Below are 124,724 nucleotides of genomic sequence, written 5' to 3'. Positions count from 1 at the left end.
GGGCCACAGCCACTAAAAAAACAGGATGTTCCGTAGGCTCCCAGGGCAACGAAGGAAATAATAGCTCAGAGAAATGAGGGGCAATGGGTTATAGCTAGAAAGGATTGGGTTTTCTGCTGGTAGAGTTCAATTTTAGCACCATATTTCAGCTGCATTTCATTTTACACAATTCTTAAAATACTTTCTGAATTTATATGCAACTCATCTATTAATTTTTAAATTTTTCTGGAGAGGTGATGTGTTCCCGGCCAGACTGATCATTAAAAGTAGAGATAGGCATGAACAGAACAATGAACCAGAAGAATGGACTAAGCAGGCTGGTTTGCAGTTTGGTTCATGATGACCCAGTTCAAGGATCCTGTTTTACCGAAGCAAAACGAAATGCCAAATATCTTCCCCTGCGGTGTTTTGTTCTGCTTTGGCAAAATGGGATGCCTGCTTGCCTGACCCCTTCCCACTGTCCTTGCTGCCTCCTTACCTGCTCCTCCTCCTCCTCCTCTTCTTCTCTGTGGCTGCCTCCACCTCTGCAGTTGCCCTACTCAGAGGCAATGACCCCTGGCTTCCCTGCCAGGAGCCAGACCCGCTGCCTCTGAGCATGCTCCTGCTGCCCAGATGATAGGTAGATGCATGCTCAGAGGTAGTGGGACTGTTGGTGTATTTTCTAGTCCTTGTAAGGACTTTGACTACATTAAAAATCCATTGATGGCTGTTGTGGGTTTTTCGGGCTCTTTGGCTGTGTTCTGATGGTTCTGAACAACCTTCAGAACTCGGCCAAAGAGCCCGAAAAACGCACAACAACAATCAGATCCCAGCCGTGAAAGCCTTCGAGAATACAAAAAATCCATCCTTTGGAGTTCAAATATAGCAGAGTTTATATGACATTTTATTCAGAAAAAACTTTATATGACAGAACAGCATACAGCAGTAACGTAAAGCAAGTCTGATCTCACTTACGGTAGAGAAGGATCGCCTACAGGTGCTTGTATTCTATACTCTACAGAACTCAAACACAAGTTGCATCAATTACATTAGATCACTTGCATGACTGAGCATTTAGCATTCATTTTAAATCACTATTATTCAGCATAACGCATCCATTTTATACTACTATATGCAACACATTAAATTATTTATTTATATCAAAATCTTAAGAGGGACTGCATATTGGTAAGAACATCAGAGGAGCCACCTTGGATCAGACCAAAGGCCTCTCCTAGTCTAGGATTCCACTAACTTACAACTGCAGAGATCTAAAAATATAATGAAGACAAGACGAATGGGGTGTCTGTTCTCTGCTACCTGCCTCTTCAAGGTGAAATCCACGGTTACCATCTGATTAGCAACTGCAAGGGATGGATTGTTTTTGGTGTTTATAAGTAGAAATGTTTGGGATTTGTACAAAAGCTGTCTCTCGGGGTGGAATGCATTCAGTGCAGTGGATTATGGCCAAAGAGGTCTTTCCATTTACAGAAGCCTCTTTCCCTTCATGGAACAGCACAAATCACTTCCAACCTTTGGCAACTCTTATAGAGTTTTCAAGGTATGCAAGATATTTAAGAAGTGATTTTTTTTTAAAAAAACTGTGTCATCCACCACTGAGCTTCCATGGCTAAGTGAGGATTTAAATCCATGTTGTATGAATCCTAGTCCAACACTCCATCCACTACACTACATCAGCTCTCACTGTTTGTCTCCACCTCACCTGATCTGAGTTATGATATCAAATATCTCATATTTCCCTCAGCAGGAGACCCTCTCGTTCGAGATGCAGCGTTACTTTCTTGGACACAAGGTCTTTTTTGCCAGAAGTGCATCAGTGCACAATGACAATCATCTACAGTTAGAATTAAGGGAATAGTAGCTGTGCACCCTAAAATAAATAGGAGAAACTAAATCCCTTAATTGGAAGAAAGGTGGCCTACAAATGAAAATATAAGCAAGCAAACAAAATTCCATCAAACATGAAATTATGAAGATTTCTTGTGGAGTTCCTCTAGTTGACCAGCCTTTTCAGAGAAAGAAAGTTACACAAGCTTCACTCAACTCTGTGGCATGCATAGAGGACACCCCCTGGGCTGTCCGGAAGAGTCATTTGAGGTAGCCAAGTGCTTATTTTAGAGTGAGGTACAGAGCTACATTCCCTTTATTCATAACTACAAAATGTGATCATTGTGTATTGTGTGCACAGAGAATGAAGGCACATCCAAAACAGAGGATTTCCTGGTGATGCAGATGCATGTTTGGTATTCTAACTCATGTTTTGTGGTGTAGCATCATATAAATTATCCAGGTTATTCACTCAGCAAGGAGCTTGGATCCAACAGACGCTTCTGTGAATGGGAGTGAGGAACCTATGAACTTTTCCACCTCTCCCATCCCTTTGCAGCTCCTGCATAATTTCCCCCATGTTAGAAGTGTTGCTTAACCATCTGGAGCAGATTTTGAGTGGAGAGCACAGGGGACACGTAAGAAAGGAGTAGCCAGAATCTGAGAATGCCCTCTGCCCTAATCAGTGAGCAGAACTCCACTCCTGGAGCTTTGAATCCAATCCAGTGGCTTTAAAGGAGTTTGAAATATAATCATATCTTGTATGATCATATGAAAGTCTAATCAAGGCAGGTTTCATGTCCAGAGGAAAATCTGGAATACAAAATGGTTCTTAAAATAATTAGTTATACATAATTATATAGGGTTGGATCTTATTACTACTGCCAACTAGAAAAGACAGAGTATGGTACAGTGTAGAGTAATGGACTAGAACTCTGGAGAGCAGGGTTTGAATCCCTACTCAGCCATGGAGACTCACTGAGAGGAGTAAGAACTGGCAAAGCCACCTCTTAAACATCTCAGTTACCTTCAAAGTTACTTGTTTGCATCTGTCAAGAGACTGAGAAAATAAAGGATAATGTTTTCTGTTGCTCTTCTGGAAAATCAGGTTTTGTAGTTTGTCCCCAGGACAAGTTGATTGAGAGGAAGGAAAGGAAATGGCCGCTGGGAATTGGAACAACCATTGAAAAGGAACTTTGTATCGTGTTCTAAAAAGAATCTTCAATAATGTAAAACTCAGTACAGTGAATGTACCTTACATAAAGATTATTTATAACTGCACAAGCAATTGACTATAACACCACAATACAGAAATATATAACAATTAATATAACAAACCATAAAGTATTGCTTACAAATCAATACAAATATGCTTCTACATGTTGTTGTTTAGTCATTAAGTCATGTCTGACTCATCTACTCTTTCACCGTCATTAAGAGGTCATTTAATTCCTCCTCACTTTCTGCCATCAGAGTGGTATCATCTGCATATCTGAGGTTGTTGATATCTCTTCCGGCAATCTTAATTCTGGTTTGGGATTCCTCCAGTCCTGCCTTTCACATGATGTATTCTGCATATAAGTCAAATAAGCAGGGAGACAATATACAGCCTTGTTGTACTCTTTTCCCAATTTTGAACTATCACACACACCCAGTTCCCCTGTTTGTTCTTCCACACAACCCAGGTTCACTTTCAGGTATGACATTTACTTTTCAACCCTTTTTGCTGCCACCAGAGGATTTATTCCTCATTCTATCAAATATGACTCTTAAATCAGTGTTATTCAATAAAACAATGTTTATTTAAGTGTTTATAAGTAAATCATATAAAGTAAATCATGGATGGTCTTATTTTATTCATTCAATAAAATGTGCTTTGATAATATTTATATTTGCTTATGTATAATCATGTTAATCAAGGTATTTATTCATTTCTTATCTTGTTCTCCATCTCTCAGTTCTTCTCTATTGTATTAAATACTGGTCCTAACTGCCTAAACTGCTTCTCTCAAACCGATATCCTTAACAGAAGTCCCTAACTGAAGTCTCAGGAGTTAGAGTCAGAGACTTCAGTTAGGGACTTCTGTTAAGGATATCTGTTAAGGATATATCCTTAACTCTAACTGATCTTTAACTGTCTTCCATTCCTCTTATATTTCCTTAGTTCTGCCTCTTCTGTTCCACCACTGATTGATATATCAAGGTTCCATTGTGATGGACAGGAGTGGTTACTGACCTGTCCGTCACATGAACCAATCAGTTGTTCCATATCCAGTTCTAACTGTTGCTTCCTGTTCCACATATAGGTTTCTCAGGAGATAGACAAGGTGGTCAGGCACTCCCATTTCTTTAAGAACTTGCCATAGTTTGCTGTGGTCCACACAATCAAAGGCTTTTGCGTAGTCAATGAAGTAGAAGTAGATATTTTTCTGGAACTCTCTGGCTTTCTCCATAATCCAGCGCAAGTTAGCAATTTGGTCTGTAGTTCCTCTGCCCCTTCGAAATCCAGCTTGTACTTCTGGGAGTTCTCGGTCCACATACTGCTAAAGCCTACCTTGCAGGATTTTGAGCATAATCTTGCTAGCGTGTGAAATGAGTGCAATTGTACGGTAGTTGGAGCATTTTTTGGCATGGCCCTTCTTTGGGATTGGGATGTAGACTGATCTTTTCCAGTCCTCTGGCAACTGCTGAGTTTTCCAAACTTGATGGTATATTGAGTGTAGCACCTTAACAGCATCATCTTTTAAGATTTTAAGTAGTTCAACTGGAATGCCATCACCTTTACTGGCCTTGTTGTTAGCCATGCATTCTAAGGCCCACTTGACTTCACTCTCCAGGATGTCTGGCTCAAGGTCAGCAACTACACTATCTGGGTTCTTAGAGACATCCATATCTTTCTGGTATAATTCTTCTGTGTATTCTTGCCACCTCTTCTTGATGTCTTCTGCTTCTGTGAGGTCTCTCCCATTTTTGTCCTTTATCATGTCCATCTTTGCACAAAATGTTCCTTTAATGTCTCCAATTTTCTTGAACAGATCTCTGGTTTTTCCCTTTCAATATTTTCCTCTACAGTATATCTTTGCACTGCTTGTTTAAGAAGGCCCTCTTATTTCTCCTTGCTATTCTTTGGAAGTCAGCATTCAGTTTTCTGTAACTTTCTTTATCTCCCTTGCATTTTGTTTCTCTTTTCTTGTCTGCTATTTGTAAGGCCTCGTTGGACAGCCACTTTGCCTTCTTGCACTTCCTTTTCTTTGAGATGGTCAGACTCCTCACCAGAGTGAGAAAATACCAACACATTTCTCCAACTCTGGCCACACTGCATTGGCTGCCCATTCGTTTCCACATCGACTTCAAAGTCCTAATGCTTACTTACAAGGCCCTAAACGGTTTAGGACCTCGATATTTGACGGAATGCCTGCTTCCACCAAGATCTACCTGAATCACCTGTGCGAGTCAGGAGATGAAGCTGAGGAGCCTGACACCGAGGGAGGCCCGGAAGGAGAAGACACAAAACCCGGCCTTCTTGGCAGTGGCTCCTCTCCTCTGGAATAACCTCCGTTCGGAGATTCGCGCATCCCCTACGCTGGGTACCTTTAAAACCCAATTAAAAACTTGCCTCTACACCCAGGCCTTCCCTCCAGCTAATTCCTGACTTTTCTTTTAACCCTTTTCTATTTTATTCATTATAACTGTTATTGAATGATTATGTACATTTTGCGTTTTATTGTTTTATTTTGTGATGGAAGCCGCCTAGAGTGGGCCGGTGGCCCAGATAGGCGGGATAAAAATCAAATCAAATCAAATCAAATCAAATCAAATCAAATCAAATCAAATCAAATCAAATCAATCAATCAATCAATCAATCAATCAATCAATCAATCAATCAATCAATCAATCAATCAATCAATCAATCAATAAATAAGGTTTTTTTTTTTTGCTCCCTCCTGTACAATGTTATGAGCTTCCATCCATACTTATTCAGGCACTCTGTCCATCAAATCTAGTTCCTTAAACCTGTTCTTTACTTCCACTGTGTATTCATAAGGGATTTGGTTTAGGTTATTCCTGACTAGCCCAATGGTTTTCCTACTACTGTTTAAGCTTGAGTTTTGCTACAAGAAGCTGATGATCATAGCCACAATCAGCTCCAGGTCTTGTTTTTTGCTGACTATATAGAGCTTCTCCATCTTTGGCTGCAGAGAATATAGTCAATCTGATTACGGTATTGCCCATCTGGTGATGTCTATGTGTAGAGTCTCCTCTTGTGTTGTTGGAAGATGACCAGCTTGTTTACTTGACAAAAATCTATTAGCCTTTGTCCTGCTTCGTTTTGACCCCCAAGGCCAAACTTACCTGTTGTTCCTTTTATCTCTTGACTCCCTACTTTAGCATTGCAATCCCCTATAATGAGAAGAGCATCTTTCTTTGGTGTCAGTTCTAGAAGTCTTCATTTGTAAATCTTCATAGAATTGGTCAATTTCAGCCTCTTCAGTATTGATGGTTGATGTAGAAACTTGGGTTACTGTGATGTTAGGTCTGCTTTGGATTCATATTGAAATCGTTCTATTATTTTTGAGACTGTATTCTAGTACAGCTTTTCCCACTCTTTTGTTGACTATGAGGGCTACTCCATTCCTTCTACGGGATTCTTGCCCACAGTAGTAGATATGATAATCATCTGAGCTGAATTCACCCATTCCTGTCCATTTTAGTTCACTGATGCCCAGGATGTCGATGTTTATTCTTGCCATCTCCTGTTTGACCACATCCAGCTTATCAAGGTTCATAGATCTTACATTCCACGTTCCTATGCAGTATTTTTCTTTGCAGCATCAGACACTGCTTTCGCTTCCAGGCGCGTCCACAGCTGAGCATCCTTTCAACTTTGGCCCAACCACTTCATTAGCTCTGGAGCTACTTGTACTTGTCCTCCGCTCTTCCTCAGTAGCATGTTCGACATCTTCTGACCTGAGGGTCTCATCTTCCAGTATCATATCTTTTATCCTTTTGTTTCTGTCCATGGAGTTTTCTTTGCAACGATACTGGAGTGGCCTGCCAGTTCCTGCTCCAGGTGGATCGTGTTTAGTCTAAACTCTCCACTATGACCTGTCTGTCTTGGGTGTCCCTGCATGGCGTAGCCCATAGCATCCTCTGAATTACTCAAGCCCCTTTGCCACAACAAGGCAGCATTCCGTGAAGGGGATACTCCTACATACTTCACATTAAGTATCCAAGGTGCACATATAGGCTTGATAGAGACAGTCTCAAATAGGCAGTCTCAATGAGCTCCAAGCTTCTTCCTGAGGTATCACTTTGCTCATTTTGTGGTTCTTTATCAAGCCTTTAGAAATAATCTCTGGAACTAAAATTACATCTTTGACAATATTTGTTTAAACTCACACAATATTAACCAAATATCAGACTGTTCGTTAAGTGATACATACTTCCTGGGAAGGAAACTGAGGCACTTCAGTAGGAGGATAATTCCTATATGTGGATGTCTCAGTTTAAAGTTTATTATATTAGTTATTATATATTACTTTACGGTGGTACACAATTGCTGAAGCAGTTATAAATAATTACAATTTTTCTTAGATATGTTCATTTTATTGAGCTTTACATTATTGAAGATTCTGTTTAGTAAACCATACAGAGCTTCTTTTCAATGTTTGTTGTTTTCTGTACTCCCTAGTTGTTACACTAGTAATTGGAAGGAAGTAACACCTGCAGTTTATGTCCTTGGTATTTTCATTAGGATAATGGTTTCAGCTGGGGTGGGGAAAAAATTACTCTCTTCTTCATGAAAGTTTGAGGAAACTCAACACCTGATTGGCAGATTTTCTAGAAGAGTCTTGAAATGAGGACAGAGGTTCCTTAGTTTAGTTATGTCTTAAGATAACAGTATGCTCATTTGCTGTCTGTTACAATGTATGTACTTTATATATGCACTAAAACTATGCTGAAGGTATGCCAGGATATAAATATTAGCATAGGTTAGCTACCTCTCTTGTTTTCTTTCTTGTTGCACCCCCCATCCCCCATCAAACTCTTCTTAATTTGTGAACAAAAGTAGAAAAATTGTTTCAAAAAGTCCTCTTGTGTGCTTTTGGGGACACTAGAGGCAATTTGCCAGGTTTTAAGGGTCCCCAGCAATCCTGTACCCCTCTCCAATGTTTAATTGTCTTTATAGGGCCCTGGAGGGTTGATTAATCAACAAACACACACATACACACAATTTTCATAAGAAACATTTCAGGGGTGGAGATCGTGGGAGTTGGAGCAGATATGCCCTCCAAAGTCCAGTTCCAGTTCCAGTGTGCAGTTCCCAGAGCTATGGGGAGCAGTCACTCCTACTTTGTTGCTCCTGAAAGAGTCATGTTTTATTTAGTGTAAGGTTTTGTGGACTGCAATCACCTTTTAGTCTTTAAGGTGACATTAGATTCTTTGCTGTTGTTTGCTTTCATCTCTCAAAAGTTACTTGAAGAATCACTGTTTTGAGTTATCTTACAAATCTGGAATGTGCCAAAGCACTAACTTCAATGCAGAACACACTCTTTTTCTGTCCACCTCAACATCTGTGTTAAAACAAAAACAGCATATACATTAGCTAGGACTTGAATCATGAGATATTCCTTCTACACTGTTTCGTGATGCCATACCCTTGTAACCATAATATAACTAAAATTGTATTTACAATGAAAAAGAGAGGACATTCTCATTTTAAAAACAACAACAAAAAAACAGAACACCAGCATAGAACCTCATGGCACAATGGTTAAACTGCTGTACTGCAGCCAAAACTGTGCTCACAACCCGGAGTTCAATCCCAGGTAGCCGGCTCAAGGTTGACTTAGCCTTCCATCCTTCCAAGGTCAGTAAAATGAGTACCTAGTTTGATGGGGTGGGGGGCAATGTGTAACCTGCATAATTAACTTGTAAACCGCCTAGAGAGTCCTTTAAGTGCTATGGGATGGTGTATAAGCAGAACACTTTGCTTTACCAACACATGTTAGCAAATGATTTGAATTGAGGTAGGCAACATAGGTACCCAGGTGTTTTCTCTTTGTTTTATCAAAGATATTACTTTTAGACTGCTAGTCTCACATTCACTTTCTTTCTCCTTATTTCTCTGAGATCACCTCTTGTTTCTTGTTCTTCTAACTAGACAAAGGCAACTTCATGGCTACAATGGCCATCTGCATACTTTCTACACATGGAAACAAGCTCTAGTTGACTTTTGCAAATAACTTTAGGAATTCTTTCTCTCCCGCTCTATCTGCTAATGGATTTCTTGACTCAATATATATATAAGTTCTTCCTTTATTTGGGTAGTGCATTTTACTTTAGAGGAGTTGCTCCTCATCTACAATAATGAGTTCAGTGCTAAATTACTTCACTCTGTTGGTGTAAACTCCAGATAACTCCAACATTGTAAAGTTACAATCATAATGTACTGTAGTAATACCTTTCTTCGAGAGCTTGCAAAATTCATGAAATGGCAGCAAACTTGTCTGTGACAAGTCACTTCCAAACACAGGCCCAGATCAAGTCCTGACTGAAGGATGTTGATTGTATCACACTTCAAACTACAGCTTGTGAGTAAGTAGGCCAACATACTTTGGGTAGTGTGTTTTCATGTCAGGCATACTCTGAAAAGCCGGAGGGCTTCCTTTTGTTGTTAAAATAACAATGTCTACAATAAAGAACCAGTCTTTTTCAGATGCTGTACTCGCAAGTAATGGAAAGCACTAACGCATAGGCTCTGTTCCAACTTGACATGTGTGATACCTGCTTGGCCAGTGCTAGAACATGTGTTTGCTCTTCTGTTCAATTTTTCAAAACGTTAAGAGTATTGGGGATTGGGAGGCTTGGCATCGATATCAATGGAGTCTGGATGAGAACCATCAAACACAGACACTGAAGGAAGGATAATTCATGTAGTAACAAATGTCTGTTTACAAGCTCAGTCAACAATATCTCCATTTAACATTGATGCAGAGCACTGAATGGCATCAACCAATGCATGTTTCTGAAAAAAATAATAATGGGAGATTTTCTGTTTTAAATTCTTTTGCAGGCAATCATTCTCACCATGCTGTTCCTTTTTCTGCTCCTAGCTTCGAAGTGGGGCTGAACAGTGTTGCTTGAAACAAAAACACAGGAAAGACACATTACGAACTCCCTGGAAAAAGCTGGCCATGGATTCATTTTACTTGCAGATTCTGAGAATGGTTCCTTCCCATAGAAATAAAATACAATAGTATTTAGTTGTTTTCTAGACAGCTCTGAGCAATGTAGCCACTTCCCGATTGTCATTTTCATGCCTCATGAAACTAGCTTTGGAATCTTTTCTTTGAGCTGATCCAGACAGAGAATGGTTTGATCATATAAGAAAGATTTTTTAATCAAAAAGTGAAATTAAAAAAATTGGAGAGATAACTGAGTTACAGGAAAATTTCATAAATCAGAAATTATGGTATTCAATCATAACCAAAAATAAAATTAGAAAAAAATTGGATGTTAATATTTGAAAGATTATCAAGTATTTAGGCATCAAGATTCCAACTAATCTGGAAAATCTGAAAGAAGAGAATTTTAAAATATTGAAACAAGTAATCATGAATAAGTTTGATTATTTTAAGGAAATCAGATTGTCATAGTTTGGCAGAATCTCACCATGTAAAAAGAAGATATTACCTAAGATATGCTCTACAATACAGTAGTAGCTTTCCTCAAGGTGGTCACTTTTTAATTTTATAATACAGAGAGCTGCAGTACTGAAGCCATGAAAACAGGAGCTTTTTAAGGGGCGAGGTAACATTTGGAGATGTAGTCAATATTTAATTACAGACAAACCTAAATATGATTTATGTACAGGTACATGGAATGGAAGGTATTATATGAAGCCGTACAGCAATTCAAACATCTAGGGCAGCAGTTTTATGATCCTGAGAATATATCTGAGGGGCCCAGAGTGGGAGTGAATGTATCTCCCCACTGAAGCTCTTCAAAATGTTCCAGAATCTGAGGGGGAAATCCAGTGTCAGATATATTTACTTCTGACCCTTCCTGGGCATTGTGGAGGTTTCCATGGTGGCCCTTCCTCCCTAGTTCAGAACTCTGACTTGGAAGAGGGGCAAAAAGGGGGCAAGCAGGGGTGGTGGCAGGGGGCGGCAGCAGTGGCGGGTTGGCTGAGGGAAGAAGACCTTGAAGTGCTGGAGCCAAAGACCACTGAGCTCTCTACCAGGTCCCCAACACAGAATAAACTTTAGACATGCCTCTCCATGTGTCTAACTCAATTCCTTCTCATTGGTCTCATTATTTGGATAAGTTACTTTTTTGGACTGTCTCTTGGAATTCTCCAGTCACAATAGCCAGTTCCCATAATAGCTGGGGGATGCTGGTTGTTGTAAACCAAAAATTACAAGCAAGCAAGCAAAACCCACCATACCCAGAGAAAGAGAGGACACAGCCAGTCCTCCACTGCTCCATCCTGTCCTGGGGATTGCTCTCTGGGTGCCTTCGCATTTTGGATTAAAGTACCGAATTATGAATACACACACCATGTTAGAGATGGAGCTGCAAGCTCTTGCACCCTAAACTGATTTAAGTACATCTCTGTTCTTGCTAACTGGGAAAAAATAGGAATAAATTAAAAGTTGAAAACTGAAACCATCAACACTATAGTAGCCAGTAAACAAAAGCAAGGGTTTATTATCTGGGCTTAGAAATGGTTTACAGGAGCCATCAGGCAGTATTATCTTGCAGAAGCAAAGGGAATATGCATTTTTAAAGCAAAAGTTCTGAAATTAAACATGCCTGCAATGTAATTAAAGAGCAGCAATAAATTTGGGTATTTAGTTACACTTCTTTACAACACCACACTTCAAAATGGTATGTCATCATTGTATACAAAGGTATGTTGTAATTGTATGTCTACTCAGTTGGTAGTGGGGCCTGTTGAACTCATCAGGACTCAGTTCTGAGAAAACCCCCGTATAGGAATACATTACAAGGGTCATCAAAAGCTATGTTGGAACCATATTTGCTTATTCTGTCTCAGACAATATCCTTGAAAATACTACATTAGCTCAGTGAAGCTGATTTAACAAAGCAAAGAGGCTTGCGAAATATGTAAAGTTTAATAATGGCATTAGCTTTCATTCATATCACACACACACCCAATTTTATGATATTACAAGGTCCTTGGTTGATTCTGTTGCAACAGGCCAATCCAGGCATGGAAAACATGCAGCCCTCCAGATTCTGTTGGACTACAAGTTCTATCAGTCCCAGACAGTTTAGCCAGTGGTGAAGGATGCTTGGAGTTGGAATCTACCAGCATCTAGAGGCTCAGAGGTTCTCATTAGAAGGCAAACGTTCCAGACGGGTCTTCATTCTGAATGTTTACTATTCTTTTAATCTCTTTCCAATGCCTAAAAAAAGGTATCATCCTAATATGGATTTGGGATTTTCTACTCTTTCACAGCATGGCTTGTTTCTAGGTGGTGTGTGCATTTCAAACATCCATCAGTTTATTTCACTTGGTGCAAAAAATTTGGAGGAATTGAAGAAGAAAGAGGAGCTACGACATTATCAGCGCCATGTCTATTCTACACAGCTATAGGTTCTATTGAATTCACTGGGGCTTTCCTTCAGATAGGTGCCTGTAGCATGGCAGCCTTGGTGTCTGCTGAAATAGATTGATAGGTGAAGACATAAAGAATTGAGAATGGTGGCTGAGTAAAACAAAGGGGTGTGTGCAAAGAGAGTAGCAGTCATTGGGGTGAGAGCAAAGGAAATAGCCAAAGGGGGAGGATGATCAATGTTGGCACAGAGATGTCAGAGACTAATTCCAGATGTGTGTGGACAGGGATCCCAGTACATCCAGCATCAGATCTCCTCACATATAGGTGTAAACACTGGGATGATCTGTTCAAATCTGTAACAAAAAAATTGAATAATTTGATCCAACACAGATCTAAACAAATTCACAGTGAATAAATCATCCAGCAAGTCGAGGGTTGAGATGACTGGGGATGCAGTTGCAAAGTCAACTGTTTGAAAGAGTCTGCTTTGTTAAAGGAAAAAGTGAATGAAAGAGGAAGGATTTCTTCATAACGCTCTGGAAGTATCGAACACTAGCTGTTGCTATAGAAAGGACATTGAGCAAGACGATCTCCTGGATTTTACTTTTCTTCTTTCTAAGAAAATCTGTGATTTCTTTCCAGTCTGCTGGTGACATGGGATTAAAATTACTCTGAAGTTATGTGAAGAAGCCCAAATGAGAATCAGGGGGAAAAAACAGATATACAAGTCAGCTTGAGACACAGCTTTATTATTGAAAATGAATCGTGAGCTGGATCAGGGTTTTTGATGATTTAAACTCACGTGGTTTTCCTGTTAGAGTGTGCTTCAGACAACTTTTATTTTGGTTGTAAGCTGTGCTGTATTTTGGTCAAGGGGGCTACATAGGCTTTAAAATCACTGCATTTTAAAGCAAAATGTACCTCGGCACTTCAGCTTCTAATTTTTCCAATTTTAATGGCAGGGTACCCTGCCATCCAAAACTTCTGAGCCTCACATCCAATACTTCGCAAACCACACAGACACAATTTACTCTGGCACAGGTGAACACATATGGCAACACAATTACAAAATATTGCACTCAGCTTCAAAATAGACAACTCCCTTGTGGGTGTTCAAAAAACCTCACTTTCCAACCAACCCCCCCGCCCCATGCTTTGCTGTACATTGTGTAGGTGGATATTTCAAAATCAATTTTAAGCAAGCTAAACCTGACACAAAACCAGGAATAAATTTCTTCTTCCTATCTTGAACGATTTCATTGTTTAATGCTGTAAAACTGTCATGATATATTAGTTGTTTTTATCTTGTCTGTTGTGAGCAGCCCAGCGTAGACTATGTCTGGATGGACGGCATATAAGTACAATAAATAAATAAATAAATAAATAAATAAATAAATAAATAAATAAATATTATGACATCCCTTTGCATCCACGTTTCACTCATCTAGAAAATCATCTTTGATGTTGGATTGGGGGAAAGAGAAATCATGGGATATCCTCTTCAAAGCTACCCAAGCTAAAGTCAGATATTTCATTACAATACAGTATATTTTTAAGAGCACAGGTAATCAGGGAGAGGAAGCAAAGAATTCAGACGGAATGCTAGTTGAATTTCAGTGAGGACTCAATGATTCTAAGAATAGTTTTAAGCTTTAGAATGTAAGGCAAACCAGATCAGTTACTTGAGGTATATTTTCAGTTTGAAAGGCACTAAATCAAGTTCCCCAAATCAGATCAGAAACAAAGACTGCTTCTAACTTCAGTCTCAGAAGATGACTAGTGCAGATGACAGCAAGAAGGAAGAATACTGAAGTGTTTCTAGCTCTGACTCCTTGTATATGAAGTTGTGGCAGAAAAATAGGTGTAAATTAGCTAAATGAACATATTAGTTAAACATACCACACACAGAGAAATTGTATGTTTTTTATACATACAACATGTAATTCCTTCTTTGGCGTAAAAGATCAAATCAAAGAGTAATTTATATTTATATAAAATCTTTGATTCTATGTCTGTGCAAGGAAGAGCCCAGTGTCACTTTAAGGAAGCATTTGGCCCATTCTTTCCAACAGGACAATCTCCGTTGGTCCAATGGCAAGCCAGAGAAGACTTGGATATATGCAGGAGGAACCTTACACTTCACCTGCATTTGACAGGATTCTGGGCAATGTGTTGTTGAGAACTATTTAAAAAATATCTAGATTCCCAATAAACTTCACTTACATTTTTTACCTACAAAGTAATGCAAGAAATGTATTGCAAAAAGAATAATCTTCTACCAATAATCATACTTCATCATAGTATAACTTGTGGTTTTTAAATTTTGTTTTTAATACAAATCGTCTTTTTTTAAAAAAAAAAATCACAGCTTAGCATAAAGATACAGAAAAATATCCCTGCTAAATGAATAATGCTTAAAAGAAAGAGACAGCTTGCTGCCAAGGTACTGTGCTAATTAAACCTAGAAGTAATTGTACAACCCTTTAATTGAGATAAGCTGGGTGTTTCAACAAAAAGCACTGAATTCACAGTTTCTGTTAGCAGGGAGTGTCTGCAAACATCCACTGGTCCTGGAAAGCCATTCCTGTGCAACAAAAGGAATAATCAGTTTGGGTGATCAGTACCTTTGGTCTTGAATGGAACAGATACATAAATTATTCTTTAACATTTACAGAGAGCAATACAATGGGATTTTTAATTTGGTTCATTGATAAATGCATTTATTCTGTAATAAAATGCACAAATCATTCCCTACTATTGCAGGCATCAAAGGATGAACAGGCATGTCTGAGCCAAACCCAGTTCTTCATCAAATACACAAATTTGTCTCAAAAAAAAATGAAAGACTAAATAACCCAAACTCTGTTGGCCTCGTGTAGCCCCAAAGACCTTCCTGCAGATCCCCCAAGGCCTCCTGTAGGTGCTAATTTCTCTCCTCCCACTTCCCCACTACTAACCAGGAGCACTGTTTCCAGAATTCTAACGAGCTGGGCATTTATTTATTTATTTATTTATTTATTTATTTATTTATTTATTTATTTATTTATTTATTTATTTATTTATTTATTTATTTATTTATTTATTTATTTATTTATTTATACCCCACCTATCTGGTCGTTGTGACCACTCTAGGCGGCTTCCAGACAATTTAAAAGAAAACATATACAAATACCAAAACAAGAAAAGTAAATCAAAATAAGACATTAAACAATAAACAATAAATGGTAGACAAATTCTTCAAGATGGAAAGTAACAGAGAAAAAGTAAAGACAAGAGAAATTAAGTATTGACTGGAGGGAAGGCCTGCTTAAACATCCAGGTTTTTAGTTGGGTCTTTAAAATGCCCAGCGATGGGGCGGCACGAATCTCTGGAGGGAGGTTGTTCCAGAGGCAAGGGGCCACCGCCAAGAAGGCCCGGTTTCTTGTTTTTTCCTTTCGGGCCTCCCTCAGCATCAGGCCCCTCAGCCTCACATCCTGACTCGATCAAGTGATATGGGTAGATCTTGGCTGGAGTAGGCATTCCATCAAATATCGAGGTCCTAAACTGTTTAGGGCGTTATATGTAAGCATCAACACTTTGAAGTTGATGTGGAACTGAATGTGCAGCCAATGCAATGCGGCCAGAGTGGGAGAGATATGGTGGTATTTTCTCAGTCCATTAAGGAGTCTGGCCACCGCATTCTGCACCACTTGGATCTTCCGCATCAGCCTCAAAGGTAGCCCCACATAGAGCGCATTACAGTGGTCTAATCTTGAGATTACGAGTGCATGCACCAAGGTAGTGAGTGCCCCAGCATCAAGATAGGGTCGCAGCTGGGCTATCCGCTGGAGATGAAAGAAGGCGGTATGGACTACGGACGCCGCCTGAGTTTCCATAGTGAGTGTTGGGTCCAGATGGATCCCCAAGCTGTGGACCTCACTCTTGGCGGCCAGAGTCACCCCCCCAAAAGAGAGAGAGTTTCTCAGACCACCTACTGTGGGGGCACCCACCCTCAGCACCTCCATCTTGTCCGGGTTCAGCCTCAGCTGATTTTCCTGGATCCATTGCAGTACAGCCTCCAGGCAGCGCTGAAGGGACAGAACAACATCTCCTGCAGTTGGAGAAAAGAAGATGTAGAGCTGTGTGTCATCAGCGTACTGGTGACACGATGCCCCACACCCCCTGATGACCCCACCCAGTGGCCTCATGTAGATATTAAACAGCATTGGGGACATAATCGACCCCTGTGGAATCCCACAATTGAGGCTCCATGGGGCCAAAACACTCTCCCCAAGCTGTACTCTCTGGGGACAGTCCTCCAAGAAGGAATGGAGCCAGGCAAGCGCCAAGCCACCAATTCCCAACTCGGAGAGCCTCCCCAGGAGGATACTGTGGTCGACGGTATCAAAGGCCACCAAGATGTCGAGGAGGACTAACAGAGACGTTTTGCCCCTGTCAGCCTCCCTCAGCAAGTCATCATACAGGGCAACCAATGCCGTTTCTGTACCGTGGCACAGCCTGAAGCCCGACTGAAATGGGTCCAGGGCATCCGTTTCATCAGTTTCAATAACATCACTGGGAAAGGATGAGGTTTTCCACTTCTCCTCTGGCAGGAACCCAGAAGCAGCAATTGGGAGCCAAGCGGAGGTGGGGAAAAGAAAATGTTATTCGCTCTCCAGTGACCGCACAGCCAAGTCCTCAAAAATTTTCTTCAGGGATAATTATGATGCAGCTACATAAATGTTGGGGATGGTGAATTCCAGAAATGTGGAGCCACAGCTGAGAATGTCCTGCTCTCTCATGTGCCTTCTTGGCACCAAAATGCTCATGAATTTACCATTTACAAGAGTCTGACAAAGGACTGCATGTGTTCACACAGACAAGCAAAGCAATGCTTATGAGCTTCACGTGTTTCCACACATATCTTGTACTGAGTAATTGGCACTATTCAGAATTTTTAATTGCATGTATGTATGTATGGAATTTTCTCCTCCTGTTGTTACCCTGACTTGAAACTGTGTACAACAAACATTTGGAGGGACAGCAGGATCACGCCCATTGCCTCTGCCCTTGGCTTCTATTTTACTTGCTTACACATTTATTTCTTATTACTTACATGTGTGTATGTGTGTGTATCCTGCGTTTTCATTAAAAATAGTGCTCAGAACAACTTAGATATGTCTTAAATGAATACAAATATATCGAACCAATTTTAACTTTGAAAATCATAAAACCAGCTAACTATATTAGATATATGCACATTATATTAGCAATGCACATTATATATATTTCACCTATAATTTCATCTTATATATACATCTGTAGCATTCTTTCCTCATATTCATGAAAATAATTAAAGCTGCTTGTGCAACAATCCATTGTGTGATCACAGCAACCTTCCTCCAGTTACAGCAAGAGCAAGCTGATTGCCCTATTACAAGAGAAGGTATAGCAGCTTGAAGTCACCTACCTACACCTTGGGCTCATCAGGAAAAGTTAGCAAAGCAGACTTTCCTGCAGGAGCAACATTGGGTGGACAGCGCCAAAGGGAAATAATATGGTGATTGGTAAGATCTTGGTGTATCCTTGGGCAAGCTGCACAGCCCCAGAGTGCCTACCCACCTCTGAGTACTAAAAGTCACCAGAATGGGTTGCCATGTGGGGATCAAAATGATGGCACACAATTATTATAACTACAACAACCAGGTTGGGTTCATTAAAAACTCTCTCACACACACACACACAACCAACTCAACCCCCCCCCCCAATCTTACTTTTGTTCAGAGTTGCTATGGATGTAGTGTATCTTAATTTCAGGAAGGCTTTTGACAAGATCTCACATGATATTCTTGAGGTGAAACTGCTAGATGATGCCATTCAGAATCTTTATGAATGACTTGGATGCGGGTGTAAAAGGGAAGCTCATCAAATGTGGAGACGACATCAGATTGGGAGGGAGAGCTAATGATTCAGAAGGTAAAATCTAGATTGAAGGTAACCTTATTTGATCTCATGACCTTGATTTCAGACTACCTAAAAAGAACATGCAGACAGAAAGCCATGAGTAAGTCACAACTAGAATAGACCCATTGAATCAGCAAGGTAAAGGTAAAGGTTCCCCTTGACATTTAGTCCAGTTGTGTCTGACTCTAGGGGGCGGTGTTCATCCCCGTTTCCAAGCCATAGAGCAAGCGTTTGTCCGAATACAGTTTCCGTGGTCACGTGGCCAGCGCAACTAGACACGGAACACCATTACCTTCCCACCGTGGTGGTACCTATTTATCTACTTGCATTTTTACATGTTTTCGAATTGCTAGGTTGGCAGGAGCTGGGACAAGTGATGGGAGCTCACTCCGGCACGTGGATTTGACTTTATGACTGCTGGTTTTCTGACCTTGCAGCACAGAGGCTTCTGCGGTTTAACCCACAGTGCCATGATATCCCCTAATTGAATCAGTAGGGACTGGTAAATACACTCCTTCATAAGTGCCATTGATTCAATGGGCCAGCTTTAGCTGTGACTTCCTACTGGATTTCAGCCATAATTTTCATGTGTCATGTTTGCAGAATTGGAAAGTAAATCATGCTGGATGGAGCTGCAACTTCTCTTTGTCTGCTGCTATTTTAATTATAAGTCATTCTTGGTGGTGGCAGCAGGAGGGACACAAACACACACAGAGATTTTGAGAGAGAGAGAGAGAGAGAGAATGAGAGAGAGAGAGAGAGAGTAAAATTAAGATTACGTTCAATGTCTTCTAGGGGCTGAAAAGAAATATATTTGGGAGCAGCCTAAATATTTTCCTTTATTACACAGATAAGGAGCATGTGTAGGAAGAGCTGTTCTCATGTTTGCCAAACATTATTTTTGTTTGCAAGATCAGCGTGCAATTTGATATTTAAAAAAAAATGCATGAGAAAACCTTGAGCCAGGATCTCAAGCTGTTTTGAAGAGATGAGGCTCATGTACCACATGCAGCTGGCCAGTTTGGATACAACATTTTGTCACCAAAAAAATCTTCTTTTAATCAGACTAGTCATACTCAATTTATACAACTTGAAAATACAGTAGAAGTACTGTATAAATATAGCCTGAATGGGTGCCACTGCAGTTAGCTGCAAAACTAAGTCATCAGATGATTCTTCTCCAACTTCCAGAAGCTTTTGAAGCGAATTATAATTATTTTTAAAGCTTGGATGCATCCTCATAATAGACAGAACCTGTCTATTTTTGTACTGCATGGACACAGGCAACTTCTGCGTTCACAGAATAACAACAACAATAGCATGCTGACAAGTCAATTCTGACTTCTGGCAAACTTTTTCAGGGTTTTCCAAGTACAGAATGCACAGAAGTAGTTTACCATTTGGGAAGGGGGAACACCCTGGGACTGTGCATTTTGCTCAAGGCCACACAGGCTGGCTCTTATCTCAGGAGACGCAGAAGGGAATTGAGCTCCCAACCTCTGTCTCCATAGTCAGATAGCTAAATCCTTGAGCTTCAATATAGCAACAATATATTCTGCTGTTGGTTTCTTCTCATGCTTTTTTTACATAACAGCCAGTGGGTTTCTTGCTTGTATTTAATATGCATCATCTCACTGAAGTTGAAGGTTTATGGTTACCTAATGAGCAATGGTTTTCAACCATGTGTTCCAGGCAGACTGAAAGCTTGCCAGAGTCTTTGGTGTGATGATCAGTCATGGTGGCCTTGCCTGCTATTGCCAAACTTCCCTAGCAGTGGACCAGCTGCAGAGATGGTTATCGGCATTCTCAGCTGGTCGGATTACTGTGCCCTGAGACGGGAGGTGCAGAGTCCTCTGTTGCTTTATATATATAAAAAACTCTTTGGTATTTAATACATACAAGCACAATTTAGATTTGCAAGCTGGTTAACAATTTGCATTGTGCTTGCTTCCACAACAGCCCTACTATGAAGGGCATGGTTTACACAGACAAGAGACTCAAACTGAGTGACAGGGCCTTGCTCAAAGGCACCCTTCACGTTTCTCTCTCTGAACTTACCAACTTTTTGTTGGCAGAATTTTGAGATGTTCTCAGTGACCAAGAAGCAAATCATCTCTCAGTGAATGCAACCACAAATTAAGGTACCTCTCTTGTATACAAAAGAGTAATTTTCAGCCCAACTCAGCCTCGTACATTTTCAATTAAAGCTGTTCAGCCAGAAATCATATCTACAACAAATGGAAGCTGCAATCCTAAGCAGACTTGCCCTGGGAAAAGTCCCACTTCTAAGTAGACATGCATAGGATCCCACTGTTAATTTGCCATTTTGTTGTCCATTATCCCAGTAGGGAGATTCTTTGTACAGTAGGACTGCCATATCTGTGAGATCAGTACTCACAGTACTTATCCATTGTCTGAAAATATTGAATAGACCCCCCCCCGAAACACACATTTCCAATGTATATTACCAGAAGTGGCCACTAGAGGGAACCAGAGGCTATGTTTTATATACAGTATAGGGTTTCTACAGTATATCCTTTTTTGGGGGGGGGGGGATCTGTTCTTTCTCTTTCTCTCTCTCTCTCTCTGGCTTGGAACCAATCCCCATGGTTCTACTGTAATCCATGATCGATTTTAGTTCAAACAATTCTAAATCATTTCCCAATGTCTGAGCATATTAGGTACCCAGTGTGGTGTAGTGAATAGAGTGACAGCACATAATTAATGGAGCATATTATCTGTAGTTTTGTTGCTAGTGATATATACACCAGCTTTGATCTCAAACTACCTTTCGCATTAAAAAATTCTAAATATGTACTAATATTAATTCTAGATTACCTACTACCTTTAAGTAAGTGCTGGGAACTCAGTATAATGTAGGGGTGTGCACTAATCACAATATTTATTCCACAACCTGTGATTTCAAAGACTGGATGATTTAACTTGTAACTCTTTGGAGACTATCCAGTTCAGCTTGCATCAAAATTCCAAGCTGAGACCCACAAATCCAGAGACTAGCACTTCTGGCAGACTAACACTGGACAATGCCAAGAAATAAGTCACACTAAACAGTGACAGCCTTATTTCTCAAGGCTGAAATAGAATTCAGTGAAATTCTCCAGAATTCCAGTCTCATGGAGAGCAGGGGTACATTTACCAAATTGAACAGATAGGTGCAGAGGGTGGGCAGGTTGGTTACACGGGTTCAGAGTTTGACATAATTGCCAACTGCTTTAAAATCAATAAAAACATTTATATACAAAATAATTGCCAACTACTTTAATTTATTGGCATAATTACAGGAACTTGTTGCAGTAATAGCTCTGGTTTCTAAGCAAATCAAGGGTGATATATTTTAAGTGAATAAGTGAAGATATTTTCGTAGAAAAGCAACGTTGCGATTTCCAGGGTATTATGAAAAGAGCACATTTATTTCCGTATACTATTTGTGCACCTTTTGCTTCCTGAAAATAACAGTACAACGATGCTTAAGGGTCAAACCAGACAATCTGCATAGCCTATATTCAGAAATGGTTATTCCTTAAGTGCTAAAGATGTCTCTTGGTTCTAGCTTACGGTTTCCCTCCTCTCTTTATTTTGAGATCCAAAATGTTTTGTTTTGTGATCGGCTGTTGGAAGGCAAATGCAGGCTTAGTTTGCAAGACTGATTGCTGAGGCACAAATCTCTAAGGTAATCCCTTTGTAACAGAAAAAAATGCATGGATAATTGAGAGTATGTAATATCCCAAATATGCAAACACAATGCAATAATCTGTGGTCGTTCTGTGCTGTCAAGTCAGAGCCAATGTATAGTGACCCTAACAGGGCTTTCAAGGTAGGTGAAATATTTTAGGAGTGGCTTTATCAGTTTTATACCCTTAGTGAGTTTCCATGGCTGAGTGGGGATTCAAACCCAGGCCTCCTGGGTCCTAGTCTGTTGCTCTATCCACTACACCACACGGGGTATGCAATAATCTAGTTCTGCTCTAGGTAACAAATTTGAAAAGCTTCAGGAGAATAGGAAGGATAGAGGTGAAATGTCAGACCTCAATTTGTGGGAAAGGAGTGATTTGCTACCCTTAAGGTAGGAAAAATGGCTGTCTCAGGGGTCTCATCCTTGCCCTGTTCTCTTTCATTTATATTGAACCAGCCACTCCACCTGGCTGTCATGCAATGTGGTGTAGTTTCACAGAAAGGCCAGTCTTGTGGGTGGAAGATCAACAAATTTTAATATGGAATCTTATCTTACCTCCACCCTGGCTGGGGTTATCAACCTGTAGTCGACAAATGCCATCAGAGTTCAGAAGCCATGCAAGAGAAATGGGTGTTATTGGCGAAGTTGGACAGAAAGCAGGACAAGGTGATTCCCTCCCTTAAGTAAGGAAAAGAGTGTGGGTGATGAGTATTTTGTACACAGCAAAGACAAAATGAGGAAGAATACAACACAGTATCTGTTGATGACCTTACAATGAGATGATTCTATTTGAATTGTAAAAATGGACACGCAATCCGGGAGAATTGGTGAGAGACAGAGTGATATTGGGGGCTGCACAGTTTGACTGCTTAACTGTGATGCGACCAGACTGAAAACATCATCTTTTGACTGTTTGACTGAGCTAATGCGAGCCACCATGATATACTCAATATTGCTTGGATTAAAATAGGAGAGGCATGATGGCAGCATTTGTTGGACTGGGCCTTCTCCAAAGGGCATCCCCAATATTGCCTTTTGAGTGCTGGGTTCCTGGAAGGCAGGGAGGTGGCTGTGACAGGTTAACAAAACAACAACAGCAAGAGAATGGAAGCAAAATGGATCGGTACCTAACCGCCTCTTTCTTCTCACCCATAAGAAGGAAAGGCGTGTTGGTTAGGTTGAAAAGAAAGAGAGAAAGACATACACAAAACACCAGTGTGGACTGAAGAAGAGGTGTGCGCGCACCTGTGAGCATGCATACAGGCGTAGAAAACTACAGAGTAAGGCATGGCATTGGAACTACAGAACAAGATATAGGCCACCACAATTTATAAAAGTGGAAATAAAGGCGTTTCAGAAGAAAACCTAGAAAATAAAAACAAAACACAAGAAAGAGGATGTTTTACAGAAAACAGGATATTACAGAAGGAGAACAGGAGAACAGCAGTGAGGGACATGGGAAGTTGAATTGAACTGCCTGCCCCCAAATTGAGTATAGTTTTAGGTGATGCTCTAGAAATGACCCAAAGGCAGCTCATTTGACTTAGGCTTTCTCTGAATCTGGCCATATATCTCCTTGCTGCATTGCTCTTTTAATTTTCATTTGCTGAAAAAAAATTTCAAGGCTGTTCTGAAAAACTCATTAGTAGGGCTCAGATTCTTAAAATGTGCACTAGTAGGGAATAAATAAATATGAGATATGCATAGAATGTCTTCCCTTCACCTGTTTTTAAAAATCTGGGACTAGGGGACCAGAGATTTCACTCTGGATATTTTATTTATTTATTTATTTATTTATTTATTTATTTATTTATTTATTTATTTATTTATTTATTTATTTATTTATTTATTTATTTATTTAATATCCCGCCTATCTAGCCGATCAAGGCCACTCTATTCCCCTCCCTATTACAGATGAACCACTGTATTGTCTATATCTATATATCAGTTTCTTCTATTGCCCTGTTACAGCTGTTCTTCTCTAACACAAACATATTTTATCTATGTGTGCCATCTTATTTTTTTTCTTTTTTAAACAATTTAAATGTCACTGGATTCAAGTTACTTCCAGAATGTGCAGGGCTGGCAGAATTTGTTTTCTTTCAATTACTGTTACATTAACTACTTTGTATCTAATACCAGAGCCAATTGTTTGCAGACTTAAAAAACAAAAACCCAAACTCTGGGCAGAATCCTAGCAGGCTTCAGTAAAAGCCCTCTTGCATAGCTTCAAGTTACCATTGTGTGCTCGGGACACAAATCCATTTTATATGCAATTCAAGGCCATTTTATGGGCAATTTGCAATGATTATTCAGCTCTACCAACTGCAAATAATGGGTTAGATGACACAAATGTCTTCCCGAAAAGCCTCTTTTGTGCAGACAGAAGCAAAGAATTCACTTAAGGTCTTACATACTTACTCTGCCGAAGAATCCCTTAAGCGCCTCTCTTTCACCTGGGTGGTCTAAGCAGGAACACAACCACTTTTTGGCAGAAGTCTGCTTTGTCCTTTATTTTGACCCACCAAACAAAGAAACTTTACTGTTGCTATTTGTGCTGAATGTCTTTAGGTACTAGCTCCTCAGATTCCTTTTTGGCTTGTGTTATTATTACACTCCCATGCTTAACTTGCCAAACTGGCCACTTGGATTTTTGCTCATTTCAATTCCAAGGCTGATTTTTCTTCTTCTTTCATCTTTTTAAAGGAGACATTCCTGACTATTTCTCACCTGGCTCTCAGCCTGGTTAATATGTCGATCTCCACACCACCCATTTTTCTTTGTCTTGAGTGTAGGTTCTTTACTGATGGAACCACCTGACCTCATCTGTTACTTTAAAAAGCCAAACAACTATCCTAAATTGGAATTCTTCACATTTTACCACCTCCAAATAAATTCTTATAGTCCAGACTAATTTTCACCAAGCAAGAATCAGGCCAAGAGTTTGTGTGAACATACCAGAAGACCAGATGCATTTGAAGAGGTACATTTCAAGCTTCTCAGAGTGAAGCTCTTAGTTTGTTAAGGGAAGCCAGATTTAGAAAAAGGTTGGGGGGGGGAAACATTTTTACACTTGTGGCTTGTGATGTGGAGTGGGCAAACAGCAAGTGTAGCTAAAGGTTTTCCCTCTGCTTTTCCATTCCAGGATGCTATTTCAGGCCAGCTCCAGTCTAAGATGAGTTAGTGGCCTTCAGTGTTGTAAGAATTCTTTGTTTGTAAAAACCTGACTGTGTGAAGGTGGAGCGTAGACAAGCTCTGCCGATACCCACAAAGTGGAATTCCCGCTGACGGTGGCCTCCAGGGCTTTGCGGATTAACTCCTACTTCCTCACAGCTTGCAGAAATAAGATGAATTATATGAAATAAGCAAACAGAAACAAAACAGACTTAATTTCCATAATTTATGTGGACTGCAGAAAGTGACTGTCCTTAGTCAAGAACACTGGTAGAACCTAAATAACTGTGACGAACTGCTATACAAGGAAGATGAAAGGAGAGCAAAGGAGAAAGACTGAGAAACAACAGTCACTCGGTGCTCAGGCTGATGAAATGGAAGCCAAGAAAAGTGTGATAAATAATAATGACCAAGGCCTAATAAGGCCATCACTATTTAAACATATTAGAACTGTACCTGAAACACTGTTTTCTAGGCAGAATTGGATAAATTTACCTATAGCTCATTCCCAAGGTCATTTATTAAGAAATCCTACTGATACCCAATGTGGAGTAGTGGATAGGACTAGGACTCTGGAGACCAAGGTTTGAATCCTTGCGCAGCCATGGAAATTCACTGGGGGGAGTGGAACTGATACAATCACTCCTTAAAAATCTCACTTATCTTGAAAACACCCATTAGGATTACCATAAGTCGGTTCTGACATAGCACCAACAAAATTCCTACTGAAATTGCTTCCTGAAATATACACAATATTGCCCCATTCATCTGGTAGTGCACATGGAAGTCAGAAGATTTCCTCCTTTTTTCCTTCTGTGTATCAGTGAATGTTTCTATTGTCCTGCCACCTCAGATTCTGTTTCCCTTTCACCCTCCTGAACTATGGCATCCTTTCCTCAGTTTCCCATGATTCCTGGAAGATAAACAATGATGAAGAACTTGCGGAGAGATGCTTTCTTCCTCCACATAGAAATATTACACAGGGGTTAGTCACTGATGCTACCTTCCGAGAAGTATATCTGTAAGCATGACCATGAGAAAAATATCTACGAACATGAACACAGATTTATACAACAAACATGGCAGTTCCCACCATGTTTGCCACAGGGAAGACATGAAATATTTTTTTCTTCTGACAAGTAAATCATCTTGTGAAATGCGTTTAATGAAATCCAATAGGGAAAAATCCTAATTGTTTTGCGAAAATCGCCCATAGAGAAACCATTTTGCGAAGCACAGATCAGCTGTAAAAATCGCTGTTTTGTGAAAAACAGTCCCGAAAACACCTGTTTTGCGAGTCGCGGACTCAGCTATCAAAATCGTCATCTTGCTAAAACCAGTCTAAAAACAAAAAAACAAAAACAAAAACAAAAAAACCATCTTGCGAAGCACGGTCTGAAACATCGTCCAGCGACAATCGCCCATAGGAAACACCATTTTGCAAAGCGCTATAGCGATAGCAAAAACTCATCATCTAGCGAATTAACCATTTTGCGAGGTAATCGTCTAGCAGGGCACCACGGTACCATGATCAAATGAATTGGTCATCCAAGTAGCCAATCTTTTCATATAGTTTAATGTAACAGCTTGCTAGAAGATGTAGAAGAGTCTGGTCCTATTCTATGACCATGATGCCACAAGTAAAATGACGTAAGCAAGCACTCCAAACCTTGATGTATACTTAAAAGTAACCCCTCTAATTCTTTGGAAAGGGGTCTACACACACAGACATCTCACTGGGCAGAATCCTATTACTTACATATGCTAGTCTAAGCAAATGGCATAAATCATAGCAACAAATTGCCACTAGTTCAAGAAGTAGACACTTGCATTCCTCTTTGCATGCCAAGTTGTATGACAGGTACATGATGACAGGTACACAAGCACTAACTTTTTAAAGTAGTGGCAACTCGCTGCTGATTTACACATCTGTATGTAAATAAGGCTGGACTGGATGAATCCCAAACTGGAATTAAGATTGCCAGAAGAAATATCAACAACCTCAGATATGCAGATGATACCACTCTGACGGCAGAAAGTGAGGAACCTCTTAATGAGGGTGAAAGAAGAGAGTGCAAAAATGGTTTGAAGCTCAATATATATAAACTAAGATCATGGCCACTGGTCCCATCATCTCCTAGCAAATAGAAGGAGAAGATATGGAGGCAGTGACAGATTTTACTTTCCTGGGCTCCATGATCACTGCAGATGGTGACAGCAGCCACAAAATTAAAAGATGCCTGCTTCTCGGGAGGAAAGCAATGACAAACCTAGATAGCATCTTAAAAAGCAGAGACATCACCTTGCCGACAAAGGTCCGCATAATCAAAGCTATGGTTTTCCAAATCATGATGTAGGGAAGTGAGAGCTGGATCATAAAGAAAGCTGACCACCAAAGAGTTGATGCTTTTGAATTGTGATGCTGGAGGAGACTCTTGAGAGTCCCCTGGACTGCAAGGAGAACAAACCTATCCATTATGAAGGAAATCAACCCTGAGTGCTCACTGGAAGGACAGATCCTGAAGCTAAGGCTCCAATATTTCCGACATCTCATGAGAAGACTCCCTGGAAAAGACCCTGATGTTGGGAAAGTGTGAAGGCAAGAGGAGAAGGGGATGACAGAGGACGAGATGGTTGGACAGTGTCATCAAAGCGGCCAACATGAATTTGACCCAACTCCAGGAGGCAGTGGAAGACAGGAGGGCGTGGCATGCTCTGGTCGATAGGGTAAGGTCACAAAGAGTTGGACACGACTTAATGACTAAACAACAACAAAAATGTAAATAATAGGATTGTCATCCTTATGCGTTTCATAATCATGTGTACCTGGAAGAAATATTTTCAATTTTTAGTCAATTTGAAAGATTCTCCACCACTCTGAATTTTGCAATCCAATACATTTATAAGGAAAAAAAAATATCAATCTCAAGTGCCTTTAAACTTTCTAGGCCCTGTTAGGGCCATTTCAATACACTTAGCTGCACTGTTTAGCATAGCCACTGTGTAGCTATTCCCGGCATCGAGAGGATCATCCACTTTGTACCTGCCTACCATACAGGTGTTGAAAATGAGGCATCTCAAGGAAGAAAACAAACAGAAACCCTAAATCAATGAAAGAAACAAACATCACACTTTAAAGTGTTTTGAACACTCACAGTTGTCTGGCTAGAAGGCTGAATCTATCGGTTTTTCACAGATCAGAACTATTTAAATCCCAAGTTCTTTCCATCATGCTCAGAATGTCAGTGTGTGTGTGTGTGTGTGTGTGTGTGTGTGTGTGTGTGTGTGTGTGTGTGTGTGTGTGTGTGTGTGTGTGTGTGTGTGTGTGTGTGTGTGTGTGTGTGTGTACACACGCTAATTTTGGAAAGTTCTTTTCCAAAGAAATGTGAGTAAAGTTCACATCTATCCTTTCCTTCAGTTCTTAATTGCTATAGTCTAGCCTAGTCTCAAATGAGGAAATGAGAGACCTAAGATCCAGAGCAGTTGCATCTTCATTTATTTCACTGTGATTGATTTCTACACAAACATATTTGGGAGCAAAATGTCACCTTAACTATTCAGGGAATATTTACTAACACCAATGCAAATTCTACCTTCTTTGTAAATTTGAAAAATCTTGATCACATCTCATGTGCAAGCATACTGTGCACTTACCTGTCATGGGGCTTACTCTAGAGAAGGCACACACAGGGCTTCACTGCCGATGTTCTTTTTGTCCCAATGCCAGAAGACTGGTATCCTAAACATTTGTGTGAGAATAAATTCTACTGGATTGACCAGACACAAGGCGGAATTGTGCTGCAAGTTCAGATGGGAGTGCTTAATAATGTGGTATCGAGTTCATGACTTTGGAAACAAGTGCAATGAAATCTGTGCAATGGGCTCAAGATGCTAACACAGCAGCTTCAAGGTAACTCTCACTGGGACACCAGTTGATCTCAGCTACAAGTAAATATTTGCAAAAATTACACTGATAGTGTACATAGATTTATGTACAGCCCACTACGCTTCTATTTGAAAGATAGCAATGTTTACATTTGCACAATCAGTGATGAAACTGCATGTAACCACTAGAAAACTGCACTGAATTGCAATGCTGAACGTTTTATTTTTAACTTTTTAAAAATACCCTGCAGGGCATAAATGTATTAAGACTAGAGGCTGTGCACATCCACGTACCTAGAAAGGAAGACTGAAAGCATTTTAAGAGGGCTTTTTTATTATTATTATTATCATCATCATTATTATTTCCATGCTCTTAATTTGGGGGGGGGGGAAATCACAAAAACATAACTTATAAAACAATATATATACTGCATCCTCCACAACAGCATTATTGAAACATCCAGCATAAGGGTTACCACAGGTGGGGAATACACTGGGAAAGAAGTACCGTGTGCATTTTATATTATGTTTCTTTGTCATCTACAGGTAATAAGTATGGAGACAGAAAGAAGCAACAAATATGCCTGCAAGAAAACTTCATATGCTTTTTGTATGCATATTAATATTTTTAAGATCATATTTATCATTTCCATAGTTTTTTTAAAATCTGCCAACAAAAACAACTCATTTTAAGTATTATCTACATTTACATCATAACACCTTTAAGACTTTTTTTGGGGGGGATTCCTTGGGTTTTGTTCAGAGCTGGGAATACAATTCGGGTTTTTTCCATTTTCCCATCGGCAAAGTCATTCTACTCCTTTGTTTAAGATGCAGTGTCATCAACATTTTAAGATAGTCCATTTCTATGTCCTTTTTTTTTTAATCCCTAGATTCTCTAAGGGAATTCCTTTCTTTTTAATTTCTTTTTTTTAAATTAAGAAACCTTTAAATATGGTTGGATGATAATTTGATTATCAGGATTAAGGCGTTGGAAAGTCTAGTTGGAGGAGGGGGGAGGAGGAGATGAGGTTCCTGTAAAGTTCCTTTTTTCACGGGCAACGTTTAAAAGGATACAGTACTGCAGTTTGGGGAGGGAATAAATGAAAGAGAGACAGAGAGAGAAAGGTCGGAACCTTCTCAGCCGCTTAGTGCTCGGAATGGTTGGAGCCTCATCGCTTTCAGCTAAAGAAACAAATCCTATCAAGAAAAATCAGGAACAGGCCGTATGGTCGTGGAAACAATACAAATCCCATCACGAGAGTCATGCATTGGGGAGGGGGGGGGAAACAACAACAGCGTCTTCAACCATGGAAAGGGAAACAGATAAATAGAACCTCCGTGGAGTGGTTGACCCATGTCGTGACGAGCTCGCCGGCAGAGTTTTATCCTCCATCATCTCCCTCCTGCTCCCCCTCCTCCCCCCCGCTTGCTAAATGACCCACGACTCCCCGCCCCTTCTCTTTGCCTGAAAGGGGGGGCCCCCGTCGCCTCTTTCTCCGCCCCCGCCGCAGCCAAGCCCGCCCCCAAGCCATACAAGGTCAACCAGCCCCTCGCTCTCGCAGTTCCTCGCCCTCCTCCTCCTTAAACCGTTACCGTATTCTTTCATATAAAGTGGACGCTTATTAGAAGAAAGTCCTGTGCAAGTTCAAGTAAACACGCATACAAAACCCGCATCATCCAGAGGAGGAAAAAAAAATTGCAACTCATCCATGTACTTCGGTTCGCTTTGTGCCTCTTCCCTCTCTCCCGGCCAGAGACTGCTGGTCCGTCCTTCCTGCCTTTCTCCCCATCCATCCATCCATCCCTTCCTCCCTCCATCCATCCGCCCGCCCGCCCGCCCGCCCGCCTCGCCCTCGTGCCTCCTCTTTCCCCTCCACCAGAGCGTCGTCCTCGTCGCCCTCGCCCTCGCCGTCTTCCCGCCCCTGGGCGCAGCCGCGGTCCCGGTAAGGAGGCGGGCGCCCGTCAGCTGTTGTACTGGCAGGCGTTGAGCGTGGAGCCCGGGCTCTGGAGGCTCCCGTAGCCGAAGTTCGAGTGCTGCTTGGACTTGAGCCGCAGGCTGGCCAAGCTGGAGTTGCAAGTGTCCCGGTAGACGCTGTACGGGGAGCCCGGCGGGCCGTAGGGGCAGGCGGGCGAGGGCATGGCCGTGTTGAGCGAGGAGCCGCTCAGGTTGTTCAGGCCGGAGTTGGGCACCCCGGGCACGGCCGCGTGGCCCATGGAGGAGGGCATGCTCATGGAGGGCAGCGTGCTGGGCGCCGAGAACATGGACTGGGCCGACGAGAGCGGGCTCATGGAGTTGAAGAAGGTGAAGCTCTTGGAGGAGAGCGGCGCCGGCGCCAGGCTCTTGGCGTGCCAGTAGTTGGACGGGTAGCCCGCGTAGACGTCCTCGTAGGGCTGCATCAGGCCGCTGAACTGGGGCACGTAGCCGTTCTTGCACAGGTCCATCTGCTGGTTGCGCTCCCGCTTCCGCCACTTGGCGCGCCGGTTCTTGAACCACACCTGCAGGGGAAGGGGAAGGGGACCAAGGAAGAAGGACAAGGGGTTACGGGCAGGCCTCAGGGTGGGGGGCAGCAGCACCCACACGACTCCCACGTGCAGCCCCCCTCTCCGCCCCCCCCACAACCGGGCGATGGCCAGTCACTCCACCCACCTGGGGCCGCGCTCCGGAAGGGTCGCTTCCCCCCTCTCGGACTCCGCGACCGCCACTCCAGCAGAATCCCGGAGATTTTGAGTGGCTGGCATTGAACAGGTGAAGCTGAAGGTCTTAAGAAAAGTCCTTTGCCGCCCCAGCATCCATCCATCCATCCATCCATCCATCCATCCATCCATCCATCCATCCATCCATCCATCCATCCATCCATCCATCCATCCATCCATCCATCCATCCATCCATCCATCAGGACATCTTCATGTCCTGATTAATTTCTGCCCTCCTGCTCCCCTCAGCTCAACAGCCTTGCTAGGGAAATTAAGCATTTGCAGAGAGTTATGCTCTATTCTAAACAGAGGTGCCAAGGTACAATGCTCAACTGCTGACTGGCTGTTTCTTTCCCCTCTGTTTCGGCAGATATTTGAAAGTGTGTTCTGACTATTCCACTCTCTGTTGCAACCACATTGTTCACACACTCTTCCAGGAAAGTTTATTTAAAACCCATATCCTTTTTCCATAGCAGATCTCATGCCCCCCATTTAAACCGGATTCCCCCAATCATCATCTGCTGACAATTTAAAATAAGCAGAATTAATTTTTGTAATTTACATGGAGTGCAAAAAAATAGTGTCCTTGGTCAAGAATTTTGGAGTGTTGTGTGTTTTTAAGGGTCCACTCTAGAGGACTTAAGAAACTGTGATGAACTGCTATACAAGGAAGATAAAAGGAAAGCAAAAGAGAAAGAGGGAGCAAAACAACAGTCACTCAGTGGTTAGTCTCATGAAGTGGAAACCAACAAGAAGTGTGATATAGGATGAAAAATAATAAGGAACAAGGAGGCCTAACACGGACATAACTATTTAAATGCATTACAACTGCAGCTAAAGCATTGGTTTCTAGGCAGAATTGGACAAATGAATATATAGCTCATTCCTAGAGATATTTACTCAGAAATGGGTCCTACTGAAGTGCTTCCGAAAATGGATGTCCCTCTTTAAATCCTTGTCACCATCATCACCTTCAACATCTTTGCCTATCCATTTAAAATAATTGTCTGTATCTGCTTGTTTGCTTCCTGAAACTTTTAAAAAAATTCAGACATGTCACTAACCCCCACAATTTTTTAGAACTGGACTCCTAATTTTTATGGTTGGCCCTTTCACCATCATGGTTGGGAAACAAGAAGTGTTGTGATGTGTCATGATAGTTATGGTGGTGGTGGTGGAAAACATTTGAAATACTGCAACAAATACATGCATTTGTAAATTTAGAAAGCTGTTTGGAAGAAAAGATTTGTTTGGGGCATGGGGAGCAGCAGATTAAGTGCTGGTGAGGATTTTAAGGGCCCACTGGCACCATCCCCACCCAATGACCTTACAGTGTAATATAAAGGGGATGGCTGCTGCCGCCTATGGTAGGATGCGGCAATAGACTGCATACTATGAAAATGGATGTCTGTAATTCTGCCATTTCAGAGGGAGAGAAATTATTATAAGGAATTTCAGTAACACATAATTTCTTTGTAATCCCATTATGCAGCAGGGGTGGAGTGCAGATATGCATGCCCTGCTGACTGAGAATAATCATTTCTATGCCCTACATTCTGCCTCTATGCTCCATGATCACTGCAGATGGTGACAGCAGCCATGAAATTAAAAGACCCCTGCTTCTTGGGAGGAAAGCTATGACAAACCTTGACAGCATCTTAAAAAGCAGAGACATCACCTTGCCAACAAAAGTCCGAATAGTCAGAGCTATGGTTTTTCCTGTAGTGATGTACGGGAGTGAGAGCTGGACCATAAAGAAAGCAGACCGCCGAAGAATTGATGCCTTTGAATTGTGGTGCTGGAGGAGGTTCTTGAGAGTCCCTTGGACTGCAAGGAGAACAAACCTATCAATTCTAAAAGAAATCAACCCTGAGTGTTCACTGGAAGGACAGATCCTGAAGCTGAGGCTCCAGTACTTTGGCCATCTCATGTGAAGAGAAGACTCCCTGGAAAAGACCTTGATGTTAGGAAAGTGTGAAGGCAAGAGAAGGGGATGACAGAGGATGAGATGTCTGGACAGTGTCTGCGAAGCAACCAACATGAAATTGACACAGCTACGGGAGGCAGTGCTTCCACTGCCTGGCGTGCTCTGGTCCATGGGGTCACGAAGATTCAGACACGACTAAACGACGACAATGCCCTACATTCTAGGATGGGACTTATCACTGAAATTAATGGAGGGATTTTTACTCAGCCTTGCTATCAATGCAATTTTGTATCACAACAGGACAGCCAAACTAAGATAGTTGTTTGTGTTTTTAAAAACTTAACCTGTCCTTCTTTGCTGGGGATACTACTAATACATATTCTGCTTGACTCCGCCAACCTTCCCACAAAGCTGTGGAGGTTTCCCATGCTGCAGACAACTTAAGCATGGGTACAGTCATCAGATATACCGAAGAAGGTATTCAACCTTTCTGTATGATTCCAGTCCTCTGCCATGGAAAACACAAGCAAGCCAACCAAGAATGTCCCTACAGTAAGAATTTATTGCTGGATCTTCTAGGCCCAGCTTCCAAGCATAGCTACAGTAGTTACTGTGGCTGCATGCTGATTAAAGATTTTGTAAATGCAGTAACCCATTCAGATGACTGAACAGTGATTAATTAAATAAGTTGCATATTTCACAAACGGTCATCCTAGATACTTTCTGGGCTGAGACGGTAATGGAAGGTATTGAGACTCCCCCCCCCCCCCCGCATGTCCAGCCCAATCTATTACAATGTTTTGGATTAGGATACGGTCCATACCTCTATCCTTGCAGACAACCCTGGCGTGCCTATTTTTAGGTCTCTGTGCCATCACCCATCCTATGTATGCCATATTGATTGTATCCAGCTAAGGCTCTGTGTATGCCTTTTGGTAAGAAAAGGTTTGTTGCAGAATGGAGGGCCAATCTGCAACATAAGCGTTCTCTCTTTCCTTTGTACCCAGGAGAAAATTATCCTGGGATGAACACACCTCTTCTTGAATGAACTCAGTGATTGCCATCCTTTTCACAAGTGCTAGACCTATGGTTGCCTGGCATACAAAGATGTGGGTGGCTTATTTTTATTAATTGGTAGATGACTGGCTCTGTCCTCCTCTACCCCATGTTTGGGTCTTGATTACTTTCTGCCTCAAAATTCCTTGCTTCACCTGCTACTTCCATTACCTTTTTAAAAAAATTAACAGCTCCCAGAATTTCCCAAGCAGCAAATTAATTAGCTAGATTGGATGAGAGATGATGGGGGCTGCAATCCAAATAAGCAACTTTTCAGAGTGGTTTTTTTTTTTTTTTTTTGGTCTGTCTCATTTTGATGACCTCCTAATTTCATTACCTCTCTCCCCTTTGGTAAAAGCTACCCCCGAGAAAGCCCATGAGTGAAATGTTCTTGTTATTAAATCTTGGTGTTGTTGGTGGCTCAGCTAAAGCACTTTCACAATCTATGAGGGCAGGATAGTTATTAAAGCCATGGTTGGACAAGTCAAATTGCAGCAAACCCACAACCAACCAACATCCCCCTCCTCCCCAACACCTCTGTTGTCTTATTTTTTTTTGTGCCTTGGTAGAAAGGCAGCATATGCCTTTCTGTTTAATATCCAGCATTTACAACTTTGTTGCTGGAGAGGAAGAAGGGGTCTGGCTGCCCCTGGGGGTGTAATACAAAACAAAACAAAAAGGGAAGAGGGGGATTTGATGCTCTCCCCCCCCCCGAAAGTGCATCTTGCAGAAAATGCTTTGAGCTCCCCTGCATAAAAATCCAGAGCTCAGAGAACAGGAAAAGCCGCCCGACTCATAACCTGAAGCGCGACACAGCCGGATTTGCTTTAGCATCCTGTTAGAGGCTCTGTACGTAATGGGAAGTAACTGCTTCATCTCTCCAGTTTCTGCTCTAAGTTAAAAGTCTTCCTTCTCTCCAGTGGAAAATATCAGCCTCCCAAAGGGCCTGGGGGTTAGTGGTGGCAGCTTGTGATTTCACTGGCTAAGGCAAATCATGGAAACCAACAGAAGGGATAAGAAAACTCTCTGTTCAGCTGAATTGCGGGGGGTGGGGGCCAACCTTATGTTTTCCTTTAAAGCAGATCCTCCCCAAAGTGGGCATCACAGGCGGTCCTGGATATGTCTACCCAGAAGCCAGTTCCACTGAGTTCAGTGTATTCTCACTGTGTATAGGATTGCTGGGTCCAACTGGGTGATTCTTATGGTATAAAATCCATTTATCACTAGCCGTGTAGGGTGGAGGCTCCATGGTGTCCTACTGCTTTGAGGGCAGAAGACGTCAACAGCAATAGCCTAATGTTAGGGTCTAATAATTAGAACAGAAAGGTAAACCTAATGGAGGAGGGGAAAAACAATGGCAGGAAAGGGGAAATGTCCCAAATAAATATAAAAAGATGAAAAGGAAGACCGTATGGCTCAAACCCAGTATAGTAATTCAGTTCTCAGAAGGTGCTTCCAGACAGGAATTTCCTGAAAAGGAGGCTAATAGTTTTAATGATGGCTTCTAGACATTTTAAAGGAAGGTTTACTTAGCAAATTAAGGTTGGCTTGGCTGAGCCAACAGTTTTGGGGCTGTTCTGAAAAATATCTATGGAAGGCAGGAAGGATCAAGTTGGATCAAGGGGGGGAAGAGAGGAAGGGTCAGTGTAATGGCTTCAGCAATTTAGCTTGACTTCCCACTGCTTACAAGTGATCTCCAATACGGTCACCTGGAAGTAATCCTTAGTTTTTGCCATCATGCTGCTCTGCCATGTCAAAGGTTAAAGTAAGGAACTCTGACTGTAGGCAGTGTTTTGTTCCTTAACCAATCCTATATGTTAATACTCAAGTTCCACTGATTTTAATGGCATATGCAAATAAATGTATAGGATCATAACCTTTGGTTTTTGGGGTTTTTTAATATTTTTTTTCTTTTTCTCTCTCTCTCGCCCCCCCCCCCCCCCAGTTTTCACGCAGTTATACAGGCAAAAATGGGCTTTCCCAAAATGACCTATGTAATTTAAGAATAAAATAAAAGCCTAATCACTATCCAATTCAAATTCATATCCATTAATTCCATTAATTCTAATTAATGGAAGTGACTAAGATCCTATGAGTAAGGTTTCAGTAAAAGCTTCTCAGAACATACTGGAACATATGTAGAAGAACATTAAGTATGGATGGGGGTATATATCTCCCCCAGTAATATTATTTGGAGTTATAAATGCTCTGCTTGGACCAATGAAACATGTCGCCCAATTCTATCCGTTTTTAAAGCATTCTGCTTAAAGCATGCTGTGCACTTCTAAGTTTACTCAAAAGCAAGTCTTGTCAAATTGGAAGAGGATGCAATTAATTCTTAATAAATACTTAGTTTCCCAAATATATTCAAATGGGATTGTATATGTCTTAATTTCCTCCTCCCTTCCTGCAAAACTGCCTATTTTTGGGGAAGATATTTGCTCCTCAAAGCTTATCTGGGCCTGTCACAAACAGCATTACCCTGTTTACTAAGAAGTCCCAATGAGTTCAGATAAATTTCGTTTCAAGGGAAGTAGCTGCACTCTTATAAGTGCTTATTTAAGTGTAAATCTACAAAGCATACTGAGACCTAGGTCAGCTAAGGTTCTGACCCTAAACTGTTTTGGTTCGAAGGCTTGTAAGGAAATCCTCCGGCCTTCTTTTCAGATCGTGTTTTGGTGAAGAAATGTGAGGCAATGGACCAGTTCAAGCTAACTGTACTGGAGGATTGTTAGCAGCGGCGATCCTATACTTAGTGACCTGAAAGTACCATTGCCTCTAATAGCGATTTACTCCCTAATAAACACACATAATTGTTGAGTGTGTATATATCCTAATATTCTTCGAATAACTAATGATTAACGTTAGTTAATTGAAGTCACGCTCAGCTACAAATTCAAAGGGATTTTTCCGCACGTTTCCCAGATGATTTTAAAGAATCGCTAATAATCTTTTCTCCTGGAGATCATCAACCCCTTTGGAATGGCAGTTTATTAGGGACTTTAAGGGAAAGCAACCCAGAATGTTTTTATATTGACTTCAATCCCTTGTACCTCTTTAGCAAACTATACTCCGCAGGGATTAAAATACGCCCGTTCCTCGGGCGCTGGTAGGGCTCGTTCTTCCTGCTAAAAGCACTGTGGAAAGCTCAGAATAAGAAGGGTAGTTAAGAAGGAGGTAGAAAAGGAAAAAGGAAGGAGAGCCCCCAAACAAGTTCAGTAGGCTAAAAATTCAAGAAAACAAAATAAACAAAGCGCGCGCACACAAAAAGCCGAATAAATGCTAATCCTTCCCTACCGCAGTTTATTTTCTGCAATTGGACTTCTCGAAAGAAACAAACAAATAGAAGCAGCCCCTCCACTCGCAGGCAGGAGACCCGTAAAGATCAGTTTAGCAAGTACGTGAATTTACCCATACAGTACTTGGATATCAAACAAACAAAAACAAAGGAAAACACGCAAAAAAACCCTCAAAGAGACTGAAACACACTTGGTTGATTGGAGAATCCGTGGAAACGCTGCTCTCTCGCTTTGCCCCACGGAACTTTTTAATATCTAGGGGACAGCCTGTGGTTCTCCAAAAGCCGTTGGGTTCCAGTTCCCACCGGACCCAGCCATCAGGATCGACGGGTCAAGGATGATGGGACTTGGAGCCCAACAGTGACTGGGACAGCCTTAAATTGCGTTTGCGGCCTCCGTGCCCACGACGCATGATAGATCCATCATCCCTGTCAAGGAAAGGCCTTTCGGATTAAATGCCTCGGGTTGGAAGAGTGATTGCCTTCTATTCTCGAAGGCTTTCACGGCCGGGATCCGATGGTGGTTGTAGATTTTTCAGGCTGTTTGGCTGTGTTCCGGAGGTTTTTCTTCCTCCAGAACACGGCCAAACAGCCCGAAAAACCTACAACAACCATCAGTGATTGCTTTCTTTATTTGTTTACAGCGTTCACACTGTTCCACAACCTCCGCCCTATTTCAGCCAAAACCAATCCGGCCCTCACTCCCACCCCATACTCTGGGCATGAAACTCTCTTCACTTCCAGGAGAATTTCTTTAATCTAAATCGGCGGTTTGGCTAGGTACCTTTGCTAGTTATTAACCGATCGCTTTCCTTGAAATTAACTTCCCCTGAACTCATTTGGGCGCGATCAGGACGGCCGCCTTCACCGCTTATTAGTATTAAAACAATCCACGCGTGACTAAAAGACCGTCGCTCTTCCTCCAGCAATCCAGATCCGTTAAATTTAAAACTCCACCGTCCCCATTGGCCGTATTGGCTGGGGTTGCTGGGAGTTGTAGTCCGAAATATCTTGGGCCACACTTTGTTGGGAAGGAATGCTAACCCAATGGCCAAAGTGTCAAAATGAAGGAAAGGAAACAACGCTACCTAGATTTCTTCCAGTGAATTTAGGAAGCGCGAATGCCCCCCCCCCCAATTCATTCTGCTGAAACGATTCATCTTAGTGAGAATTCATTCTCAACCACTGGGCACATGGAACCTAAGTTAGAAGGGGTCACTTACTCCCCAGCAAAAGGCAGATATACGGATGGCAAGACACCCCTATGCATGCCTTCTCATGAGTTTGCCTCCCAGTATTTCATGACACTTACTCCCAGGGCATGAGAGAGACGCCAGCCCGAGTCCCGCGCGAAATTCAGCGGACTTTCAGCCCAACGCGCTGCGTTGCTACTAGGACTGGGCTCAAGAGGGCCTGCTTTTCTCTGAACTCTTTTGTCTGGCTGGATCATGCCCAGCATTTTCTACGCCGGCAGCCCAGTGAAACCAACGCCCACGCTCTTATTTGTCTTAAAACTGACTCACCCTTTCAAGCTTATCATCGTGTCATAAAGTATTTAGTGTCTGTAGGCTGCCCTCTCTAGCTAAACGCTCCTCTTTGGCGGCTCACGGAAACCAGCCCTGTTCAGATACTCATACCTCTCATTCTGCCCATTGACTTAAAATGGGAGAGAAAGTTTAGATATGGAGAAGGCGCAACACACGTACTCTGCATCTGGGGCAAATTAAATTTAACCTAGGCAAAAACATTTCTGAGAATTTTTAAATGGTTCTTTCAAAGGTAATCCTGGCCTGCCTGCCTGCCTGCCTGCCTGCCTGCCTTCCTTGTCTAGTTTATTTACCTGCCCATCTTCCACCCAACAAGCCCAATTTGACCCAGAGGTCAGGAAGCGTTATATTTTCCCCGACTACAACAACCAGAATCTCGATGGCCAAGGCGGCTGGGAGATTTCTGGGAGATGTCTTCCCTAGAAAACGAACTTTCCGAGGTCTGATTTTTTTTCTCTCTCTCTCGGTTTGATCTGTTCCTCTTTGCGCTCCTCCAGACCAGGCCCAAGCTATGGCCCACTGGAGCCTCGCCTCACCTCCGCGAAAAGGCCGCAGTGGGACCCACCGCTGCCGTTTTAACTGCCGCCAAGGGGGGCTCGAAACGAAAATGTGGGTCTCCCGTTGGCTTTCTTGGTGTAACAGTAGAAGTTTCGCTCGGATTTTGAGGATCCCCACCCCCCCGTGGCCTCTCGAAAAAGGGCGCTTTCATCAAGCCTCTCTAACCCGCATGCCAGTGTCCCTCACCCCCCCAAAACACAAACCGCTGAAGAGTAAATAGATTTCCTGCTTGGTATTAAATGGCTGCATTTAATTAATCCAGGAGAGAACAGTAAGTCCCGAAAGAGGTCACTCCTGGCCAAATTTTGTTTTTCCCAAATCACAAAAAGAAAAAGAAAAAAAAAAGGGACAAAGCGTTGGTGACCTGTTCCCCCCTCCCGCCGCCTTTTTATCGAAGGGTTATTCTTTTTAATCGCCCTCATAGAGAGGAAGAGTGGATAGCTTTTAATGAACTACCCAGAAAGGGATTCCATAGCAGCCCTCCCCACGCGGATCCTTCTTGGAAACATCCCCAGAGATCGAGGGCACCCGGAGTTTCTTAAAACCTTCGACACCCCGAAGATTTCCGTCCTTTTCTTTCCGCAGCACATCAGGCTGCTGAAAAACTGGTGCGCCCGTCCAGTTCCGGGCCGAGGGAAACTTCGTCCTGAGGGCTCGAACTTCCCAGAGGATCGCACCGGGTGAACCCAATCCCTCCAAAGAGTTGTTGCGTTCCCGTTCCCCGGAAATCAGCCCCTCCCGTCTCCTCAATTAAAAAACCTTATTCTGAGAACGGAGACTCGACGATCGAACTGGAATCAATGTTTTCCTCGGGATTTTCTTCCCAGGAAAATCGTTTTGGAGGCATAGCTTAGCCAAGTTACTCGAAAACAGATTCCATTGGTTTCTTACTCCCGAGTATACTCAGGAGCACCAATACAAACTTAAATTTCTAGTTCCAGCTAGAGCGGTCCGGTTGAACCGCTGGAACGTAACCTACCTATTGCCTTCATGTACAGTATCCCATTCGCTCATCGGGTCTACTCTAGTTGGACCTAACGACTGGATTTAGGCCGATGCCACAATCCTATATGTGTGTACTCAAGAGTGAGTAAAAACGTGAACAGAACGGGGCTGTAACCCGTGCACTGCAGGTCTCTGGTCTCTTTTGCAGGGGCATCTAAATCAGTCCTCTGCTTGTTTACTCTGAAGTAAGTCCTACCTTGTTCAATTGGACTTCTTTGCTAGAAAAAGTGTATGGGGAGTGCCATCTTTACATCGGACATCTAGGCTGAGCCCCAGGCGCTTTGCTATACTATGGGGAGCGGGGGCAGGAAGAGGGAGCTGGCGCGTAGCCGGCAGCGCCTAACCCGCTTCAGCCGCAGTTTGCTTGTTTCCGCCTTTCATTCAGCAGGGAGGGGGAACCTTCTCTCCCCACCCCATCCTACCCTCCAAACACCGCCCGGCGGATTCTAGGCTCAGTCTCATTGTTCATCCCAACTACACAACAGCCGCACGGAATGAACGGGACCCTTCCAGGCAAGCCTTAGCCCTCGGTCTCTCGCCTTCCCCTTAAAGCTTTGTTGGGAAGAGAAGGCAGAAAGCCCAGCTCGTCCCGATCCATTTCCAAACGGTAGCTCTGAAGACACGGGGTTCGTTTCCCAGCACACACACATACACACATCACGCCGTGGATCTTTCCTGGCATAAAATGAAATGGTCAAATGATGGGGAAGGAAGGGGGCCCCGTTCGGAAGAAGGGGAGGTGAATTCCTGCCAACTGATTGCCCTGTCCGCTTCCCTCATCCCGGCAAACCCGGGCGCCCCCCCCTCCCTTATGACCTCTCATCCCCTTTGATTTTTCATTCCTCTGTTGCAGACCGATTTCTAAATTTTTTAAATTTTTTTAAGAGAGAGGCCTTATGGGCGTGATCCTAAACCCGCGTCAGGGGAACAAAGACAGCGGCGGCGACCTCTGCAAACTTACTTGGAAGTAGCCCCCCCCCCAAAGTAGGCCTTACTTCCGAGTCAGTGTCTGGTCAATAACAGAGAAACGCTTAGCCCAGGGAAGCGTGCAATCGCCTAGCCTCCCCGCCCTAAAAATGACCAACGTTAAAAAAACCCAAACAAACTGGTGGCTGGTTTTCTTAGTTCTCTCTCCAGACAGGCGGGGAAGTACTTGGCGGGGTTAACAAGGGGAACCCTTGGAGACGAGAGAAAGAGCGGCGGAGCGGCTCACCCTGACGCGGGGCTCCGTGAGGTTGGTCCATACGGCGATCTCCTCCCGCATGCTCATGTCCGGGTAGCGGTTCCTCTGGAAAGTGGCCTCCAGCTCCTGCAGCTGCTGGCTGGTAAAGTGAGTCCTTTGACGCCTCTGCTTCTTCTTCTTGGCCGGGTCGTCTGCGCTGCCGTCGTCGCTTTTCGGCACACCGCTTCGCTCCTTTTCTGTAAGGCCAAAAGGGCCGAGCACACACACACACACACACACACACAAAGACGTTAAAATGCAAGAAAGGGACGCCTGGAATAGAGGAACGTTACAAACACGTCTCTCACAAGAAATCGCTCACAGTGTGAAAAACTGAACAGCTGTTCTCCAGCACAAATACAGTATGCCCTAAATTATACATCGCTTTCCAGCAGAGAGGGAGATTTCTCTCTCTCTCTCTCTCTCTCTCTCTCTCTCTCTCTGTGTGTGTGTGTGTGTGTGAGTGAGTGAGAGAGAGATGGAGAGAGAGATCTTGGATTTGAACCAGTCCGTCTCCTTCAAAAACTCGCACCAGACGCAACCGAGGACGGAGGATTTTCCATTACAAAAATTAGGGCCAATCAAATCCAGAAGTCGAGCTAACCTTGTTACTCTCTGCGGAGGATTTGGAAAGCTCGAATATGGAATTAAGAAGTGGGGCTTTTTTTTTTAAAAAAAGGAAAAAGGGAGCGAAGAAGCACAAAAGTTTATTTACGAGTCCTTTTGGAGTCTTTTGTGCCTCTAAAAACAAGGAGAAGTCCATTGCTAGGTTTTGGTTATTGTCTTTGGACTTTTTCCTATCATGTCGAGAGGGTAAAATAATAAATATCAGAGGGGAAAAAAGGATACCCCCCTCAGGGGCATGCTAGAATTTATTTAGAAAGAAAAGGAGGGTTTTCATAAAACTGGAATATAGACAGTGATTAGTTATGTTTTGGGAATATCAGTTTCTTACTCTCAGTTGATTTTTCAGCTGCCTATAATTTGTTTTTTGTTTGCTTGTTTTCTGTGTGTATGTTGTTTTTAAGTTAGCTAAAAACAGTGACACACCAGCGGGAAGAAATCCACCTCCCAGCAAAACATTTGCAGTAAGGATGTAGATATTAACTTGAGCTTATGGAAAATGTGTACTGTATATTTACACAAATAATTCCCCACCTCCACCTCAAAACCTAACAGCTACTGGTATGTTTTATGGCTACAACTTCTATCAACTTGTTTTGACCTGTGCATTTATACAAAGGCTGTAGTTCCAGTTTGCTGCCAGGAAGGTGCAAACCTGTATCCCTTTAATGCACTGGGGCTCACTCCGAAAAAGACATGGACAAGGTTATGATTCAAAATGGAGAAACCCTTCAGGGCATGATCCAGCTACTTCAAAATCCTACTAGCTTTGTCCCATTGAAATCGCAATGGATTTCTGCCCCTGAAATCCTATTGGTTTTCTCCTCCTTCATTCTGTCACTGAAATCAATGGGACTTCCTAGATGTAATCCTGTGGACCTTTAAATGTCCTCGAATTAAATGGATTTCTTTTGGAGTTAAAAAAAAAACCCAGATTAAGGTTTTCGTTTATAGAAAAGCACCTTTTTTTTAATTTTGAAGGAATGCAAGATTTTAAAATAGTGGTGGGAAAGATATTTAGGAAGTCTCACTAAAATGTAAGGTCTGAACTGATTTGCATATAATTGCTCTACTGAGACACATATCCAGGACAGCCCATTTGATTATAGCGAACTTTGTAGTATTAAAGCACAAAGAGTAACTCATTTAGAAGTCAAGGATTCCCAGTGCACAGATTTTCAATTTGCAGCCAATCCTTGATGGATTTACTCAAAAGTAAATACCACCAGGTCAAAAAGGATTTACTCTCAAGGGACGGCTTCCTTGGATATTACAGTGTAGGGTGTTTTAAATCCCAGCATATCTGCTTCACTTGGCTATCCAACAGGCACTGGAACCTAGTTTACTGAAATCAAATCGGATATTTGTCCTACCAGGGCAGTCTGACACAAGTCAACTCAGAAGTACCTTTCCAAGAGGTTTCTTAGAATTGCAGCAACCAAACTACTGAACAAAGAGAACTTGCTTCTGATCAGAAAATTTCAGAACTGGGCTATTAATTAATCTGTATGAATAGATATTTTCACTCTAGTTTTATAAAACCAGCCTTTGCACTCAGACTCTAAACAGGTATTCTGAAAATATTCTGAAATTGTGTTAGAAACATGGCTTAATTTATGCTTACATATTTCCAATATACCCTCAGGAGTATTTTTATGCAAAGCCCACAGTTAGGATTGTATACACTCCTCAAGCTCCGTTTCGCAACTACATACTTCACTGCTGTTTTGCAGAGCTTTTTATTATTATTATTATTAATTGCATTTCTCTGGGATAACTAGAATAAAGCAAGTTTGGGTCTCAGCCATAATCGGTTGTAGTGTCTACATGATAAAGAGCGAGAGAGATTTTGGATTCACGAACCTTAAACTATTTTTTATTTACATCTTGATATATAAAACCACTATTAGAAGTCGCGCTTCTATGGATTTTTTTTTAGGATGGCCAGCTTCTTATTTCGGTGTGCGCGGTCAAGCATAAGCAGTAATGTCCTCCTACATGTATGTATGAAACACCAGTATTTCTGCAACGCAAAACCCTCAAACCGTAGGGCACCAGCCCTCCAACAGTGAGCCCAGTGGGTCCCGCAGCTTTCGATGGTGAAGGTTAAAGGACACGCTTAATTTCCTTGTTGCAATGTGCGGCGATTTCAAAACGCTCAGCTTTTGCTGCATCGGGCGTGATGTACAGATAAAGATAAAAGAGGCACCACTTGGGACACTAAGAGCCAGAGAGAGAAAGAGAGGCGTGCTTGTGCGTGCCTACACACAGAGAGCAATGACAAACAAACACGTGTATTCGTTTTAAGAACGCTGGCAGACACGGTTCGGTTCACTTTGATGGGTAGTTAGCCCACTGATCCTAAATCCACTCCTTGCAAGTCAGGTAGTTTCTCTGAAACGTACCAAGATCGCATATTTCCTCTATCGGCTTCTGTAAGGGTATTCTAGGCGTGGAAATCCTAAATAAACCAATTCTAATCCGCCTATCCCTTTTAAGTCACCGATTTTAAGTCTGTCTCTTCTCTCCCCCTCCACCCCTCTTTCACCCCTCTCTCTTTCACAATCTTTTTTCCCCCTTTTCTTTTCTTTTTAAATGTTACTTCTGCCCTCATCTGGGAGCTTTGAAAGTCACCCGGGAGAGTTCAAACGGTTAAATGGAAACCCCAAAGTGGTAAATGGCCTTATTGCTGCTCCGATGGCCACGCTTTCCAGTAAGTGGTTTGAAAAGCAAACAAGGCCTGGAACATACCAGCCTTGTTAAAGTTTCCTTGGTGATATCCAGACACCTTTTCCAGCCCCGGCCATCAGCCTTTCCGCTCCCCGCCTCCCCACTTGCCACGGCCGGGCTCTTGAGAGGTCCCTAAAATTCGCCACTCGCCGGGATTTCGACGGGGGGAAGTTCGGTAAGGAAGGCCTTCCTTGGACGCCTGCTCGGAGGGAGCCAGAACGTGAGAAGGAAGGAAGGAAGGAAGGAAGGAAGCAAGCAAGCAGCGTGACCTTTTCCAGCCTGAAGGAAACCGAAAGCGGAAGCCGCGCGAGGAAGGTAATAATAATAATAATAATAATAATAATAATAATAATAATAATAATAATAATAATAATAATAATAATAATAATAATAATAATAATAATAGTAGTAGTAGTAGTAGTAGTAGTAGTAGTAGTAGTAGTAGTAGTAGTAGTAGTAACTTCCATCCACGGCCTCCTCCATCAAGAGGACGGAGATCTTTGCCTTTGATTTATCCCCCCCCCTTGCTGGTTTCATTAAAAAAATTATAAAGGGGGTGGTGGGTGGGCTGCCTTCTCCACCAGGGCGTCTGATAGAGTTTCAAATCATAACACACATTAGGCTTAATTGGCCTTCGCGCATTTTCCCACTTACAGGACGTGAAAGGTACTTTGTGCCTTGGCGCGGGAGGCCACGGGGCCCTGAGCACCCAGCTTGGGGGCGGGGGTGGTGGTGGAATTTACGAGCCAGGGTTTTTAGGGGTGCGAGCATGGCAAGAGGGAGCAGCCTCCCCCTCCTGGGTTTCCCACGGCTCCCTCACCTCCCCCGGTTCTTCAGCCAAGGCCCTGCCGCTCAGACACACCGCCGGCTGCCTTCAGAGGGGGAGCTTTCTCCTGGCCTGGCAAGCGCCTCGCTTTCCCCGGGAACGGCTGAAGCCCCAGACTGGTTGCTGGTGTTGGAGAACCAGCTAGGATCACTCTGAATCCACAAATGAATTTCCTGAAGAAAATCTAGAGGCAACCAATCCGAATTCCAGACCTATTGGTGGCTTTAAAAAAAATCTGAGGTCTCCTGCTTATGAGGCAGGCAGAGGTTTATGCGAATCCGATATATTGTCAAAATCCTATTACTTAGTTTAATAAATCGCACTAGAGCAGGTTCATTGAAAGAGTGAGGATTTGGCGCGTCCGCTCCTGTGCAGGTTCCACTGATTTCGATGTAAAGCACGCTAGAGTAGGCCTATGTGAATCAATGGAATTTACGGAGGAGGTGATTCACGAGATCCCCATTGATTCAATTAGCCTACTGTAATGCGATTTACTATCACAAGCAATAGGATTTAGGCCACTGTATCAAAAACTGCAGTATTCCCCTGTATTCCTCCCTCTGTTGAATTTATGCAGCATGTATCCGTTATCGATACATTATGTCTCTCTCTCTCTCTCTCTCTCTCTCTCTCTCTCTCTCTCTCTCTCGTGTGTGTGTGTGTGTGTGTGTGTGTGTGTGTGTGTGTGTGTGTGTGTGTGTGTGTGTGTGTGTGTGTGTGTGTGTGTGTGAGAGAGAGAGAGAGAGAGAGAGAGAGAGAGAGAGAGAGAGAGAGAGAGAATTGAGTGGGTATGCATCTATACCGCCGCAATTATTGATGCGCCTGTAAATCAACAACGTGATAGTTTCAGAACTACTAGATCTCCTCAAAGCACAACGCTCGACATGTCTACTTGGAATGAAGTTCGACTCAGCTCAATGGAGCTTACTTCTGGTTAAGCGACTATAAGGCGGCAGTATTAAATTCTGTTTTAATTAAGAGGGTGGAAAGCCCTTTCCTACACTCGAAAAAAAGTTCTGCAGAGCCGTGCCCATACTGACCTGGGAGTAAGGCCCAGAGCACTGGCCTCCGACCTGATACGTTTAGAATGTTTTCTCTTGGTTGCAGTGGGACTCCCTTCCTCATAAGGGTGCTCATAATAGGGCGACAGGCAACCGTACAGTATTAACCACTACCGTGTGTTTTAGGCTGTCTCCGTATTTATCCCTTCTTGGCAGCAAGAATTGTACATTTTCCCGTTCTTGGAAGGAAGGCTGAACTGCCAAGGTACAATTTGTCTTAGAGGTTTTGGTTAATTCGAAAGGGCTGACTGGTCCAATGCTTTTTTTTTTAAAGGAGAGATTCAGGGCAGCATTTCAGGGCAAGGGCCACCGTTGTGTGTTTTTAACTTCCAGGGTCCTCCGAACCCGTTTGGGACGAAGGCCAACTTTTCAACCGAAGATTATCCTCCTCAAATCTCTTTCAGGCTTCAAGAAGCTGCCACGGTAGCATTAAATTTAAAGGCTGCTGCTCGACAACAGGTTTACCTGCTGTACCGAGGGCAGTGGGGCCGTCCTGCCGACTAAGCACACGCCAAATCTATACCTTTCACTCCTTTTATAGATCTCTTCTTGAAAAGGCTTTTTTCCTTTGCTAAGGCACCTTGAATTAAAAGCCATCTTTTGTGCAAGCCTCAGATTTATAGAATAACATAACAACGTCCGAGCAGCTCCCCCCCTCTTCTCGAGTCTGGAGGTTTCATTCTTTCACCTGATCGTCTCTTCCTGAGTTTTAAAGGTTGCTACGCTACAGGTTTTGATCGTTGGCCCTCCACACACACATCCTGGCCTTTAATAGATTCGTTTTTAACATGCTGGTGTTATTCCTCCAGACTGGAAAATAAACTCACCCGAACTGACACAATTCCAGAAAAATTCTCTATAAAACCGCAGCCACAAGGGAAACTCTCAAAGAAATAGCTGGTTGAAATTCTTGGATTTCAGGGTTTTGTCTTGAGGTGGTTTTTTTTTTTTTTTTTGCTCTGTTTTTATTTTTAGTAGAGCTTCTCCGGGGATACCAAGAGGAATTCTCTGTCAGGTAGAGATACGGAGAAGAAAAAAGGGTTTTGCGGCATAATCACAGACCCGTCTACTCAGAAGTAAGTCCCACTACTTTCAATTAGGTTTCACTCTCCAGTAAAAATGTAGAGGGTTGCAACTTCGAATCTCCCCAGTAGTTCTTTTCCATTCAGATGATAATTTATTTCAACAATGTTCACCCCTCAACCTGATCTATAATAATAATAATAATAATAATAATAATAATAATAATAATAATAATAATAATAATAATAATAATAATAATCTGATGACACTTCCTTAGGAGGGAAAGTAGGTTTTATAAATACCAGCGACAACGCACCCTGTATCTTACCTGGTACTTCGGTGTCGGACGACTCGCTGGCCGAATTCTCCAAAGGTTCTCTGGCTTCGGAAGATCGCTGCAAATGGAAGCTGGAAGCCATGTCGTGGGAAGCTTGGGGAGGTCTTAAATTGTCAGGAAGCCGTTCCAAATTCATCCCACCTTTGAAGGAATCCATAGCGAGGGAAAAAAGGAGGAGGAGAAGAAGGAAGGCTGAATGGCCGTTTGCTTCAGATTAGCAGCTGCCTGCCTCTTTGCGTGCGTTTAAAAATAGAGGATGATGCCGATTATTCCATCCAGGTTGCAAGAAAAGGTCTGCTTTTTTATTTTATTCTTATGTCACTTGCTATTGTACTTTTTCTCGTTATTACTACTGTTCGTACAGTATTCAAATCCACTTAGCTCGGCAACGGGCTCGGCTAGCTAGCTGACAGGGGACCGGGCGGCCAAGCCTCCGACCGCTCCGGCTGCATGTGCGGGAAAGTGGCACTATTCCCCCCCCCTTGTAGACCCGGGGGGGGGAGAGAAGGAGAAGAACGGGGGCGGGGGCGAGGGGGGGGGGAAGAGAAAAGCGAACCGCGCGAGGTGGCCGGTGCGGAGCGAGAGCGGTGCAAGTGACCTGCCCTCGATCCAACGCCGCTCAGCCCAAGCGGAGCGAGGCTCCTCCCTTCCACCCCCCCCCCACAAGGCTCACAACCTCTCCGCCCCCCCTCCCTCCCCGAAAGCTCGCTCTCGCTCAGCCTAATGGTGCTGGTGCTGCTGCTCTTGCTGCTGCTGGCGAGCTCCCGGTCGGGGCCAGCGGCGCTTTCTAAGGCTGGGCCGGCAGCGGCAGCTCCGGCAGCCGCAGAGCATTTCTTAAAGGGACCGCGTCGGCTGCTGCTCCCCAGCGGCTTGGCCGGCTCTCTCTTGGCCGGCTGCGCTCGCCCCTTGCTTTAAAGAACCACCGAGACTGTCGGGACGCTGCTCTTCTCCCCAGAGGAGCCTCTCTATCCAATCAGGCGGCCGGCGCTCCCTCCCTCCATCCCTGCCTGCCTCCTGCCAGAATTTATGGCGCACGATCCCAGGCCCCATTCCAATCAAGGGGACCTTCTCCCATTGACATCACCGGGGTGGGAGTGGGTGGGGTGCGGGTGGGGGGTGGTGGAGACTGGACGTGGGGGGGGAGAGAGAGACCGGGGGAGGGGACCCTGAAGTCTTCCGCGGAACCCGGTCCTGCCGAAGTCGGCACTGCTTTCCTCCGGGGGAAACGTTTGCCCCCACTTTACATTCAACGTCCTGAAATCTATGGAAAATCTTTCCTTACTTCCCTCCGCGCCCCCCCTCTCTCCCGCCCCGCCTCTGCTCTTCATGGCCGCTGGAAGGTCTCAAGGCGCATGCTCGAGTTCACTTCTGGGAAGATGAGTTGCTCCTGTCATAAATGTGTCAGTCTTGAAGGCTGGCAAGAGGGCGTGGGTTGTTTTCGCGGCTGCAGAGTAACACGGGCAGACTTTGGGAACTTTTTAAGGTTCGTTTGGCTGCGAATGAAACTGGCTGGGTTCAGTAGTGCTGTGCTAACTGCTACCAAGCCTGCTACTAAGACTTCTGACGGAAAGTTCACCGTATCAGTCATTCAGGCTTCGATTCTAAAAACACTTATTAGGATGGAGAGCTCTATGGAAGACGCGGGTGGGTGTAAACAAGCACAGAATTACCCGGGAGGATTATTATTATTATTATTATTATTATTATTATTATTATTATTATTATTATTATTATTATTATTATTATTATTATTATTATTATTATTATAAAAAGGTATTTCCCCACTATTTCAAAGCTGATTTATGAACCGAAGAGTAAATCCTATGCATGTTTCATCTTGGTCAATATATTAATTGTGTGGGTTGGAATGCAAGCCTAAAGCCGCAATCCAGTATGTATTTTGGAATAACGTTTACTGAAGCGAATGAGGCTCAACCTCGGAATAGACCTATATAGGATGGCCAAGAAAATGACTTTAGAGATTAGGAATGAGCTATCAACCCGGGGTCTTTCTTCTGATTAATTTGGCCTACCTGAAAGGACTTGGCGGCGCTGAAAGGGGTGTAAGGCCCAAGCAAATAAAACAGCCCCGAAAAGAGCGGGCTTGTTCTTGTATGATATGTTTCCCTTTAGCTTTCCTGAAGCTGAGATGTCTTCTTCCCCGCTCTACCCCTCCTCTTTAAAGAAAAGAAGCATACTTCAAACTTTGTTCTGCACCTCCCAGCTCATTTATAAGAATCGGATCAACGTCACTGGACATTGAGGAAAGAGTGCGTTAAACTTTCCTGAAGCAATAAGCAAGAAACTCCAACATCCGCCCCCCCCCCCAATTGATTGGAACAATTTTTCAAGGAAGAAGTAAACATTTTAAACCCGGCACACTCACACACGCGCGCCCGCACTCACACAGAGATCTCACACCGGGTCTGTCCTGTATTGATTTTACGACGGCGTGGAAACGGTGACTCTTGGAAAGCTCTGGGGTTGTTACACAGCCTACCTAAAATATATCACTGGAGAAACTTGTCCAGTATCTTTGCATTTGACGTGGAGAAAAAAACCGCAGGAGAATAATTTGCTCTCACCTGACTAAAGGGCCCAAGGTTTTCGCTGCCTGTTCCTGGAAACTTGGGGCGGGTAACACAAAATCGGAGGCCCGAGCACACTTTCACCTTACACTTCTTTCTATGGGACTGATTCAGAATCTACTCCTTTGTTTCCGCAAGTCCGGGAAGGGGGAGTTTTCCAATGGCCGGGGGGGGGAGGAATCCTCTGTGTGTGTGTGTGTGTGTGTGTGTGTGTCTGTGTCTGTGTCTGTGTGTGTTTAAATAAAGATGCATTCCTTAAGCGACGCTTCCCAACACCTGTCTGGATAGGATGCAGCAATTTTGAATGTAGGGGATCCTAATGGGAGATGCCTGCGTTCTCTTTCAAAGTACAGTACAGGTATATACATATTGAGGGCCATTTTCCGCACTCGCTTCCGTTGACCTATGCGTTTCCCGACGGTGTCGCAAAAGACAATCAGAAAAGGTACAAATGATCAATAAGTATCTATCTCCCCAGTTTGGTCATATTGACAGGTGACGCTTCCTCTATCACCATCTTTAACCGCGGTGATTCTGAGTAAGATACACGGCATTTTCAAGCAAACGGCCTGTCTGACTGCTGCTTTAGGTAGATTTCACACCGGACCCTAGACTGACAAAGCTCTGGAAACCTCTGAAATGGGAGATTTGGCCCCTGGATTTCCCAGGAATTTGGATAGCATCCGAGATGTACTTAAAGCAAAACAGTCCGGTTCTTCAGGTTAAGTGGGCGGCGGATTCGGATTGCCATAGCCGGCAAGCGGGGTATTTGCGGGGCAACTTCAGAAGGATTCCTGGGTAAACCGGTTGTGGATTAAAAGTGTGAAGGAATTCCGTTGGCTTTGTCTAGTTTCAAGCTTGTCATCCGGCTTGTTTAACGCTCCTGCTTTTGATTTCTCCAGGTTTTGGGAACAAATCTAACTTTTCTTGACGCTGGGAAATTCGTGGCGTGTTAGGAGTTATTCAAAGATCGCCCTGGCGTCCGGCCTTTCAGAGATCATCAGCCCCAGAAGCTGGTCGCCTGCTGTTAGGGAAATCTTTCAAACCGGGGAGAAGATTTTCTCTTTTTTTTCTATGCCTTGAAAAATCTTCATTAAAATTTGCTCGCTTCAGGATGGGTCTCAATCCTAAAGAGGTTTTGGTCTCATACTAAGAACGCATCAACTCTGCCTTCTGACGCACGTTTTCTTTTGAAACACTCCTTCCGTTTAATTCCTTAGAGCCTGTTTGGCAGATGAGTTGTGGTTTAGTCGTTACTCAACTGTACTATCATAACACAATACATACTATTACGAGGGGCTTCGGCGGATGGCCATAAAGCAGCAGGCGACTCTCATAGCATCTAGTATTTATAGCTCCGTCTCTTGACTGTATAAATAACTCCTAGCCGTGACCCGTATTAAATTCCACATTCATTCTGGAAAGACACATTTCAGTCTGCCACCTCCTCGGACAAACCTGGGATGCAAATATGGGTACCTGCATATATTGGTGGGTCTTTAGGTCAAAGAGTGTTCCACATCAGTTCTTGCAATGTGCTCCCCATTCCACATCGCTCGGTTCTATTTATTTTACATAACAACAATCTCATTTGGCATTGCTCTTCCGTCCAAAGTGTCTGTTGCGGATGACACCGATATGCAGCTGGAAAGACTAGAGTTTTGATTTGGTGAGTCCCCCCCCCCCCCAAAAAAGAAAATCAGGTTTAGAGGAGCCACATTTTCTTTCTTTGTCTTCCCCCCTTCCACATGGGATATCCTACCCTCACTAGCCCCTGCGCACCCTTCAAAGGCAGACGTGCTTTAGACTTGGTGGGCGGCAGACAGGAGAAGCGAGTTCCCAATGAAATCAGACAGCTTAAGTTCTGGCTCACTTGTCTTTACGTTTTCAGTGGGATGTTAGTTTGACTAACTTCACAATGCCATCTTAAACATGTCTGTATTGGGTTGGGGTTGATGGGAGTTGTAATTCAACACATCTGGAAGGCAGCAGATTGGGCAAGGCTGGTTTCATTCCAACCCTCCGTTATCTGGCTAGGCTATTTATCCTTCACTCTACCAGGATCGAGGCACCGGAATGGACCATCCCCTACTTCAGGAGAGCGTTCGGGACTCCAGTGCAAAGTCAAAACCATTCGCATGACCTAAGGAGCACTGCGCTACCTTGGAAACCATTTCCACCAAAAGCAACACATCTGATTTTTATTCCAAAGAGCGTGTCACATCCAAGATGTTGCAATTTGGCTTAAGGTGGATGTTTAAAAAGCCTCTGGTAAGCAGATGTTTCGATTTGAAGAGTGAAAGTTCGTTTCGGACCATCATTCCCGGTGTGCCACCCTCCTGGCGGTTCCTGGGAGCTGAAGTCAGAATTTTTTAACTTTTCCAGGCGCTGCCCCTGTATCCCAAGGCGTCTACGCCCACTGAACTGAGGTCAGGAACCCATTTTGCTTCCCCATTTCTAAAGAGCCGCCTGGGTTCTGTCTACACCCAGGATGGGGGAATCCCTGGGTCTTTTCCCTTGATGCTCCTGGAATCCACTTCTCATCTCTTTCTCGGTCGCTGTATTGGCAAGGGCTGATGGGGTTTGCGGCCCAAGAACCTCTGGAGGGCTGAAGTGTCCCTGACCTTGATCTAAACTCATAGAATAGTGGCAGCACTGGAACATAGATCTATAAAAAGAAAAAGTGGAACGAGAAGGAGGAGGAGGAAGAGGAGGAGGAGGACGACAAGAAGCAGGAAAAGTACCCTCTTGTCCGAGACCCCAGATACTCCCAGAGAATCAGAACAGCTTCTCTCATTTGAACCCGGGGCAGTGTCACCTTTAAGCTCCCTCTTCCGGAGGCAGTACCAGGCATGGCTTTTTCCAAAGCGCGGGAGTGGGGGAGGGAAGCCCCCCAGAATCCGGTTTCGGTTTGGCAAAGTCCTTAAGACTCCGATACTTTGCTCTCTTTCGGCTGACCCTTTCTCTCCCTCTCTCCCTTCCTCCCTCCCTCCCATCATTCTCTCAATTTCTTTATTGCCTCCTTTCCCACTTCTCTTCCCCCCCCAATAAATGTGTGTGGAATGTGGATCGGAGAAAGGCCAGTGAGACTTTTCTTGCAGGGCTCCAGAGCAAACTACTTGAAGGAAAACGCCCCGCTGGAAAGGCGACCTCACCCCCGTGTTAAAGTGGCTTTTGAAGGGGTAGCTCGCTCCTAGCCGTCAACCTATAGCCTCCCCGCTCACCCCCCCCCGCCAAATGTTCGCTGGGAAGCAAAGGAGCGTTTATTTCCTGCTCAGAACTGACTCCTCAGTCACCGTGCTTAGGATCTTGGTCCCGATCTGGCGTCCCTGCCTCTCAGCTGGTTTAGGCTCGGATCCTAAACATACAGCTTGCAAATACTATTTAAATCGCAGGGCATCCTTCCAGGGTCCTCCAGAAATAGGCGTCGTTAGCCAAGGGAACCCGGGCGGCGCTCCCCACACTCATCCCTGCCGCCGCCCGCCCGGAGGCGAGAGCGTGAGTGACCTGCTGCTCCAGGAGGAGCTCGGGTTGACTCCAGTGTCAGAGTCGGTTCAAGTATTCAATATATCTGAGCGGGGTTTGTCACGAGAGTGGTAGTGGGACCAGGAGGTCCCCTGGTCGGGCTGGGCAGAGTGTGGACAAAAGCCAAGGCATCTCTCTTTCAAACCATTGCTGCGCCTTAAGGTCAACAGGATCCGGCAATTTAAAGCCAGCGCCTTTGGACTGTTTGAACCAGTTTGTAACTTGAGTTGCAACTAATTTTGAAGTCTGGTTTCTTCTCCTTTGGCTCGTGCGACACGAGAACTCTGCCTTAACAGGGCAAAAATGTCCCCACTGATTCGCTAAACAAACGCCAAACTCGTTCCCCCACTCCCGCCCCATTGCCGGCGTCCTCGTCGTCGTCATCAGACGCTCCGGGTTTCTGTAAACAAAGACTGGCCAGCACTAGGGATTTTCTCCTCTTCCTCTGTATCTTTCCCTTTCTTCTCTCCCCGCCCCGCTCAGTCCCACCGAACCCACGACCTCTGGACTTTAACACGACAAAATATTTGTCTGCGCTGATTTCAGAGACAAAGAAGCCCGTTTGTCCTGAAAATGGAAAACGATTTGCTACCAGCGGAATTTTCCAAAAAGAAAAATCGGGGGGGGGGGGAGGGAGAAAGAGAGAGAGAGGGAGAGAGAATGAACGAAGATAACAGCTCACACCTCAATAAGCCAGTTTCAGTTAAGAAAACTCTCCAAAATCAACATCCCACCTGCTCCTTTCCATGCGCCACCTGACGCTTTCAGTTACCCTCTGTGGATCTGAGGCAATGGACTATAGTATAGGAAAGTTCATGCCATAATAAACCATTTCATCTCAAAGATATCTCTGGACTTCTCAAAATCCCTTGATTTTTAACATTTGGCCTTTCTGGGTACTGATTGCAACGTCCTTTATTAATTTCATGAAATTAATAGAGGACCATTAGTTCCAGAGGACTATCTTTTATCCAGAACATCCCAGTTTCTCCCAAGACGTTGGACCAACCAGACCCCACTGGTGCCCCCAAGATATTTCAAGGTGAAAGGCCAGAGCTCCATCTAGTAGAAGAGAATGGAGGACTCCCAAACACTACAACTCTGGTTTAGCCCATTTTGAATCACAGAATCATAGAAATGTAGAGCTGGAAGGCAAACCAAGGGTCGTCCAACTTGAAGGAAGACGGGCAATGATCAGACTAACAAGTTCCAAAATTTCACCTAGCTGCACCACTGATTAAATCTGCACCAACCAGGAGCTCCCACAGAACTGCAAGTCAGCAGAAAACCCAAAGTAGAAATACCTTCTCACTCAAGAAGCCAGAAACTACATAGAACTTAATGGGTTTTGGAAGCAGGCCAGCAGGTATCATAAAAACATTCATTTTCATTCACAGTGTTGTGTCCCAAAACAACAAGAAACTGGCCTTCTGACTGGGATTGGAACATTATGAGCTGGCGGCTGAAGTTCCCATAGAAATTCCTGTTTCCAAAAAGCCCCAGAGAGATGTGGCACCCCAAAGAGGAATTTGTTCCTTCAGCTCCTGTGTTTGCATTTGCCAAAAAAGAGAGAGAGGAGGAATCCAAGCATTGGTCTGGGAGTAATCCCCATTGAAGTCAATGAGGTAGATTAATGAGCAGACATGAATAAGCTTGCGCTCCTAATCTGTTCCAGGATGGAAATGAAACACTGGATAAAACCACATGGCTTTTAAATTTTTTATCCTCTTTTATTATATTGAATGTAAAACTTATTCTGTTTTTAAAGGCAGAACAAACAAAGGAATAAAATTTTAAGACATTAGGGGTGAAATTCAAAGGGAAACCAGAGTTTCATATCTGAACTTCCATGGCTATAATAGAAAAGTCCAGCAAAAACCTGGAGCAACCTGCATTTCACTCCTCTCTCTCTTTCCTCTGAATGTAGGTCATGAGATAAATCCTCTCCCCTCCTCTCTCAATTCCAAAAGTCACCACAAGAGGTAACTGTGGTGTCCATTAGCAGACATCAGTCTGGAATCCTTCCTGCTCTTGGGGGGTGGTGGGGGCGGCAACCCAAGCTAGCTTGCTCCCTGATGGAAGGACTCAGCAGCTACCAGAGTCCAGGTGCACAGCACCCCAAACCAACTTCATTATTGTGATGCTTGGGACAGACAATCCCACAAGCAGCTCCCCTCCCCCATCCCTGTCAGTAAAGAAACAAAAGCAACAACAACAGGTAGAATGGCTGACAATTTAGTGCTTTTTAAGCTTCCTAAACTTCCCTAAACAAATGGACCTTTGGCTCTGAAACAAAGCAGAGTCCTAGCAGGTTGACACCTGGAAGAGGGCCTACAAGGTAAAGGAGGGATGAGCACATAGGAAATAAGACTCTTCCCCGAAACCCTGGAGATTTTTGCTACCAGTCTGCCTTAACAATATTGGGCTTGGTGAACACATGGTCGGACTCAGTATCAGGCAGCTTCCTATGTTCCTGTGACTCACAAAATATGCTGCTTAAGGCAGGTGCCTCACTCTGCTTCATGGTAGAGCTGGCTTTCTCCCCCAGATTGTGAATCTAGATGGAAAAAAAGAGAGAGAAAGTTTCTCAGTGCTCCTGTGGGATGTGTGTGTAAAAATCTGTTATGAGTAGAAGTGTGCAGTGTATGACTTTGGACTACAACTCCCAGAGTTCCTCAGGCAGCATTCTTTCTGGAGAATTCTGGAAGTCATAGCACAAAACCACAAGTCACTACACTTCTAGAAGCAGATGGAAGGAATTACCTCAGTCCCAGTCTTACAGATATTGTCTAGGATGGATGACAATGCCCCCGAAACCAGTTTCAGGGGAAGCCCTGCTGGTCTGTTTCAGCAAAAGGAACTGCTGCTGATGGTGGCACCAGTTGTGACAGAATGTTGCCCACCCCCTCCAGTCCATATAAAAGCTCATGTGTTAATGTGTAAAATTACTCCCCCCCCCAAAAAAAAAACCACCCTTGTCCACGGAGGACCAGCATATTGAACTCTGGCTTGTATTTCTCTGTGACCCAATTTTTTATCCCAAATAGAGCAGACCCACAGAATCTATGGAACTTAAGCATCAACTTACCAAGTTCTCTTTGAACAAAATGCCTGCACGTGTAAATGTAACGCATGAAATAAACCAGTGTGGTGACTGGCTAAGATCTCGTCTGAATTGGGATTCGGAGCTAGCCCCTCAAACCTCATTTTACTCCCCGTGATGGACCTAAAATGGCTGCCTGTTCGAACTCTGGGAGGTGCGATGGAGCCTTCCCTAAGAGAATAATAGTTAAACAAGATGTAGCACATGCACTTCGGGGCTATATGGAGGCTGTCGGTGACAGGCACTTTGGAGGTTATTAATTCATAAATTCGCCATAATTTAAAATCAACTTGAGTGCACAAAGCAACAGCTTAGATAAAATAGCAAGGCACGTGTGGACCAGTCCTTCCGACGACCTTCCTCAAGCCTGCCGTTTCCAGATGTACAGATGGCTTTTCGCCCTTGAGTGACAGGAGTCCGAGAAAGCGGTACAAACAACAGAGTCGATTAGCAATTCTGGATCTAATCGGACTCTCTTCCTCCCACTCCGTAATCATGAATTCTTCCAGCATTTATAAAAGTGTCCTGTCCCAGAAAGGTCGCTTCTTTCCCCGGGCAAGCCCTCTCTGAACCACCTTGACCTGTCAGATTGGAAGGCACCCTCCGGTACAATGAATTAACTACTTGGGAGAGATGCAGTTGGAAAAGAGGATGACTAAAGCGCCATTTTTATGTCACCTATTGTACCGCCTTTAAGATCGCAGTCTGATGCCCAACAACCATAAGGATCAGAGCCATGCCTTTCTAGGGTTGCACCTTTTCACCCTCAAATACAGTGCATAGCAACGGCTTCGGAATTACAGTAGCTCAAAGGCAGAGGGACCAAGTGGTTTGATTCGGTGTAAGGCAGCGTTCTAGGTTTCTTACAGTCATCAGAAGGTTTGACTTCCCAAGGCACATCCTTGGAGGTGAAATGTTGGGGGGGGGGAGGAGATGTGCCACACATAGACACGTGTCCATGGAATCTAAGGGAGTGACTTCCCAGTTAATGAGTTTCTGATTGTGCCATGCACCAAACAGTGTATTTTCTTAATTTGGTTGAGAATCACATTGGACAGGTTTACTCAGACTTAATGTCCCGTTTGGTTCATTGATACTTTTCCTTAGGTAACTGGGAATGGGGATTGCAGCCCCAACCATCGTTTAAAATGAGTATGTTGCAATGATGATGACGATGTCGATGATTATGACAGGGACAACACTACAGTATTCTCTCTTTTCCTGTTTCGTCGAAAATAAAACTAAGAAATGTATCCCTGTCCAGCTCCTGTTCAACAATCAGCAACATATTCTGCATAGACGATAGGAGTTCCTGCTTCTATACCTGGGGGAAAAGAAGACAGCCTGCAGTGGTTGTACAGAAGGGGGAATCTGGGCCGCTGTGGAAGATAAGGAAACCTTTACAAGACCAAACAATCTCTTCTTCCTAACTATTGTGAGGGAATAGCATCTAAGACCGTCATTAAACTGTGCAATCATAGTAAAGCAGTAAGCAAGCCTTTGAGATCAGCAAAGTTCTTTATTGGGATGGATATTAAGCAATGCAGGAACAGACAGGGAAGAGAGAAAATAATGTTTGGCATACCCCCCCCCCCAAAAGATCCAGGTCTCATTTTGTATTGCCAGTGGCTCTAAACTTGGGCAGTCTTATCACATCTTAAATCACATTTTCACCCATGCATGATATTCAGCCTGAGGAAAACTGATGCTAACCTCAATAACTTGTATTTTCAAGGTTCTGGGGGACTCCAGAGGTAGAGTGTATACAGCCAAGTCCATATTTGCCATTTCCAGCCAACAGGTTCTTAAGTCATATTGTGAACCCGATCTGATTCTCTTTGAAGGGATCTGAGTGGAGGGCAGACAGGACTGAATTGGTTTTATTTAATATGCCCTTTTGCATCGTTTCTCTTTGGGTTAAACTTCCTCTCCCCCCCCCCCTTTGTATCAGGTGCACCAAGATACAATTAATGAACAGAACAGGTTATTTTTGCCCAAAAATGGGCAAAGTGAAGTGATTTGGGGCAGCTAGTACTAAGTCTTCCTCAATACACATTGAAGGTCATTGAGTACACTGACACAGGTGAACAGCTGTTTTCCTACACACACAAAAGAATGTGTTGGATCACAGCCCCATTTTGTTAGCTTCGCTTTGATGTTGCCAACTCCACTCCAAGCCTAAGTGACTTCCAAATAATGCCGTTCTCTGTTTGGTTGGAGGAGGGGGAAATTCAGACCCCCCTGGTGTTCCATTCATTTTAGGCCAAAACAGTGAGTTGCAAGTTTTACAACTACTAAAAGACATTAGGGAAAAAACCACTGTGGACATAGGTTTTTGTATATTTGTTCTATACGTAGTCCCATACTTTGGGACACTAAATTTGGGGAAATGTGGAATAGAAATCAAATCAAATCAATCCATAGTTCCTCTAATCAAAGGACATGTTCTACTGCTATAACTATTTCAGTGCAAGGATACATGAACCCTATCTTTTATTGAATCTAGCCACTACAAGTACCCCCCTTCCATATGCCTATAACAATTTCTGTCTCTTGAGACCACCTTCTTTTAATGATGTAAATTGCCTGGGGTCCTCTTTAAGGAGAAAGGTGGGGTAAAAATATTTTAAAGAAACAAAGAAACAAGCACTGACAGAGTTCCGACTCCAGTCCTCTGAAGATGCCTGCCACAGAGACTGGCAAAACTTTAGGAAGAACAGCGTTCAGAACATGGCCAAAGAGCCAGAAAAACCCAGGACAACCATCAATCAAACAAGCCTTTGTTCCTTGTTCTTTTGATAAGCCCTGTCAGTCAAAAGTGGGGGTTTATCCCTCCCCTAAGATTAGAGCTGAAGCTGGTTTCTAGATTACAAACATAAATCAGTTTCAAATGTGTTGCTTGCTTGACAGGTTCTCAAGAGATCCTGAGCTTGTTGGTTTTGCTGTGAGAATGGTGTCCATGAAAATGATGAAGAGTTTCCCAAGTTCCCACTGCCTAGGAATCCTGGAGGGTGGAGGTGGAATTCCCATGTTGGACTACAACTGTCTTAATCTCAAGCCAGCAATGCTTGTAGCCATGGCTGGGGGATTGGCGAGACATGAACTCCAGCACATCTAGAGAGTCCCAGGGAGGGAAAGCCTGCTTTAGGGCTTCAAAAACCTTGTACAATACTATTATTATTACTCAAAGACATCAGGCACAGTAAAAATTATAAAAACATTAACTAGTATTATATAACAGATACAAATTTTAACCAAAAAAAACTAAGTATCTGTTAAATATCAGCACAGTATGTATGCTGTTCCTAAGATTGCCATTTTTTGTAGCGCTGATGGTATGATTTCTGAGATTGGCAACTGCTTATAGTACTGTGTGAAATGTCTTGATATTGTTCCCAAAGCTCCAATGACTACGGGGACCACTGAAGTGTGTTTCTTCCAGAGGTGGGATGTTTCAGTTGCTAGGTCTCTGTACTTTGTTAGTTTTTCCAATTCTTTATTTTCAACTCTGGCATCCCCTGGAATTGCAACGTCAATGATCCATATATTTCTTCGTTCTATTACTACTATGTCTGATGTGTTATGTTCAAGGTGTCTATCAGTTTGGATCTGGACATCCTACAAGATCTTGACTTCCTCATTTTCTGACACCTTCTCTACCTGATGTTTTCATGGGGTTTTGGAGGCTGGCAAGTTATTATTATTTTTGCAAAATGACCAGTGCACTAATTTTGCCACTCTATCATGTCTGATTTTGTAAATCTGTTTTTGCAATGATGGTTGTTGTGGGTTTTTCGGACTCTGTGGCTGGCATCCTCAGCGGACAGGAGTCAGAACTCTTTCTGTGCTCTGTTCAATGATCCATACATTTCTTCATTCTATTACTACTATGTCTGGTGTGTTATGTTCAAGGTGTCTATTATCAGAGCACAGACAGCGTTCTGACTCCTGTCCTCTGAAGATGCCGGTCTGGCGAAATGTTAGGAAGAACAACCTTCAGAACATGACCAAAGAGCTCGAAAAACCCACAACAACCATCAGATCCTGGCCGTGAAAGCCTTCGAGAATACATGTTTTGGCAATCTTTGCCATTCTGTCAATATCTTCTTCTCCTTCTCCTTCTCCTTCTCCTTCTCCTTCTCCTTCTCCTTCTCCTTCTCCTCCTCCTTCTTCTTCTCCTCCTCCTCCTCCTCCTCCTCCTCCTCCTCCTCCTCCTTCTTCTTCTTCTGCTGCTGCTGCTGCTGCTGCAGCAAATCAGTAAATGACCACAATGGTGTACAGTGATCAATTAAATGGACTAAAACAGCTAAATTATGGAAAAGAAACTGCAGATTCCCAAGCCCTGGCCATGAAAAGATTGTACTACTGGAGGCAGGTAAATGGCAGGTAAAGCAGAAAGCATTACAGAGTTGTGGGAGGGCAGCACAGAAGGGCTCTTTCTTTTTGAAAATATATAACATAGCACAGGAAAAGAAGGTGTGCTGAGAAGGGCCTCTATAGAAGACACAGACCACCTGGTCTGGGTGGCTTATTGAGTTTGGAAGACCTGGAGGAGATGCAGCATTTGGGGCCTGTTGCTGCTAATATCAGAATCTACAAATGCTATGGAGAGTGCTGAGCAATAGGGCAGGGCTAAGGCAAGGACGGCTGATGTGCACAGGGGCCTAGATCGGGTGGACCTTGGGTTGTGGACTCCCTTGGCCAAGTTGACCATCTTGTTGGGGAGCCATGAATCTCGTAATGTGGAAGCCAACAGCGCTGGAAGGTTGATCATCTTGGCAAAATCAGTTCTTTTATCTATCCAGGGTATCCTTTTTCTTGTTGCAAAAACCCTAACCTCAGAGGAGAGCAATACTTTCACAAGCTAAGAGTCGATTCTTTAAGAACATGGCCAGTAAGATCCAATGAGAATAAAGCATTCAATAGAAGTTAGATAGCAGATTTTTACTACTTCTGCCTTTACTGTGAATCTGCAGTGGGACTAACCGCTCATGTACCTTACTCTGCTAAACGTTTTTGGAGATTAAGTACAAAATACTGTAGGGTCCTATAGCCTTTCACAGAAGTATATGTCGAGAATGGAGGGAAAAATTATAAGTAAAATGTGCTTCCAGAACTCTTAATAATATTAATGAAAACGACTCTTAATCAGGCAATGATGACATAAAATTTGTTTGATGAAGTGAACTTGTCTACGAATGCTTGCACTAGAAACATATAGAAGGAGTCTTCAAAGTGCCACCACAGTTTTGTCTTTTTTACAGTGGGGTCTCGACTTAAGAACGACCCGACTTGCGAACAACTCGAGTTACAAACCTGCCCTATAGGGAAAGTAAGGACTCGACATGCGAACTTCCCTCGAGTTACAAACAGGGAAAAAAGTCCCCCCTCCCTCCCCTTAGAGGCTTCTGGAGGGGGGAAAAGGGTCAGAAACTTAAAAATAAATACTGTACTGTTAAATAAAGTCACTTACCAGGCCTTGGTAGCCCCCAAACCACAGGAAAAAGAGCACGAAAGAGCTAAAAGCCGACACCCAGAAACAGCCTGGCAGCCATTTTTTGGTTCCCCCCCCCCTCCTCTCCCCGCCTAACAGCTGATCAGCTGGCTCTGAGCAGGCTTCCGGAGGCTTGCTCAGCACCTAAAAAGCCTGCCTGAGTGCCTTTGTGCTGAAAAAATCAGCACAACATGCTTTAAAACATTATTTAAAATTGGCTTCGTTTTTTTAAAAAAAGAGTTCTAAAGTGCTGCCTTTAGTGTTCCCTGCCTTCCCTGAACATAAGGGGAAAAAAGAAAGAAAATATCCCCCTCTAGTGGCAGAAGGCAGAATAGCAGCTTCCCATTAGTTTCTATGGACAGAAAAGAGCAGATACGGATTAAATGGTTTTCAATGCATTCCTATGGGAAATGCAGATTCGACTTAAGAACTTTTCGACTTGAGGACCACCTTCCAATACGGATGAAGTTCTTAAGTCGAGACCCCACTGTACTCTTTATTTTTATTTTTTTTCTACTCATAGAAAATTTGGGCAGAGCCAAATAGTTGACAAATTGGGTTGACTATCTGAATTGAATCATTTCCTTTCCTTTTCTTTTACTTTATTGCATTTTTTTTTTGTATTTGCTGTTGGAAATATCATAATAATCTGCCTGGGAGAAATTTGTTGCTATGATAAAAGGTTTTTCCATGAGATGGAACTGCAGTGAAAATTTTCTCTTCTCCAGCTCCTAGTTATAGATACCAGTTTGGGATGTGATCGATTTTAAGACAAAACCAAGATTTATTTTCCTATTTTGCTGGTGTAAAAGTCCATTCCGCCTTGTCACGGGTCTCGTTTCATGAGCAACGGGAACACATTTGACTCTCTCTCTCTCTCTTTCCAACCGTATGCCTTCATCAGCTGTTTTAGAATATCATTCTTAAGATGAAGCGTTGTGGCGAACTGGAAATTTCACTTCATTCGCAACTTTTTAAAAAAGTGCTCCAATAATGGTACCGGCTAGTTTCGACCTCCTGGAAACTGCCGCTGAGATTTCCCAAGATACCTTGGGAAACTGTAGTCCTGGAAAGGGGGCTAAGCGCTTCTTTCATCAGCAGAACTAGGGTCCCCGCAGTGAATTACAGGAAGTTCTGGCTTTTAGGAAAGGAATACAAGACTTCTGGAGCCAAAGTTGGGTAGAGCCCCCCCCTTTTAATTCTAATTGAGATTGGGTTCTACACCTCCCAAGGCATTTCTGTGAATTGCTGCCGGATTCATCCAGGGGGCCCCCCGTTTTCATTGGAGGTGTCCGGGATTGCGCGGTGAATCCGGCCCAGGGGGAGTGGCGGCGCTGACGAGTTGCTCAGGCGGCCTTCTCCTGGAGGACGGCGCCCACGTGAGAAAAGCCCGCGGCCTGAAACGAATCTCCCCTCCCTCGGCTTCTCGCGGAAAAGACGCCGTGGCTCAAGAGCCGAGACTTCTTCTCTCGAGTCCCTCAACCGGAAGTAAAAGGGGGGAATCCGGAGATTTATTCATCTGGTTTACGTCCCGCCCTTCGTCGCAGAAGCGAGGCGAAATCCTAGGTGGCCGATCCTAACCTAGGCTCATTGACTTTAACAGGCGGCACATCGCGTCCCTGCAACTTGGACCCGTAGTTTCCTCCCTAGGAAAAAGAATGGCTTGTAGTCGTTTTACCCAGCGTGTTTCTCGCTCCCCAGCCCCGTCTCTTCCTCCGCCCCAAGTCTTTGCCCGGAACCCCAGGGAGGGGAAGGGTCTGCGGGCACCGGGGCTCCTCGAAAGGAACCTCCCGATCCCGCGGATGCTTTTCCTCCCCTGATGCGAAGAGCGAAGCCCAGAAACGGGCCTGGCCAGGTCGCCGGCGGGAATCGCATCAGGAGGGTCCCCTCCAGCGGGGCCCTGGCGCTCGGCTTTCCTGCCTGGCGCCGTTCAAATTGATCCGTGTCAGCAGCTGATCATCTTTTCCGAACACGCGCGGGGGGGGGGCTTCCGGAGGCGGCGAGAGCACCCCACCCCACCCCACCCCAGCAGCTGCCGCAGGAGCGCCCGCCGCAGCTGGTGGTGCCAACGGCGGGACTCCCTTCTCGCCGCCGTCCTCCTCCACCTCCGCCTCCTGCTGCTGTCAAACGTTACGCAGCCTTTTCCATGGCAGAAGTAGGAGAAAGCGAGGGCGTGAAAGCAAGCCGCCGCTTTCAATGAAATCTCCCAACGGGGCCGCGGGTTTGTGGCTTGGAGAAGTTTTCCAAACCAAACAACAAAATCAGCCGCCGTGGGTTGGTGAGCGGCTTCAGCCGAGGGCAAAACGACCGAGCCAGCCTGCGCTTGTCAACACGGCCCCGTTTCCTTTCTCCTCCGGGCCAGCGAAGAGCGTCGAGGCATCTGGCTCGACTCTGGCCACTTGAGCCTCCCGTCGCTGCCATAGTCTGGGGGGAGCAATCGGCTGGCCTGCCTTACAGGGCTGGGGGTAGAACACGGGGGCGCGCAACCTTTACCGCCGGTTACCCCAAACACTTCATGCTTGGGCTTTCATCGGGATCTGCTTCCAGCTAAACCCGTTCCACATTCTGCATTGCTAATCCTATTTATTCGGAAGGAAACTACATTGATTTCGTTGCGATTTTTCTTCAAAGCGAGCATGACTAAGATTACAGGTTTTTAGTCCGGTTGAAACAGTGTGTACAGTAGGAGGTCACGACTCCGTGGTCCAATTTATTTACTTATTTGATAGAGTAATACTCTCCCACTCTTCGTTTGTGTGTGACACGCTCTCTTTCTCTGTGTGTTTTCATGCTATTTTATTTATATGAGAAATTATTTCATTGGGGTAGTAAGCTTGGCATATGTTGTAAAATCAAATAAACCGATCACTGAGAATGTTCCTATTCTTCTAATAAAAGGGTGGAGAAACAGTTTTGCTAGTAAGCAAGATCTAGTTTGCTGCTGGGTCAAATGAGGTCAGATAATTTGGAACCGTGCCTGATCACGCAGATTCGATGCTTTAATTAGATGTGGCGGTTCTATGCAATACAGTATATAGATTTAGGATGTTGGGAAAGGAGTGGTTAGGGATTATTCCACCTGTCTAGGTGCTGCTGCTTTCCTGACCTGCACCAGCACCTAATCCACCTTCCTAACATTTTACAACATTGAACCAACATTTTACCTGTGGGGCATAAATCTCAAATTTCCCTCTATTTAATTTTATATGTGGATCCACCTGTAACCAGTGTAACCATCCACCTGCCCTCTAAGTGGGTGTTCATTCCCCTCTTATATTGATTCTTCCTTGTTTAGATGCTCTTTCTGCCTTGCTTGTGTATCATTAAGAAGTTACATATGGAGTCTTGATGTCACCAGTCTTTTAAAGAACAGGTGTGATGTCAATGGCTAGACTCAATCCACCATCTCATGGAAACCCGCAACCTTAGTTGCTTTTATTCTATGGTGTCAACAAAACAGTAAATGCTCAGGAAGCCTCCATTATCCACTTTGAATTTTACATAAATGCTTATAACTAAGATGTGTGAGCTGGGAATATTTTATTCTCTTCTAGTTGGTTTATTATTATAGATATAGTCACAAACTGATTATAAAATAAATGCTAAAATTTAGGTGGGAGACGCACCAGGACCTACATTTACTGGAGAAAGTCTGAAGGGGCTTTGGGAATTTGGACTGTTGAGCAGAAGAAGAAAGGCTAGGGTGGGCCAAAACAAGGGAGAAAAGCCTCTGGAGGGAAGAGTAGGAAAATGGCATCACATAAATGGGTTCCGTTCCTTTTGGTGGCGTGGTCTGAGAAATGTGCTTGTGCATCAGGCAGGGCTGATTAGCTAAAATGAAATTAAATTGCAGCAGTATTCCCTAGAAGAGTACTAATGGGGGTGGAGCAGGAAGGCAAGAGGGAAAAGGGGTAGGTATAAGGTTGAGCTTCACTCTCCCTCTTCAGTGCCCCAGTCTTGTGTACAGGCTGTGGGAATTTACTAATGCACAGCCAGCTTGGGGCCACAGGCTATGACACAGAGGGAAATGGCAGCAGAGAAGACTTCAATTACAATGCTATCCAGGCTTGCGTCAGAGTAAGTCATTGTGGGACTTACACTTGAGGAATTCAAGCAGGGGCTTGGATCTTAAGAAACAACTTCTTGGAAACAAAAGCAAGTTTTCTCTCCAAGTTTTGAACTGCAGGAATTGGTATTGCTTGTGCATGAATCAATTGATTAATTATTGTCAAATTCTCTCCCTTGGGGTTAGGCACAGGTTTGGAGAACTGCGTACAACTCCACAAACAATTGTACGTATGTTGATCCACAAACAGCTAAGCAAGAGCACTTGGGTCCTGCAGTCAATTTTGTTTCACTCAAATTGGCCAAAAGCTATTGAAAACTCCATTTCAACTGGAATGTGGGTCACTCAGAGGAATACAAAGGTCAACACTGTTCTGTTCTAGCTTCTCCTAAACATTGAGGTTTGTTGTGTTCAAGGATTTCCAATAACTTTCTTACTGAAGACCTAAACTACTTTGGATTGATTAACTATTTACATTTCATATCTAATACTTCATAACTGATCCCTTGGACATTTTTATGTAGGTAACCTTCTATTGTCTAAAATAGCACCTAGTAATAACTATGATTCTATAAATCTGCTTTCATACAGTAGATTTAAAATCTGAGAACACCTTACAATCTGGATGTTAAACATGGTGCTCAAAGGAATGACACAACTGTAGATTACCACCAAAACAATATCAAAAACAAGGCTCTCCCTTCTTGCCCTGCCCACTAAGGCTGCAGTCCTCTACCCACTCACTTGGACCAAATTCTATTGAATTTAATGGGACTTCTGGGTTGACATATTTAAAATGATGCTAGTTGTAGCATTTTATTGTTAGCTGCCCAGAGTAGATGTTGTCTAAATGGGCGGGAAATAAATAAATAAATAAATAAATAAATAAATAAATAAATAAATAAATAAATAAATATTTACACACAATTACTGTGGAATAAGACACTTTCAAACCACTGAGACCATATAATACATTTAGGATTGAGATTAAATTGATTTGGGAATAAATGACATTGGGATCCACACAAAATTCTCTTACCCATTACTGGCATTGCACCGAAATACACTCTTCTGTAGGGGACTAACATTAACATGTTTAACTCTAAATTTCGACTTCTTTGTTATAATTGGTCAACGACAGACCAAAAGAGACATGGGACAGAATTTAACGGCAAATGACCAGGTTTGGGCGGGAGTCCTGTGGCAGCGGGACCATGGCGTTTTAAAACCCAAAACATGGCCCTCCTGTCCTTTCCCGTTTCCATGGGACAGGAGGGCAGCAAAAGGAGAAACTGACCAGATTCCGCCCCCCCCCGCACCCGCCCCCCCAGGGAGGGAAGTGTAGAGGCTGAATCATCTCAGGAGCCCAATCCCAAATGCTTATGGTTTCGCAGAAACAAAAATGAGAGTGGGGAAGAAAAAAAGCAATCCGGATAAACAGCATCTGGTCATAACATACCCGGGAAGTGTAAATCAAATCAAACTTCCTATCCTCCAAGCTATGGATTAATCAAAAAAAGCCCGGGAAAACAAACCAACGACAAGAAGGCATTTCTCTTATATATACAGGTATACATCGAATCAGGCGTGGGAAGGTGAAGGCTTAAAAGCGGCAAGTGTGAAATTTCTTTTGGGGGCTGTGGATGTCATTGCTATTTCAGGGTGCTCTGTGCCAAAAGGGTGCTCTTGGAAAGCAACCAAGATGCTCTCCGCGCTGCCTACCCCCCCCCCCCCTTAAAGTTTCCCTCTCTCTTTCTGTACCGGATCGTCTTAACCCGAAGCACATGGTATTTTTAAAGGAAAAGGCGGGCAGGCCCGATCCTACACACGATCACACTAAAATTCTTCTCCTTCCTTCTCTGCGTGTTGGCCGAATGACCTGGGCTAAATCGAAGCCCTCTCTAGGTTAGAGAATTGTGCAGGATTCTTGTTCTGCCAATTCCGATTCCACTCCAGATGAGATTTTTTTTTTGCTAGCCTTGCGTCTTACCAGAAGCATCTATCCTACTTTCCACTCGATTTCCACTAGAAGAAGTGCTGGTGTGTTCACGGCATGGTTTTCACTCAATATAGCCCCCCCCCACCCCGCAATAATAGATTTAGGGGCGGCCGAAGAGTAGTCACGACAAACAAGTTTGTTACTGTGATTGAGCCACTGCCGGCATCCTTCCTCCATGCAATTGATTTTCAGAACCACCTGGCAGCCAAAAATTGGCTCTACCTCCATCCCCGCCTCTGCCTGGGCGGATTTGGTGCGGGTTTATTAGTGTTAACCAGACTCATGTTTCGCCGATAAATTATTGAAAATCGTTAAACCGTAAGTGACATCGCTTCCTCTCGAATTCCAAAGAGAAGCCTTCTATAATGAACTACTAATTTTAATAGGGGAAGGGCAGCCTTTTTGACGTACAGGGAACGCAGCGGGGACATCAAAGTTTACCCGTGGTTGGTTGGTTTGTTTATGTAAAGTTATTCTTAAATAACATAGTAAGGCCCCTTTCAACCCAACGGCATTTCCTCTTCACTCCATCAGACAGGACATCTGAGCTGGAGGCGTCGTAGACGCCCAGAAGAGGACTGCGAGTAATCAATACCTGATGAATTCACACGTGCAGGTCGTTAAACGAGACTTGCACTGGTCCAGCCAGGGAAACCATTCTGAGCTCAGTTTCTCGCTCTTAAGGTTGTTGTGTTGTCCCGAAAAGGTGCAGGACACCGTCAAGCGCTGGTTTTAGCCGCCAGGTCTCCTCACAGAGCGTAACTTCGGGCGCATTTGTGTCCACACTATTTTCATTTTCTTCCGGCTGAAGTCTGACCGATAATTGCTGGGGAGGCAATGGAGGGGGACTTTCACCTGAGTGCAGGATCGGGCCGCCGGTCAGGTGGTTAATGACTAAAGCAGGAAGGCCAAATACACAGGTCGGCGCCGCCAAGAGAGATACGCCGGTCTGTCTCATCAGGACCAAGGCCCGCCGATTATCAGCCGTCCAGGCCCTCGAAAGTCGTACACAGGACTGCAACCTTGGTCAGTTTCGTTCAGGAGGAGGGTCCAAACACGCTGGAAACAGAGTGAACCGAGAGGGTGCGGTTGCCACCCCCCCTTCCACGGGGAGATCAATCCGAACTGAAGGACACCCGGAACCGCTTTCTTCAGGGAAGAACACGTTTGATTCCTTATCGTGCGGCCAGGGCCTTGCTCTCTGCTCCAACCGCACTTCAGACGCATGAGCTGATCTTTATTAGGCTGCTGGTTAACTAAGCAGCAAAGGGCCCCTCAGTTCTCTAAGGGAAATGTGTAACCGTTTTATCGGAAGACAATGAAGCTTCTCCTCCTTCCAGAAAGCAACAATGGCCATTTTCTATCTTGGGCAAAGATACATCCATCTACCACGGCAAGTACTGTACTGTAATTGATTTCCACTGATGCTAACCAGCGTCCTTTAAGGAACCATTGAAGGAAGGGCTTTATTGCAAATTATTTCCAACAAACATGCTCTTCAGTGTGTATTCGGCCAATTGGTTAAGTTAGTTAATTGAAACGTATTCCCTAGCTTACTTGCTCCTCCATTTACTAGTTTGAAATAAACCGATTGCACCTTCCCCTCGCCCTAGCCAGACCAAAAACTGCCTTATTATTGATTAGGCATCCTTCAGTCTCGAAAGACTATGGTAACGTGCTCTGTATAGAGGACTTGGAACAGCGTCTAGTGTGGCTGAGAAGGCCAATTCGAGAGTGACAATCCCTTCCACACTGAAGACAAATACAACCTGTCCCCCGTCCAGCTCCCTGATTTTGCTGCTTTCGGGACTGCCTCTTTGCCTCGGCCTGCTGGACAAGGGTCTCTTCAAATTGGAAGAGGCCATGATGCACCGCCTGCTTCCAGGCTGAATGCTCAGACGTCAAGGTTTCTCATTTATTGAGGTCCATTCCTAAGGCCTTCAGATCCCGCTTGCAGATACCCTTGTATCCCAGCTGTGGTCTCCCTCTGGGGTGATTTCCCCGGACTAATTCGCCATACAGGAGCTCTTTTGGAATCCAACCATCAGCCATTTTCACGACATGCCCAACGTAGATGTCGCTGTTTCAGTAATGTATACATGCTAAAAATTCCAGCTCAATCTAGGACTACTCTATTATTATGCCTTATACATTATTATGCCTTATTATTTAGGGCTTTCTAAAGGTTGGTCACTTAGACCAAAGTCAAATAATCTGTCCTAGTCTGGAGTAAGAGATTCTCAGCCCTCATTTATAATCGGAAAATTTAGGCTGGAATTTGGTTTTAAGTGACATTGGTTTTACTGGGAGAATTAATCATGTGCCTGCCATCTAACCTTACTACCTTTTTTTTTCAGACATAGGTTCCCCCCCCCCAACTCCTTGCGGTCTTAACTCCCTATGACATTTGCTTAGAACCGGATAGAACTTGTGGCCTTAGGGTTGGGCTTTCAAGAGCCGACGGCTGAAGCTCCTAATGGCAGACAATACATCAGTGCAAGCTGAGTTCCTTTGTCGCTCTGCCCCCCTCCCTATCAGCCACGATTTACCTCCAAGTATTTTACTGAGTTTCCTATTTCTCTCTTTCTGCTATATTTACATAAAACCATTCATTGATGTGCATCTCAGAAAAAAATAATACATTATTAATATTGTAGGCTGAGCCTCAGTTGTGCTATATGTTCCTACACTTTCTACTTCTGTGTATTTTCTTCCCTTTAATCTTTCCCGTATAGATTTTTGCATATTTCAGACTTGCCCACAAACACCACACAGCCACTTTCATGTTAAGTGGCACTAGCCAGATTGAAGCGAAATAGATTTAAAGACAAGGAATTCGGATTAATTGATTTCAGACGGTCTTTCTCCCCTCCCCCCACAAGCACACCCAGAGTGTTTACAGCTATAGGGCGTAAATACTGAAACCACGAGAAATACGCAATAAGCGGCACGAAGACGCAATTCATATGTATGACCCATGTTTAAGCTGAAAGTGGCGTGCACAGACCGCCTGGTTTTAAACTTTAACAGCATGAAATATCAGACTAGGAAGTACAGTACACGCGGTTCGAATGCATATCCCAGCATACAAATGCTCACGCACATCCCAGCGTACAACTCAAGAGGTAGGATAAGTGCCCACCACCCACATTCCCTCTCAGTTCGAAAGGCAAAAAATCCATGCAGATTGTTCCGGTTCTGCATTGCGCGGGTACAGTTCCTGATGCAAGGCCTGGCCAAACAAGCTAACAAACAAACAAACGAATGTATTCTGTTTACCCAGTGTGGCGTAGCGGATCGAGTGACAGACTAGGACCCCGGAGCTTCGGTTCCAATCTCTGCTCAGACATGGATACTCAGTGGGGTGGGTGGGGTGGAACCGGTAAATATCCTACTTAAATATCTCAGCAAAAAGCCCTGTTAGGGATGCTAGAAGTCAGTTCGGACTTAACGGCACATACCACACTCAGGCAAGGCCGTCAAAGCAAAGGTAAAACACATTTCTAACCGGGTAAAACCATTGATGGTGAGCGCCTACTCGCTAGGGACTCACAGCTTGCATTTCACAAGGATAAGGCCGGGAAGAGATCAGGTTAACTCGGATCTTTTATTTGAAAGTACTGTAAGTTCATCTGAGTTCCAGGGAGGGGTGGTCTCTTAAACTGGGGATCAGGGGACCATAGCAGTCTTGAACCCGAGGACCGAAGGAGCGACCTGATTCTTAAGCTCTTGCAACCCGAAATTCATAGGTAATCCATGGAAACAAATTCTACCCTCAGAAGAGACTGGTTTTCATTTATTTAACTCCCCCCGAAGCCAGCAGAGGAAGAATATCGGCTGGAAAAGGAAATGTTCTTTAGGACGTAAACATCGGCTTCCATTGATATTGCCAGACAGGGGCTAAGGAAGTTACGAACAGAAAATCCAGGAGGTAATACGTAAGGGCCCTTTTTTGGGGGGGGGGGGAGAGGGGAATTGCAAATGTACAGATATTTGCCATTACAGGTCTACAATTATTTTGCAAGGGCAGATCTGAGGTTGGCGAGCCGCAGCCTTTAAGATTTAGTGTTTTTGTGTGCTTGTGAGTTGTGTATGGGTATGCGCGTGCCAGAGCGTTCTGGCTGTAGAATCCGACGAATTTTAATCGCTAGATGGAGGGTCCCTTTGGACTTTTTACCCCAGTTCCCAAGCGCGTTCCCTCCCAACGGCCTTTAATCTAAGGAGGCCCTGCCCTCCACAGAGAGCAAGGCCCTTCCAACACAGACACGCAGCCCCGCACGCACCCGCCACACTACTTGGTGGCCTGGCCAGGCGAAAGGGCCACGCTTCGAAACCAATCCGCGGCTCCAGTGTTCAGGCTCCTTCGCGAGGACACAGGCTAGGAGGGGTAGGGGCGGGGAGGCTGCTCGTCCGAGGTGCCCCCAGCGTCCATCCTCGTGGCAGTCTTCCAGGGCGAGGCAGATTTTATAGAGCATTTTATTTTACGCAGGACAATAAAACGGCTCCCCGAGACGCTTGCCAAAAAAGAGAGAGAGGGAGAGAGAGAGAGAGAGAAAAGAGGGAGGGGAACACAAAACCCGACGGTGGAAGCGCCAAGGCGAAGAGAAAGACAATAGGTAGCCTTGGAAACGATCTAGACTAGACAACCAGGAAAGCGTTTCTGCCCCTGATTTCCCTGGAAGGCGTGGGGCTTAGGATTCCCACAGCTCGGCCAGTTCTCGGGTTGAAGGGATGAATCCGATACGGGGTGGACCGCCAGAGGGCTTTCAAAGCAAAACAAACCAATATACTTGTACGGGTAGAAAGAACGCGAGAGGAAAGCCCCACCAGCCCCTTCGGCGTCCGGAGGACGATCTCCTCTCAATTACACGCCACGGTATTTGCAACCGCCATGTCCAGAACAGGGGCGGCTAAGCAGAGATCCCCACTGTGTCGGAGACGTATTCGAGATCACTCAGAAGACAGCGGAAAAATACAGGGTCTGCTTCTCCCATTCTTCCCCTTCCCTAATAATGCAGGAGAGGAGGGGGGCATCTTCTTGGGAGTGCACAAACCTGCCAGTTAGTCTCCTCCCTAAACGAACCTAATGGACGCTGGCCATCTAATGATTAACCTCTAGCAAGAGCGCTGCCTCCATATTTGCTCTATTGCCTTCCTCGCCTGTGGGCCAAAGCCCTGGTTTGCCCCAATTCCATGTCCTGCCTCCTCCCATCGCCTCTACGATACACACAAGAATGTGCTCGGGAGTGTGGTCTGCAAAACCGCCTCTGGGCGATCTATTTATTCAAGTGACATTCCAGCTTTAAGCTCCAGAAGTGGATAAACTCAACCTAGAAAAGCCAGCTTAGTTAAATAAATGGGTGAGGACCACCTACTTGCCCAAACTGCTCTCTCTCTCCCCCCCCCCCGCCGTTAAGCACATGATGGTTCATTCAGACACGGTGTGTTTCCAAGACATACACACGATTCAGAGAGCATCGTTGTACAGTACAGTACTTTTATGCCTGTGGGGAATGGAGGGTGGGTGGGTGGATGAGAGAGGGACTCCACAGGAAAATTCATCTGTAACAGGACAAGGCACCAAGAGCGGCCCCCTGAGGATGCAAAGCCCTTAATATATTACTATCCAAATGGCTTGAGTAAGAAAGCCACGGCCTTGATGTTGGGAGAGTTGACAAAACTTGGGCTAAAAAAAATCGAAAGCTTAATTTTCTCTGACAGATACAAATGACACCCCAAGGCTTCTGAGAAGAGCAGCAACTGGCTGCCGGAAGCGTGGCTGTCTCTCCCCCCCCCCCCCGCGCCAAATATTCCCAAAGCTGGAAAGAAACCCGCCAGACCCTCCCTTCCCTCTTCATGAAAGTAGCCGGAGTTTCCGCTTGGTTTTGGAACAACCGTGCGCCTAAGGCGCGCCGGTTTGCCTTGCAGGGCTTCAAGGCCGTCCTTGCACAAGAGCTGCTCTCTCTCTCTCACTCTCTCTCTCTCTCAATCACCAGGCCACCTTCAGCGCCCTCCTCTACCTCGAGTACGCTCCTCTCCGTCCCGACCCTGAACAGGTTCACGAAGCAGAGGAAGAAAATACGGTAGTGGCAACGTATCCCTCTGTTACAAAAAGGTTTAATAACTTCTTCTACGCCATGCACAGATTCCAGCGTCCATCAGGAACACTTCCAGACACATCTATTCGTGGAAATCCCAGGCGACTCGTTGCCAGTCCGTGACAAGAATCCTGAGCTAAGGGTTAAAGGAGCAAAGTGGTTCTTAAATCCCGTTCACTGAAATGCCTCTTACTTCCAAGGAAGAGATCTCCGATTCAATTTTTTTCTTTTCTTTTCTTTTACAAAAAGAGAGAGATGGGAATAGGTATTCCTTTACAACTACGGCTCCCAGAACAAGTCTCATGACCACTGGGAGATTATGGGAGTTGTAATCCAAAAATGAACTTTCCCCAGCTCTGGACCAGTTGCTAAACAAAGTAGCACCTAAAACTTAAAATATGAGTAAACCCTGCTGAAACTGGAGTCTGACATTCCAGCCTAGCACATATTTGGACACTACTCTAGTCTCCGACATTTTTAACAGTGCAACCCTGTACTGTGTATCTTTACTCAGACTGAAGTCAATGGCATTGGTTTCTAAGTAAGTGTACAGGAGTGCCGTCTAAGCTGCCTCGGTCTCCAAGAGAGAGTTAAGCAAGTGTTCAGTTCTGTCAATGATCTGACAGAGGAAAGCAGCTAAATTCGTCTGGCAGTCTTGCAAATGGGTCTTAAGTGTTGCTTAGGGCTGCGATCCGAAGAGAGGAAGACCCCTCTGAATTTAGTAGGGCTACTTCTGAGTCACTCCGCCGAACTGAACAACAGGATGTTCCGTCCGCCCCTGGCGCTTAGGCTTTACTGTAGCGCTTGGGCTTGCATTAAAACCTTTAGGAGTGTTATAGCATCTCAGGACTGGCAAGTTTCATTTGGTACACATTTGTGTCTCTCTGTGTGTGTTTTCGCTGCTGCGTTCAGATGTCGTTCATGGTGGGCTACAGTCCACGAAATCTCACATGAAATAAACTCACTAGTTTTTAAGGTGTTTGTTTGCAAAGACTTGGACGATCACATCACCCCCACCCTCCAATTAAAGCATTTGCATTCTGAGTTCCAGAGATCCTGGATGTATGTATTCCAAGTAAGGTACTGTATGGCGAACTGAACAGAATTTACTGCCGAGGAAAACTGCATTAATATTTGGTCTCTAGGCTACGTTGACTAGTCCACTTCCAGCAGGACGGCCAGTCCTACTGATCCTAACATAGGGCCCTAGAGTAAAAGACGAGTGGGTTTGTAATCCTTCCTTAATAGGCCTGGCTGCCCACGGAATATAAAGATTGCTGGAGCACGTGTGGGGGAGAGAGGGAGATATTTGTAGGAAGGAGAGAAGGAAGAGGTCGGAAGCGTTAAGAGCGGCAGGCGAAGGAATTATATTACTTCTCCTTAGTCTGTCCCCCTGGGAACATGCTCTTCAGATTAATTGATGGAGAAAGGGGCAGGGGAGTTTTGTCAGCCAGGCCCGCTCATGTTATCCAGAGCATCTTCACATCTGAGCTCGATGCGCCTTGTGTGTGTGTGTGTGTGTGTGTGTGTGTGTGTGCGTGCGTGCGTGCGCACGCCTGAAATTAAAACCGTCTCTCCCATCCAAGGCAATCAAATGCCCCCAAACAAGCCGTCCTCATTTCTGAAGGAACTTTCCAAAGCAGAAAAAGTTGCAATCGGAGCCACTCGAGATTATGTTTCCATTTGGATTTAAATTTTGTTCACCCCCCTCCCACCTCTTTCACTTTTTCTCCCAACCCTTGTTTCGCTGGAGTAGCCTCTTAATTGCTGGCAGTATTTTGATGGCGGAGGGGGAAGGAAAAACACATTTCCCCTAAACAGGACATTTCCTGAAAGGCTGAAGTATTCTAATAATGCACAATGCCTTTTAATGCGCTCAGAGCAACCCTGACGCTTGGTAAAGCCAGGATATTTCCTGTTTCAGGCTACAGAAATCAGAGAAATAATTAGCCTGTGTGGAGAACCAACCTATTCTCTTTTCAGCCCAAGAGATCGCCTGCAAATAAATGAAGAAAGGGAGCAGTTTCCAGCATGGGAATGCCAAGGACCAATATTCCTGAACGTACTTTGCCAAACATTTCAAAACTTCGCCTGCATCACACAAGCCCTCTCCGCCTAGTAAACAAACAAAACCCAGGCCGCTCAATCAGCAAGCAACTCGACCTCACAGCGAAGCAGGCTTCAGTCTCCTCGGTTTAATTTAGCTGGCCATCGGGTAGCCAAGACAGCAAACTAACTTTGCTCTACGTAATTTTAAGGCGGGGGTTTCTCCCACCCCTCTCCCCCCCATGCAACGCTTTTACCCAGTCCGTTCCACACCTCCTTGAAACACTATGCAAAACGATGCCCAACCAAAACGACGGTCCACAGACGGCTAAATTTTTCATCGGAATTTATCTTAAGGCAGGTCGCACCCAAACCACAACCCTGCCATTGTAAACGCTCTTCCGAAGGAAGCAAAAACAACAACAAAACAAAACAAAACAAAAAAACCCCACACTACCTGATATTTTCTAATTAACATGTCAACTCCATTTATTATCCTTCTTTTCAACCCAGGGAGAAGGAGCGAACAAGCGCCAACAACACCACACACAAATAAGCGAAATAAGAGCGTGATGTTCCCGCTCTATGGTAAAAAAACAAAAACAAAAACCTCTTTATCTTCACACGAGTAGCAACTGGGTGCCACGAGATAGGGTGGGATCAAATATTCCCTTAAAGTGCTAGCAGCAACGGCTGATGGGGGGGGGGAGCCGAGTTAATCAGCAGCACTGCTGGTGTTATAGATAGGGTGGCTGAGAACAAATAAAAGGAACGAGTTTTAGTCAATGCCTTCAGGAATCCCTCGCACTTTACTAGAGTATTAAAAGTAACGCACTAGTGCTCAAAAGCAGCCCCCCAGCCATCCGCCAGACTGTTCCGAATTTCTCTACGGAGCCTTACCAATATCTACACACACACACACACACACACACACACACACACACACAGAGAGAGAGAGAGAGAGAGAGAGAGAGTTTTGAGCAGACCCAGTTCCACTATAGAATCCGCGCGCACAGCAAAACGTTATGTGGGAGGAAAGTCTGACCAAATGTATAATAACATTATTCTTTTCTGCTTTTAGTCCCGAAGAGTGAAATGGCCGGAAAAAATTAGAAAGGTGAATTCATTTTACAAATTTGCACCCCAGCATTTCGTTGCAAGAGAGGCCCTCCGCAACCAATCCTAAAGAAATGTGTTTAATTGGAGAAAGTTTAGTCATGTGGCTGCCTCCTTCTCACAGACGTCGGTGGGAGAGCAAAGCACTTAAGCTAGTCGGGAAAGAAGGCGTACCATTTCAAGGGAGACGGGATGCCTATCCATTCCAAATCGGCAGCAAGCGACAGCCTTATAGGCAACTGCGGTGTGGATCTATTTTAGCAAAGCGGGGGTAACATGTAAACCCTCAGCTGGAGAATTTGAATAGTTAGGAGTTGCAGTTCCAGGCACGTTTAAACTGGGAATAAGTAACCTCCACCTAAACATGCAAAGGAGATTCTGGATATGTTAATACAATCTACAATTAAGGATGGGAGGGGGAGGGAAGAAACAAGAATCAGAAAACAGAAAGGAAACTTAGAGATTTGAAAGGGAAAACTTTTTAAAAAAATCTTCATTTCATTTTCTAAAGTAACACTAAAGGTAACCCGCCGGGGGAAAAATGCCTGGCTTTGCTTGACATTTTGCATAGTGCCTTATTATGGAAGCTGTAAATGTTAGGTAGAAGTAGAGGTGCAACTCGAACCTAACTATGTTTACTCAGAGGTAAGTCTCACTGAGTGCAAAGGGTCAGATTTCCTCCATTTATACCCTAGGTGTGTATACTTATACACATATATAGATTGATAAGAAAATTATCCATTTCCCCTTCTCTCTCACCATAATAGCACCATAAATTGCCAGGGTCTGTTTTTATTTTCAAATTAGCCAGGGACAAATTAAAAACTTCTGCCCCAGTGATATATATAGTTTTGGGGGATGGGGTGGGACTTTCATATTTCCAACAATGCGTCAGTTGTTTACTATTTGAACAACGCTTGTGTGCTCCTCTCTTTTCAAAGAAAATAGTATCCCTTTACACCAAAGTTTTCTCTCAATATTTTAACTGGTTGTGAGAGCAGTAACCAGATTTGAAAAACACATTGTAGTTTTTTTTAAAGTATGAAGGCAGAATAAAGTTGGAGCTTACTCCCTAGTAAAGCTGCAGTTTTAAGGAAACAGGCTCTGCACTATCAAAATAATGCAGAGTTAGGGTCAAGCAGGATTTAACACAAGCAGTGTTAGAACAGGTTCACCCTATACCGCTTAAATCTAACTAGAAACTACTTAAATTTGTGAACCGTGTAAGCCTGGTTTACCCTTAGCATTCTGTCTTAAACTATACATGAAGTGTAAATAACTCTCACTAAAGACAAATCTCTCATGTAAGGAGCTAGGAAGTACTAGTACAACATTTGATCAAGATGGTAATTAGTGTAAAATTCTTTCCACCCTGGAAATAAACCCACATAAATTGTTTTTAATACAATAATTTCCATTTTGGTTTTAAGGAAGCAGAGTTGGGGGTCTAATTTTTTAAAAAATTAAATGTGTGTTTTCTTACGGTTTGATAAAATAACTTGCACTTTGATTTTAAGCAAGGACAGTTTCATTTCCTGTAGAGTTTACTGAAACACTTATTTCCAGTTTTCTAAGTAGAATAAATACTTTGGACTATTAAAATACTTATAATCTTTTGAAGGCATCAAGTTTCCTCCTTGATTTCTCTTTTGGGTAATGCATTTTCAGCTGCATTTGTCTTTTAAAATCATTCTAGACGTTTGGAAAATAATTCATGTCTCTGGCAGAAAAGAAAATAGTACTCCAAAAATCATTTGGATAATAAGCGATAGTCACATGACCTCTAAAAAAATACACCTGTAAAATATTAACTTCGGCTTTTCAACTGCGAGAGAGATCTGAATCCCCGGGATATATATATATATATACACACACATATATTTAATACTTCAGGATCAAGTAGCTGAGGTCATAAAAAGAAAATCGATTTCCATAAAAATATAACATTTATTAGCGGCGTTCCAACGTGTTCCTTGTCATGCTGATCCTTCGTGGGCAGGAGATGAAATTGTCTCGTACAGCCTTGACATTAGACAGCCTCTGCTAGGGTCTCCCCTTAGTAAGCCGTTCTGGTTTGATTTCCATCTTGCCGTATGCAAAATGAGGTAACCCCCTTGGAATTATATTTTCGGGTATATTTGTCAGATTTGACGAAGCGCAGGAGCCCTCGAGAATTTATACAAGGTATAAAGATGTCAAGGACTTGCAACTTCAAGGCTAAGCCCAGGCTGCAATTAGGGAAGCCGCGGGGACGACGGCGACTTTGACTGGGAAAAATGCCGAGGCACTGGGGGGAGAGAAGGCAGTCGTGGGGTAGGGATGGGGTTGCCCAGCGATCCACATCATTCCTCCCGTGGGAGATGGGTGGGCGTGTGTGTGTGTGTGGGAAAGAGACTAGGTGGTTGACAAACCCTCGAGCGACTCCGCCAGCCGATCGTGCGGGCCAGAAGATAGCTTTCTATTTTTCACCCAACCCCTCGCAGAAGAAACTGGTTGAAATTGGGAGAGAAACTCAGGATGCCGCCTCTGGCACATCGCCTTCCCGCCCTCCCTCCTCCCTCGGCGGTGGGGCCTTGGACACTGCCCTCTAGGGTTAGGTGGGAGCTCTCAGGTACCAGTAGGATGGGCAGCCTGGGATCGGGGCGGGGAGAGGACGCCTCTTCCAAGTCTCTCCAGTCTGTGGAGCTACAAGCTGCCGGGATCAGGACCCGCTCTCTCTAAGCAACCTGCGGCACTCTCTGTCTGCCTGCTGTCCCCCCTCCCCGGTCCCTCAGCCACGAATCCGAGGAGCGAGGCGTTGCTTACCCTTGCGCTGCGGTCTTCTGGTGCGCACCGTATAGGATCCCAGCTGTGAGACAGGCGGCGAAAGCGATCAGTGGGTGGGAGCACCGTCCTCCTCGGCTCAGCGCGCTCTCGTGCCACGATCCCCAGGGCCCACGTAGCCTCCGCTGGGCGAGCCCGATGCCGGTGAGGCTGAGAGGTTTAGGGCGGCGCTCGAAAGGTTCGGCGGCCCTTCCCGGGAGGAGGCTGCCTTCAGCCCTCGGCGGCCCCGCCGCGCCTGGCCCCGCCTCCGCCTCCTCCTGTCCCAGGCCCCAGCCGAGGGCAGGGAGCTCACCCCCCCCCCCCGGGGCCGGGCCTTGAGGGGGTTGCACCGGGAGATCTCGGAACAGCTCCTTCTGACGTCACCAGGGTACCACCAAACACTGTCGAGAGAGCGAGGCAAAAGAGTCAGGCTGGGGCTGGCTGGGCGCACTCGCTCAGGGGTGGGTAGGTGGGTGGGGTGGAACTTGCCCCGTTGGGTGTTTCCCCCACCCGCCCCCCTCCGGGCTGCCTTAAAAGATGCCAGTCCACCCCCCTCTAGTGACTTCTCCCTGGTTCAGAGACACCGGCACCCTCGTGCCACCTGGACATGCAGAAAGCATCGATGGAGACCAGAGATGGGGAAATGTCCCTGCTTTTTACAGCTGGGATCTTCTACAGAAGAGGAAGGCAGGTTTGCCTGCCCTTCCCGGGGGTGGGGTGACCCTGCCTTGTCTCCCACGCCCCCACCAACGCGGTCGCAGAGAGCCGCCTCACTCCTGGTTCCCCTCTTGCTAAACCGATCGCCTTTTGTCGCTTGTCCTTCGGAGCCCCCACTCCCCGTCCCCTCCGCCAAATACCTTTGATCTCGCCCTCCCTTTCTTATCCTCCTCCCTCGACCCCCCACCCCCACCCCCACCCCCCGTCTTCGCAATCAGGAGCAAAAGACGGAGGCCCCGAGCGGCCCTGATGAGGCGCAGGGTCTACAAATTGGCTGCCTCGTTTCCTTCCCTCTCGGCACGCTCAAATTGCCCCCTTCTTCACCCCCTCCACCCCCGCCCCGCTTCTGCCTGCCACAATCGCCTGCTCGCTCCTTGCCTCCCCATCGCAAGTGACAGACACATTAACATTTCTCTTGCCTGCTAGGGAATGATTATTATGGAGTCCCTCGCCTTGGCAGTGGATAACAAGGTCTTTGCCTGGGGATTTACAGGCGCGGGCTGGGGGGGGGGGAATTCCCTTCCTTGCCTAGGCCTAATCCCTCCGTTTCTCAGGTTAGCAAGGCCTTTTATTAAGTCGCTAAATAACAGGATACGCGAGCCTGGTGCCAAAGCCTGCGCGAGCGAGAACCGAGGTGCCGGTGGGACAAGAGCGAGAAAAGAGGCAGGAAGCCTCTCAGGGGCTCCCCTTTAGCTTTTGTTTATTTTTTTGCCCTGGGTTCGAGCGCTTGGGCCTGATTAAGGCCGAAGAGACGGGAGTAAGGTCTGACACACACTAGGACCTGCTGTACTTGGGAATTTCGGAAATCACTGCGGTTTGGGACAACCACACCCATTGTCCCCAGTCAAAGTGGCCGGTGGACATTCTGCCTTGCGGATTCCGGGAGCGGTAGTTATAAAAAGGAACGTTCCTGAGGGGATGCGGTAGGCTTCCATTATGTAATGGAGTCGCCCTTCCCACTTTAGCCCCACACCCTGTGCCGGGCAAAGGAGAGGAAGCCAGCACTCGTTTGCCCTTTAATGCCCGGCGGGGAACTGCTTCCAGAGGAGGAGACGCTGCTCTCCCTTGGAACGGTCGCCACAAGACTATCAGCTCCTCCGGACTCCCCCCCCCCCTGCGCCCCCTCCGCCTGCTTTGGCTACCTTTGGCCGCTTAAATCCTGAGCGGCAGGAGTCGCTTTTGCACGGAAAATCACGTTTCTGGGTCTCGCGACACTTAGGGAGGCAAAGAAGGTTGGGCACGCAGTTTTGGGGAAGCGGGCTAAAGGGCTGAGCAGGGGGGTCTGGTTTGTACAGAAAGGTAAAGATGGCTTCATAGCCGTAACGTCTGGCATAATTTTCGGCCTTTTCTCTTGCTTTTTGTGCCTTATTTGTTTGTTTTTTATACTGCCCCATAAGTGCAAAGCACTATTTTGGGTGGTTTACAACAATAGGAAAAACGTACAGTGCTAAACAATAAAATACCCAAGAATTAAAATAGTTAAAATAAGAACAAGGGGCACCATGGGCAATTGGTGTCCAGGAGGCAACTAATGCAATTTCCAAATATATCCAGACACCCTCACTGACTTGTCCTGACTGCCACAGTCAAGGGATATCTGGACAAGAGTTGCAATCGATAAGGTCGAGAGGGCCTTTATTGTGGAAAACTCCAGATACAGAGTGGTGGAGAAGTCCTAAGCTTGCATGGGGGAGGGGAGGAAGAGCTCGATTGGTTCTAATAATGGGGTTGCCTAACTGGATTTTGATTTTGTTGTGAAACTGAGAACAAAGACACAGGTATCTGTAATCCTGAAAGCAGTTTTTTTAGTACAACCACATGCAATGCATACAGTTGTGTTCAAAATTATTCAACCCCCACTGAAATTGAATGTTTTGGCCATTTTGACATTGATTTTGATCATTCAGTCATCTTGCTTACATTTACATGAAAGAGGCACTTGTAGGTCAGAGAAATATAACCTTAAGTTTATAATGAAATAACCACAAATGTCTTTTCTGTGCTCACATCATTATTAGTTTTTATTCAACCCCCAAGTGACATTCAATCTTAGTACTTAGTACAACATCCTTTTACAGTTATAACAGCTTTTAAACGTGAAGCACAGCTTGACACAAGTGTCTTGCAGCGATCTACGGGTATCTTCGCCCATTCTTCATGGGCAAAAGCCTCCAGTTCAGTCAAATTCTTAGGCTTGCGCACTGCAACTGCTTTCTTTAAGTCCCACCAGAGGTTCTCAATCGGATTTAAGTCTGGTGACTGCGATGGCCACTCCAAAATGTTCCAGCCTTTCCTCTGCAACCATGCTCTAGTGGACTTGGAGGTATGCTTGGGATCATTGTCCTGTTGAAAGGTCCAACGTCTCCCAAGCCTCAGGTGTGTGACGGACTGCATCACATTTTCATCCAATATCTCCTGGTACTGAAGAGAATTCATGGTACCTTGTACACGCTGAAGCTTCCCTGTACCTGCAGAAGCAAAACAGCCCCAAAGCATTATTGACCCTCCGCCATGCTTCACAGTAGGCAAGGTGTTCTTTTTGTCATATGCCTTGTTCTTCCTCCGCCAAACATAGCGTTGATCCATGGGCCCAAACAGTTCTAATTTTGTTTCATCAGTCCACAGAACACTATCCCACAACTTTTGTGGTTTGCTAACATGACTTTTGGCATACTGCAGTCGACTCTTCTTATTCTTGGGAGACAGCAAGGGGGTGCGCCTGGGGGTTCTGGCATGGAGACCTTCATTACGCAGTGTGCGCCTTATTGTCTGAGCTGAAACTTCTATACCCACATCTGACAAATCTTTTTTCAGTTCCTCAGCAGTCACACGGGGACTTTTCACCACTCTACGCTTTAGGTAGCGCACAGCAGTCAAAGTCAGCATCTTCTTTCTTCCACGACCAGGTAGCATTTCAACAGTGCCCTTTGCCTTGAATTTGCGAATGATGCTTCCTATGGTGTCTCTTGGTATGTTTAACTTCTTTGCAATCTTCTTATAGCCATTGCCCTTCCTGTGAAGACAAATCACCTCTTCTCTTGTCTTCCTGGACCATTCTCTTGACTTCACCATGTTTGTAACCACACCAGTAAATGTCTAGAAGGAGCTGAGTATCACAGTCATTTTAAAGCTGCCTAATTGGTGCTTATTATGCTTGATTGGTGCTCGGTGACATCGACAGGTGTTTTCAATACCTGATCGAAAACACCTGAATGAACCTCTCTTCTTCAGAGTGGTAGTCTTTAAGGGGTTGAATAATTGTGGCAATGAAGAAACCACAAAAGAAACATTTACTACTGTATTACATAAACAATTGATGTTAATTTAGTTGCATTTGGTTCTTTAAAACGTCCTTGTAGGATTTCATTCTGAATACAATTCCAAATGTACACTATAGTCCCTAAACCCCTTTACAGCATTGGGGGTTGAATAATTTTGAACACAACTGTACATGCGATAAGCACAGAGCATTGGCAGTCTGCTTCTTCTGATTGCTACAACCCTAAGAATATTTTCTAAGGCAATAGAATTACTGAACTCACTGAGATCAACTTCTGAGTAAACATATTCAGGAGTGGATGGCAAGACAGATTATAGGTTAGTCTCATCCTCAAGCTCTTAATTAAAAATGGATTTAAAACAATTATATTGTTATCCTCTGATTGGTGTGCTGACCTTTGTACTACATGGCAGGAGAAATGTTTAGGAGTACATATTGATTGAACTAGCCTAACTATAAGCCAGTTAGATTGAGATCCCTACAATTTAGGCATTCTAAATCCATTTGATTAGATCTGGATTTAGTCATGCTTAGAGTAAAACTCCTGTATTTCCGATCAGCCTGTAAGGGTGTGACAACTGGACAGTTAAGAAAGATGACAGAAAAAAATTCATTTGAAGTACAGTGCTCGAGAAGAGCTTTGTGGATACCCTGGGCTACCAAAAAGACAAAGAAGTGGGTCCTAGAGAAAATTTATTTATTTATTTATTTGATTTATATCCCGCCCATCTGGTAAATTTATACCACTCTGAGCGGCTAACAGCTGTTGAAACTGAGGCTGCCCTACTTTGTGGACATCATGAGAAGGCAAGGTTCTCTGGAAAAGACAATCATGCTGGAAAAGGTGGAAGGTAGCAGGAGAAAAGGAAGACCAAATATGAGATGGACTGAGTCCCTAAAGAAAGCTACTGGCTTGAGTTCACAATTGTTGAGCAAGGCAATTAAGAACAGGGCATTTTGGAGATCACTCATTCATAGGGTTGCCAAAAGTTGGAGGCGACTTGACAGGACATAAAAACAACAGAGTAGAACCAATGAAATAAAATTCAATTTATATTAACCATCACTTTATTTAGTTCCATTGATTACACTCTTGTTGAGAGAGTATGGCTTAATAAGAAATTGACGGCATACACCAAGATCTATAGAGCCTGTGTCCTGACCACACTCCTGTACTGCAGTGAGTCCTGGACCCTTTGTGCATGGCAGGAGAGGAAGCTGAACACGTTCCATATGCGTTGTCTCCGACACATTTTTGTATCACCTGCAGGACAAAGTTCCAAATAGAGTAGTCCTAGAATGAGCTGGAATTTGTAGCATGCATAGATTACTGGAACAGCACCATTTACGTTTGTTGTGAGAATGGCTGATGGTTGGATTCCAAAAGATCTCCTGTATGGAGAATTAGTGCAGGGAAAGCACTCCAGAGGGAGACCACAGCTGCGATACAAGGATACCTGCAAGCAGGATCTGAGGACCTTATGAATGGACAACAGATGGGAAACCTTGACATCTGAGCGTTCAGCCTGGAGGCAGGCGGTGCAGCATGGCCGCTCCCATTTTGAAGAGACCCTTGTCCAGCAGACCGAGGCAAAGAGGCAGTCCCGAAAGCAGCAAAATCAGGGAGCTGGATAGGGCACAGATTGTATTTGTTTTCAGTGTGGAAGGGATTGTCACTCTCGAATTGGCCTTAATCTCTTGAGGTTGAAGGATGCCTAATCTAATCTAACTCTTGTTGTTATGTGCTGTTAAATTGCTTCAAACTTACTGGCAACCCTCTGAATTAATGACCAAAAATTATCATTTACAGTCTTGCTCAGGTCTTGCAAACAACACTGTGGCTTCTTTCACTACTTAAAGGACACCACCAAAAAGGACAAGATTATATAGTAAAGGAGGACAGTTCAGAAATATATGTGGGGGATAATCACTGTGGGATCCTTATAACTGTTTTTTTCCCCTTTTCCTTTTTTCCTTTTAATATATAATTCTTTAATTGGTACTAAGTTTATACTACAGCTGGGTTATGTATTTTTATTATATGCATATTAATTAATTTATATAATTTGATTGCACTGTTTTCTGTTAATTTTGGTATTTTGATTTTGTATTTGTTTGTAAATTGGTTTTTTCTCTTTCCTTTTCTTTTTTCTCTTTTGTTCCTCTTTTTCCATTTTTTCCATTTTTTCCCCTTCCCCTTCTCTCTCCCTGATATGGATTGGAAGGCCTGTCCCCCCCAGCGAGGGGCCTTTTAAGATCCTAGTGATTACGGGTAGCGGGAGATATGGCGTTGGGACAGTCCCTACTCGTGTTAGAAGAACAACGAACAGATGCTTGAAGGCTGTTCATTGTTCTGAGACTGTGACCAACCCTCAGTATTGAGGTAGCCAGCCCAGCCTGCCTTCCACTCTATCCCTGCTGCTGTTGAATGCCAGGTCTGTGTCCAATAAATCCCAGGTAATTTGTGACCTTATCCTGGAGGAGGATGCAGACCTGGCATGCATAACCGAGGTGTGGATTGGCGGGGAGGGGGGTCCTCCCCTGGCTCTCATCTGTCTGCCCGGTTATGCCGTCCAGCACCAGGATAGACTGTAGGGGCAGGGGGGGAGTAGCCATTGTTTATAAATCCAGCTTACAGATTACTAGGTGCTCCTCTGTGGTAAAGCCAAGTCTAGAGGCACTCCACGTGTCGATTGGGGCCAGGGATGGAATTGGGATTTTGCTGTGTTATCGCGCTCTCTGTAACCCAGCGACTTCCCTTCCAGAGCTGGCTGACTTTGTCTCCGCGGCATTGTTGGGATCCCCAAGGCTTTTGGTCTTGGGTGATTTCAACGTGCATGCGGGGGCAGAGGTTACTGGGCCAGCTCTTGAGTTCCTGGAAACCATGGCTTCCTTGAACATGTCCCAACATCTCAACGGCCCCACCCACGTGGGTGGCCATACGTTGGACCTGGTCTTTTCCACCAACTGGAGCGAGTGTGGTCTGGTGGTGACCGACCTTGTGTTGCTCCCCTTGTCATGGTCAGATCACCATCTGGTAAAATGTAACATCTCCGTGGCTCTCCCCCCTCGCAGGGAGCAGGGACCTATTTCCATGGTCCGCCCTCGAAGGCTACTGGATCCGGTTGGATTCCAGGATGCCATGAGAGGGGTTACGGCTGACCTGGCTAGCGTACCTGGCTAGCTGACCTGTTGATGCTCTGGTTGACAGCTGGACCACGGCTGCCACCAGGGCCGTAGACATGATCGTGCCTAAATGCCCTCTCCGTCGCAGAATCCACCCGGCGCCCTGGTTTAACCAGGAGCTCCGAGCTCTGAAGCGACATAGGAGAAGGCTAGAGCGTAAGTGGAGGAAGGACCCGACGGATTATAATTGGATAGCTGTCAGGGTCGCAATTAACCTTTACCTGTCTAAGGTAAAGGCTGCTTGTCGAACTTACTTTGCTAACCGGATAAGCGAAGCGTCCAATCAGCAGGCAGAGTTATTCCGTATAGTGCGCGACCTATCCGGAACTGGTTCTGGTGATAGGCCTCCCCCTAGTTTCCCACCTGACCAGTTTGCAGCCTTTTTAAAATCTAAAGTGGAGGCCATCCGCCGGGACCTCTCTCCTTTTTTGAACACAGTGAGTCGAGCAGAGATGTCCAGTGCTCCTTCTTGCCCTGTAACGTTTGACACCTTCCAGCCTGTCAAGCCTGATTCTGTGGCCAAGGTTCTTGACCGCTGTCGAGCCACCACCTCCTCCCTTGACCCTTGACCGGCCTGACTAATCAAAGCAGCCAGGCCAATAACAACAGAATGGGCCACTGTAATAATAAATGGGTCTTTCCTTGAGGGCAGGTTTCCTTCTGCCCTGAAGGAAACACTCATTAGGCCCATAAGAAAGAAACCTAGTTTGGCGGTGGACGAAACTGGCAATTATAGGCACGTCGCCAATGTTTCTTTCATGAGCTAAGTGATGAAGAGGGTGGTGGCCGACCAGCTTCAAGCTCTCTTGGAAGAAACGGATGCCCTGGATCCATTTCAGTCGGGTTTCAGGCCGAGCCACGGCACAGAGATGGCATTGGTCACCCTGTACGATGACCTGTTGAGGGAGGCTGACAGGGGAAAAACATCTCTGTTAGTCCTCCTCGACATCTCAGTGGCCTTTGAAATCGTCGACCATGGTATCCTCCTGGGGAGGCTCTCCGAGCTGGGAATTGGTGGCCTGGAGCTTGCCTGGCTCCGTTCCTTCTTGGAGGACCGTCCCCAGAGAGTACAGCTTGGGGAGAGTGTCTCGGCCCCGTGGAGTCTCAATTGTGGGGTTCCACAGGGCTCGATTATCTCCCCAATGCTGTTTAATATCTTCATGAGGCCGCTGGGTGGGGTCATCAGGGGATGTGGGGCATCGTGTCATCAGTATGTGGATGACACCCAGCTCTAGATCTCCTTTCCACCAACTGCAGGTGATGCCGTCCTGTCCCTTCAGCGCTGCCTGGGGACTGTACTGGAGTGGATGCAGGAGAATGGGCTGAGGCTGAACCCGGACAAGACGGAGGTCTTGAGGGTGGGTACCCCCACTGTTGCTGGCTTGGGCAACTCCCTCTCATTTGGGGGGGGGTGACCCTTGCCGCAAAGAGTGGGGTCCGCAGTCTGGGGATCCATCTGGACCCGGAGCTCTCCATGGAGACTCAGGTCGCGTCGGTGGTCCGCACCGCCTTTTTTCATCTCTGGCAGATAGCCCGGCTGTGACCCTATCTCGATGTGGGGGCGCTCACCACCTTGGTCCATGTGCTTGTAATCTCAAAATTAGTCCACTGTAACGCGCTCTACGTGGGGCTACCTTTGAGGCTGGCGCAGAAACTCCAAGTGGTGCAGAATGCAGTGGCCAGACTCCTAAGTGGAGCGAGAAGATACCATCACATCTCTCCTGTTCTGGCTACGCTGCATTGGCTGCCCATTCGGTTCCGCGTTGACTTCAAAGTTTTGATGCTTACGTTTAAAGCCCTAAATGGTTTAGGGTCTCGATACTTGGCGGAATGCTTACTCCCACCCAGTTCTACCTGTGTTACCCGTGCGAGTCAGGAGGTGAGGCTGAGGAGTCTGATGCCGAGGAAGGCCCAGAAGGAAAAAACAAGAAACTGGGCCTTCTCGGCGGTGGCTCCTCGCCTCTGGAACAACTTACCTCCTGAGATTCGCGCAGCTCCCTCGCTGGGTATTTTTAAGAAACAACTGAAAACATGGATGTTCTGGCAGGCCTTCCCCCTTTCCAGCTAATTCCTAATTATTCTTTTTTCCTTGTCTGCTATAATATACCCTGTTTCTAGCCGTCTTTGGGAAAAATTTTATTTTATTTTTTATTTATGCAAATTATGTTATGTGATATGTTATATGTTTAATTGTTTTATAGTGTGTGTTGTAAGCCACCTAGATTGGTCACATTGACTAGATAGGTGGGGTATAAACAAACAAACAAACAAACAAACAAACAAACAAACAAACAAATAAATTTTCCTGATTGCCCCCTACTTTTCTTCACATTATTTATTGTTTTATCTCCTCACAATGTGTCCAAAGTACAATAGCTTCTGTGTAGTCATTTTAGTTTCCAATGGAGTTTAGGTATGATTTGCTGTCATGTGTCATCAATTTGCTTCCAAGTTTTGTTGACTGTAATAGGTTTCCCAAGCTATGTGAGATGTTCTGGGAGTATGCAAAATAAGAAAACCAAAAAATAAACAAACCCTGCAAGACCCATCGGAAATACAGTGGGGTCTCGACTTATTTATTTATTTATTTATTTATTTATTTATTTATTTATTTATTTATTTATTTATTTATTTATTTATTTATTTGTTTGTTTGTTTGTTTGTTTGTTTGTTTGTTTGTTTGTTTGTTTGTTTGATTGATTGATTGATTGATTGATTGATTGATTGATTGATTGATTTTTACCCCGCACCTCTAGACCATGTCTACTCGGGGCGGCTTACAAAATAAAACAAAACAGTATAAAAATATATAAATATATATAAAACGACCCTACTTGTGAACAATTCAACTTACGAACCCGCCCTATAGGGGAAATAAGGACTCGACATACGAACTTCCCTCGAGTTATGAACAGGAAAAAAGTGCCCCCTCCCTCCCCTTAGAGGCTTCTGGAGGGGAAAAAAGGGGCGGAAACTTTAAAATAAATAAAAGAAAGTCATTTACCAGGCCTTGGTAGCCCCCAAACAGCAGGAAAAAGAGCAGGAAACAGCTAAAAGTCCACACCAGAAGGGAGCCTGGCAGCCATTTTGTGCTTCCCCCCCCTCCTGCACCCTCCTCTCCCCGCCTATCAGCTGATCGGCTGTCTCTGAAGAGGCTTGGGGAGGCTTGCTCAGCACCTAAAAAGCCTGTAAGGCCCATTGGAAATATGGGGGGGGGGAATAAAAACCAAACAAACCCTGCAAGACCCATTGGAAATGGGGGGGGGAACCAAAAAACCAAACAAATCCTTCAAGGCCCGTCACAGCATAGAAACATAACCCCCCCAGCCCAAAACCACACTGAAAAACCCACCTAGAACAGTTTTTAAAAAGCAGAAAGCAGCACCTTACCTTACCAGGCAGTCCGAAGCTTCCTCTGATCACACTCACTCTAACTGTTCGGGTGAAAGCGCTATAAAGAAGCAGCCTCTTTGCCTACCAACAGTTAGCAAATTGAATTTCCCACCTTTTCCCCCTGCCTTTTTCTGTTCGTAACTGGAAGCTCCGGTCACAAGTCAAAGCAAAATTTTGCGGCCGGAGCTGGTCGTAACTTTAAATGGTCATATGTTGGGACGTTCGTAAGTCGAGGCACCACTGCATAATGAGGAAAGAAATAAGTGCTTAAAACTTTTTAATATAATCTCTGAAATCAGCTGAGGGCTTCTCTTAATGATTTTATCTTTGCAACAGGTCCAGCACATCAAGGGGTTTCGGGGAGGTCCATACCTGAACATGTTGTCCTTGCTTTTGGGGGTTAGAGTCAAGTGATTTGATTAATGGGAGACTTCCAAAGAATATGAATCTATGCTTCATAAGTCCATGGTCCATAGTCCTGGAGGAGAACATTGAGGTTAAAGCTGAGAGCTTAAGGTGCCCTTTACCTTCAAGCACTTCTGGATTTTTTTTTTGTTATAAATATATCCTAGATGTGGAATGCATCTTAAAACACAGTCCCAGAGCCAGGATTTTGCTATTGTGGTAGGTATGCTCAAGAGGAAGTCTGAGCAAAGCTGGGAATGGTCCCATATGGAAAAATGGGGACAGAGTCCTGCAGTGCAGACTTGGCAATGAAAAGAACTTTCTCTGTTTCAGTTCTGGCCAAGTTCAAAACACTCTCATAGAAATATGGAGAGCTGAAGGAGTGTGTTCTCTGTATTGTGTCAAACCTCAGACATGTGAAATTGATGTAGAAGGAAAAAGATGTTTGCCTGCTCGAGCCTGTACATTCACAACAAGAGGAATATGAGGCCAACAGAATTGAGGACCCAGAATATGATTCAGCAACCATGTCCAATGTCTGTTAATTGAATACTGCCCACATTCTCCAAGATGATAAGGATGTGAAACCCACTTTTTAATCACTATATTCCTTCCTTCCTTCCTTCCTTCCTTCCTTCCTTCCTTCCTTCCTTCCTTCCTTCCTTCCTTCCTTCCTTCCTTCCTTCCTTCCCTCCCTCCCTCCCTCCCTCCCTCCATCCATCCATCCATCCATCCATCCATCCATCCATCCATCCATCCATCCATCCATCCATCCATCCATCCATCCACTTTTCTGATACCAGCAAAGGCAGGGATCTTTTGGAAGGGAGAGGAATATTTTTTTTACCCCTTTAAGGGCTTTCTTTAGAGACTCCTAAAGGTATTGGGGGGTGTCTCTGATAAAACCAGAACTTCTCTTTGGTTCACATAAAAAACAAAATAAGGGTGCCCAATATCGAATAGATCAACAAGATAAAATGCATTGTAAGGGGTAACCCACTAGCAAACTCACCATGTAAAATTGAAGGGAATTTAGGCTTGAGATGTCAGTCGAGTGTTAGATGAAATGACAGTGTTAATGCAGGTACATCATGGGTGGCTAAAGTTTTCCAAAGAGACCAGGGGGATGGGGTTGATTGGGACACACTATGCAAAGCTTTGGCCCAAGAACTTGAACAACACATCAAGGCTGTATGAAAGTCATAAAAACTCCTTGCGGAACTATAAATCAATGCATTCTTCTGGTTCAGTGCAGGCAGCCAACAACATGTTTCTGGCTCAATTGAGAAGCCCTGTTGCAATGTAGCAACTGTTTAAGGGAGCTGTGAAAATAAAGAGAGTACACAAATCTTGTTTTTAAATCACTGTTGAATAATATCTTATTTGGAAACTTAAAATTTTATATTACACTGGCTAGATAGATCAATCTTTTAGGTATCTGGCTGTGGAGCCAGAGGGTGGAAATTCGATTCCCCACTGTGCCTTCTGGCAGAAGTGCCCTCCTCTATAGGCTTGGGCAACCTTCACAGTCACATGTTGCTCCCCCCCCCCCAAAGAAGGGAATGGCAAACCACTTCTGGATACTCTCTATGTAGAAAACCCTGAAAAAGGGGCAGCAGAAGTCAGAATTGACTTCACAGCATATTATTATTATCCAAAAACACCAGGCACAGTCAAAATTATATATATATAATAAAACACTGACTGATATTATATAGCAGATACAAGTTTTAACCAAAACCTTAAGTATCTGTTAAATATCAGCACAGGATGAATGCTGTTCCTAACACTGTGTTTTGTAGCTCTGATGGTGTTATTTTTGAGAACTGCAACTGTTTATAGTACTGTGTGAAGTTTCTTGATACTGTTCCCAAAACCCCAATGAGTACGGGGACAACTAAAGTGTGTTTCCTCCAGAGGTGAGACATTTTGATTGCTGGGTCTCTGTACTGTACTTCATTAGTTTTTCCAGTTCTTTATTTTCAACTCTGGCATCCCCTGGAATTGCAATATCAATGATCCAGACATTTCTTCATTCTATTACTACTATGTCTGGTGTGTTCTGTTCAAGGTGTCCATCAGTTTGGATCCAGACTTCCTCATTTTCTGACACTTTCTCTACCTGATGTTCCCATGGTTTCTTGGAGTCTAGCAAGTTATATTTTTTTCACAATGACCACTGCACTAATTTTGCCACTCTATTATGTCTAACTTTGTAATCTGATTGTGCAATCTTTTGACATTCAGATATGAGGTGTGACACAGCTTCATCTTTTTCTTGGCAGTCGACATTTGCTGTTAGCACTAATTCCTTGGATCTTAGCTTTCATCACATTGGTTTGGAGTGCTTGTTTTTCTGCAGCAAAAATCAAGCCTTCTGTTTCTTAATGGTCCTCAGTCTTAGCCATGCCCATGTTGAATTACAATCATGCTTTCCATCAACATTTCTCAGGTGTTGTCCATGTAGTGGTTTATTTTTCCAGCTGTTTATCTTATTTTCAAATTGTTGTTTCTTATATTGAGCCTTTGTTTCTGTCATTTTGAAAATATTTTCCATTTTCACCAGCTTCAGTAATTTTTCTCTCTTTGTACTGATGTAATCATCAAGGCTTCTTTTTTCCTCCTCTACTATCTGCTGTATTTGTAGTAATTCATGGCCTCCGATTTTTCATGGGCTCTGATTTTTCACTTTTTGGATGTAGTTCATGAAGCATGTTCATTAGTTTCCATGTTTTTTGATCCAATTCTTCTAATTCGTTTTGAGTCCAATCTATTATTCCAGCTGGGCATCTACCCTGTTTCCCTGAAAATAAGACAGGGTCTTATATGAATTTTTGCTCCAAAAATGCATTACGGCTTATTTTCAGGGGATGTTTTTTTGTTTTTTCATGTACAACAATCTACATTTATTCAAATACAGTCATGTCATCTTCTGGTTCCTGCACAATGGTGGAGGGTGGGGTTTAACTTAACTAGGGCTTATTTTTGGGGTAGGGCTTATATTACGAGCATCCTGAAAAATCCTACTAGGGCTTATTTTCAGGTTAGGTTTTATTTTCGGAGAAACAGGGTAATTGCTGGAATGGCCTATGTGTTTATGACTTTGATTGTATTTCCACCATTTAATTTTGCTTTTAAGATTTTCCACAGTCTTTTGATATATTCCCTTTCTGACAGTTTTTTAACTTTTGTGTGCACAATGTTTTCCGCTTCTAGTATTCCAAGGTATTTATGATTTTTATCAGTTGATAGTGATTTTATAAATTTGCCATTTTAACTGTATTCCTTCTAGTTTTTGGATCTTGCCATAGTGTATAGACAGAGCTGCACAGTTGTCAATTCCAAATTTCATTTGGATATCTTCACTAAATATTTACATTGTGTTTAGCAGTGATTCTATCTCCGTGGAACTTTTTGCATATAGTTTTAGGTCGTCCATGTATAAGAGATGATTCTTTTTTCCTGTTTGTTCTGAAATATGGTAGCCCACTCCAGTTTTTTTTAAAATTATTGACATGGGGTTTAGTGAGATGTTAAACAGCAGCGGTGGCAAAGAATCCCCCTGAACTATTACTCTTTTGATGCTAACTTCCCCAGTTTCTTCACCATGGACCATTAAGACAGTTTTCCATTTTCCATGTTTTTCTTGAGGAACCTCTGAATGTTTTTACTTGTCTCAAATATTTTTAGGCAGGTGTTAATCCAGCTATGTGCAATCAGTCAAATGCCTTTTTATAGTCTATCCAGGCCATGTTATGGTTTGTTTTTCGCCTTTTTTAATTCTTCAGGATCATTTGATCCATAAGCAGCCGATCTTTTGTGCCTCTTGACTTTTTAAAGTTCCCTTTCTGTTCAAGTTTGGTATAGGGAGTTTTTGAGTTAATTAATTACTGTATTTTTCTGTGTATAAGACATACTTTTTGCTAAAATCATTACACTAAAAATTGAGAGGCATCTTATACATGGACGTAAGCAGAGAATACAGAGAGAACAAAACTGCCCCTACCTTCCTCTGTAAACAGGCTTCCTTCAATCATGAGGTTTAGCTTCCTACATTCAGGAGACTTAGCTTCTTCCAGTCATGAGCATTATGGAACTGATGTCAACTGATAGTGAACAAACCATTTGGAACACACCTCGTTGGAGGTGGAGCTTGTAGGCTCAGATGCAGCAGGGACTCATAATGTCTCAGTGTTCTGAGCCCAGAGGCTGAATACTCAAAGCTAGGTTTTCTTAATTTTGGGGTTAGAAAAGTGGTGTGTGTGCATCTTATAAACGGGGCATCTTATAAAAAATACGGTATACAGTATATTGATCTCGCAAGTACTCCTGTGAGGAGCCTAAACATAGTTGGAAGGCATGTAATTGGTCATTGTTGTTATTAGTTCTGGGAGTTTTAGTGCAGCAACATCTGGGGACCCAAGATTGGAAACCACTGGTCTAGAGGCTCACACATAATCTACTTTGGGGGTATTGCATCACACCAACAGACCCTACCACGGACTTGGCTTGTTTAGCTGCATACAAGTTTTCTGCCTCCTGTTGCTATGTTGTTGCCGTTGTTACCAAGGCACATTCACTGATGTTCAGGTAGAATTTTACACAGAGACCAGGCACTCTGCAGCTTTTCCTAAGACCAAGGATAGGCAATCCCAGCAGAGCTGAGGACTGTTTTTAAGATCTGCCATCAGTCCAAAAGGCTGCACTTCCAAATCAAATGGGCTAAAGAGGGTGATCCAAGAAGATAATTTTCATATGTAATTTTAAAAAACCCACTATTGTCCTTTAATTTTTTAAAAGGTCACTGCAAGGAGTCATTCCTAACTGAAAAAATGGCTTCAACTTTTTTTAAAAAATAAATTTTTAATAGGAAAAGTTCCCCTGCACCCTCTAGTGCAGGGGAACTTTGATTTTTGATTTTTTTAAGGGGGGGGGAATGCTAGGGTACTCTCAGATCTTGATAGAATTCCCCTCAAATTTCTTAGAAGGTACACAAAGACTTTCTCAACTTTTTAAAAAAACTTTCTAGAAAACATTCTTGGCAAGCAGTGGGGTTATTCCCCCTTCTTCCCAGAATGCCCCATGGAAAGTCACGTGGAGCCCACAGGCCCCATTTTGTCCTATGCGTTAGACCCTGCATGCCGTGCTAGAGTTTCCTGTTCTCCCTCTGGGAGAGACTGTCATGTTTTGCAAGAATCTATCTTGCTGCAGTTCCATAATTATGACATGTTCTTTCAAAAGGAGCAGGTCAAACTGTCACCTACGAAGTGATGTTTTAATTTATGTATGCACTGATTAATCACCCCATCAAGCAATTGATATTCTTAGCCCTTTGACTGGCAGCTGCAGAGTGTGTATCAAATCAAGTTCACTGCTGATACCCCTCTTTTTATTTTCAGGAATGAAAAAAACCACCACACTTTTTGAGCCTATCTGATCCATCTTCGTGATGCAGTCACTGGAGCGAACCAGAAAATGAGCTATTCTCAGCTGTTGTATTTAATAACCTGCCTATTTAATGTGTACTTTGTATGATGATGCAATTAAGGATGCCGTGACAATATAGTTTATTGGGTGGGTGGGTGAGAGGCACACACCAGGGAGGTTTTCTTTCATTTTATAATCTTTCCCCCTTATTCTCCTTGTCTATAATGAGAGGCATAATCCTTTGTCTTTCCCTGAGGGGCTTTAATGGTTCCAATAGAAACTTTGCCTTTTCTTCTCTTGGTCATGTTGCAATGGGAATTGCTGTAATTTAGCTCCAGAGAAGAGTCATTTAATGTTTTGCAGGTAAGGTATATTGTGTAATGGGTGGATATGTGGTATATTTAGTGCTACAGTTAAGACAGAACTGCAGAGCTATAGGTACTCAAACAGCAACATTCCTGATCTAACAATGCAAAGGCTTCTACCTTAGGATCTGCTTATTTTATGGTCACATATTCCTACCCCACCCCCATGTGTGACATATTGCATTAGAGAGGGAAGGGAGAATAGCATCTCTGAATATATGTTCACTATTGTTGACAGGTTGCCATTTCCCACATAGATGGAATATGGATTTACAAGGACCATTAGATTTGAGGGCAGCTCAGAATCTGAGCAGAATTGGGACATTTCAGGCCTGAAAGTCAACTCATATCCTCCATCCATTTTCTCCTCCACCATGGATGTTCCCCTCAAAACAAAATAATACAAATTGCTATTTAACATTCAACACCATTGGGGAAACCTGAGCCCCACATGCAACTTCATTTGAGGTCAGCTTTTACTTCACAAGTTTGGACAGAAATGCTGCTGAAAAATCCAGGCAGCTACTGGTGATTCCATGGATACCAGAGAAAGGAAGTGGGATTCTAAAATGTGAATTGCCTCATGAAATTAGTGTCACCATAGTAAATGGTGTTCTTTATGTTCCAGATCAGAACTGCAATATGATAAATGTATCAGCTTTAAGCATGAAAGGTTTTGCAATATGCTTTCACAAAAGAAAGTGCAATATAAGCAGAGGCAATTAATTTGACTGTGTGGACCACAGCAAACTATGGCAAGTTCTTAAAGAAATGGGAGTGCCTCATCACCTTATCTGTCTCCTGAGAAACCTATATGTGGGACAGGAAGCAACAGTTAGAACTGGTCATGGAACAACTGATTGGTTCAAAATTGGGAAAGGAGTACGACAAGGCTGTATATTGTCTCCCTGCTTATTTGACTTATATGCAGAATACATCATGCGGAAGGCTGGACTGGAAGAAGCCCAAGCCGGAATTAAGATTGCCGGAAGAAATATCAACAACCTCCGATATGCAGATGATACCACTCTGATGGCAGAAAGTGAGGAGGAATTAAAGAATCTAGTAATGAGAGTGAAAGAGGAGAGTGCAAAAAACGGTCTGAAACTCAACATCAAAAAAACTAAGATCATGGCCACTGGTCCCATCACCTCCTGGGAAATAGAAGGGGAAGACATTGAGGCAGTGACAGATTTATTTTCCTGGGCTCCATGATCACTGCAGATGGAGACAGCAGCCACGAAATTAAAAGACGCCTTCTTCTTGGAAGGAAAGCGATGACAAATCTTGACAGTATCTTGAAAAGCAGAGACATCACATTGCTAACAAAAGTCCGAATAGTCAAAGCTATGGTTTTTCCTGTTGTGATGTATGGAAGTGAGAGCTGGACCATAAAGAAAGCTGACCGCCGAAGAATTGATGCCTTTGAACTGTGGTGCTGGAGAAGGCTCTTGAGAATCCCCTGGATTGCAAGGAGAACAAACCTATCAGTTCTAAACGAAATCAACCCTGAGTGCTCACTGGACGGACAGATCCTGAAGCTGAGGCTCCAGTATTTTGGCCATCTCATGAGAAGAAAAAACTCCCTGGAAAAGACCTTGATGTTAGGAAAGTGTGACGGCAAGAGGAGAAGGGGACGACCGAGGATGAGATGGCTGGACAGTGTCTGCGAAGCAACCAACATGAATTTAACACAACCCCGGGAGGCAGTGGAAGATAGGAGGTCCTGACGTGCTCTGGTCCATGGGGTCACGAAGAGTCGGACATGACTAAACGACTAAACACACACACACAATTAATTATATTTCTGACCCCATGATGGTAAAACCACTAAATTATCTCACCTACCTTAAAAACTCTTATTAGAGTTACTATACATTGGTTCTGACTTGATGGCACATAACATATATGAGTAGTCCACTGAGACTAGATAGGCGGGATATAAATTAAATAAAATAAATAAATAAATAAATAATATGAATGTCATGGTGCTTAGAAACTGAGTTTTTCTGCTCATCAAGCAAACACAGCATGAATGCAGAAGGAAGAAAACATGGCACAGGCATTTTGGACATCACAACCAAACAAAGGTGTATCTGCTGCACAACTGTCCTACCTCTTGAGCCTGCTATGTGGAAGAAGCCTGGACAGATGGCACGGGCTGAAACTGCCAGATTGCGAAAAGCTGCAAAGGAAGAGATAGGAACACAGCACAAGGAAGAGATTTGGGTCAAGGGAGTCATTGCAGGCGGGTCTTCAGATGAAGCAGGGTGCCGAACATGAAGTGGAACAGTAAAAGGCATGACAAGTGGCCAAAGAGTTCCTGAGAAAACACACAGAAGACTTTGATTAAACCTTTGTCCCTGTTGTCAAGCCTAGCATATGCAAGTTAAGCAGCAAGATGTGCAAACAGCATTCCTGCATGGAGAGATTGTAGAGAAACTATACATGGAATAACCACCAGGCTTCATAAATCAAGCAACCAGATCTAGTGTGTAAATTCAAAAGATGCCTATGTGGACTGAAGCAGGATGTATAAGCCTGGAATGGAAAACTGAACCAGATGCTGGTAAAGGAAGGCTTCTACTAAGGTGAGGTAGAGCAGCGTTTGCACAGTAGAAGCAGAAATAGGCATCTGACATTTATTTTGGCCTGTGTTGATGATCTGATTGCTGCAACTGAGAGAGCTCAAGAGTACAAGGAGATTGTATACCACCTAGGCAAAGAAGTGGAGATAAAGGAATTAGAGAGCACTGCATAACTATTTAAGCAGTCAGATTAAGAAGGGAACAGATGGGTTCTGTTTGCTCACTCAGAGACAAAAGATCACTGAACTTGTGGAGACACTAGGTCACTAAGATGTCCACACCGTGACAGCGCCTTTGATAACAGACTTTCTGAAAGGCAAACAATATCAAATACAGAACAGATGTAGGAAAAGGTCTGTGCCAGACTACTACTGTTAGACCTGATGTTGCCGTTTCCACAGATAATTGAGCAGAAAAGTTAGTTCACCAACGCAGAGTGATTGGACAGCTGTAGCTAGGTGTTTGAAAGGAGCTGTGGATTTTATGCTAAGACTAACTTCTAGCTGAACCCTAAATTTGCAGGGCACACAGATGCACACATCATAAGTCTGCTGGAGGGTTCTTGTTCATGTATGGAGATGGGTCTATCTCATGGGAAAGTTGTGAATAGGATATATTGTGGCTCTATTTTCTATGGAATCAGTATACATTGCTCTAGCAGAAGCCTGTAGATAAGTGTTGTGGGTGCAGAAGCTACCTAAGGATTTCGGGATATATAAAGAGATAACAGCCCTGATGACAGAAGGTAACCAGAATGTGCCAAGCTATTTATTTAAAATATTTTACCCCACCTTTCTCCTTAAAAAGGGCCCAAGGTGGCTTACAACATTGAAAGACAATATTTGAAGTTGAAAACAAAGAATATACAATGGTGGTTAACAACATTAAAAGATAACACTTAAGGGTAAGAAAAATGAAAAGATGAATGCATGTACCAAACACATTGGCATGAAATACTACTTGGTTCATGATCTGACCAAGAAAGGAGTAATCATGATGTTTTATTGTCCTGCTGGAGATATCCTTGATCAAACCAGTTGCAGAGGACCAATTTGATAACCTTTTCACCTGATGCAGGTGATGCCATCCTGTCCCTTCAGCGCTGCCTGGGGACCGTACTGGGATGGATGCAGGAGAATGGGCTGAGGCTGAACCCGGACAAGACGGAAGTTCTGAGGGTGGGTGGCCCCGTGGTTGGCGGCTTGGGGGACTCTCTCATGTTTGGGGGGGGCGACCCTGGCCGCGAAGAGTGGGGTCTGCAGTTTGGGCATACATCTGGACCCGACGCTCACCATGGAAACACAGGTGGTGTCGGTAGTCCGTACCGCCTTTTTCCATCTCTGGCGGATTGCCCGGCTGCGGCCCTATCTCGACACAGGGGCACTCACTACCTTGGTGCATGTGCTCGTAATCTCAAGATTAGACCACTGTAACGCGCTCTACGTGGGGCTGCCTTTGAAGCTGATGCGGAAATTTCAGGTGGTGCAGAATGCTGCGTCCAGACTCCTTACTGGAGTGAGAAAATACCAACGCTGGCCGCATTGCATTGGCTGCTCATTCGTTTCCGCGTCGACTTCAAAGTTTTAATGCTTACTTATAAGGCCCTAAATGGTTTAGGACCTCGATACTTGGCGGAACGCCTGCTCCCACCCAGGTCTACCCGGATCACCCGCGCAAGTCAGGAGGTGAGGCTGAGGAGCCTGATGCCGAGAAAGGCCCGGAAGGAGAAGACATGAAACCGTGCCTTCTCGGCGGTGGCTCCTCGCCTCTGGAACAACCTTCCTCCAGAGATTCGCGCGGCCCCTACACTGGGTGTTTTTATAACCCAATTAAAAACATGGTTATGCATCCAGGCCTTCCCTCCAAGCAATTCCTGAAACCTTTTCCTAATTTCCCTTATATTATTTTCTTTATCCTCTGTGATTGCAATTATTATTTTATGTTCACGCACATTCTTGCATTTTAATTGTATGTTATTTTTATTATATACTGGAAGCCACCTAGAGTGGTCTGGTAGTCCAGATAGGCGGGATACAAATCAAATCAAATCAAATCAAATCAAATCAAATCAAATCAAATAAATAAATAAATAAATAAATAAATAAATAAATAAATAAATAAATAAATAAATAAAACCTGTAAGTCAAGATGGGACTTGCGAGTTCCTGCAAGCAAACTTGAGAAGGGATGTTAGAAAAATACATCGCTTCATGCTTCTCCTTTAACACTAGAAATCTGTGCATAACATGTTTTGTATATGCCACTAAATTTAGGGATTTAAAAAATGCCTCAGAATCTTTGAGATCCCTCTGCTTCTTTTGTGTTGCTTCCTTTTTTAGCCATCTTTCCCCTATTTTATGTGCTTCAAGACAGAGGTGTGGGGATATACACTAGACCTACACTATATACTTTAAAAAGGGGCCATGGACTGTAAGAAAAATGTTTTTGTTTCCTTTAACCAATAAGCATCCAGACTGAAGATGTATCCTTTTTTCCAAGGGAAAGGGTGAGATGGTAGATCTTTCCATATTTTTCTTTGTAGTAAAGAAGGACTAATAAAATTCTAAACCCCTCCAAGAGCGATTTAGAGTCTGTTCCACCTCCGGGTCCTCCTGTTTCTCTTTTTATTTCATCTTTTCCCTCCAATGTGTGCAAGGTGGTATACACTGTCCCTCTCCTCAATTTGTTCCCACAGCAATCCTGTGAAGTGAGTCAGAGTGAATATGACTGACTAAAGGAAAGCCTCAGAGGCTGAAACAGTGTCATTTGCGTCATGGATCACCAGTTATGGATAACTGGTGATTTGAACTCCCCAAAGTTTGAGATATCTAGTATGATGTAGTGGATAGAGTGATGGACCTCAGGAGGTCCTAGCTGTAATCTCTGCTCAGCCATGGAAGCTCACTGGGAGTCTGGGACTGGTAAAACCATTTCTTAAATATCTCACTTGGAAAGCACTATAAGGGTTGCTATAAGTTATTTCTGACTAGAGATGGGGACAAATATAAAAGGATCAGTTTTTCTGATGAATATAGCCAATTTGTCATATATTCGTCGATCCATATTTTAAAATTTTAAATCAGGGTGAATATGGCTTGACGAATATTTCCCTGGTTTTATTCATCGATCCATTCATATTCGTCTATATTCATCCCTTTTGAGAGCCTCTCTGAGATTGCTGCTGCCAAATCGAAGCTCTGGCCAATCAGGACAGAGATCCTGGATTGGCATGTCCAGCAGCCAATAGCTCTGCTGAAAGGTGTATCTACTTTTACAGCCGTTTCATATAAGCTTTTCCTATCCGGCCGTTCCCCACTTCTGTTTGTGCTCTCTGGAGTGAGAACAGTTGCTCCTCGCTGGCTTGCTGGTGCTCTTGCGGTTTCACTTTTGCACCAGCAAAGCAAAGACTTATATTTTTCTTTTTCATCATCATTCATCAGTCATCATCAACTTTACTGGGAATTTGGGGAGAGATTTCAGGTAGCTTAGGCTACTTCTTTGGAAGGGCTTAATTTCATTTCAAATTCAAATCAATCATAACTTTCTCCCCCTAGAGGCTTGTGTGTGTGTATGTGTGTGTATCGTCTGGTGGGGGGGGCAACTGTCATCGTGTAACTGTGGAATCTCTTTTCCTTTATATTCAGTTTTCAAAAGTTCATTTTAGAGAAGCTTGTGTCTCAGGGAATTTGGTGGGGGGCTGGATTCATAATTTCTTTTTCTTCCAAAACTTATTTGTGTGTGTATGTGTGTGTGTGTCTGACTGAGATTTAGCTGGCAGGGCTTCTCTTTTTGGAGTTTTTTTTTTTTGTCTTCTCTGCCACAGTGGGTTGGGGGAAATTTTTTCCTAATTACATTATACTGAAGGGGGGGGGCTTTGTTTAGGCAGGCTGGCCACATTTTAGTAAAAGAATTACACCAACATCATTCTAAAAATAAAATTTATACACACTCCCTGACCCTCTATTAGTTTCCTTCCTCAATCTCCATTGCTTTATTTGTTTAGTTGGCTTGTTAGGCAGGCAGTAGAAAATGAAGGGATTTCTTCAGGGGCAATCCAAGGGGAAGAAGGTTGTGAAGCTATGCAGGCTAGGTAGCAGCACCATCATCATGTCCCCCATGTGCACAACCACGTCTATGATAACCAGTGTCTCGGTCCGTCCTCCAGTGGCCTTGCAGGCAGGCATGGAACCAAAGCTTCCAGAGGTGCCAAAAGAACTGACGCTCCTCTTCCTAGAGGAATCTGAGGAGTTACTGGTTCACGAAGATCCCCAGTCTGATTTGGAACCAGTAATGGCAGGGCAGGCTTCACAGCCCACCCCCACCCCTGTCCCCAGAGTCATTTGTTCCCTCCTCCCAGACCAGCAGCACCCCTGGGACACAGAGTTTTCTCCAGGCCAGCAGTCAGGGGCAGGCAGTGAGTCCTTGTTTGGGCAAACATGGCAGAGGGGCCATGTGGGATCATTTCACAGTGTTCAGTGATGACCCACAGCTGACACGCTGCAATACCTGCCTTGGGGTGGTCTGGAGGGGGGGGGTCAGACCCCAGGCATCTGTCCTCCACCGCCCTGCACCAAAATCTGGAGAGGCAACACCCAAGGCTCCTTTCCAGGGAAGGCACTTTGTCCACGCTGTCTGGGAGAGGGAAAACAGTAGCTCCAGGGTAGGCAGAAGGAAGGCAGGAGGAGGAGGCGCCTCCTTTCAGAAGCCACAGGGGTTTCTGGGGCCAGGAGCATGAGACAGCCCACGTTCCACTAAGTGGCACCCGTTGGGTACACCATGACCCTCAGCTGATGGTCGAAGGGCAAGGCCCAGCATGTGGCCACTTGTCACAGCAGACCTGTGGAGCGGAGGTCAGCACACCTACCTTTCACTCACAGCCCACTGGTGGTAGCTAGATGACTTGAGTAATGGCAGGGCATTGGCAACAGGACCGCAGGCCCTTGCCATACTCCCAGGCTACAGGTCCGTTGTGCTGCAGGTGCTGCACATGGAAGATCAGGCAATGGGGGGGGGGAGACATTGCCAATGAGTTCCTGTCCGCGCTGCAGGAGTAGACACCATGGCCACATGGTCACAGATGCTGGGCGGAACATGTTGGCGGCATTGAATGCAGCTAGCTTTGAGGCTGTTGGATGCATGGCGCACAAATTACACCTTGTGGTCTGTGATGCCCTAGGCCTCGGCAGCCATGTCAAGCCTGAGTGGGACACAGGCACCTGGGAGATGCAGGCAGTCCTGCAGCAATGCACCCAATTGGTGGGCCACTTCTCTTGCAGCCTGAAAGTTGCCCGCTGGCTGTGTGAGAGGCAGGAGGAGTTGGGTTAGGAGACCTACGTTCTCCTGACAGATCTGCCCACCAGGTGGAACTCCACCTACACCATGGTGTCCACCTGGTGGATCAGAAGGCCATTTGGGAGGACATCATGTCCTCCATGCCCATTCTGCCCAGGGGGAGAGAGGTGGGCATCAGTGCCGTGGCTTGGCTGGCCCTTTCCCAGATGGTGGAGCTGCTCAAGCCCTTCCTGGAAACCACGGACATCTTGTGTGGTTATACGGCAAGCCTGGGGCAAATCATCCCCCATCTGACCCACCCAATGCCTGTCCGGCCGTCCCATGCCAATATGGTGCTCCAAAGTCCACTCGGGCTACTGCCTGAGTAGGTTGGCAGACCTTCCAATTGACAAGCCTAGTGGCTCAGCAGCAGTTTAACTCAGTAGGGTAGCCAGAAGCAGGAACAAGGGACAAGAGCTCAGGTCACCCCATTGCATGGACTCGAACTGCTGATCTTCAGCTTGAGAAGCCCAGCGGCCACCATGATAAACTGCCATTAGTAGCCCTTGCAGTTGGACCCTATTCTCCTGCTGTTGCTGCTGCTTTTACAACCTCAGTTGCCTCCTGGGGACAGCCTTAAGTAACTTTGCAGGCAAATGTGATGTTGCAGAAGAAGAAAACCAGAGTCTCCTGCAGCTGCCTTTGCCTCAGTGCCCTGATGGGGCCAAAAATGCCTGCTTTCCGGCTTCAAACATCCTCAGTGCATGAAGGGGCAAAAAGTCAACAACGTCGCTGGCCATTTGAGCAATTTCCTAATCCTGCAGCTCCTTCCTTCCACTTGGGCTACATTCCAAAAGGTCTGTCTGCTGTGCCCCACCCAAAGCCTGTCCAGGCGTGGCCCTATCGCCCCATCGCCCGGCTTCAGATGGCAGAGCTCATCTGGTTTTCAACCCGTGCCAAGGGGGCCGGCCTGTCTAAGCCTCTCCAAACCTCCAAGGGCTATCTTTATCATATCTGGGTGGTCTCAGCAGCCAAGTTGCAAGCAATCCCCCGCTTTCTAGTTCTAAATGAGCATCTTTGTCTGCCCCATCGCCCGGCTTCAGATTGCAGAGCTGATCTGTTTCTGACAGCCCCATGGCCCGGTGGATTAACCCCTGTTAGTAGCATCTAATGGTGCTGCTGGTGCTGTTGGAAGTTGAAAGCAACCTCAGTTGCCTCCTGGGGGAAAAAACCTTTCCTTTGCAGGCAAATCTGATGTTGCTGAAGAAGACCAGAGTCTGCTCTGCTGCCTTTTGCCTCAGTGCCCGATGGGGTAAGACATGGTACTTTGCTGCTGCCAACTACCTCAGTGCCCGATGTGGCCAAAAGAGCCTGTTTTCCTGCTGCCAACGTCCTCAGTGCCCGACGGAGCCAAAAAGCCTGCTCTGCTGCCAAATACCGCCTTGCCTCCAGTCCTCCTGAGGGCGAACTCTATTTACTGCCAAATGTAATGTTTTGCTGAGTCGAAGACAAACTCGAAGCCTCATGCATGCCTCTGCCAAAGGGACCTCTCATTCTGCGGGGGCTAAATATAACTCCCGCAGTGCCATGGGCTTCTGTGCCGTGTGGTAAACTCTCCTGGGGGGACCCAATTTGTGGGTGAGTAACTTGGAGTTCCAATATCCAATCTTCACCAAAGTTGGCAGGCATGTTGGGCAAAGACATAGGAAGCTCTATTGTGATTCTGGAGTCTATCAGTACCTGGGGGGAGCTTTCCTGGGGAGTCCTCTTTGTGACTATATAACTCAGGGGTCCATGATCCAATGTTCATCAAACTTTCAGGAGTTGTAGAAAGCTTCCCTGCAAATTTGGCATCTCTAGGTCATTGGGGGCCAGTGTTATAGCCATTTAAAGTGCAGACAAATCGACAGATCGATTCATTGAAGAACCTTCGTATTTATTGATTTGTTAACCTTGACAAATAATGGATAAAAATGAATCACCATCTTTTTGATTCATCCCCATCTCTAGTTCTGACTGGAGGGTCCATACCAAAATTCTAGTTAACACTCAACTGGTATATAATATGAAACACTTCCTCTTCGTCTTCCTCCATAGTTAGAAAATGGGAAAATTAACTGAAAATCTTTCCTGTGCTTCAGTATTAAATGTCCACTTAAATGGAATTCCACTCCCCAAACATGCAAATACACTTTCAAAGGAGTGAGTTGGAATGAGGTTCTGAATTTTCTGCTGAATGTGTTTGTATACAACCTAGTAAACTTTGTTAGCTTGTTGGAACTTCAAATGGAAAGGCAAGAATTTACTTTCACCCAAGAGCCTATCACTGTGTGGTTATTTGAAGTACAGAATGAATACTTCAGAAAATACAATTATATTATTTGAGATTAAAATGTAATCATTTGTATCAAATACATTTTGAGCAAATTTTAACATCTAGCTTTAAATATGCAAGAATATTGATAGTGTTAAATCATTGTCGTTTAGTCATTTAGTCGTTTCCGACTCTTCGTGACCTCATGGACCAGAGCACGCCAGGCCCTCCTATCTTCCACTGCCTCCCGGTGTTTGGTCAAATCCATTCTGGTAGCTTCGATGACACTGTCCAACCATCTCATCCTCTGTCATCCCCTTCTCCTCTTGCCTTCACACTTTCCTAACATCAAGGTCTTTTCGAAGGAGTCTTCTCTTCTCATGAGATGGCCAAAGTATTGGAGCCTCAGCTTCAGGATCTGTCCTTCCAGTGACCACTCAGGCTTGATTTCCTTTAGAACTGATAGGTTTGTTCTCCTTGCAGTCCAGGGGACTCTCAAGAGTCTCCTCCAGCACCACAATTCAAAGGCATTAATTCTTCGGCGGTCAGCTTTCTTTATGGTCCAGCTCTCACTTCCATACATCACTACAGGGAAAACCATAGCTTTGACTATGCAGACTTTTGTTGGCAAGGTGATGTCTCTGCTTTTTAGGATTCTGTCAAGGTTTGTCATCGCTTTCCTTCCAAGAAGCAGGCATCTTTTAATTTCGTGGCTCCTGTCCCCATCTGCAGTGATCATGGAGCCCAAGGAAGTAAAATCTGTCACTGCCTCCATATCTTCCCCTTCTATTTCCCAGGAGGGGATGGGACCAGTGGCCATGATCTTAGTTTTTTTGATGTTGAGTTTCAGGCCATTTTTTGCACTCTCCTCTTTCACCCTCATTACAAGGTTCCTTAATTCCTCCTCACTTTCTGCCATCAGAGTGGTATCATCTGCATATCTGAGGTTGTTGATATTTCTTCCGGCAATCTTAATTCCGGTTTGGGATTCCTCCAGTCCAGCCTTTCGCATGATGTATTCTGCATATAAGTTGAATAAGCAGGGGGACAATATACAGCCTTGTCATACTCCTTTCCCAATTTTGAAAGGAATGCCATCACCTCCACTGGCCTTGTTGTTAGACAAGCTTTCTAAGGCCCACTTGACTTCACTCTCCAGGATGTCTGGGTCAAGGTGAGCAACCACATTATCTGAGTTGTCCGGGATATCCAAAACATTCTGGTACAAATCCTCTGTGTATTCTTGCCCCCTCTTCTTGATGTCTTCTGCTTCTGTTAGGTCCCTCCCATTTTTGTCCTTTATCATGTCCATCTTTGCACAAAATGTTCCTCTAATATCGCCAATTTTCCTGAACAGATCTCTGGTGTTTCCTTTTCTATTATTTTCCTCTATTTCTTTACATTGTTCATTTATGAAGGCCCTCTTGTCTCTCCTTGCTGTTCTTTGGAAGTCTGCATTCAATGTTCTGTAACTTTCCCTATCTCCCTTGCATTTGGTTTCCTTTCTCCTCTCTGCTATTTCTAAGGCCTCATTGGACAGCCACTTTGCTTTCTTGCATTTCCTTTTCTTTGGGATGGTTTTTGTTGCTGCCTCCTGTACAATGTTACGAGCCTGTATCCAAAGTTCTTCAGGCACTCTGTCCACCAAATCTACTTCCTTAAATCTGTTCTTCACTTTCACTGTGTATTCATAAGGGATGTGGTTTAGATTATACCTGACTAGCCCAGTGGTTTTTCCTACTCTCTTCAGTTTAAGCTTGAATTTTGCTATGAGAAGCTGATGATCAAAGCCACAATGAGCTCCAGGTCTTGTTTTTGCTGACTGTATAGAGCTTCTTCATCTTTGGCTGCAGAGAATATAATCAATCTGATTTCGATATTGCCCATCTGGTGATTTCCATGTATAGAGTCGCCTCTTGTGTTGTTGGAAAAGAGTGTTTGTGATGACCAGCTTATTCTCTTGACAAAACTCTATTAGCCTTTGTCCTGCTTCGTTCTGAACTCCAAGGCCAAACTTCCCTGTTGTTCCTTTTATCTCTTGACTCCCTACTTTAGCATTCCAGTCCCCTAGAATGAGAAGAACATCTTTCTTTGGTGTCAGTTCTAGAAGGTGTTGTAAATCTTCATAGAATTGTTCAATTTCAGTCTCCTCAGCAATGGTGGCTGGTGTATAAACGTGGATTACTGTGATGTTGAAAGGTCTGCCTTGGATTCGTATTGACATCATTTTTGAGATTATATCCCATTACAGCTTTTCCAACTGTTTCGTTGACTATGAGGCCTACTCCATTCCTTCTACAGGATTCTTGCCCACAATAGTAGAGATGATAATCATCTGAGTTGAATTTGCCCATTCCTGTCCATTTTAGTTCACTGATGCCCAGGATGTCAATGTTTATTCTTTCTATCTCCTGTTTGATCACCTCCAGCTTCCCAAGGTTCATAGATCTTACATTCCAGGTTCTTATGCAGTATTTTTCTTTGCATCATCGGACTTTCCTTTCACTTCCAGGCACGTCCACAGCTGAGCGTCCTTTCAGCTTTGGCCCAACCACTTCATTAGCTCTGGAGCTACTTGTACTTGTTCTCCGCTCTTCCTCAGTGGTATGTTGGACGCCTTCTGACCTGAGGGTCCCATTTTCCAGCGTCATATCTTTTAGCCTTTTATTTCTGATCATGGGGCATTCTCGGCAAAGATACTGGAGTGGCTTGCCAGTTCCGCCTCCAGGTGGATTGCGTTTAGTCAGAACTCTCCACTATGAGCTGTCCATCTTGGGTGTCCCTGCACAGCATAGCCCATAGCTTCCCTGAGTTACTCAAGCCCCTTCGCCAAAACAAGGCAGTAATCTGTGAAGTGTTAAATACTTGGTGTTAAAAACCTATTTTTCAGTTATAGTTTCACTGATAATGTTACTTTTCCCCCTCAGCATTTTGTAGCTTCATGTTTGCTGTTATTTTAGCATGTAGGCTGCCTGGTCTCTGGCATGGAGTGTCTAGTCATGGCCAAAAATATTGGCAGCCCTGCAATTCTGTCAGAAAATGAAACCCTTCTCTCAGAAAATCATTGCAGATGCAAATGTTTTGGTACTTACACGTTTATTTCTTTGGTTTGCATTGGAACAGCACAAAAAAGAAGAAAAGTCAAATCTGATACAATCCCATACAGAAACCCAAAAATGCACTGTAGGCAAAACTTGGTCTTCCTCCCTGGGCAGACTTTGGAGGGAAGGGGAGTTGCTTCTGAGCTGCCAGGCAAACCAAAGAAATGAACATGTGAGTACCAAAACATTTGCAAATGCAAGAATTTTCTGAGAGAAGGGTTGCATTTTCTGACAGAATTGCAAGGGTGCCAATATTTTTGGCCATGACTGTATAAGTTTATTCAGGCTGTGATTGCAATGAAGAGACATGGACCAGCAAGCATGGCCCCTCCTCAAGAAGTAATTTTAGGAGGTTTACCAACCCTTCCATCCAGCTCAGGGAAGAAAGGCAGAGCCTCAAACGCAGGCGTGGAGGCAGCCAGGAGCGATGGTTCACTCCCAGCCGGCGCTGGGGTGTGTGTCGTATCCTGTTTGTCCTAAGGGGGGGCGCGGGCAGGAACTGATGTCTTCCACCTAACAGGGGGTCTGCCAATCCCTTCCTCAGATGCTCCCGTTAGAGGGGCTTTGGTCCAGGTAGCCTTCCTCCCATTGCCTCGTGGCGGAGCGTGCAGCCGCTGCCGCCGTCTCTTTGCAGGGAGGAAGCTCCCCCCCACCGCCTACTTGCATGCACCAGAAGTCCCTGCCCGCCCTCCAACCGCATCAGGCAAGCCCACTCCCCTCCTCGCAGCTGCCGCTAGCACAGCGCAGTGAAATCATGGGAGGACTTGGATGGGTGCACCTCCTTTGGAGCTGAGCCAAGTCCCAAGACAGAGCCTCCCCCCGCCCTCCTCCTTTGGGGGCCAGAGGGGCCTCCTGGGCCCAGCCCCCTGCTTCGCCTTGACAAATCAGCACACAGCAGCAGCACCAAGAGCAGCAGCGGGGGCAGGAGACCGGGACCCCAGGAGGCGGACTGACAAGCCGGCTGGAGCAGCTCCCTGAGTTAAGAGCTGGCAGCAGCATCCTGGTGGGAAGCAGCAGCTTCTGCTCCAACTGCCTCTCTTCCCCAAGGCCTGGACAGACCCTCAGCAGTGGCCATAAGCCTGGACTCCTCACCTTCCATGCTACCGACGGCAGCTCAGCTCCTTGTGGCCTGGGGCCAGGCAGTGTGGCAGGGAAAAGCAGCTGGCGACAGGCACACTCAGGCCACCCCACCAGCTGATGGGTGCAGAGGCTGAGCTGCTGGCGGTTGCAGGGAAGGTGAGGAGTCCAGGTTCATGACCGCTGCTGCCTCCACCGGATCTCAACATGCCCCTCTGGAAGTGCGACATGCCCCCTGGGGGGCGGAGATCCATGTCCATGGTCCAGTTCCAGCTAGCCCATGGACCGGCATCAGGCCGCAGACCGGGGGTTGATGGGTAAAGGGTAAAGGTAAAGGTTCCCCTTGACAATTTTTGTCCAGTCGTGTTCGACTCTAGGGGGCGGTGCTCATCCCTGTTTCCAAGCCATAGAGCCAGCGTTTGTCCAAAGACAATCTTCCGTGGTCACATGGCCAGTGCGACTTAGACACGGAACGCTGTTACCTTCCCACCGAAGTGGTCCCTATTTATCTACTTGCATTTGCATGCTTTCGAACCGCTAGGTTGGCGGGAGCTGGGACACGCGACGGGAGCTCACTCCATCGCATGGATTCGATCTTACGACTGCTTGGTCTTCTGACCCTGCAGCACAGGCTTCTGCGGTTTAGCCCGCAGCGCCACCACGTCCCACATTGATGACCCCTCCTATAAAGCCAGTTTATTTTTTTTAGGTAGAACTGCTAAGTGAAGACCTATGGAGGAATCTGTATTAGTTAGCATAAGTGCACACTCTTGCTCAAGCTAGTTCAGTTTTGTTGAGCAAATCTCCAGGTCTTCGGGAAGGACTCTTTCCTAGCCCTAGCTGAAGATACCAGAAACCAGATGGAGGTGTTCTACATGCAAAGTATGTGCTTTCCCACTGAGCCATGGCCTCTTTCTCTGCCAAAGATGTTCTGCTTCACTTGGGAAGCTTGGAAGATATTTTTGGTCCAGACTAAAGTTCCATCATGTTTCCTTTTTGGCCTTCTTCTGCAAAAATGTGCGGGTGTTGCAGATGTAGTCTGCTGATAACGACAATCTCAGCACATCCCTGCTGAGATTACACCGGTACAGGACCGAGGAGACAGGGGTTAGATCTCTGAGACATAGCAGCATAGTGCGTCAAATCCCCAGGGGTCCCAGTGGTATAAATGGATCATAGGATGCCAACATGCTTCCCAAAGCTTCCTTTGGAAGCTAAACTACACACTTGATGGCAGGATGGTAGGATTTCTTTGGGAGCCATTTCTGAAAAGTTTGGCTGCGAGCAGTCATTTCTGGTGAAACAAAAGAACTTTTATGACATCTTTATCCCATTATTCTGCATCTGATCTCCCCACATTTCATTACTCTCAAGAGCATAACATCATTTGTGCAGAAATGGGCCTTCACCTATTCCACTTAAAAAGCAAACAGCCTTTTTGGAAAGGAGAGAAACATTTCTAACATAAACTGACTCTGTACACTGATGATGTGGTAATCTCATCTGTAGATCCTATATCATTATGCAAAGAAACAATGGATATAATTAAAAGTTTTGGCCAAATATCTGATTGTGAACTGAACAGGAACCCTACTGTTATAATGGCCTTAATATGGAAAATGAAACCTGAGTACAATGAATTCATTGGATAAAGTCTCATAGAAAAAAGAGAGAAGTGTGTGTGTGTGTGTGTGTGTGTGTGTGTGTGTGTGTGTGTGTGTGTGTCCATACATTTAAAGCATAGTGTTGTCTACTTAAGAAAAACCAGAAAGAATTTACATAGTAAATTCTATGTATCATCATTAAGAATGGCCATGATAAATATGAACGTGCTTTCAAAGAACCTTATTCATTTTTTGAAATTCACTCATCATTTTTAACATTAAAAATTAATTAAGCATTAAGCATATGCTTAAATTCTCTCAGTTGAAATTAAAAGGACATATAACTTCTTCCCTTTAGCCATATCATGTCTTATATTCCCAATAATTATCTAGAAATGCATATGATCCAGAACTAAGTTGCTATCGATAGAATCACAGTTTTCTTAAAGCTGTTTCTCTTTCACCAGGTTGGCTCCATTGGTAACCTTGATAGTTTGATCCAAGAATCAGAATTTTATTAGTCAGATTACGATTGGATATTTATGTACAGGCAAGAGCAATAATAGATGCTTCCATGGCTAATCAATGAAATGCTGGTTGCATGACTGATTGCTCACCCATCATGCATACAGCGTGAGCCAGGGATTTTGTCAATTAGCTGCAAGTAGTCGTGGCATGTTTCTTTTGCATGTGCATAAATATTCAATAGGGTTTTGACTAATATTACTTACATTTGATAACACAACCTTTCCATTTTAGTTGTTTACACAGGAGTAGCTTGTCCATCTCTTGTAACAGATACAACGAGGAATCTTAATTGTGTGTTGAGTAATAATTTTAAATGAATCATTAAAATGCACAAACAATGGCACTATTAGCACTATTGTATTTCATTGATTCTGCAGTTTCTGCTTTGTTAACCATCTATCTTCAACAGCAATGGTTGTTAAAATTGCTTCTCTTCCCCCCCCCCCTCACTGTTTTCTTCTTTCCCTGTCACTGGATGTTATGCCATTGAAGAACACTTTTCAAGAACTCCAATATTTGTCTTATTTGTAATGTTCTGAAGCTATTATTGTACTTTGAATTCTGTTTTCATGAATGTGTCACCTGGCTTCTTTTTGTTTGCTGTTGAAAATACCATGAATAGCATCTTGTGGCATCTTAAAGATGTTAAGTTTTTGTGGACTTGGAGATCATAATATAGAAAGCTTGGATTCTCTCTCTCTCTCTCTCTCTCTCTCTCTCTCTCTCTCTGTGTGTGTGTGTGTGTGTGTATAGACCTACTCCGAGATGGCTGAGAACAGAATGGAAACTTGTGGCTTTATATCGAATATTCCCATTTCTAGAATGTCAAAATTATGGCTGGGCCAGAGAGGCCCCACTAAACACTCAGCCACACTGCCCTGTCTTTCCAAGTGTAGGGTAGACTTCAAGTGGGCCCAATGTATTGATGGCTGGGAGAATTCTTCCTGCCTGACACCCTCCCAATACCTTAAGCCACACTGGCTATTCAGTGCACCAGGGAGTTACCAAAAATTCACAAGGTTAAGTGTTTTGAGTATTATACCAACCCTGCAAGGCAGGAATACCAGAGTACCCAAAATACCAAAGTGCCCAGTAAATGATTGAGACAAGGCCCATATTTATCATCAACAACCCTCTCATTCCAAAAAGGACCAAACAGCTGTAAAATTTATATTTTATTAAAGGGGGTGAAAAAAGTAAAAAAATTAAGTTTCTAAACAATTTCAAAAGTTACAGAAGCAGACAAAAACTGTGGTGCAAATAAACATTCAAAAGAGTTTAAAGTGAGAACAATTCCAGAACACTTCACACAAGAAAATAAGAAAGCTAGCTATCCTAAGGTAATATTCACATTCTGGCAGAATTTCAGCATAGTTCCAGAGAATACGGAGAATAGAAATCAAGAAACAGGGCAGCAGATGAGCATGGTGTTGTCCTTAGAGACACTAGGCTAACTAAGTAACTTCCCTCTCCATTTTTATGCCCATTATTCCAGTTTCTAGACCTTTTGAGGACACACACCAACAAGGCATTGAATTGCCCTGAACCTTCTTGAAGAAGAGAGTATCTTCTCTCCCCCACCCTTCATTCAGATGAAGCTATTGTTTGTTAATTATCTCAGTACCAAGAAGCAACCTCTGTCCTTGGAGCTTCCTTTCTCACAAAGATAAGGCACAGATGGTATAGTATTAAACAGGCATTTTCTCCACCTTCTCCTGGTCTGTTTGTCCCTCAGTCTACAAGGTCTGTGTTTCAAAAGGGAAACCAGAACCATGATCTATTACTTGCCAGTTTCTTGACATAGAAGAACAAAAAATAAGGGAAATATCGACATATCAAAATCTTGTTAAATGGTGATACCTGGACGGATATTATAGGAAATTATAAATGTGCTTTGTGAGTATATAATCTAGCTGGGATGGTTTGCATGTTTCACTTTTGCTCAGCATTCCTGCTGAATTCTTAAGACTACAGGCATGAGCAGTCTTCATCTGCCTAGACCCTCTGCTGCACACCTTTGGAACTTTAGACTACATTTTCTTTAAAGATACATCTGCAGTAGACTTCATTCCATGTCTCATTTCTTGGCAATGCCTTGGTGAATGTCAGACACCCTGTTTTGAAAGAAAATACACATTTCTGGGGGTGAAGAGTTACAATTGCCAACAATATGCAAGGTGTTTAAGCACAGTTACATACTGTATACCTCAAGCTTAAGGACTGCATTTAAATGTTTGCTTTTAAAGGCTCAAGTTTACTGCACTTTATGCTTAAGTAAACATATGATAAAAGATACTGGATGAGGCTGCTGGTCCATCAAGTATAAAATCCTGCCTTCTCTGGCAGAGACTCATGTCTTGATGCATTAGAGGAAAGTCTCCCAACCATAATATATCAAGTAAACGGTAAAGAGTTAACTGTGTGCCCAGTTGTGTGTGCTGATGGATACTTACAATTTGCACAGCTGATTCTGTATTGTATTAGCTGAATAGCCTTTGTGTACTTTTGCCCATGTCTGCTCCTATAGTCTATTATTTTAACTGCCAGCCAAGTATGTGTTCAAGTAGAAATCCAGAGCAGTTTCAATGAGCATGGCATTCTGGAATCCCCATGGTTTGCTTAGAGATCTAGTGAGAATCAAAGACCATTAGGGTGATTAGCTATGATAACCAAATCAAAGTTTTGTGTTTAGAGATAGTATATGCTGAAGCCAAAGCGGAAACAATGGCTTGTGACTGTTGCCTTCGTGTAAAACAAAATTGAAGTGAAACTTTAATCGAGGTAAAAACAACATTAAAAATAAATAAATAAAAATAAAAGAACAAATAAGAAAGACAAAAATGTGTTGGCACCTTAAAGAATGGTATATTTTAATATGAGCGTTCATGGACAAGTCCACTTCCTCAGACACAATAAGAGAGAGATATAACATGGTAAATAAGTCATGATTGGTTGTTTGATAAGACAGTCAATGGGTATTGAACAGTGAGGTGACAGCCTCTTTGATATGCAGGTGGCTCCTGATTAGGTTACAGGGGCACCTCCCCCTGAAATTTTGGGATGAGGCACTCACCTTGTCCTGGTCTATGGGACATGGGGGATTCATGGAACTGTGGATGTTACTGGACTCCCAGTATCTCTTGCTATTGGCTAAGCTGGAAGGCAGTGATGGGAGTTGCAGTCCTACAATGTCCTGAGGGTCACACACTCCCTACACTAATGTTTGCTGAAAAAGGGGAACATTGATTCAAATACAGTGCCAAGTATTTTTCTTTTCTTTCTTTCTTTCTTTCTTTCTTTCTTTCTTTCTTTCTTTCTTTCTTTCTTTCTTTCTTTCTTTCTTTCTTTCTTTCTTTCTTTCTTTCTTTCTTTCTTTCTTTCTTTCTTTCTTTCTTTCTTGGACAAAAATGTGATGTAGGACTGGTGGCATCAGTATTTCATTAGAGTAGAAAGCTGGTGCAGTCCAGTGGTTAAGAGTGTTTGATTGGGACTTTTCAAGTCCTCACTGAGCCATGAAAATTGTTGGGGGACCTTCACTTCAGATGTCTTTATCTTGGTTGCCTGATTTGGTAACACAACTTCACTTAAATTCACACAAAAGTGAAGCAAGTCTGTGATAGACTCAGAAAACTTTTGAATGAATTTCAACAACTGCCATGACCATCTATGTTTAATAAGCCAGGCTCTAAGTCAACAAAGATTTTGTCATATCTCCCATCAGAGGTCACAACGACATTTGCAGGGGCCTTAGTGACTCTCTGTGTGATTATGGTCCCTAAACATTTCTGAATAGGTTAGAAATGATTCAATATGGAATGGCTATATTGGGTGACTTTGCTTTTTGGGTCCTCATTTCCTCCAAATAAGTGATCGGGATGGTCAATATCAACAAGACTGACAATCTGCTGCCTGGATGTACACATGCAAAGCAACATTCAAGCAGCCCACTTCTGTACATGAGGAATCTGAGGCAAGGGCCAATAATTTTCAGCTGTAATTACAAAGAAATGCATTGCATAACAGAAATAAGACTGTAAAAAAGTTCTTCTAAAGGAACTTGACTTTAAAGAAGCTGAGCATTTGCTCATAGCAAATCTTTGCAGCCATATTTTATTATCCAGGGGCACAGTGGATTACTAGTAACTTGATCTTTACAAATCAAGTGTTTCTCCACTAATATCCATTTTTGTATGGTGCAAGCTTTCCATAAAATAATGCTATTTTACTGTATTTGCATGAATCTTAGGAATTTCTTTCTTTCTTTCTTTCTTTCTTTCTTTCTTTCTTTCTTTCTTTCTTTCTTTCTTTCTTTCTTTCTTTCTTTCTTTCTTTCTTTCTTTCTTTCTTTCTTTCTTTCTTTCTTTCTTTCTTTCTTTCTCCTTCCCTTTCTTTCCTTTCCTCTCTCTCTCTCTCTCTCTCTCTCTTTCTTCGTTAATATATATTTTGCTCTTTTCTGCAAATTCCTTACTGATATGCCAAGGGAGGAGGTTTTATAGCTTTCACCCAGACACATGAATTCCAAGGGGAAACATGTGAAGGAAGGGATCTAGCCTTGACGACAGTTAATAATTTTTAGAAAACAAAACCAAATACTATCTCTATCCTTACATTATTTGTTTGGGTAGCAGTGCTGAGAATGAAAGAATGGCAAACGCAGACCTTCAGCTTCAAGCAGATTCATTTTAATGCTTTAAACACTGACTCTGGGCCTTTGGGTTCCGTTGTTTAAAGAGGCAGGAGATTTCTTTAAGGAAAGAGCTGTGCACTTTATAGAGCCATTGGGATAGTGCAAGGAATCCCACTTTGGTTATGTGCTCTTCCACCTCATGCTTTTATAACCTGCCTAAGTGTGCTTAAAAGGGGTAACATACTTAGTCAGAGTAGAACTAAATAACATCTGTTTGAGCTCTTGCTCACTTTCTTGACTGTTCTTCTGCTCTCAAAATCAAACCCATTTACAGGTACTTCAGGAGAACAGTTCATTTATTTTGTGAGGTTGGTTTTCAGCATCTGGACAGTCCTGGTCAAAAGGAAAAGAAAACTGGAGAGGTTTTTGATGTTCTTAAAATTCAAACTGCTGATGTGTTTATCAGTCAGAACATGACTTCCAATACAAACTAGTATTTTTTTTAATGGCAGGAGTTATGCTAACTGTAACACCCGGGGGCTACAAAGGGCCAAGAAAGGTTTCCACTTCAGACCATAGCAACCATCTTGATTTTGTTTTGAGGAATGGGTGATTGATGCAGAGACAGGCAAGGACTCCCTCAAAACTGAGTTTTCATGTGCTAGAATTTACTCAGGGAAAATTAAGAAGTGGGGCAGAGCCCTCAAAGGAGATAATGAAGTCCTCAGAGGACATAAGTGCCAGAGTGACCTAAATACAGTATGAGGTGGCTAATGTTGGTACACTCTCTCATGCTATTGTCTCCATCTTTGATTATATAGAACTCCATCAATACAATGTAGACATGGTTACTCAGAACCATTACTTTGCCAATCAGAAAATGAAATCTATCCCACATGTGAACTAAATAACACCAAGGAAGGAGTTCTGCTAGCGCATTAATCATCATCATTGAAAAAGTAGCATAGAAATCAAGCAAAAACTATTTAAATGGAGTCTAATGAGAGGAGCCAAAAGTTGTTCTCTTGTGCAGCTACTGGTGACCCATAGAGATCAATAAAAGCTAACCCCCATCAGGGCGGTGGAGATCATTTCAGTGCAATGTGAAGGGCTTTTTCTGTCCCTAGGCTGTTCAACCGTTTAAACATATGGAGGTAGTTTCTTTTGTATTGCCATGATTTTCTTCTTGTCTTCACTGTTATTGTTTCCATTATGTTATGTTTTATTTTTATTTGAATGTACTGGAAACTTTATTAAGTGATGAAAGTGCATAAAAGAAATTTAGAAAGCCAACAACACAATTAATGAAACAATCAGTTGGCTACACTGAAGTGCAAGACAGCATGCTTCCAAGCCAAATGTTTTGGGCTCTAACTTGTCTGTGCTCCACCCCCCCCATCGGAGCACTCATTGATCCAATGGAGAGTTGATCCAGTTCCCATGTCCTCCTTGCAGCTCTCTGCTCCACCTCCCATGGTGTTTCAAAGGATCTTGTGTCCTACTAGAGCAGATGTCGGAGCTGCAGGGACCAGATTTCAGAGGGAAGAAGCATCACAGAAAATCTATTTTGGCTAGAACTGCACTTGTGAGGGAAAAATTTGGAGTGAATCCATGGTGTCCCCTCATGCAGCTAATGATAGCAGCCACACCATGGTTCTTTTCTGCTTCAGTTTTCCCACATATACCACATTTTGGACTGTGCGGACCTGTCCTTTTTTCACCTGCCTAATCAGGTAATTGCACTGTTGCCCTTGGCTTGTATTGAAGGAGCCATGGCTGCTATACCTTTGCAATAATCCAGCTAGACACCAGTTTAAAACAAACAGTAAATCTGTTTCGTTTGGGTTGCAAAGCTATAGTCCCAGTCCTTTTCATCCTTTTGAAAAACATTTCTGACAGATACAGGAGCCTTCTGTCTGTGGCAGAAAACTGTTTCGATGTCATCCTTCCTGTGTTCGTATTTTGATGGTTTACCACTAATTAAAGGACAACACAAATAAGAAGATCAAGCAAAAGTATACCATCATTTAACATTCTAATGACAATGGAAAATCTCAGTTGTAGTAATGGTGAGAGCTAGCGGAAGAATAACAGAGCTTGGGATACAGGGAATAAATTGTTTGGAAGCACTAAGCTACCTAATGAATTTTTAAAAACACAGTGCTCAGTGGTACATTGTAAAGACTCTGCACATGTCTTCCATCTTTTCTCATGTTCCTGCAGAAATACAAAAGCTAGAAATGGGCTTAGGCTATCAAGATCTCAGGACTGGAAAGTATGTGTCATATGTCATGAAAGTCTGAACTGGAACCCTAACAATGAAGATTTTAAGAGTTTCTCTGCATATGTAGAATTTCTATTGTTGTGGCTAGGTCAGGAGGAGATAAGCTAAGAGAGTGAAATATACATCAGCAGAAGCCATCTTCAAAGAGAAGTGATGATGTGTTCATAGCTGAAATTGGCAGGCAAAATAAGCTTTGCAGTTGCATATGATGAACAATTGAATACTTTTGCTTCCCATGAGGAACGATCTTACCTCCAGCCAAAAATAATGCTAAGAATATATCACTTCATAGAGTTGGATGATGGCTATTCCTTTCCACTAGCTTACTGCCAATTGTCTGCTATTGCACACCAATTTCTTCTTGTTCTAATATTTTTATTCTACCCTTTTGTGAAAGGGTTCAAGACCAAGGCGTATTCCTAAACAGAGAAGTATATGTTACCAACACTTACCTTGTTTGGTGTACAAGTTTGTCTTTGTAATGATAATCTTTGCTTCCTCCAGGTGAACTTGTCTACTGCTTATCGCTTATTGTATATTGTTGATATTTTTATTTGCTTTATGTACTGTATACGTTGTTGTATTTTGCATGTTTGGAAGCTACCTAGAGTGGTCATATCAACCAGATAGGCGGGGTATAAATAAAATAAATAAATAAATAAATAAATAAACTTCAGCTGGACGTGTTGCATGGAATTCTGATTACTCATGCCAATCTATGGACCAGGTTTCCAAAGCCAATTCTGAAACAAGCTCAGCAGTCATCACTTACGGACTAACATTGCAGGGAACTTCACAACATAGCACCAGAACTGGAATGGCGCTAATTGATTTTAGCAAGGCCAAACAATGCTCCAGATGAAATTTCAATTGTTTTCCTTCTTATTGATTTTAAAGGAAACCTTTTAAACAGCTAAAGGAATATTTTAATACACATTGTATATATTATGCTTTATATTATTTTTATTTTGTAAAAAAATCTATGGAAACTTTTATTCCTGTTAAATACTGTATTTTCCATTAAAACCTTAAGCGTATAGTAGCCTTTTAAATTAACATAAAACCTCCAAAAAGTTCTGGACAAATTCTGAGTGAGGCATCATTTGTGTTAATTATTATGTAGTCAATTTTTTTTTGGAGCATGAAACAACCAACCAACCACCCAATGAAATAGCCAAGCAAACAAAATGGCTGTAGGAGTATCATATCATTTGAACATATCAGTTTCTTTAATTTATTTGACCAAGTGTCTTTTCCTTCTTTCCTGTCATGGCTTAAAAGAGTGAACTAAAGAGGATAAATTAGGATGATACAGCAAAAGGCAAATCCCTCAGTTTGGGAGGGGGAGATGCCCTGTGCCCTTGAAGTGAAGGCAATACACACTCAGGAGGACTTCTTTTGATTCAGAGGTGTTGAACAAGTATTAACCAATCCCTAATGCTATGCTTTGCAGTGAAAGGTTCTACAGGGTAATGGTGATAGTCCAATCTTGGTCTCTTTTACAAACAGCCAGTCAGCAATGGAGCATTTAGTGATCAGGCTGTGTTGTGATTTGTGTGAAAGAATGGAACTTGGTGAATTTTCCTTATCTTTGCACTGTAGCACATGTTTTGCATGACTGGGCTGTGGCATTATTGTTCTGTTCTAACTGCTGGGTATTTCCTTGCAGAATGCCAAGACCCTTTAGCATTCTCCAGTTTCATAGTAGAATGAAAAACCTAGATAACTATGTAACCTATCTCCAGTGAGGCATGCAGGGTCCATTTGATTCAGTTAATTTCATTGTTGATTGTGAAATATATCCACTCATGCTAGCACTAGAGAGGCTGGCTGAGCCAGACGCCTTCTGGAAATTTATTGCTGTTCTGAGGAATTCCTTATACATACCAGAACCAGGAATCTGAACAACAGGCTGTCAGGGCAAGGAGAGGAATAAATGGTGTTATCTTGATAGCCAGATAACCCAGTATCTGCTCACATAAAGTCATTTGGGGAATATAGTTTGGGAAAGTAGCTTTGGTTTGGATCCACTCCTTTCCTCATCTTCCGATAAAAAAATCCTAAACACCAAGCAGTTAAAGGCAGCCATAAAACTGAGAAGAAACACTGACAAAGACATTTTATCAAGCTCCATCTGGGAGACAAGCCAGCTCTTCCTACTTCAAGTTTATTTCTCCTACTCTGTTTTACCTCAGATAATGTCTCATAAACAGTTAAGAGGGTCATTTATAAATGTTTCAGAATGGTTATTGCTCTCATCATAGGCTTGAGATCCCTTGGCCTTAAGCTATGGAATATAATGTTCAAAAGAAAACCAGTCAAAAAAGGCAACATTTCTTGACTATTTGCCATTTTCCACTCAAAATTAGAGATGAGAATTATAAACTACTACCATCCCTGCCTCTCATTATTTTTAATTATATGGTTGACATTGAAGCGTCATTAAGCTTTCTGTTAGAATACTGAAGGTCAGTTTTTCTTTATCAAAAGTAGGTTTTGTTGGAAATGGAAACAGCTGAACTAAAAGCAGACCTATGCTCACTCTCACTGTTGTATTAGCAAATTTTAGACTGTTAACATCTTGACCACAACTATTTCACATTAAGCACATTTAAGTTAGGTTAATTTTAATGAGAGAATTCAATACATTCTTCTATATCTCCCTTTGAAACCAATGGGACAAACAGTTAAATTGC

The 124,724-nt window shown here is 43.9% G+C and overlaps 1 protein-coding gene across 2 annotated transcripts; it reads right to left on the bottom strand.

Annotated features, from left to right (window-relative positions):
• Positions 1-30,952: 30,952 nt before the first annotated feature.
• On the bottom strand, positions 30,953-82,258 carry PITX1 (paired like homeodomain 1). 2 transcript variants are annotated; one of them, XM_072990133.2, is made up of 4 exons: positions 81,865-82,258; positions 49,016-49,165; positions 42,415-42,620; positions 30,953-31,612 (listed from the first exon to the last, which is right to left on the bottom strand). In XM_072990133.2, the coding sequence occupies exons 2-4, from the start codon at positions 49,158-49,160 to the stop codon at positions 31,079-31,081; spliced, it is 885 nt and encodes a 294-aa protein (XP_072846234.1). In that variant the 5' UTR covers positions 49,161-49,165; positions 81,865-82,258; the 3' UTR covers positions 30,953-31,078. The 2 variants fall into 2 exon arrangements, with proteins under 2 accessions (XP_072846234.1, XP_020650129.1); XM_020794470.3 differs by lacking the exon at positions 81,865-82,258 and having other exon boundaries at positions 49,016-49,677.
• Between the last annotated feature and the right edge of the window lie 42,466 nt (positions 82,259-124,724).

The sequence above is a fragment of the Pogona vitticeps genome, chromosome 2, assembly GCF_051106095.1.
Source record: "Pogona vitticeps strain Pit_001003342236 chromosome 2, PviZW2.1, whole genome shotgun sequence".
Classification (NCBI taxonomy): Eukaryota; Metazoa; Chordata; class Lepidosauria; order Squamata; family Agamidae; genus Pogona; species Pogona vitticeps.
This window is presented reverse-complemented; position numbering and strand designations above follow the sequence as displayed.

Coding starts and splice junctions, on each gene's coding strand:
- PITX1 (XM_020794470.3), bottom strand. CDS start 49,181: ATGGATTCCTTCAAAGGTGGGATGAATTTGGAACGGCTTCCTGACAAT. Junction 42,621..49,015: donor GTCCGACACCGAAGTACCAG/GTAAGATACAGG, acceptor TTGGCCTTACAG/AAAAGGAGCGAAGCGGTGTG. Junction 31,613..42,414: donor TCACGGAGCCCCGCGTCAGG/GTGAGCCGCTCC, acceptor CTTCCCCTGCAG/GTGTGGTTCAAGAACCGGCG.